The sequence below is a fragment of the Dermacentor albipictus genome, chromosome 3 (genome assembly GCF_038994185.2).
Source record: "Dermacentor albipictus isolate Rhodes 1998 colony chromosome 3, USDA_Dalb.pri_finalv2, whole genome shotgun sequence".
Taxonomy (NCBI): domain Eukaryota; kingdom Metazoa; phylum Arthropoda; class Arachnida; order Ixodida; family Ixodidae; genus Dermacentor; species Dermacentor albipictus.
Window position 1 is genome coordinate 100,448,668 of NC_091823.1, and position 144,179 is coordinate 100,592,846.

At 42.8% G+C, this 144,179-nt stretch overlaps 4 protein-coding genes and 3 long non-coding RNA genes across 16 annotated transcripts in view; 3 read left to right on the forward strand and 4 right to left on the reverse strand.

Moving 5' to 3' along the window:
* The window catches only part of LOC135901331 (sialin-like), a 23,434-nt gene extending 21,172 nt beyond the window's left edge, over nt 1-2,262 (reverse strand). The window contains exons 1-2 of one of the 2 annotated variants that reach the window (XM_065431080.2): nt 1,953-2,262; nt 1,615-1,817 (exon numbers count right to left, since the gene is read on the reverse strand). In XM_065431080.2, the coding sequence (XP_065287152.1) occupies nt 1,615-1,817; nt 1,953-2,004 (255 nt within the window). In that variant the 5' untranslated portion in view covers nt 2,005-2,262. The remainder of the gene's footprint in view (nt 1-1,614; nt 1,818-1,952) is intronic. The other variant, XM_065431079.2, reaches the window with a different exon arrangement.
* An 8,650-nt stretch (nt 2,263-10,912) lies between these two features.
* LOC135901334 (uncharacterized) lies at nt 10,913-12,509 on the forward strand. Its single transcript, XR_010564100.1, has 2 exons — nt 10,913-11,072; nt 12,101-12,509. It is a non-coding gene; the product is annotated as an uncharacterized lncRNA (long non-coding RNA).
* On the reverse strand, nt 11,799-64,599 carry LOC135901332 (sialin-like). 7 transcript variants are annotated; one of them, XR_010564094.2, is made up of 16 exons: nt 64,308-64,599; nt 63,970-64,172; nt 60,215-60,448; nt 58,152-58,335; nt 54,548-54,681; nt 51,496-51,639; nt 47,135-47,267; nt 44,579-44,734; nt 43,461-43,546; nt 41,615-41,820; nt 30,813-30,946; nt 27,758-27,901; nt 24,507-24,639; nt 21,239-21,284; nt 14,710-14,738; nt 13,349-13,404 (listed from the first exon to the last, which is right to left on the reverse strand). XR_010564094.2 is itself a non-coding variant. In XM_065431081.2 (14 exons), the coding sequence occupies exons 1-14, from the start codon at nt 64,357-64,359 to the stop codon at nt 12,060-12,062; spliced, it is 1,890 nt and encodes a 629-aa protein (XP_065287153.1). In that variant the 5' UTR covers nt 64,360-64,599; the 3' UTR covers nt 11,799-12,059. The 7 variants fall into 7 exon arrangements, 5 of the variants coding, with proteins under 5 accessions (XP_065287153.1, XP_065287154.1, XP_065287156.1 ...); XM_065431081.2 differs by lacking the exons at nt 24,507-24,639; nt 27,758-27,901; nt 30,813-30,946 and adding an exon at nt 11,799-12,269 and having other exon boundaries at nt 13,332-13,404; XM_065431082.2 differs by lacking the exons at nt 24,507-24,639; nt 27,758-27,901; nt 30,813-30,946; nt 60,215-60,448 and adding an exon at nt 11,799-12,269 and having other exon boundaries at nt 13,332-13,404.
* A 149-nt stretch (nt 64,600-64,748) lies between these two features.
* LOC135901335 (uncharacterized) lies at nt 64,749-79,326 on the forward strand. 2 transcript variants are annotated; one of them, XR_011512850.1, is made up of 3 exons: nt 64,749-64,893; nt 65,115-65,233; nt 77,329-79,326. It is a non-coding gene; the product is annotated as an uncharacterized lncRNA (long non-coding RNA). The 2 variants fall into 2 exon arrangements; XR_011512849.1 differs by lacking the exon at nt 77,329-79,326 and adding an exon at nt 70,819-71,028.
* LOC135908351 (uncharacterized) lies at nt 69,557-87,356 on the reverse strand. The gene is made up of 3 exons (XR_011512848.1): nt 87,219-87,356; nt 86,158-86,293; nt 69,557-73,434 (listed from the first exon to the last, which is right to left on the reverse strand). It is a non-coding gene; the product is annotated as an uncharacterized lncRNA (long non-coding RNA).
* Nucleotides 87,357-99,323: 11,967 nt separating this feature from the next.
* On the reverse strand, nt 99,324-136,484 carry LOC139057729 (sialin-like). Its single transcript, XM_070536477.1, has 10 exons — nt 136,385-136,484; nt 135,646-135,854; nt 127,364-127,597; nt 117,874-118,057; nt 112,747-112,880; nt 109,296-109,439; nt 107,978-108,110; nt 105,036-105,191; nt 104,497-104,582; nt 99,324-103,679 (listed from the first exon to the last, which is right to left on the reverse strand). Exons 1-10 carry the CDS (start codon nt 136,428-136,430, stop codon nt 103,467-103,469), a joined length of 1,539 nt encoding a protein of 512 aa, XP_070392578.1. The 5' UTR covers nt 136,431-136,484; the 3' UTR covers nt 99,324-103,466.
* A 348-nt stretch (nt 136,485-136,832) lies between these two features.
* LOC139057484 (cholinesterase-like) overlaps nt 136,833-144,179 on the forward strand; it is a 32,296-nt gene continuing 24,949 nt past the window's right edge. For both annotated transcript variants that reach the window (XM_070535814.1, XM_070535815.1), the window contains exons 1-3: nt 136,833-137,594; nt 141,550-141,696; nt 142,601-142,751. In XM_070535814.1, the coding sequence (XP_070391915.1) occupies nt 137,097-137,594; nt 141,550-141,696; nt 142,601-142,751 (796 nt within the window). In that variant the 5' untranslated portion in view covers nt 136,833-137,096. The remainder of the gene's footprint in view (nt 137,595-141,549; nt 141,697-142,600; nt 142,752-144,179) is intronic.

The following is a 144,179-nucleotide window of genomic DNA, read 5'->3' on the forward strand; positions in this document are numbered from 1 at the left end:
CATCACATGACCGCAATTACAGCACTCAGATGAGAGACACACAATCCTTATTCCTTAGTTCCATCAAAACAGGCAGTCGATCAATTATAGATGCACTATAGCCACAGAACAAATGGCTGTCACGAAAGTTCAAGCTGTACACACACGGGTACACACAAATGGTTGGCAGACAAGGCAAGGACCAATCCACTCTGTACTCCAAATTCTTAAAATGTTCCTCTACTTATCATGAGAGTCAATGACAGTTTGACCCTCAATTGAAGTAGCCACTATGCTTCAATAACCTTCTTGGGAAATGCCTGCAATCAGGAATTGCCTGGGATAAGAAGGCCAGCCCAAGCTCTTTACCACAGGCAGTTTCTGCAACCCCTGAAATCAACATTCATAAGGAATCATGTCAGTGTTACGCATTTTGGCGAGAACTACTTTTTTTTATTTCCCCATCTGCACTCTGTAAGCGTTTTGTCATTGGTGAGCCAACTTAATGTTTGCTACAATGCATAAGCATTTCTTGATACTGACACACTGCCTTTTGAGAATATATGCCAAATGTGCTTTATGAAAAAGCAGCAGTGCGTGCAACAATATATCACAACAATGCAGCTGGAACAAGACTGCCCTGGCTGTTATAATAGATTTGTTCCATTCAGAAAAGGTTCACGGCACCACAAACAGAAAGGTGCAGTGCTCCGCTAATAGGCGTAGAAGGTTCAGAGAAACTTGGTTCAATTGAGTAAACCTAATATCCCCCTCTGTTATAAGCTTTATTTGTTTCTTCTTTCAAGCTACTTTTTCAGAGACGACACATTTGGTTCAATCATGCCTTTGTGGTTCATATCAGCTAGCACCTTTATGCTGCAAATAACTATAACAGCATCCTACAGTGATAAAAATAAAACAATAAGAATGCAAGATTATGAGTATCTGCGACGTTTTGTTCGTCTACATCCCATACCAGCTGGGCAAACGCGGTTAACAATATTTAATTCATAACATTTGGCACTCTGGAGTTTAACAATGGCTGCAGCTTGGAGATGAAACTGACTCCATACTAGATTCCACAGAAATGTTGTTTAGCACAAATTTCGTCCTCTTGCAAATTTTCTTTCTTTCCTGTCGCAACTGATCCGCTTTTTCACATGAAACTTCTGGGATAACGCGCAACAGTTAGGTCCCACGTACATCGTTCAGCTTGATTTGCAATCACAGATGAGATTTTACACTCGCGGAGGCTTCAGAAAAATATTATAAAATACTTCTCGCCTTTGATGAAATTATGAAATCACCTGCACAAAAGTAGACGAACACTAAAATTAAGCATACAGAAACAGTGAGGGAGATCAGGAGCCCCGGATTTAATCCATTCGCCCCGATTACCTTCACACAAGTCGCACGAAATCCATTGCCCAATCTAGTCGTCAGCGTTCCCCGCGCCCTACTAAGCCAGGGAGAGAGGTTACCGTATACGCGGAAGTTTACGAAAGCCACAGTTTTTTCTTACTTCATTTTTTTTTTACCGCACATAAACGCATGCAGACGTATGACAAGAGCACGAGAATGCCACGCTAGCAGAAAGAAATAGACGGATAGAAAAAAATAAAGAAGAGAATTTACAGGAATGTCACTTTGATTGGAGAGCGAAGAGTCATTGTCGGGAGAGACGGGACATTCAGAAGTCAACACTTTGCTCTCATTCCCCCGCGTGGCTGTGCTGTTGATCATGGCAATGATGGTCACACTGAGATTTACCCTCATGGAGTAAACCAAGAAAATGCCCAAAGAGATCATGAGGAGCATGAGATGACGGACTTGAAAACCTGTAACAATGAAGTTACGCAACTCATTCAGGCATCATCAGCTGGCGAAAACAAAACACAAGGACTGAGAGAGCTGAGCAGCATGGGTAATGCGTATCAGTCGTATAGCCAGATAATTTAATTAAAAGTGCTCACGTCTTCGTCGTATCATGATCGACACGTTTGGAAAGTCGTCGGGGGATTCCATGATTCACTGCAGTGATGACCGAGAACGCAGGGACGATGCTGTGGTATCTTGCGACAGTTCAATTGTGCTTGCCGAAACAGTCGCGCATTTACGAGGCCTTGGACGGCTGTTTTGAATTCCTGGAATATGCCTAGCTCTAGCGCAGGAATTCAAAGCGCCAGAATCTCATACAAACAGATGCGCGGACGGATAGCAGACCAAAGCAGACGTTCAAGCGCTCCCGTTCACGTGATCGTGTTTTGTTTCTCGCATGCGTTGATGGCGCTGGCAGCGCTAAAGTACTGAAGGGCTAAAGCGCCAATTTCAAACAGTGATCAATGAACGCGTGTAGAGGACGGACGGACGGAAAAAAACGTTAGTGAGAAAAGGACCTGCGACGTTGCCAGCCCGGGCTCAGGCCACCCGGGTATTATGTGCGGTGAGGCATAGCCTTTCCGCCGTTGCCCGGACCTTCTGGATTGCCCATAGTTGGTCGTGTAGTTCCGTGCTAGTCAGAGCGCTTAGCGGTTCTTTATTCCATGGCTTAGCCATCGCTCCTCGAGAAGGTCCGGTTCTATGTTGTCCTCTTGATATATTGATCTGTTCTCTGTGCATTTCTATAGGATGTGTGCCATGTCTGCGTGTTCGTGCTTGCAGAGCTTGCAGCTCGCGTCCGGGTATTGTCTTGAATTTACTCTGTTTAAATGTGCTGGGTTTTGGGACGTTCTGGTTTGCAGCCTTCTCCAATGTGTTTCTTGAGACCTGTCGAGTTGTTCGTCGGGTTGTGGGTATGCTTCTCTTTGTTTCGTATAGTGTGTCAGCATGTCGTGGTACGTGCACAGTCTGTCCCTGTCGTCTGATATCGCTACTTCGCCGTCGGTGACGCCTCCCGTGTTCACCACTGGTTCTCCATCACCTCCGCCGCAGTCCTCCCCCCTTCCCCGGGGGTTGCGGGGTGTTGGGCCGTCGCTGTCCGAGCCGCGGTGGGTTAGTTCTCGCGCCGTTCGGTGAGCCTTCTCTTTGAGGTTGGGAGGGGCATTCGTGGTCTCCCTTATGTGCCGGGATCCATTTGAGGTATGTGATGTTCCGGCGAAGAAGACTGAATTGAGACAAGAAATGGAGGAGAGGGGGGGGGGGGAAGAGAAAGAAGTGGTCCAGATGGATCCCTGTAAATAAACGAGTGTATTTTAACTCTTACGTACTTTATATTTGTCGCAGCCGGCCGACCACGTGGCTTGAAGTAGTATATGCTGGTAATAAGAAGAGCAGATGGGCAGGCGACCGTGAAGACCTACTAGCTTTATGGTGAAGACCCAGTGCTTCATCAGGAATCGGTAACTTCGTCGGAACTGCATGCTTCGCATCATCACTGAGGAGAGTCAACTGAACTAAGCAGCCCTCGATTATTGAGAAAGGTGCGGTACGAATCGATGCTTCCATGTGTGAATTTAAAATTATGTTTCCGGGACATTCAAGGATAGATTAAGAACGAGACGGAACACACAAATAACGCCTTGTTGCAAGCGCTGTTGCAGCAGCAGACCACGCAGTATGAGCAACAGCGACTGATTATCGAAGCAGTTTGAGACTCGCTAAGAGCACAGAAACCACATCAAGAAGACATTAAGCCTGATAGTTTCAATGGGGCATCCAATGCCGCCAACTTGTGGCTCAGATGTTATGAATATGCATGTGTGCAAAACCAGTGGACGTCATTGGACGACAAAATGTGTAAGATGCACCGTTTTTTGTCTGGCAATGCCAGAAAATGGTGGGACATGCGAATCGCAAGCCAATCCATGATTCATGACATTAACGGAAAGATAGTTTTCTTTCCGCTTTTGAGTGAAATCCGGTTGACAGATGGGACAACGCAATAGCTTTAATTCAGACACAGAGAAGGGACAGTCATGGATTATTTTTTTCGAGAAGAAGCGCTTACTCTACACTGCCGACTCTAACCTACCGGACTCTGCAATCCTTCCCCTGGTAATTCAAGGCATTACTAACAAATTGCAAAGAGAAGTTTGTGTACACTGTCAAACCTCCACAGATGACTTACTTGCTTGCCTTAAGTATGTGTCCAGTGATTTTCTAATTGGTGGTCCCATCAAAACGCATAGCACTCTACCAATGAGCATTGACGCACATGGCAAAACGGTAGAATATTTTAATACCGAGTATGACCATTGTGAGACGATGGAAAATGTATACCTTTTGAAATCAAATCTTTTGTTTGTTCAAATGTTGGTAAATGGAAAAAGTGTAGACTTCCTGGTTGATACTGGAGCATGCGTAAGCCTGGTAAATCAGGCAGTTGTCCAACTGAGCAAGGTGTATGAAGGAAAAATAGTGTTCAAAGCTATGATGGAAAAACTAGAAGGTTGCAACACTGGACAGAAGTAGAGGTTGGATTTGGTGGACATCACCTGAAAGTAGATGCCCTTGTCATGCAGGGTGTTGACTTTGTGTTTATTTCATCCAGACCTGATATGAAGCGATTGAAGAAATGCTGATGAGATACTGACAAATTTTCTGAACTTATTTGTGTTGAGACAAATAGTTGTTGAGACGCCAGCAGCAGATGTCCTTGAGGTACCTTTTAAGCTTCGTGACGTCACAGTAGTGCGTAAAAAGCCATACAGTCTCTCCCACAAGAAAAAGAGCTGGCTAAAGGCCAACCTGCAGCAAATGCTAAATGTTGGTATTATAAGGCCTTCAACATCCACTTTCACGTCACCAGTCACCATAGTACCAAAAGACGATGACTCATTTCGCCTTTGCACAGATTACCGGCAGATAAACAGCCAGACTGATTTGTTTCCTTTTCCCATGCCCCAAATAGACAAGATCATCAATGAAACTGGTGGATCAAATTTTTTCTCTTGGATCAACCTCTGTAAAGGATACTGGCAGGTGCCACAACAAGAAGATTGCAAGCAGTACACTGCTTTCGTAACACCTTTCGATGTGTACGAGTACAACTCCTTACCATTCGGTTGGAAGAATTCTGGAGCTTGGTTTCAGAAAATGATGAATGACATTCTTGACGAGTTCCTGGGAAAGTTTTGTAATGTATACATTGACGACATCATCATATAGTACTCACAAACAAGAGAAGAACATGAAAAACACCTTTCGTGCGTGTTAGAAGCCCTCAGCAAGTCAAAGTTAAAGATTAACAAGAACAAGAGTGAATTTTTTCAGACGAATGTTCTCTTTCTAGGAAGAGTTTTTGACGGCAAAACCATAACAACAAAAGAGGAATCTGTACAAAGGATGAAGAAGCTCGTCAGCCCGTGTTTTACTTGGACTTGCCGGTCATTTCCGTGCATTCATTAAGGATTATGCTGCAAAGACATGATGCCTCACCAAGCTGATGCAAAAGAATGTGCCATTTATGTGGAGTAAAGAGTGCGAGAAAGTTTACGAGTACCTTGTTAAAGCTATATCGTCGGATCCTGTGCTTATGCTACCTGACTTCAACAAGCCTTTCGAGCTGTGCACGGATGCTTCACAATACGGCACAGGGGCTGTTCTACATCAACGAGACGCAAAGAAACAGCAAGGATGGCAACTCAAAGTGATTGGCTATTATTCTTCTACATTCTCAAAAGCTCAAGAACATTATACGACCACAGAAAAAGAGGCTATGGCTGTTGTGATGGCACTTCGGTACTTCAGAAGCTACATAGAGGGTCGTCATTTCCGGCTTTTCACTGACAACCGAGCATCATTTACCTACCTCTTGGGATTAATCCAGCCTAAGGGCAGGGTGGCACGTTGGATCAGTGAAATACAACAGTTCACTTTCGATGTAAGCCATCAACCTGGTGATAAGCTCCCTGACGCAGATGCTCTTTCCAGGCTTCACATCACAGAAGTGACAACATCTGATCATGGACACGTTTACAGCTTGTGGGAAGGCACCGAAAACTTGACTTGCGATAATGGCAAATTCTGCGTGCCAGGAACTTTGGTGAAAAAGGTTTTGAAGCTGTACCATGACAGCCCAGAGTCAGGTGGGCATGATGGATTCTGGAAAACTTGTTGGAAGATAAAAAGTAAATTCACATGGAAAAATATGAAGGGAGGTATCAAGAACTACGTTCAAACCTGTCACCAGTGCCAGATTAACAAGGCCAAGTAACGTCCAAGAGGGAATCAAATGGTCATCGCTAATCATTCCCAAGTACCATTTGAAGCTATTCATCTAGATTTTGACGAAATAAAAAAGTGAGGCGAGGGAGTCAGTAAGACTCAAGCATTCCTTGTCGCAATAGATGAATGCACATGCATGGCACCTCCAAAGCCAGGAAAGGAAGACTCCAATTCTGTTTTGATGTTACTGGAGCGGAATATGTTCTAGAACACAAAGGTGGTGGTGTCCAATAACGGGCCAGCTTTCCACAGTAAGAAGCTATCGCTTCATATGTCAAACAAATAAGTGAATCCAGGAGTTCAGTGGACCGCCAACTTCACGTGGTATCTATCACCTGGTACTGGGCGGCAATCCCTTTGCTTCTGACCCGCATGCGAAGGAGTACACGCGCAAAACGGCGGCCGAAAACGTTAACAAAAGAACCTTTTACTTGGAAAATAGAAGGAACTATACCGAACTTACCACAGACTTGCAAGTATGTAATACCGTTCCCATCCTGCACTGTACTTAGGGAAAGTTACACCCAGGTCCATATTGCCAACTTCTCGAAAAGATCGTTGATTGATCGCGAATTGGTGTTGACAGCTCGGGCCGCCTGTGGCCATTGTGCTGTGGCGACCCAGTTTGTGAAGGCCCGTTTCGTTAATGCATAAACGCGGCCGAATCCGCATCGCGGACCTCGCACGCTATTTGCAACGCGTGTGCGTACGCATATCCAGAGCCACTCGGAAAAGGACCCTTTTGTGTCGCACGAACTCTCGTGCCAAACCGGACGTCGTTTTCGGCCGGGATCACTATCGGAACCGAGAGAAGGCCGGGTGTCTTTTTGTTCACATCTAACATGATCGCTCACAACTGTGCAGTGAACAAGCGGGCGCTACTTCCCAAGTTCGAAACGCGACCTCCGTCTTCATTTGGCAAGGGGAGTGTGCAGCATCGACCCCGAAATTGGGCGTTTGCGTTCGACATCGATTGTTAGTTTCTTCAATGAGACCGCCACGCGAGCTTCAGAGAACGCGAAGGGAAGTCCTCTGATTGATGGGTGATTTCCATGGTGAGCAATTTGAAGTTAGCGTGCCCTAGTTTTTTCCCCGGAATGCTAAGTAAGAAGCTCGAGTAGGTCATATTTTTGGAAGATATTGTCACGTGGTAGTGACGTTAAAGAACACAGTAGCAGTACTGTGAAAGACAAAACTAGCTTTTATTGGGCGAACCTGTGCCCACAAAACAGGCTACACTTAAAGCGCAACGATGGCGGCGAACACGCTCGGCGATCGTCGAAAAACTGATCAGCGGGTCAAGCGCGTCGGCTTTTATAGAGCAGTCATCGAATGTTCCAGACTAATCGTTCGGACCCGCATGCCTTCCACAAAGTTCTACACCATTCGCGTCAAGTGATGCAATCAGATAACATAACGTTCAGCGACAACAGACAGCAGATAGAAGCATCGATAACGTTCCAGAAACTTCGGTACATACAGGCGCGTCCCACGCTGTGCGATTACTTTTGTTAGGCTGCGAAACGTGGTTGCCCGATAAAGATAAGTATACGTGTCAATATATATGCTTTGTATTGCAACGCTCTCGATGCAGACCTGCCAGTGTTAGCGTATTCGAGTTTCGCCGACCTGTTAGGGTCACAGTGCTAGGTGTGCGTGCATGAGAGAGAGAGAGAGAGAGAGAGAGAGATGAACAGAGCTCTAAGCTCCCCCATTCCAACGATCCTTTATCGCACATGCTCAGACGCAGTGAAGCAAGAATACAATAACTAGATGCGAAGTAGTATTTTTTCTTTGTCAGGTTTATACTTCACTGAAAAGTTTTCGCTACCCCTGGATGAAAGCGATGTGCTCACATTAACGCACTTTGAACGCTACAGTCAAATCGAGTAAGATCTTATTAGTTCATTTCACGGTACAGCTTTCATATAGAAATATCTTATTTTGACTTCCTTCGCTTGACTAGCCAAGGCCTCGATATATCGGAAACAAAATGTGAACTTGGAACATTCCGCCTACCGATGACTTCGTTCATTTTCTTAGCAATTGACAGTCTGCACATAATTTTGGGGAACAATAGTACGATATGATTCCTTCTAGAAATCTAGGACTTCGCCTAAGGTTTCGAGCCTCATGGCGCATAGGTACAGAGATTCGAGGTTTGTGACTGCTCAGCGAACTGTCGCCGAAATAGTGCTCTTTTGAGGAACTTGCAAATAGTGTTCTTGCAGAACGGTACTGGGTCTACAACAGCGAATTTTTATGGGGAAAAGGCGTGGGGGAAATGTACGGGGAAAATGTACGGAACGGGGCTTGCAGATAGTTAAAAGCTCAATTCACAGTATTGAAGTCTTCACATTAAGAAAGTCTATTTGTACCGGATTGACAACCGTCCCCTTACGGAAGCCAGAATTCTTGGACCCTGCTCCCAGCCGACGTCGGCCCGAACTGGTTTGAAAGCGCTAGTGAGCTTTAAAAAAAAAGCATGGCTCATTGAAGAACTATAGAATGTGCGAACTGCTGCGTTCCTTTCTTTTTATATCCCCTCTTGTTTTCTTATCTTTTCTGCGGCTTACCATCTCCTTGTGCAGAGCAGCCAACCGGACCATCTGGTCGGGTCAACCTCGCGGGTTTTCACTTCTTGTTCCTATAAAAGAATATAAAAGAAGGTTCCTATAAAAGAGTCCGCCTCGCTTTTTTATTTCATTATGGCCGGATATGCAGTCCTCTTTAATATATGACTCATTTCTCTTCTTATTCCCCCCTCCAACGAACCCCTCCCCCCGCCAAAAAGAAAGACAAGTTGAAGCTGGCTTCCCCGCAATATGATTACGTGTGGGGAAAAGCTCGCTTTAAAGACTGTAGCGGGTATGAAAAGAGTCTCGGTCAGGTGAGCGTTACTTCGACACGCCATCCAAACTGCCGTTAGCTTATACAGTAGCACTAGGCAAGGCGGCATGGTAGCACCAGTCACATGACCTACTTGCACGCCGGGCACAATTGTATGTGTTCCACTGCGCCGTGACTCTCAGGAGAAGGCATGCGCACATATTCTGATCGCGCCACACCACGTGCTCGTGTAACGATACACCACCTTGGAAAATACCCGGCACACAAAGCCTACTGCGTTAGTACCGAATCTTGAAGATCGCGGCGCCACCACCTATTTGAGGGCCATAATCTTCCCACCTTGCATAACCGATCAAATCAGCGTACACGTGTACCATCCTCGGAGCCCATACTCAGTGTAAGTAGTTTCTTTAGATAAGTAGATGGTTGTCCTAGATCCCAGATATTTGTATCCTATATTCTTGTAGCTTCGTACTACTTCGCTAAATGACATTATGTTCTCCACCCGTGAACTTTTTTCACACTTTGCGTATGTCCGCTGAACAGTAGCAATCTTTCTCTTATCTGATTTCTGGCATCCATTTCTGGCAGTCTTTTATGGCAGCCTACGCTACTTTTGTATGTGAAGAAGGTTGGGTATTTTTCTAACTCAATAGTGGAAAAATTCGAGTGCCAATTTACACGACAACTGCGTGTAAGACATGGTAGAGGAACGCCTGCCCGTTTACGCATCAAGATATAGGTGACGTCGTCTACGACGTGGTTGTTGTTTCGTTTCGGAAAGAGAGAGATGTCGTACCCCCCCCCCTTTTTTTTTTCTTTAGTGTTGCAAACTGATGCGAAGTGTCTACATCTCCTGACCTAGTCTCTATCTAAACAGTTCCGAGTAAAAATTGCCACATAAACAATCTGTTATTTTTTCTTTGTTGTTGTCGTCTAGGCATGTCGTGTGAAATGGTCCGGTCAGCAACATTTGCGTGTTCAATAAATACAATGCACTGACACGATTGCACGTTGCACGACTGCGCAACAAGAGATTATTCTTGCTGTTTTTGTTTTGCTGGTGCCGGGGTCTCGAAAATATTTGCCACCGAGTATATGTGTAGTGAATGTTAACTGGTCTTCCAGCTAAATAAAGCCAAAAAATAAAAGAAAAAAAGGAAAAGATAGGCGCACAATAAGGGAACGCGAATAAGAGAGTGTAGGCCCCTCTATGGAGCAAGTTGCACTATTTCTCGTATTCTGTCTAAGTACTTATTTATTACGACAAATGTTGAGGGTTATTCAGTGTGCCTATCGCTATCACCAACCGCCATGCTTGTTTCGGTAGCGCAAGTAAGACAAATCTCCACCGTGAACTTCACAGTGAACGCCTGCACCGGTAATTTATCACTTTCTCTGCTGCAGTGCACCACGTTACAAGCGCTGTTCTCTTTATTCTTCTCATTTAAATATTTCTATTCGGCGGACTAGCCGCAAGACATACGCACAAAAAAAAGAAAAGCAAAAGGCGTCACACAAATGCATGCAGCCCCGTGTGATGCAGCCTAGTTCATGCGCGACACGAGAACATCACGCTCGCTACGCGGACAGTCACGTGAGTTCTTAAAAACGATCGTTTCTTTGATTACTTTGTTTCGCTGCCTATAACCCCCGATTCGTATCAACTAGCACAACTGCAATGTTTTTCTGTTTATATTTACAATCGCTGCGCCATTTCCGCTAAGGAAAATGCTCTTTCGTGCTACAGACATCGCGGCGATGCCTTCCTAAATTTAGAGCTTCAGTCAAGCAGGGGCACGTGTAAACCCTGTGCAACGATAAGCCACGTAGAAAAGAAAGAACTAGGTGGGAGCACTGCGTAGCAACAGTGAAGCCTAGAAGAGTCGGCCTGACACGTGGTCATGTCACGGTAAGTTTCAGTGCCTTCCACAGCCGCGCTCATTGCGCACTCTCTCCCGAAAGGAAAGCGAGTGCGACCGCAAACTATACGGCTCCCGCAATTGTACGCTGCGACGATAAATGTATGCGCATACGTCGCAGTAAACGACTGAAGTTGCACGAGCATGTCGGAAGGCGTAAGTTTGCGTCGATTATTATATTTTGGGAACTAAACCCACTGGGCCTACTCGGCCGAGTGCTGGGTCACGTGTTCGGCCGGCGTTTTGAGAGAGAAAGGGCGAAGGGGGGAATGGCGTCACGGAGAGTTGACTCGTGAAGACTGGCGGCGTGATGCTCCCTCCCAGTTTATTTCCATATTGCACGTATCCAGCGAACACTTTGTGCCAATGCACCAGTAACTGAGAAACATGCTGTACAAACCGGCTCCAGGAATGAGGGAAGTCCAGCGTAGAGCAGCAAGAGTCAGGCCGTCGCGGCCAGCACGCGACGGCCCTGTCGCACAGAGCATTAGATTAGAAACTGGAATCGAGGTGATCGAGGGATCGATATGGCATGAACGTTTATTCATAAAAATGTGGCCCGTGGCCTGGTTGGGCGAGGGAGAGGTGGGTAGGTGTAGAGAAAGGAATCAGAGACGTCGACCTCTATTTCTAAATCTAGGAGGGCCATATATTTGGCTCTTCCGCGACGTTCCGAGGTGACGTGCAGTTTTGTTTGACGGTGGTTATGTGGCCTTGTCATGTAGTGTTGTGTAGTCTTGTGCCGTATATGGCGCACCACAAGAAAGGCTTAGCCATGCCGCCATTACCTTTGCGGCAAATCTTTCCGTCCGGCAAAACGCGGCAGTTACGAGGCAGAGGATTACGGTTCAGGAAAAAACGGGTGCAGTTAGCAGAAACAGGTGGAGAAAGATGTAAGAGTTTAATGGGGCCCTTCACGACGCATTCGGCACGTACGGCACGGGAGGCGCCCGAGAATGTGAGGCGTAGTACCGGACAATGCTATAACAGCGCGAATAGCGGCTGCGTGCAAATTGAACGACAACGCAGCAAAGTGGGCGCGATTATAGCTAAAGGCACAGCAAGATGAATTGCACCAAACAGCTCTGCCCCATGGAGGTGGCGAAGAGAGCGTGAACGCGACGACGCTACTCGAGGTGACTCTCAGTATTGGTGCAATAAGGTCCGAGCTTGGCCCCTTGCAGGTGGCGGTGCAAGAGCCACCAGGTGGCGCTCGCGTGCATCTCGCTGGAACATCTTCCTGAGCCGCAGCGTTCCGACGACCAGGATGTCTAGGACTTGGAAGAGAACGAAGAAGGACAGGCCCAGGTACATGCCGATGATGCCGCCCAGATTGCCCAGCACGTGGGTTTCCTGCACGCGCACCACTTTTTCACGGGAAGCTCGAGTGCCGGCGTCGAGATGGACACCAAAGCTTGACGCACCCGTAAAACTGGAGCGGGCATGCACTGGGAAACTGAGTAGCACTAAAGAGGGCAAGGATGGACGTGAAGCACGACGACGTGACTTGTAGTTGAGCTGGCCGAACTGTGTCGTGCGTATACTCTGCCACCAACAGCATAATAAATCTGTTTGCCTTCCCTCACTCAGAAACCTGCCAATAGTCATCACTTCACATCGTCAGCCATGGAAGGTGATGTGTTATGTCCGTCCTTGCCTTTCTATAGCGCTATTCCATTATTCAGTACGATAGACCAACTAAAACGGAACTCTGCGTTAACCATTCACATTTTCCTGGTTCTTACGATTGTGTACGGGTCACCAGTGTATGGCTGGTGCCCGCATCTTGCTCATAATTTTTGGAACAACTGTAAGAACAGTACAGCACAGATCATGCTGTCTGTGGTGTTCAACGGCTCAACTAGCACTTCTGCACAGACGCTAATGCGAATGCATTACTAAGCGCGGATTAGTGTGGCGACACCCATGCGTTCTCACAGCTATTTTTACAAGAACACAGAACTTCTAACGTGACTGTTCCCAAAGGACAAATCTCTCGAGTCGCTTGTGAACAGACAATGCGCTTACATGGACTCGACAAAAACGAGTGTAGGCTGTCTGTCGGGCTGAAGTATATCGTTTAGGCTGAGCGAAATCTTAGCAGGTCATGTGTTTACGTGTGCTTTGCAGCGCGCACGCGAATCTTTACATGTTCTTATTTTTAAATGGGTGTTTTAATATATGGGATTGCTTGCATAAAAGTTCCAAGTTACAAATAGCAAAAGCGACCGAGTACGACTTCTGGCTCAAACATGTCGAGCGAAGCTCATGTAGCTGAACCTATGCTCCAAGGAAAGCCATCCGTATACATATGCTGTTCGAACAAATTGCGTGGCATCGTATGCTAAGAATGTTTAACGTGTAATAATAGCACTAGGTCTACCTGCTGTATTCAGTATAGCCTGTGGTACTTACGTCGTATTTGGGTACCGAAAGAATGTGCTCGTAGGTGAGTGAGTTGAAGTACAGTACCAGACGAGCGGGTGGCCTACGACAGGAATAAAAAAAAGAAAATATGTAAATGCCATTAGGATGGAGAAGTGCTGATTAATTTGGAAGGCACTGTATGCCCTTTGCATTGTCCATTGCAAGGAATTGCGCGTTGGGGCCTATTGCGGTGAGGTATATTCGAAAGAACTGCCGCACACATGTTCCTGTTAAAGAGTGAACGGTGTGAATGAACTTTAAGTGAAAGCTCTTGTTGTCGCAAAGTCTTGGTTGTTGCGAAGCCTTGTGAAACGCAATTGCACAGTTTCGTGCCCTCAACGTTAATGTTCTACGTGTTTTTCATGCTGATAAAAAATATGGTCACGGCATAATGCAGGGATTGTAAAACAGTTAGCAAAAAATTATTCTTTCTGGTAATTAAGTGCTGCTTCCTGTTGGAATACTCCATTGGCGCTGGGGTCTTAGTTGGATATCAGTTCAGAAACAATTACTGCAGCCAGGCACATGAAAGTGTGGGACATATTTTTTTTATCGGCATCAATCTATTCTACGATGTAACGTACAACCGTCCAAACTAGTTGCGCTGCAGTATAGCTTGAGTAGCAAAAAAGAAAATAATATCGCTGCCCTTGCTGCACTCAGAATCAGAATCAGAATCAGTTTTATTTTCCTCAAGGAAAGGAAAAATGGACCCCAGACAAAAAGCTGCTCATTGAGCAGCTTGACGAGGCCTGAGGCCCTACAGGCAGTGGCAACAGTGGCAAAATAGCAGTGTATGTCGTACACCCATACTAGAAGAAAAAAAAGCAAGGTGTAAATCTGACGTACGAAAATACAGAACACCTTGTATTCTCTATTTTGCAGAAACGTTTGCAGTATACATTGCAGGAAGAAACGTGTTATACTGTTAGTGTACTCTCATACTGTTCATGTTATATTGTTCGTTCCTATTCTGCTTGTTCACTGTCTTGTGCTTTGGCTACTTAGTATATCATTATCGTATGCACCCGATTGTTTTCTTAGATATTAGCAACTTACCTAATCATTGTTATTTCTATTGCTCACATGTACGCACTTCTTATTACTGCGGTCTCACTTTATATAATTATCCTGTTTATCTAATCATAGAAAGACCTTATGTCTGTTTTTTAAAGATATATGACCTCCTGTTGTAATATTTATTTACCATGTAACTCCAACATGATTTTTGAAATGAAGCTGACTTGACATGCATGATGGCGGTAAGCAGTGCATGATGCTGCAAGAACTATAGACGCTTCCGCGGTTCCGCGAGCTTCGGTTAGCTGCTTGATGAATAACGCCGTGCGCTAATCGCGCTACATACCCGTTTTCCTTGGTCACTCCCACAACGTCCTGCACCAAGAATGCAGAATAGGTGAGTGACAATATGTGTAGCTTACGGCACGGAACGCAGCGCTGAAAGAAGACATGCTGCATGCACAATTCACCGATGTTTAATGACGTTTCTCCGGATATTAAGCTACGTACTAAGAACTAGAGGGAGTAACCACAGAGTAAACATAAATGCCGTGTTTACTTTCTGGGCCTAGGGGACTAGGGGAACCTGTGCACAACTCCCGTGACGCACTGTCAAGAGCTTCTTTGAGGCACTAGTATCGCTAGCACTGCATTCTTTGCAGACCGATCGCCCGTGTTCGGCCCCGAGACCACGCTGCTATTGAAAATCGCGCTGAATGTGAGATAAATAATACTTTGCATCTGAAACGGCAGCAGAAAGTCGGTGTCACTAGTGTAAAGAACGGCGGGTTGCACAACAAGATTGTCACCTTGCCACCCGATTACGACAAGGGGTGCAAGACGCGCACCTCCCGCTCTCCACCTCTCCGTGCTGCAGCTGCGAGGCGTTCAAAGAAGCGACCTTTGCGCTGGAACCCGCCGCCTTCCTCCAGCCCCTTCGACATGGTGACGGGACGAATTCGGTGTGTGGACAATGATTCTAGAGTTCCCCAATGCGGAGCTGATTTGACACGCCTGAAGAAGCTACCGCGGGAACGTCTTGTTTTTGTGCTTCTCACGGTTTGGAGTGGCTCGGAACAATGAGCGACGCGCGATCGACAACGTCGATTTTCCGGAACGGCACCACCTTCAACGCCGTCGCTTGGGCTTCGGAATGTGTGTGCCTTTGTGTCTGTAAACTGGTCTTCAGAGCAGCTGCGAGTTGGTGGTGTGTAAACGAACAGCCGCCGCGTCGTAGGACCAGCGGATCGAGTGTATAAAAACTGTGGTTGTGCGATTGTTGGACGCACTTCTCCTGAGCAGTCATGTTAGACTGGTTCACTTCTCTCATGCAGTCCTGTTGGACTAATACTCTTTTTCTCAAGCAGTCATGTTAGACTGAGTTTATTTCTGTAAATAAACCCCTTTTTCCTCGTTCTCGATGAGAAGCAGTTCTTCACTTCATCAACGATCTCAGCGTAAATAAGTTGGACGACGGCATGGGCCAGCTACCTTCGAATTCATGCCGTACTCCAATCTTGGCAAAGGACCACGGACGAAGGGATTGAGCCCCCAATCCTGACAACTGGCTGACAGCGGTGAGATGGACTTTGCGACATGGTGCTGTATCTGCGGTGAGTGCTTGGTTTTTGCTTTGACTTTCTAGGCTTCATTTTGGGGTTGTTCTGTTTAGAACAGTAGGGAAGCTAGATTGTTGTGTGTTAGCTAGGTTGTGTTTTACTAGCTAGATTTAAAGAGCAGAATCAAGGCAGTAAAGCAGCAGTCATGGAAATAAGGACACTGCTGAGAGACGAGTTGTTGATTGTTGGTGAGGAACTGGGCCTAGATGTACGTAAAGAAATGCTAAAATCAGAATTATTGCATATCATTTCCGAACAGGCCAGTGAGGAAGAAGTTCAACTGGGGTTTGAACTTCTGAAAAAGAGAGAAGAACGAGAGAGAAAAGAAAGGGAGGAACGCGATAAAGATCGCGAGTTAAGAAAAATGCAACTTGAACTTGAAAGCAAACGTTTGGAGTTGTCTCAAGGAAGTGAAGGCGCTCTAGGACGATCAAGTGAGGCAGAATCATACCGCATGGACAGGCTATTAAAGCCATTTGAGGTCGGGACCGACATAGGCTTGTTCCTAAGCAATTTTGAAAGGACTTGCGAGAAGATGAACTTCGGCCCGAGTACATGGCCACAGCGGTTGCTGTCTATGTTGCCGTGTGAGGCGGCGGAAGTAATCGCCAGACTGAGTGTGCAGGATGCATATGATTATGCAAAAGTTAAGGCTAGTCTCCTGAAGAAATACCGCCTTTCAGCCGAAGCTTTTCGGCAAAGGTTTAGGAGCACAGGCAAGAAAGATAGCGAGGGCTATCCGGAGTTTGCATATAGCTTAAAGGCCAACCTAGTCGAGTGGCTTAAAAGCGCGGAAGCGTACGACAGCAGAGACATGATCATTGAATGCATGTGTCTAGAGCAGTTTTACAAAACCATCCCCCAAGCTGTGAAACTGTGGGTGCAAGACAGAGGTAATGTAAACACTGTGGAAAGGGCGGCTGAATTAGCCGAAGAGTACGCAACCCGTAGAAAATTGAACGCCGAGGAGGGAAACTGGGACGGTCGAAATGGACCGCGGAAACCATTTCCGTTCAAAAAGGGTGCGCAAACTAGACGATCAGAGCCTGTAGACATGGCGGAAAAGCCCGCAGAAAAGAGCGAGGAGAAACTTAACGGAGAAACCGCACAAAAAGAACAGAAAAGAAAGTTCGGATCTTTTAGACCAATTCGCTGTTACAGATGCCACAAACTGGGACATATAGCTGTAAACTGCGAGAAGCCTAGCGTAGTTTTTTCCTACGTGGAGGAAAAGGATGAGAATATGGAACTTTTAAGCCCATATCTCCACGACCTGCAAGTTAATGGAAAACCATGCCGAGTGCTAAGAGACAGTGCCGCCACGCTGGACATTGTCCATCCGTCTTACGTGATGGTAGAGGACTTCACCGGAGAAGTAGCATGGATAAAACAGGTTGTAGAAGAACACAGCGTGTGTCTGCCCATGGCCAAAGTCAAAATCAGTGGACCATTCGGGGAGCTAGAGACTGAGGCTGCAGTTTCCAAATTTTTGTCACTGCAGTATCCCTACATCTTTTCGAATCGTTCGAATCAGTTACTGCGTGACAGAGGGCTCAAACTAGGAGAGGGCATAGTACAGGCATTGACCAGAGGCCAAGCTCGTAAGATCTCGGCGCTTTCGGCCGAAAATGCTCAAGCTCCTCCAGCTGAAGCAGAAAAGGGGATAGCTTCAATCCCCGAATCCGAGCTAGGCCCGAGGGACAAAAGAACAGTTGAGGAGAGCCTGCCAGTTGACCAGCTCAATGAGAGCGTAGCACTAGAGTGTCAGAGTTCTAGCCTGCAGGAAGAGCATGCAGACGCGCTCCCAAGCGAGACAGGGTCGTTGTTATCACCGGCCTCAAAGAACTTTGATCAACTCTTACGCGTGGATAGAGAGTCACTGGCAGCTGAGCAAAAGAATGATGAGAGCTTAGCTAAATTACGTAACACAGCTAAAGAAGGCATTGCTAGGCGCAACGTAACGATACATGAGAGAGGAGGATTGTTGTATCGGCATTACAGAGATCGAAAGGGTAAGATTTTAGATCAGTTAGTCATACCTACTAAGTATAGGGAGGACCTTTTGAGTCTTTGTCATGGAAATGGGTGGTCCGGCCACCTAGGCATAAACAAATCAAAGGAAAGATTGCTTATGGAATACTACTGGCCTGGCTGTTTCAAAGATGTAGAAAACTTTGTAAGATCATGCGACGCCTGCCAGCGTTCTGGTAAACCAGGAGAGACTTGGAAAGCTCCACTGAAGGTAGTGCCCTTAATAACAGAGCCTTTCAGACGGCTTGTAATAGACACGGTAGGGCCTCTTCCAAAAACAAAATCAGGCTACAGGTACTTGTTTACCATGCTGTGTCCGGCTACCAAGTTTCCAGAAGCAATCCCTTTGAAAGAGCTCAGCTCCACTGAAGTAGTAGACGCGCTTTTGACAGTGTTTGCACGAGTTGGGTTTCCAGCCGAAATTCAGGCAGATCAAGGGTCAGTATTCACGAGCGCACTGACTTCCACATTCTTGCAAAAGTGCGGGGTAAAGTTAATACACAGTTCTGTCTATCACCCTCAGTCAAACAGTGTAGAGAGGTGGCATTCGGTGCTTAAGCGAGTTTTGCGTGCGCTCTGTTACGAGCACAAGGAGGACTGGGAGAACTGTCTGCCGGCAACTTTGTTTGCTTTGCGAACGGTTCCACATGAAGCGACAGGGTTCTCTCCAGCAGAACTAGTGTATGGGAGGACACTCCGTTCTCCACTGAGAATGTTAAGAGAGATGTGGGAGGAAAGAGGGGAGAGTCCAACCGTGGTTGAATACGTGCTGAATTTATTGGAACGGCTAAGCGCAACCCGAGAACTAGTCGGAAAGAACATGGAAATAGCTCAAAGGAACGCCAAATTCTATTACGACAAGAATGCGAGGCTTCGTACGTTTAAAGTTGACTTAACGATGAAAGCGGAAAAGTGTAGGTTTGGATGTTCGCAGGTTACTTATCTGGGCCATGTTGTTGGTCAGGACATGAGACGGCCGGCTGAGCTGAAAATAGCTACGATTGGAGATTTTTCTCAGCCGCGCACGAAAACGGACGTTCGTTCATTTTTGGGACTTGTGGGGTACTATCAACGGTACATTCCGAATTACTCGCAATTGGCAAGTCCATTAACAGACGCCCTCCGAAAGGGAGCACCGAGTAACGTACACTGGGATAAGGACAAAGAGAACGCTTTCCAAAGTTTGAAGACGCTATTGGTTTCTCGCCCTGTGCTTCGCGCGCCAGACTACACAAAGGAATTCATAGTTCAATGCGACGCAAGCGACAGAGGTATGGGCGTGGTACTTAGTCAGGTCGGCGACGATAACGAGGAGCATCCTATCCTCTACGTCAGCCGTAAACTAAATGTAAGAGAGGAAGCCTACAGCGCTTCAGAGAAGGAATGCGCTTGTTTGGTTTGGGCCGCCCAGAAGTTGTCGTGTTACTTGTACGGAGCGAAGTTCATCTTCGAGACCGACCACTGTCCTCTGACGTGGCTCAATCAAATGTCACACAAAAACGGCCGCTTGCTCCGATGGAGCCTCACTCTCCAAGAGTACAACTTCTCCGTTAGATATAAGAAGGGAAAGTTGCATAGCAATGCGGATGGTTTGAGCAGGCTAATTTGAATTCTGCGTTTGAGGGTCCCGCCTAAATTTTAGGGTTACTAGTGTTAATTTTATTAAGCGAAGAAGATCCCCTCTCATTTAGCAGGATTCCCTCCATGATTGCTGAATTTGTCAGCAGGAATTTGCTTCAGAAATTGGCATAGTGAAATGCAGCATTTTTTTTTGTTTCTGCACTTATGTTGTTGTTGTTTTTTTTGAAGCCTAGCGAGTCTAAAGTGAGAGCCAATGCACGTCATCTCGGCGCAGAGCCGTGTTGTGGGGTTCATTTTGCAGTTGCCTGTCCTTGTTGGATGTTTTGGGGCGGTGACATCAATGCACAAGTGGTCGCTGCGAGCCAAGACATCAATCCCCCCCTGACCAGCAGCCGTTCTCTTCCTGCCTAGCGGTTGTCAGCGCTAGACAGTCGAGACTTTTGGGGCCATGGAGGCGCTGTAAAGAACGGCGGGTTGCACAACAAGATTGTCACCTTGCCACCCGATTACGACAAGGGGTGCAAGACGCGCACCTCCCGCTCTCCACCTCTCCGTGCTGCAGCTGCGAGGCGTTCAAAGAAGCGACCTTTGCGCTGGAACCCGCCGCCTTCCTCCAGCCCCTTCGACATGGTGACGGGACGAATTCGGTGTGTGGACAATGATTCTAGAGTTCCCCAATGCGGAGCTGATTTGACACGCCTGAAGAAGCTACCGCGGGAACGTCTTGTTTTTGTGCTTCTCACGGTTTGGAGTGGCTCGGAACAATGAGCGACGCGCGATCGACAACGTCGATTTTCCGGAACGGCACCACCTTCAACGCCGTCGCTTGGGCTTCGGAATGTGTGTGCCTTTGTGTCTGTAAACTGGTCTTCAGAGCAGCTGCGAGTTGGTGGTGTGTAAACGAACAGCCGCCGCGTCGTAGGACCAGCGGATCGAGTGTATAAAAACTGTGGTTGTGCGATTGTTGGACGCACTTCTCCTGAGCAGTCATGTTAGACTGGTTCACTTCTCTCATGCAGTCCTGTTGGACTAATACTCTTTTTCTCAAGCAGTCATGTTAGACTGAGTTTATTTCTGTAAATAAACCCCTTTTTCCTCGTTCTCGATGAGAAGCAGTTCTTCACTTCATCAACGATCTCAGCGTAAATAAGTTGGACGACGGCATGGGCCAGCTACCTTCGAATTCATGCCGTACTCCAATCTTGGCAAAGGACCACGGACGAAGGGATTGAGCCCCCAATCCTGACACTAGGCAAACATTGACAAAAGTGGGCTGGCGGGATTTTGTCGAAGGCTGATGACTGATACCCCGCGAGCTGTCTGAGCTCTCACTAGATGCCCAACGTGTCATGCTAGAACTTGTCAAGACACTTTACCTAGCCACGGAGTGACTTCCTTCTCTATGGCCCAATATGCTACTTCATGGACCGGGACTGGGGTCTTCACTCAAATAAACTTGTTCTCTCTCTCTGTTTCTTGACAAAGGTGCGACTAGTCCAATCCGACACTTTCCGCAGGCAGATATAAGAAAACCTCGGTCTTGTCCGTGCGTAGCGTCGAAATGAAAACAGGCTTTCTACGTAACATATCTAACATGTAATAATGTCAAATAACTTGGAATACTTTATTTGTAAACACGCTCACCTCTGTTAGCTTCGTCATTGTTACATCCCGTGTGTAACTGATGTCCCTGCAATGAATGATAACAGCTCGTGTCAGTTACGTCCGGCCGTATCCGCTTTCCTAGGGTAAATGTGCTCCCTGCACTGTAATCTTGGTAGAAAAAAAAAGTGATTTTGATATATGTATTGGTTTGTGTCGCTTTTCAAATTTAACAGATGTGAGATTTATGTGAGGGATTTTTATGATGCAAGGTGCACGAAGAAAGTATGTAACAAAATGTGCGTACAATGCATGTAAACACACCTCTATGGATTGCGAAATGCACAGGTGCGTTCAATATGACTTGCAACAACCTTTTTCGTGGTCGAAGAGGCTCCAGGGCTGCGGGGCGGCTCTGACATGGTAAATAGCGGTTTAATAAATACCAATAATTGAAGCTGTGCTTAGGTCTGTAACTTACCCTGTGTCTGCGCAGCCGTACAGTCTTGGAGCCCCTTCGACCACGGGCACTGGCGCTGCAGGTCATATTGTACGTGACTGTACCTGTATGCTGAACGTCAACAGGAGTAAGAGTCTCTGTCAGACCACGTGGCCTTTAGCTCTTACTTCTCTTTGTTGTATGAGAAAAAAATTAACTGAATTGAATTGAATATTTATGTGACCACTGAGTTGTCTCTTAGGTGAGTGAAGAAATATCTTTCCTTTTCTTCATCTGCGAAGCTTTCTTTATGAGAAACGCGTATGAGTTGCCCCTTCAGTTTCGCGCTGCAGTCCATGTGGACGCCAATTTTTTCCTTTCAATATTAACGGACACGAAGGTTACGTGACATACGAGTGTTTTTGACAGGGAAGTCTCGGAAGTCAGTGCGCAGCGCCATACATTTCAGTTCGTCTGTGACTAAAGCGCGCATACACTAATTCGTGCTGCCCCCTTATCTCTTTCACTCTTCTCTCACTCTTTTGCCCTACCCCAGTGCAAGTTGACGAACCGAGATCATACGGGCTAAGGGATATATTTGTCCTTCTTTTTCCTTTCTCTCGTTTTCCATTAAGATTTGTTGGTCTTGGGAAAAGGGTCACCTTCCTGCTGACCAAACAGTGCAGAGGAGTCACAAGAAAGTGGAGACTTGAAAGGGTCAACAGTGGGCAAACAAGGGATGTTTCATGCTGAAGCCCTTCCCGACAACAGAGCCCACGCTTGTGCCGCAGACATGGAGACCTGTCATAGCGCCCTTACTATGACAAGCGTCCCAGTTGGAACGCAGGCTGAGGCTTGCTTTGTTCACCTGCAGTTGGTCGCATTTGCTCACCGTGAAACGAGAGTGTTCTTATAATGCTATTAGCATTCTTAGGGAACTTGCCCCAGTTTGTGGTATGTCGGTATGTATCTATGTATGTATGCCCGTGCCTAGCATCTTTCCCGTCAACTTGGGTCGCTGGGTGGTCTATAGCCAAACAGGTAGAGCGTCGGGCTGCCTGTGCTGAGGAAGCCGGGTTCAGAAATAACCGTTGGACCAACCTAAGGCACAAGGTATTTGCCGCTGGGTATATGCCGCTCTTCGATAAACCTCTTTGTTGCCAACATGGGTCGCTGGGTATGTGTGCTACCAGCTCCTTGCGTTCGATGCACAAGGCCTCCGAGACTGAGTGTCAAGTATTGGAGGCCAGGCAATAACTTGAACACGCCAGATTTGTTGACATTTTAAAACGTTTGGTGGGGCTTAACAAAAGTAGAGTCCCTTCACATAATTTCCCTGCACTATTTTTCTGCTATACATCAGTTAATTGCTGAATATACTGTACCTTGTTTTTCGATTACTTTTCAATGTTGGAAACAAAGTAGTCTACAAAACTCAGAATCTGCAACACGGAAGGTTTGGGTGCACGTACATTCTTTCGCTTCGCGCACTGCTTGTGCATTTCGTTGTATCGAAAAAATTTACATTTCATGCACAAACATCCATTTTATGAAGTAGCAATGATCGATCGATGCCCAACACAAAAATGGGACGTCTTATGGACATCCATTACATGTGAACTGATGGTACAGCACGATATGGTCGCACCAACTGCGTAGCATCACCCACGTCAAAATTATGCAAGGCGCATACAATGCAAAAGCTATGGGGGGCCTGCAACGCACGTCTAAAGTACAAACTTCATAGATGTTCCATGGACATCTAAAACTTTGTATGATGTATGTCTGAAGTAATGTTCTTAGAGATGTCCTATAGACATCCAAAATTTTGTCTGCTGTACATCTGATGAATGAACTAAATGGATGTTCAAAGGACATCCAAAACTTTGATGCCATTGTACATCCCTTAGATTTATGTGCACGTGAAGGACGTCCATAGGACATCCCATTTTTTGCTGGATGTATGGATAAATCCGGTACATCTATCGGATGTTTGTGGCTATCTGGGCCCCTGCTGCAGACTGTGATCGTACACATTTTCCAGCCTCTAGATCCCATGTCAACAAGAAAAGGCGTGAGGCAGGCCCAATCAAGAACAATATATAGCTACTCACCACATGTGAAAACGATGGCTCACACAGTTTATTATTCCGGTACAAGCAATTGGCCTCCTGGGTCGTCACATGCCACATTTACAGCTATCACCACCAAACCTACTGTGATAAGCATCTTCACCTATCTGTTTTACAGCGTGTGGCGCCATTGGTAGTGTAGTGCATGCCTTTAGTAGGCGACAATCCAAATGCATCGCTGTTCCCTGCTGCAGGCAGCGCGATGTGGGCATGACGGTTCATTTCGGCGGCATCTGGTGACGCCCACCAGCTCGATTTCGACAGTTTCCTGTCGCCCTCTTAAAACCCAATGCAAATGAAAACAACGAAACGTGTCTCGGGCCGCCGGAGCACCACCAGCTCGACGTGCATCAGCGATTCGTGCGACACTTTGCATTACGCAGATGTCAACAATAGTTGAGTCTGTCGAATGTTTTTCGTTACTTCGGATCATATGTTTTCCTGGTTAGTATGTTTTTTTCTCATGGTTTTTCCAAAACGTACCAACAAGGTTCTACATTTTGATACATTTTGTTTGAAGTGAACTTGTACCAAAGGAGCTCCCAATACAGTACCAAAAGTTATTATGGGCTAAGAAAGACCAAAGAAAAGTCCTGCCTGTTATATAATAGATTGTTGCATGCTTTTGATGCAATAAAAGATTTAGCTCTATCCTGACTGGTTTAGTATAACAAGGCTCCAATGTAATGTAACAGCAACAATTATGAAACCAAGTGCACAACAATGGCCATCAACATACCTGCACACTCGAAGGTCTTTCTTATGGCGGTTACACCAAGGACTTGCTTTTTGTGAAGCTTGTCAGCCATGAAGCCACAAAGTATTCCAACAAGTGCTTGGCCCAAGTATATGCTGGCATTCATGAAACCATCCTGAAAGATGAAGTTCTAATATGTAACACACTTTAAGTGAACGCTAAAGGAAAATAGTAAGCTGAGTTATATCGATAGGTTATTTGTCTAAAAGTCTACCATGCTTTTCTTTGCGCTGACATAATGACCTTGTTGCACATAGAATTGTCACTGGGCTGCTGCCCATCAATATGAATTACCTGTGCCAAAACAGATGAGATTACGTAATCTCCACATTACCTCCGTTTCTGCTGCTCTGTGCACCAGCCAGTGCTGACATCACAAGAGGTAGCCCCGTAAAATCATAGGTGGCACCATGGAAATTTCCCACTTTTCACAATTTTCACTTTTACAAAAGCTTTGATCCATTACAAATGATGAAATAATTATTATAGAAGCCTAATCTTTGAATCTAGCTCGATTAGATATTTTTCTTTAGTGTACCTTTAAGCCAGACTATGAATTATTTCCTTATGTGTGTTTTTCTGTATGGATGCATTGGAAATGCATGAAGCTGTCTAATTATGCGCGCCTGGCTATGCAGCTATGGCGCGGTTTGTCCAACTCTCAGTGAAGCAGATTTATATCATGCAAGAAAGTGCCTAACCTTTCCTTTTTGTACTGGTCTAACAGCTCTAATAATGTAACAACTACATTTATAGATATAGATACACTTCACACTCCATGACTGCGGACACTCGCTGTCAGAATGCTGGCGTGACGAATCACAGTAGCAGCAGTGAGCAATGTGGCCTTCGTGCTGTCCATCACTTCTATGCAAAGTGAGCGGTGAGAACACATTGCACGGAAAGCTACAAGCCATCAGCCCACCTAGACTGTGCCACCAAAGAAGATCACCTTCAAAATAAAGCCCTCGCGACCGCACACGGCCAAAGTACAAGCCCCCATCCCCTCCCCCAGTGCCATGTGAGTGACAGAAAATGGCGTAATTCCTCCCCTTGTGCATGCGAGATTGAGCCACCATCATTGGCTCATCATTGCATGCTCTCACTCGAACACACAATGTCCGGCTCGCAAGGACGATGTTAACATGAGACGAACTCAATACGTAACATCGCAAAAAAAGCCTGTAGCTATAGGCAGAGGAGGTCAACCCAGCGTGCCTCCCCCTACCTTCCTCCACCGTGACACTTTATCTCATTTCTTCATCCCCACTTCGCTCAAGATTACCTACACATTCCTCTAGGTGGCTTTATTATGCCACACGCTCAGCGAGCTCCCCTTCGTATTTTCCCTGGCATGCAATTCTCTTCACCTCCAGGTGCCTTCCTCATTGGCTTGCTTCGCGGCTTCAGGCAGAGACACCACCGATTTCACGAGCTGGCCAGTTACGCTTAAGCTTAAAATATGCTTCAGAAGCGTTTGTTATTGAGCACATATCTGGGTTCCTCGGTGTTAAAATTATCCTTGTTTCCTCTAAAGCCAAGCTTTTAATTTGCCATCGAAGCATCCTATCCTGGTGGTAATCAACTACTTTAAACAAGAGTTCAATAACACTGCCAAGCTTGCTACTTAGTCAGATTTACAGTTTGAAAACCACATGTTTATGCACTTAGCCAGACTAGTAGCAGACTCTGAGGTTTGAACCTGGCAGCTGGTGTTATCCAGATGCATGAAGAGGCAGCAGAGTTTGTGTATTTGGGTATTTTAGCTTAGAGAGGTGAGTAGCAATAAGCATGTACCAGTAGGGGCCCCATGAGAGTGCTTCCTTATTATTTTTAATATGCTTTACCGCAATAAAGTTTGTATGCTTCGCCGCACGGCACAGCTGTAAGGCGGCGAAGCTAACATAAAAACGGCAATTTTCGGGGGTTTGAATATTTTGAACAGTAAAAGTGTCTTTTGAATCGAATCGAATACTAACCAATTAGAATTGAATATTCGATTTCGAATCTTCACACACCACTACTGACAATTCTACTGGCAGCATTTTAATGCTACTTCATACATGGCTGTGGCAATTTGAGCCTTTGAGGGCAGTTAAAGGGATGCATTTGTTTTTTCAGACTGCCCGATTTTTCGGCATTAACTGCACCCGTTACAAAAATCACACTTGGTTATCATCATTATCACTTTCTCATGCAAGAAGTCACAGTGCTCCCTGCTTTTGGTTGCATTTTGGTTTTTGTATGCATGTGTTAGGCTGTTTCAGCCGTTTGTCCCGAGCACGCCATGCCACAAAGGCAATGCCAGCAATGTGCCTACAATGTTGCGTAAAAGTTATTCAGAGGCCCATCACAGTTATCCACCGATGCTGCCAGCTGAAGTAGCATAATTTTTTTACAACGCATCGGATGATGAGGTTTCCAATGGCAACTGAAGTGCAATAAATATTGGTTTATTGCACCTCAGAGGAGTGTTGGTAGAATTGGTAGAGTAGTAGAGTGGTAGAGCTTTTTTCATTTGCGACTCATAAAAATTTCATTGAAGAATATTTAGTGCCCTGAAATGATTAAGTTCAGCAGCAAGTAGAAGATATTTGGTGCATGTCTTCTACTTTTCCTGGTATTTCCACTGAATGCTAAGAAATTTGGGGAGTAAAGGAAAACTATATAATACTATACATAACATCAACAGAACGACAACAGGGTAAATTGGGCATTTGCGCACATGACCTTTATGGGATTAGGAGGCATAAATGCAGTCAGGCAAGCCGTGTAATATGTGGAATGGATAACCTACAATCTGTTAGAGTAAAGTCACATATAAGAAAAATATACAGCATTTGCATAAACGTAACTATTCAGCCCTCCACCCAACTTATTTATTTTATATTTGAAAATGTTATTAGCCTGAGAAAGCACCTGTGTTATTTTCAGTCGTGCCCCAGATATATGTGTTTTATTACTTTCACTTCTTTATATATTTTTGTCCATCACAGTAATTCAGAGATCTTGGTGGAAAAGCCAACTTTTCAATAGTAGTGAAACCAAATCTGCAAATAGCAAATGGGGATGGGGAATTGGCATACAGAAATCTAATTGCAATAGGAATGCCAATCTGTTTGGTTAATGGTGGTGTGGTGGAAATGCTGCTGACGATGACATGCAGCGATAAATGTCATTTTACTGCATAGTGCATGCAACAATTTGAAAGACAGATTGTTAGTGGCACTTACCTTTTGAATATCGAAGTGCAGCACATTGGACAAGTAGCTTGGAAGCTCCGTGAGCAAGGTATAAAAGCTCCAGCTTGCACAAAACTTAACTAGAGCACAAAGCCACACACCCCTCGATGTCAGTATGCTGAGCCAAGGCACCGGCTGTAATTAAAAAAAAAATAATAATTCATTAGCTCAACAGACAAACGACTGACATCGGCCGTGCACACATACGGCACAAAGCGCACTGGTGCACTTGATGATACAGATGTGCATGACCTCACACTCACAGTTTACGTTCCTTGAACATTAAGTATCGTCTACCACCAGTAAAATTTATATGCTCTTCTGGTGCGACAATGCTGCGGACATACTAGCAAAATAGCAGAACTTCACAAAAGAAGCATTATGTGAATCATGCCTGAATCGCAAGAAACAAATTTCCTATGCACTTTCATTGTGGGCATTGACCAGCACCTTCACAGTAAGGGCATTACGATGCCAGGTCATGTTAGATCGATGCAAAAAGCCGCCCGTACAAAGTGCAGTTCAATCTCAATATGATGAAGTTGGTAAAAACGGCAAATTTGCTTTGTTATAATGAAATTTAGCAATATTGAAATTCGACCTTTTGTGCAAATAAGAAAAATGCTGACGGATTTTTTTACGTGGAAGGGGCTGCAAGGGTTTTCGAATTATCAGCCAATTGGCAAAAAACAAACTTGGTTGAGAAATAAATCTTTCTGTAGAATTTGAGAGTTGGCAACGAAAGATATGGTCTTATGCCATGTTGATGATACTTTCACATTGGCCAGTCAGGCTTTCATGTCCACTCCCCCTTAGTGGCTCATAGCGTCACCCGCAGCACGACAACATTATCATTAAAAGTGTAGGGAGCGAATGCTTTGATTACCTCTAGCTTCAACATGTCTCTGAAACCCGAGAGTATGCGACCCCTGGCACAAAACGTGCAGGAGGGCAATGCACATAATGCCATGCGATCTCATCTCACCCTGTCTTTGCACACACAGCAGATTACCTCTAAAACAGGGTGCATGGGCTGTGTATATACTCAGTCACACCAACAGCCACGTGCAGCTACGGTCACGCTAGAAAAGGAGACGGTCACCAACCTGACCCCTCCACCCCCCTCGCACATTTTTGATTGCGTTACCGCAAGCTTTCTCCTCTCCCCCCTTTCCCCTTGCTCGCATGGGAAGACAGTGCTCGCCAAACCACCATCCTTCTCGGCTCATCCTCGCATACTCTCACTCACATCGAAAGTATACAGTGTATGGGAAGTGATATAATCTTGTAGCACTTGGACTTAATATGGAGCACGACATTACTTTGCTTCGGTTGTTGCTCTTATTCGTGCAGCGCACAATTTGAGATGTGCATTTGCAAGCAGCCACTTCTACTTCAACTAATTTACCATCTGCACCTGCCAAAGTTTCCGCTTATTGCCTCGATATTTCTGCACAGCAGCAGTGACATTTCCTTATACTGAATATGTGCATAGACACACTTGGTTATATTGAGGTTCGAAATACATGGTGTTCTATTCACAAGTTATCAAAAGTTGAATACTTCATTGTATTGAGAATTTCATTATATTGAAGTTCGGTATATCAAAGTGTAAGTGTACCAGATCTAGCCAATGCTGAAAGCAGCTCACAAGGCAGGAGGAAAGCAAAAGCACTGACCATGGTCTCTGGGATGCCGGAACGCACAGGTCACAAAATGTATGATATCGTAGACCACGTGCAGACAAAGACCAAGCAGTTTGCTAAACTTGAAAAATTACAAGAAGCGCTTATAAAGAGAAAATTAGTGTTGACCTTGCGTCAAATTTACATAAAAGCCACAAGTCGAAATTAAAATGTTGAGATGATAGGGTCAGATGATGTGGTAGCAAACTTAATATATGCAGAAGCAGAACATATGTTCCGGTCAAGAGACAACAAAACTGTCGCACATTTCCACCAGTCAATACCCATGCCAAAGATGTGTTGGAAATTTGTTGTTTGTGGTTTGCATGCTATAATGCCTCCCAACAAGCACTCTCTCATTCAGTATGAGCTGCAATGGATGAGCACGTGGCAAAACGCTCTAGCAGCAGTATAGCAGCACCGATTTGCATCACAAATGCGTTGTCACAGTGGTTTCTGCTTTACCACTCAGTGCTAACAGTTGCTCTCTCTCTCTGTCTGTTCCTGAGTACAATAGCAATGCACACAATATAAACCTTGCTGCAAACTCACTGTCTCTTATCTATGATATTTACCAGCTGAAGTGCGTATAACAATGAATAACGCATAGATCGCACAATATGTGACCACTATCTGTCCTTATCATTTTCGTGAGATAAAGATTTTGTGCACTAGACTGGGAGTGAGGGCTAAATAAGGCAAGGGGCCAACTTTGAAACAAGGGCACCAGAACCCTCTCCCTTTATATCAAGAAAACAGCACCGACCGGTGCCCTTATACATCTTGATAGAGTGCTTTGCCGCGCGCTTGCACACTGCAGCTTACATTGAGCGTGATACTACACATGCAAATGTTGATGTGCTTTCAACAACGCTAGACCCCTTAACAGAAGCAAGACTTCAGAGAGCTTTAGATTAGGGGACCTAAGCATTGGGCCTGCTAGCGCTTGGGATCATGGTACTGCGCATGCGTAGACCTCTATGTAAGGGTATGTGCATGCGCGGTATGTGCAAATGCTAGGGCGCCACAACGCTTGCATCCCCCTAATGCAAAACATTCTTCTGTTCAAACAGCCTGTGCAGTTCGTTGCAAACTTTCAGATATAGTAGCAGTAGAAGAAACACTCATCAACAGCAATGATGCAGAAACATGTACGCGTCTATCTTGTAACCACATTTTTACATTTTAATCCTGCTGCTGGCATCAAATAATGTTGCCTTTCATTAAATGGGAGTGCCAATCATTATCAGGAATAAAATTCATCATCACCACTACATTTTTGGGAGAAAAATGCATAAAACTGACGCAGGCTTTGCTTCGTTATGTGGACATATGAGTGTCACGAACAGTACTTTAGTCACCTTGTGCTCTGAGAAGTTGGCGTCCCGAGAATGAACTATATAGATGCGTTCCTCCATTGAGATGAACTTGTGTCTTTCAGGACTGCCAGAAGCTAGAAGCACCCAAAATATGGACCACACAACACCCAGGAGTCCTGGAGAAACAAAAATAAGGAAAGAAGGCAGGTGTGAACAGAAACTTCAATGTCGCAAAACCAGGGTACACTTGTTTGCCTAAACCTGAGACAATGTTATTATTAGTAAGGTGGCTCGTTTATCACCAGTCAGAAAAATCAAAACCAGCCTAAAATTAGTTTAGAACAGAACAGTTTACTTGAAACCAAACAATATAAGATATATCAACGTTGCGCATTAAACTCGCAGCATGCAAAGTTGATCAATGGAAGGTGCAGTATCTCGATACATTTTGTCCCAACATTCCAGAATAAGTATTTAACAAGACTGCACTGCCTTCCAGAACATCTAAAAAAACAGAAAGAAACAAAATCCACATGTGTTGCAAAAAATTGTTGAGCACGAAATCTGCAAGAAGTTTAATTTCACTGCGACTTCACTGCTTAATCTGGAATGTAAGTAAGCAATGGGGTAGTCATGCGCAGATATATCTACTGCATGTTCCGATTGAAAATAACCTTGGTTATCTTAATTTAAGAAAGGAGATCATCTTGTTGTACAGAATTATTGTCCTTTTTCTTTAATATCACCTTGTTGTAAATTAATTGAGCATATCACTGCTAAACAAATTAACCAGTTTCCCAAGAAAAACTCCAACTTTAGCACCTCACCAGCATGGTTTCAGAAAAGGATGCTCAATGGTAAGCCAGCTAATTACGGTGATTCCCTCACTTGCCTCTTCTCTTGACACTAACAGACAATCAGACACAATTCTTTTAGATTTTAGCAAAGCATTTGATCGTGCAGCTCATGAATGCCTTAACAAACGTACTATGCCAAACATAACTAGAAGCGAGTTTTAATTAGCTGCGCATGCTAGCATACATTAAAGGATCTAGCACTGCATTACACAACTTCACTAATTTACCAATGCTTACTAATTCACTACCATGAAGAGCTTTTGAAGAAATACACTTCATATGTAGTGTGGCACAGAAAAGCTATCTCTCAATTCCAAGTTGAAGGAGAATGGATGCACAGGGTTTCATTATGCTATATATTGCACAAAACTCCAGTGATGCGCAAGGGCTTTGTGGACACTAGGCACGCGTTCACCAAGACAAAACAGTCCACAAATAACACATGAATTGCTGTGCTATGTACACTTTTTTTTTCTTGCAGATGCACTTGTTTGTATCTCTATTGTTGCACCAATGATCATCTTGGACTGCTGATTTTAACAACTACAATAACACGAGTTCTGAATTGACAGATGGCGTCAAAGCCGTGAGCATTAGGTCCATAACACATTAGCTGTATCACACATTAGCTTTATCACGAGCTAATGCTCCTTCAACAATCAGTTTCTTCTGATCTGGATGCATTGCACATGATGAAGCTGCAATTCACACCTGCCCCAGATTATGTTGAGCATGTCTACTCAACATAATCGTGGACTGTAACAGCAGGTGCGCAAGGTCACATGGCACAGCAAATAAAATGAAATTGTGGTTCAATGGCAAAAAAAAAAATGAACGGGATATGAGTGCACTTAATCTAAACATACATGAGCATTTAAAACTCGTATTCTGCCCCCACCGAAACACCACAGCAAGAAATTGAACCTATGAACTTGTGCTCAGTAGCAAAACATCGTAGCCAGTGAGCCACAACTGGTGGATTACATGGTGCTGCACTGTGACTACGTCTATGCTTGCATGCCCACAAACTCCTGCTGCCAACAGTGCAAGTCATGTGTTCAAAGATGCGTCCATCATCCCAGTGCAAATGAGTTTCAGAAGGTATCGCATAAAAAAACAGTGCATGCATGAATGAACAAACAGCCGCGAAAAATTATTTTGCTCTGTCAATCAATTACAGACTGTACAACAAGCAAACTCAAATATAAGCAAGTAAAAGCACACCTTACCGGCATTTCATATAGTAAAGCAGCTCTTCAGATCTTTTTTTTACAGAGCATTGCAGAAAAGCTACATAAGACATGGCTCCGCAGAAATAAATGCTACGTGTCCAGATCTTCATATTACCCTGATCTCAAACAGTGTGAACACTATTGCATTACAAAGTACAGTAAAGCCCAGTGCTATCTCATGCTAACAGTAATTTATTCTCTTTAACGAGCAAAAAGTAGTTTTAAGGAGCCATTGTAAAAGTCATCGACCCAGCTAAGCTTATTTTCAAGATTTCACACAAGCACAACTTTAATGCTGGCAACATATCAAAATTTGTTATGTTGTCACAATTTCTGAACATTCTTTTCCCTAAAAAGAAACACATTTCATCCTTGCCCTCAGGTCCTATGCACATCTGCAAACATTCACAAATGAACATGTGAAGTGTATGCACATGATGACAGTTAGTAAAACTTGGTTACAGCTACATGAAAAGATGTGTCAGAGATAAAAAAAGTCCCTGCCTTGCGGCACTTGCACACAATGCAGCGATAACTTTAATGGGTGTCAAATATTTTGACTGCTGCAAATATTCATGGCCACATGCTCAAGCAATGTTGCAAGCAGTGTTGCATAAGCTTGTCAACAACCACAACTTGCCAGTTGGCGACAAAACAAGCTGTATGTAGGCCAGCAAACTTCGGGCTTTCCTTTAGTGAATTTTCTGCATCCAGGCTTTTCACTATAAGAAATCTGTATAAGCTGTCGCACTGTCTTTGACACATTCTTCATCTGCATTTGCATGGATTTGAATAAGACTTCAAGCATAGCAAAGGATAATTGATGCAAAAAAAGCCATCATGTATTGAAAAGTGCAACCCTCCCATTTGGCCTTTTCATTACCATTAGAAACAGCAAAAACAGGAAACAGTCATGTAACGCTGACAGAATATTCTTCAAGAACTCCTGTTTGTTCAGCATAAATGCATTGCTAAATCATTTCGCTGAACAACAATTTTTCTGCATAAATGCAAGTTAATAAATAAATAAAAGACAAGAGGACCAAACATGTTTCTCTAAATTGCATGCCCAAATAAAAGCACTGATGACATCATAGCATGCTTTCATGGACTGCTCTGCATTGCTGCTAATTTTGGCCCTATTCGAACAACGGGAAAAATGTATACCTGGACACATCTACAGCGAGTGCATCTACTTTAAATGACCGTCATAGCAATTCAGAATTCTCATTCTTTTTTACGTGGGATGCTGTTAGTGCATAGTTTGTGTTTACAGTGAGGTGATCCTTACAAGGAAAAAAGAATGGTGTCACGATAACCATGTTTTGTTTTACAGGTGTTGACATTCAGATCTTTCTCAAGAAGCATTGGTTGAACGTCTGATAGAGAGTGCTGCAATCTAAAACACCATGGGAAGCTGGTGTCAGAGCTTTAATATAGCATTGGTACACCCCCTTTCACAATTACGTAATTTTCTGGCATACAAAACCACTGCTCTACTTTTGTTATTTCACAAATGTAATCTGCTAATCTAGCTTTATGTTTTCTTATACTGACACTTTAAATGCCCTACTGCACTCTTTGAACACAGTAAATAAAGTGGCATAACTTGTTAAACCTGCCGAAAATGAAAGCCTGACTGATGAGGTTGCATACACTCCATATGAAATTGATGCCAACATTTGTCAGAACTTTGGCCCCTTCAGTCTCGGCATACACTTTTGAGGACACTTTTTTTGCCATTATGCCATTACTGTGCAGTGGTTGCAAGGAATAGACAACGAACATTGAGTAAATTGAACATTCTGCTTTCCTAAAGTACACCCATTTCACTTCTGAGAGTATGGTGTCGCTTCAGACGACCGCTTTGGCGAAGACACTGCCGTGTTTGATGGGTCATTTGAAGTGGGGCGTTTAAGTAGCCATTGCGAAAGATTTTCTTTACTTTGTTGGTATGCTTGCACCCAACAATTAACCTATGCATGCAACTTGAGCGGGTGACTTAATATTTTTGATGAAGAGACGTAGCATGACCGACTCCACATTAAATAAATATTTAATTACTTTATGATTATGATGGGTCTCTATAAACCGCAGTCATTCTCATCCCACCTTAACTTGCTTGCTTTGAAGTCTCCAGCACCCTGGCATAAAATGATGTTAGCTTTCACCCATTTACCAACAGTCAATCGTAATTCGTGGCTGAAAGGGTTATGTTATCACCATCCTATTTTATGTCCACTGTAAGACAAAGGCCTCCCTCCCGGTAATCTCCAATTGCTGCTGTATTGCACCAGCCAATTCCATCCTACACGTGCAAATATTTTAGCCTGATCATTGCATGTAATCCTCTGCTGCCTTCAATTTGTTTTCCCTTACCTTGCACTCTTGCTGCTACTGTAATAGTCCACTTGTAATCTGTTCCGTACATTACATCAGCTGCAAATTCTTCCGCCTAAACTTAACGGAGATTTCAGCTACCAGTCTTTCCTCTCTAAGTCTAGTGCATACTGCCATCTTCCTATCTATTAACTTCATGCCTATCAATTTCTGTTCCATTCCTCATTTTCACTGAACATAATGTTGTGGTTTAACTTAATTAAACCAGTAAGAAATTGGAATCAGCTGGATTCCCCTAAATTTCACAAACAAGCAGAGCACTGCGAAAGAAAGCAAAGGCAGACAAGGAGACAAAGCAAGCCTAGCAAGCATAACACGTTGCACGCTTGCAATTACATAAAACCAGGCTGGGCAACAAGGTAGGAAAAGTAATGAAAGCGTAATGTGATGATTTCTCAATGATCCAAGCACTGCCCTCATCAGGCGAGAGCTGCAGCTCCCAGCAAGTTGGCATGGATGAAATGAAAAGAAAATGCTAGAAGGTCGCAAAGGAGAGCCTCAGACTAAATGAGGAACATTTAGACAACATTAGAGCAGTTGATTGGAGCAACTAGGGAGGTTGTGAAAAGGTTTGTGGTGCAGCCTAACGATGGGCATACATCCACGTTAAAAGCTGAAAGAACCAATTACAGCCATCACTGTAAAAATGAAGGCTGGTGCGTCTAGACGGTTGTCAGTTCCACGTGATACATTTCAATAAGCCCAATCATGCCTGCATTCATTCTTGTGAATGTGACACGCATGCAGGCCATCATAAGCAAAGGCACCAAAAAGCAATTGAGCAAGTGACGCTTCAACAAAATGAGTTACCAGGCACATGCACACTGGCCAGTGAAGTATGCACCCAGTATACCAGTAAGCATGAAACCACAGTACAAGGAATCGCATACACTGCTTCACTCTGTAAACCAGTGTTGCTATACTGTCAACCTCCGTTATTTTGACCCTGACCGGACTGAGAAAATCGATCAAATTATCCGGCGAGTCAAATTATATAAACGAGATGCAGAGAAAAGCGCAAACCATACCACTGATTCATTTGGCAGTATTTGCCTGATTATAGCACACCCGTAAGGGTTTCTACTCGCGTAATTGTCGGAAGTACAAAACTAACATAGAACTGACACGAAAGATCCTAAACAAAGTAGAAATATAAGGTGCATCCTATATTTTAGCAACCAAAATGGGCAATGGCCTAACATTTGTTGCACCACAGTAACCAGTTTTATAGAAGTCAGCTTTGCCGCATGATTTTTAAAGTCAGCTTTGCCGCAATATAGTTGTGTTATGTAAAGCATACAACTGCGGCGAAAGCAGTTTTTTATTTTTGTCTGTTTGCGCCACACAGACAATCTTTGACCCAACTTACTTGAAAAAAAAAAGAAAAGGAGGGTGTTAAAAATTGGGCAAATGCCATAATCAGACATTGTGAGCTACAGTTATTGCTTAAAGATCCTCCTAGGGCAGGCCAAAAGTAAGCGTTTTCAAAGGGGGACTTGTGTGTTAACTGTCCCCTAAGCGTTGCCGAGGCATACATTTCCAATAAAGGTGTTGCTATTGGGGTGACTATAAGGGTCAGTGAGTGCATGCTGACTATTCAATTTATTCAGCAAGGGCGCATTTTAGGATAGAAATAATTAGAGTTTTGGCCTATATAAATGCATGGGCAGCAGACAGGACTTTCGGTCAGGATCGAATTAACCAAACTTGAATTAAAGGAAGTCTAGTGTATTTCTCTAGCGAATATTCCACTAATATGCAGCAGTGAAAGTCAGCTAGGGTATGCTAAATACTTTTCAGTCTACTAAATATATGTTAAGAAAGATTTCAACAAGGTCAGCTATGACAAAGGGGGGCAGCGGTGGCGTAGTGGCTGAGTATCCGCCTCGTGTGCAAGTGGACCATGGTTCGAATCTCGGTGCCGCGAAATTTTCCACTGGATTAAAAAAAAAAAAAATCTGCGTGTTGATAAAAGTGCATAAACAGGCCTGGAGTGCAGCCTGATCCCGGTGACCAGCACCGGTAACGCACTCCCTCACCAGAGCAGGATTGGCCACCCTGGTGCACTACCTGGCCACAACCTCTTATATGAATACAACAATCAAACCCCATCCCTCAGCCTCCAGCGGCTGCAAAGCAACTGACCACGGCGGTGGTCAGACCTGTGACACAGCAAAGGGTGCTAAGAATCTCTGGATCCGGACAGGCCGCCATTGAGATGAACCTGGCAATGTCTAACACTAGAACATTATCTAGTGAGGCGTGTCTAGCAGTGCTATTGGAGGAATTAGAGGGCAGTACATGGGATATAATATGGCTATGTGAAGTTAGGAGGACAAATGAAGCATATAGAATGCTAAAGAGCGAGCACGTCCTGTGCTACCGGGGCTTAACAGAGAGACAAGAACTAGAAGTCGGATTTCTGATTAATAAGGACATAGCTGGTAACGTACAGGAATTCTATAGCATTAGCGAGAGCGTGGCAGGCCTTGGCAGGTCTTCACACTATCAATCAGGTGATATAGAAATGTGCGGAATTTAACCAACCCTTATATATAGCTTTCATTGATTAAGAGAAAGCGTTTGATTCAGTCGAAACCTCAGCAGTCATGGAGCTATTACGGAATCAGGGTGTAGACGAGCCGTATGTAAAAATACTGAAAAATACCTATAGCGGCTCCACAGCCACCGTAGTCCTCCATAAAGAAAGCAACAAAATCCCAACAAAGAAAGGCGTCAGGCAGAGAGATACGATCTCTCCAATGCTATTCACAGCGTGTTTGCAGGAGGTATTCAGAGACCTGGATTGGGAAGAATTGGGGATAAGAGTTAATGGAGAATACCTTACTAACTTGCAATTCGCTGATGATATTGCCTTGCTTAGTAACTCAGGGGACCAATTACAACACATGCTCACTGACATGGAGAGGCACAGCAGAGGGGTGGGTCTAAAAATTAATCTGCAGAAAACTAAAGTAATGTTTGACAGTCTCGGAAGAGAACAGCAGTTTATGATAGGTAGCGAGGCACTGGAAGTGTTAAGAAAATACATCTACTTAGGGCAGGCAGTGACCGTGGATCCGGATCATGAGACTGAAATAATCAGAAGAATAAGAATGGGCTGAGGTGCGTTTGGCAGGCATTCTCAGATCATGAACAGCAGGTTGCCATTATCCCTCAAGAGAAAAGTGTATAACAGCTGTGTCTTACCGGCATGGTAAGACACAGCTCTTATGGAACGAACTGAGCTATGGAAAGAAGAATGATGGGTGTAACGTTAAGGGATAAGAAATGAGCAGATTTAGTGAGGGAACAAATGCGAGTTAATGACATCTTAGTTGAAATCAAGAAAAGGAAATGGGCATGGGCAGGACATGTAATGAGGAGGGAAGATAACCGATGATCATTAAGGGTTACGGACTGGATTCCGAGGGTAGGGAAGTGTAGTTGGGGGCGGCAGAAAGTTAGATGGGCGGATGAGATTAAGATGTTTGCAGGGACAACATGGCCACAATTAGTATGTGACCGGGGTAGTTGGAGAAGTATGGGAGAGGCCTTTGCCCTGCAGTGGGCGTAACCAGGCTGATGATGATGAACCATGATAAATGGGAATTTTCAAGTAGTAGAAGTATCAATTATAATTAACTATAATTTATAGTTGTTAAGGGAATGTGGTGGATACTATAAAAGAAACATACAAGGCATGTAAATATTCATGTGTATGTTTACAATGTCACATTTGCAGGCAACAAGGGTATTATCAAATACTTTTCGTAAGTCATTATGTTAATAAAGAAATCAAATGGGCCAAGTGAATGGACAGACTTTCATTGTAATGTCTATATCATCAAAAAATAAGCACTGAAAATCATTTCTTGGAAACAATTCAGAAAAATAAAAAAAATAAGAATATACTAGAATGATTAAATGTTGCTTTGAATGCTTCAAAGATTGCTGGAAAAACTTAATTCAAAATGTGCTTTAAGAAGCCTGCTATGCATTTAATGTGCAATATCCGCACCAAAAAAAGCCAGAAATCTGCTTGATATGGCAGAATATTTGCTAAAATGGCAGCATTTCTGTTGACTTGCTTATGGTACTTGGGAGAAAGAATGCTTTGTACGGGAGATGGAGAATGAAGCGCCCCTACAGCTAAGGAGCCTCCTGTGGTCATTTTGGGCACGTGCAAAGATTTCTAATGTATTGTACGTAAAATTTGCTTTCATGATGGATTATGCGCACATGCACTAAACCAAAACATTACCTTGCTAGCAAGCATCCGTCATGGACAGTCTCTGCACATCACATAAAAATAAAGTCACATATAGCAGTATTTGGACGTGTGCCATTAGATTTATATGTACGTAAACTAAATGCTACTTCAATCAGAGGAATAGGGAAAAATTAATGGTGAACTCCAACGTTCCATTAGAATTAACTTTTGTTGTAACGTAGGAGAGATTGCATGCTCTACGACTGACTCAGTGCATAAGTGCACACTGGAACAGCTCACTTGGAGCAGCTTCCACGAACAAATCACTTCTCGATCCTCTTGAGATGCCAGATTTGAGATTCCACACAGTGGGATGTAACTGCTGTCACAATGTACAGTAATATTGGCCTTCTCCTTTACTACATTACAAAGCACACAACCATGTGTTTTCATGCCATGCGCACTCTTTTCTGTAGCCACTGAACTAATTTTCAATGACAAAATTGCCCAGGCACCAGTCTAAGCATTTTGGATGTGGGCGACAGTTTCAAAGTGAGTGAATCATGCAAGTTCCTATAGCACATATTTGTTATAACAGCAACTTGAATCCGCCAATCACTGGCATGGGGGCATACACTGTGTTTTCCACGCCAGTTTAGCAGTGCAACTAGTGCTTTTACACTGATGCAAAGCATAGGCTGATGGTCAACCAATCAAATTTAATTACCTTATACGAATATTTATTTATTTATTTATTTACAGTACCCTCAGGGCCCAAAAGGGCGTTACAGAGGGGGGTGGGTACAACAATAATAAAAAATACATGCTCAAACAATTATTAGTATTAAGGTGATAAATTCAAAAGATAATCAGTTATTGCAGTCTTGAAAGATGATGCCTCCTCGATGCAGGCGATGGAGGGGGGAAGGCGGTTCCACTCGGCACTGGTTTTCGGCAGAAATGAGTCAAAGAAAACATCTGTGCGACAGAAAGGAATGAACACTTTAAACCGATGATCAAGACGCGACGACATGTACGAAGGCTCTGAAATTAAGTCTTGTTTAAGCGAGCTGTTTTGGTAAAAGATTTTTTGAAAAAGGCAGAGACGGGAAATTTTTCTTCGAATGTGCAAGTTAATAAGGCCAAGGTTCGACTTCATTAAAGAAACGCTAGATGTGCGGGAATAATTAGAAAGGATGAATCGTGCTGACCTGTTCTGAACTGACTCAATGTTATCTGCTAGTGTTTTTTGACCAGGGTCCCACACAGATGACGCGTATTCTAGCTTCGGTCTAATTAGTGTTTTATAGAGCAGTAACTTCAAATGGGGTAGGGCTTTTGAGAAATTCCTGCGAATGTAGCCAAGAGATCTGTTTGCATTGTTCGTGATATGTTCAATGTGCGCATGCCATGAAAGATTACTGTTTAGCTACCTACGTAATATAGATACCTTCGTAATATACAGCACTTTCAAACTCCTGTTAAATAATAATAAAGTATATACTACCCAAGATTTTAAAAATGCAATAGCATGAAGCATTTCAACGGCACAAAAACTATAGGACTGAAAGAGCATGCCAATGGCAGAAAAAGTCAGCTGTGCCATGCATACACTTGTTTCATTGAGTCGCACATGCTACGTCTCAATGGCTATTCTGTCAATCATCTAAAATCCATTCTTTAAGCACATGAACAACTGATGAGAAAAAATAAAATGCATTAAGCATAAATGCAGGGCATAAAAGTGCTTGCATCACTGCAGTGGGCATCACAACAAGCAAACAGTCTTCAAGTGAATCTTTGAGGAAAGTAAAGAATGCACGAAATTACAAAACCAAAGAACGCTTCTGTACGGGAAGAGACTAAACAGACATAGTAAGCACACTACTTGATGCTCTAAAAACCAACTGGGCTCTTGTGCACTTAGCAGGAAAACTTTGAAAGCTTTCCTTAGGGGGAGCCTGGCAAATTAAACGCCACATAAGACATGGTTGTTGGTATCACAGTATATCAGCAGGAACACTACTCTCGCACCTCCAAGGAATAGAGAGAAAAAAAAGGTCAGTCAGCACAACAAAGCAGTCCACTGTGTTAACTGACGCTGTAAGGCACACCGTTAAATGCTGTCAGTGGCAGTAAGACCTTGCATCCTTTGAGCCCTCTAGTGGATCGTCGTCAAGAAGTTCATCGCTAGGAACAAGCGCAGCCGCTGAGCCCCGAAGAGGAGTGGCCTGCTGATGTGCCCACGGTTGCACTTCCGCCGTGCCGAATGCCAAGAATACCACGGCTCCAAAGGCGCACATCGCAGCAGCAATGTAAAACACGGCATTCCACCGTGCAATGGTCTCCTGTGATTTGCACAAAAAGAAAAAAAAAATGAGAAAAGAAAAGAAATGAAATCACTGCGGTTGCAATCTATGTAACATCTTCAATAAAGCATGATGTGCACAGTACCCATGACGCGTGTGCGAAATAGGCCTGCCAATGCTCGTCAAAACCAGAATGAAGCTGATATACAAGGATCTACCATGTTGCCACAGAATGCTTTTAAACTTCAATGAAGACTAGACGTACGGGACACTGATCCAATACCATGTAAGAGCTAGCAGGTCTACTCCACTGTGAAAGCTTAATGGTACAGCAATAAATTTATGATCTTCACCACCCCTTATCTCTACTTCTAATTTCTTACTATCACTTCGTGACCACATGGATGTTCTCTTTAAAAAAAAAATACAAAACAGAATATTAGTGAGAAAGATAAGGAGAACCATGGAGTTAATTTTGGATGGCATAACAGAACATCGTGTCACTTAGATACAATTAAGCAAGTATCCTGAAATTAACACAAAAAAAGTGAAAAAAAAATATATTTTTTCATTTGAAGCTAAGTTGAAGTGTATAGTAATTAGTGTCAAATAATTTTGAAGTGAATAGTTCCAATAATTGTGAGATTTGTATATAAGCTTAACAAAGAGCCATATGTTGACAAATCCAAGAAAACTTGGTTCTCTACATGAAGAAAAGGAAACAAGTTCATTTCTGGAGTAAGTTTATTTTCAAAAAGCCGTTACTCAGATATTTTCACGGCAGTGCGGGACTTGCGCTACCATGAAACCACATTTAAGCCAAAGATCTCCATTATCAGCATCACCGAAAGATTGGAAACAGAGCTGCTTTGCTAAAGATATGGCGTGGATAATTCATGCATCTGCAAATGGAGACTTTCTACAAATATGGGCATTGTATGCAGTTATTTAAAAGGAATATACATGCAAATTTTTATTTACATTCTTTTTTTTAGAGTGTTATAATTGGAGGTGCAGCTTATACAAAAAAAAATGCATATATTTAGTTTGTTTCAAGTATTTCAAGTACTTTGAATGCTTAAATCCAAGACAGAGTGAATATCAAATATCATAATATTTGATCAAATATTCGAAAACATTGGATATTAGAACAAGCCCAGATATCAGTATCGCTCACGCAGCGAATGCCTCAAGATCAAGGCTAAAGAAATTCTGACAATCATGAGGCACCATTACAATGTGGACAGCACATATAAAGTCTGCTAATATGTGTAGGACTATTGCTGTCCCAATAATTGTAGTGTTACGGGTTTTATCGGCAGTTAGCGGGAAACCGTAGCCACAGTCACGTCGGGTTGAGCGCAGAGCAGCCGAACAGACCCGGCCAAATGCGAGCGCGAGCCGTAGCGCCGAGGCGTCTATCCTCTTCCTCTTCAGTGGACAAGCCGCAGGAGCAATGCTCGAGGTCTTCTTCATTACAATAGTCATAATTTCAGTAAAAACTCTACATCTTAAAACTTCAGGGCACACTCGCCAACAGTCTTCCAGGTCAACAAAGATAGGCACAGCTAGATACCTTCGTACACAGCTAGATACCTTCGTGCACGAACACAGAGTCATAATGTGGCGTGATTCAGTCTGATTGGCTAAAAAATTACTGGATATGCATGCTTACTCACATTGCTTTCTGTCAGGTAGCCAACCACAAGAGGTGCGAAAATTCCAGCAGTATTGGAAATGCAGTTTGTGAGTCCCATGACAGCACCTAAATATAGAAAGAAAATGTTATGACAACTGAACTCTTTTTATTCCCCGAATGTGCTTACTAATTATGTTAAGCTTCACTGACTCTGATATCAACATAATAATGCGTTTACGACCAAGCAACAAGTGGAATGTAGGCACAAAATGCGTATTAGTCTATTAATTCACTAAAATCGGCACTCTATGTATGCAGCATTAAAGGAGTTCTGCACCACTCTTTAAACATAGTAAACTCACCTGCTCAGTCACTAGATAATACCACTATGAGCATCTGCGCCTCATACTGTTGCTGTACTCACAGATGGGAGCCAGCATGCAGTTTCGTTGGAAAGGCCACCTGCTCTCCCTTCAACTTCCTGAAATCCCCCCACTTTTTGTGCATAACCCAGTGCACATTTCACATGACAGCCATTGGTCAGATTTTCTGAGATATTATAACTAAGCACTATCCATGACCAAAGAAGAAACTGAAAAAGTTTCATCACTGATAGTGTGGTGGTTCCATCAGGCGGCAAAGAATGATACCACTGTGCTGTATCTATCAGGCAAGGAGGATTTGGATCAGGCAAGGAAGATTTGGAACAGGCAAGGAGGATTTGGATAAGGCAATGCAACAGTTGTGCCACACAATCTTGGGGCTGTGCATGAAGATATGCGGAACATGGCATGACCTGGGCATGGTGGCAAAGTTTTGAGTGCAGTCTGAATGAAAAAAAAAAAGGAGCGAGGGGAAGGCCATTGCGTTGTGGCAACAGAAACACCTGATTGCTGATAACTCCTTTCAAACAGGGTATATTAAGGAACTTTTTGTACCAAGAGATTCATAAGGGAATGCCCATTAATACTAGCCACATTCTACACCTTTTATATGAAATGTTGCAGGGCCCCTACTGAAGAAACATCTGTTCGAAAACAACTGCACTAAGGCACCCCAGCATGAAAATAGTTTTTAGTAAGACAGCAAACTGTGAGATTCTTCTGCCACGCAAGTAAGCAATATTGGCTGTCAAAAAAAAGAAAATGCTTCACTTGCCAGCAAAATCAGGTGCGAGGTCAATAGGCAGGACACCACCACCACCATAGAGGATGCCAGCACATGTGTTGGAGAGCAGAAGCGCCACATAGGCGGCCACCCAATTGCACCGGGCAAACGTCACTCCAACCAGTCCGACACTTACTGCAGCAAGTCCTGCAAGGGCAAAGAGGGTTTAGAATACACTAATACAGTAGGCATTTTTATTGTCTCTGCCAATGATTCCAAGAGCAAGCAGATAACCTCTGGTTAGGGAGGCTGCACTCTACGTTGACGATTGCACAGGCAGGCAGTCACACACGCAAATAATTTTGTGCGTCATCAGTGTCAGTGACGATAAAATAAAGTATTAACAAGCTCAGTCAACTATATCCACCCTATCGTAGCTAAATTTTAAAAAGAGACAAATTGGTTTATGTTGCTCTACATTCAATGTTACGTCATTTGTTGTAATTGCACAGCATTTTTCCTTCATTTTTTTTTCTTCATTGGTGGTCCATGTAAAGTTTCCTTGCCATTTGTATTGCACAGACTTTACTACAGTCAAGCCTCGATATAATGAATCACACGGGACCGCCGAAAATCGTTCGTTATCTTGAAATATTTTTGTAATGAGAAACTTGAGGTTATAAGCCAGTGGACAAACCTACAAATGAAAATGACGTACCTTGGCAGTAGACGCATGCGCAGCCAAGCATATTCTCAAATAAATATGTTTCACTCACTTCAAAGTAGCTTATTTGAAGAAATCAGTGATTTGATAAGACTAATTGATAATCGGACAATAATGCTACGTAAAATCTGTTTAATATCATTCAACTTTTCCAACGTCTTTAAATGTCATCTTTAATATAGTGCGACATTATTGCCGTGCTACCAGCTCCTTGTGTTCGATGCACAAGGCCTCCGAGACTGAGTGTCAAGTATTGGAGGCCAGGCAATAACTTGAACACGCCAGATTTGTCGACATTTTAAAACGTTTGGTGGGGCTTAACAAAAGTAGAGTCCCTTCACATAATTTCCCTGCACTTTTTTTCTGCTATACATCAGTTAATTGCTGAATATACTGTACCTTGTTTTTCGATTACTTTTCAATGTTGGAAACAAAGTAGTCTACAAAACTCAGAATCTGCCACACGGAAGGTTTGGGTGCACGTACATTCTTTCGCTTCGCGCACTGCTTGTGCATTTCGTTGTATCGAAAAAATTTACATTTCATGCACAAACATCCATTTTATGAAGTAGCAATGATCGATCGATGCCCAACACAAAAATGGGACGTCTTATGGACATCCATTACATGTGAACTGATGGTACAGCACGATATGGTCGCACCAACTGCGTAGCATCACCCACGTCAAAATTATGCAAGGCGCATACAATGCAAAAGCTATGGGGGGCCTGCAACGCACGTCTAAAGTACAAACTTCATAGATGTTCCATGGACATCTAAAACTTTGTATGATGTACGTCTGAAGTAATGTTCTTAGAGATGTCCTATAGACATCCAAAATTTTGTCTGCTGTACATCTGATGAATGAACTAAATGGATGTTCAAAGGACATCCAAAACTTTGATGCCATTGTACATCCCTTAGATTTATGTGCATGTGAAGGACGTCCATAGGAGATCCCATTTTTTGCTGGATGTATGGATAAATCCGGTACATCTATCGGATGTTTGTGGCTATCTGGGCCCCTGCTGCAGACTGTGATCGTACACATTTTCCAGCCTCTAGATCCCATGTCAACAAGAAAAGGCGTGAGGCAGGCCCAATCAAGAACAATATATAGCTACTCACCACATGTGAAAACGATGGCTCACACAGTTTATTATTCCGGTACAAGCAATTGGCCTCCTGGGTCGTCACATGCCACATTTACAGCTATCACCACCAAACCTACTGTGATAAGCATCTTCACCTATCTGTTTTACGGCGTGTGGCGCCATTGGTAGTGTAGTGCATGCCTTTAGTAGGCGACAATCCAAATGCATCGCTGTTCCCTGCTGCAGGCAGCGCGATGTGGGCATGACGGTTCATTTCGGCGGCATCTGGTGACGCCCACCAGCTCGATTTCGACAGTTTCCTGTCGCCCTCTTAAAACCCAATGCAAATGAAAACAACGAAACGTGTCTCGGGCCGCCGGAGCACCACCAGCTCGACGTGCATCAGCGATTCGTGCGACACTTTGCATTACGCAGATGTCAACAATAGTTGAGTCTGTCGAATGTTTTTCGTTACTTCGGATCATGTTTTCCTGGTTAGTATGTTTTTTTCTCATGGTTTTTCCAAAACGTACCAACAAGGTTCTACATTTTGATACATTTTGTTTGAAGTGAACTTGTACCAAAGGAGCTCCCAATACAGTACCAAAAGTTATTATGGGCTAAGAAAGACCAAAGAAAAGTCCTGCCTGTTATATAATAGATTGTTGCATGCTTTTGATGCAATAAAAGATTTAGCTCTATCCTGACTGGTTTAGTATAACAAGGCTCCAATGTAATGTAACAGCAACAATTATGAAACCAAGTGCACAACAATGGCCATCAACATACCTGCACACTCGAAGGTCTTTCTTATGGCGGTTACACCAAGGACTTGCTTTTTGTGAAGCTTGTCAGCCATGAAGCCACAAAGTATTCCAACAACTGGTTGGCCCAAGTATATGCTGGCATTCATGAAACCATCCTGAAAGATGAAGTTCTAATATGTAACACACTTTAAGTGAACGCTAAAGGAAAATAGTAAGCTGAGTTATATCGATAGGTTATTTGTCTAAAAGTCTACCATGCTTTTCTTTGCGCTGACATAATGACCTTGTTGCACATAGAATTGTCACTGGGCTGCTGCCCATCAATATGAATTACCTGTGCCAAAACAGATGAGATTACGTAATCTCCACATTACCTCCGTTTCTGCTGCTCTGTGCACCAGCCAGTGCTGACATCACAAGAGGTAGCCCCGTAAAATCATAGGTGGCACCATGGAAATTTCCCATTTTTCACAATTTTCACTTTTACAAAAGCTTTGATCCATTACAAATGATGAATTAATTATTATAGAAGCCTAATCTTTGAATCTAGCTCGATTAGATATTTTTCTTTAGTGTACCTTTAAGCCAGACTATGAATTATTTCCTTATGTGTGTTTTTCTGTATGGATGCATTGGAAATGCATGAAGCTGTGTAATTATGCGCGCCTGGCTATGCAGCTATGGCGCGGTTTGTCCAACTCTCAGTGAAGCAGATTTATATCATGCAAGAAAGTGCCTAACCTTTCCTTTTTGTACTGGTCTAACAGCTCTAATAATGTAACAACTACATTTATAGATATAGATACACTTCACACTCCATGACTGCGGACACTCGCTGTCAGAATGCTGGCGTGACGAATCACAGTAGCAGCAGTGAGCAATGTGGCCTTCGTGCTGTACATGCTGTACTGTTGTACAGCATGTACTGCTGTACTGTTGCATGTACTGCTGTACTGTACTGTACTGTACTGTTGTACAGCAGTACTGCTGTACTGTACATGCTGTTCGTGCTGTACCGCTCACTTCTATGCAAAGTGAGCGGTGAGAACACATTGCACGGAAAGCTACAAGCCATCAGCCCACCTAGACTGTGCCACCAAAGAAGATCACCTTCAAAATAAAGCCCTCGCGACCGCACACGGCCAAAGTACAAGCCCCCATCCCCTCCCCCAGTGCCATGTGAGTGACAGAAAATGGCGTAATTCCTCCCCTTGTGCATGCGAGATTGAGCCACCATCATTGGCTCATCATTGCATGCTCTCACTCGAACACACAATGTCCGGCTCGCAAGGACGATGTTAACATGAGACGAACTCAATACGTAACATCGCAAAAAAAGCCTGTAGCTATAGGCAGAGGAGGTCAACCCAGCGTGCCTCCCCCTACCTCCCTCCACCGTGACACTTTATCTCATTTCTTCATCCCCACTTCGCTCAAGATTACCTACACATTCCTCTAGGTGGCTTTATTATGCCACACGCTCAGCGAGCTCCCCTTCGTATTTTCCCTGGCATGCAATTCTCTTCACCTCCAGGTGCCTTCCTCATTGGCTTGCTTCGCGGCTTCAGGCAGAGACACCACCGATTTCACGAGCTGGCCAGTTACGCTTAAGCTTAAAATATGCTTCAGAAGTGTTCGTTATTGAGCACATATCTGGGTTCCTCGGTGTTAAAATTATCCTTGTTTCCTCTAAAGCCAAGCTTTTAATTTGCCATCGAAGCATCCTATCCTGGTGGTAATCAACTACTTTAAACAAGAGTTCAATAACACTGCCAAGCTTGCTACTTAGTCAGATTTACAGTTTGAAAACCACATGTTTATGCACTTAGCCAGACTAGTAGCAGACTCTGAGGTTTGAACCTGGCAGCTGGTGTTATCCAGATGCATGAAGAGGCAGCAGAGTTTGTGTATTTGGGTATTTTAGCTTAGAGAGGTGAGTAGCAATAAGCATGTACCAGTAGGGGCCCCATGAGAGTGCTTCCTTATTATTTTTAATATGCTTTACCGCAATAAAGTTTGTATGCTTCGCCGCACGGCACAGCTGTAAGGCGGCGAAGCTAACATAAAAACGGCAATTTTTGGGGGTTTGAATATTTTGAACAGTAAAAGTGTCTTTTGAATCTAATCGAATACTAACCAATTAGAATTGAATATTCGATTTCGAATCTTCACACACCACTACTGACAATTCTACTGGCAGCATTTTAATGCTACTTCATACATGGCTGTGGCAATTTGAGCCTTTGAGGGCAGTTAAAGGGATGCATTTGTTTTTTCAGACTGCCCGATTTTTCGGCATTAACTGCACCCGTTACAAAAATCACACTTGGTTATCATCATTATCACTTTCTCATGCAAGAAGTCACAGTGCTCCCTGCTTTTGGTTGCATTTTGGTTTTTGTATGCATGTGTTAGGCTGTTTCAGCCGTTTGTCCCGAGCACGCCATGCCACAAAGGCAATGCCAGCAATGTGCCTACAATGTTGCGTAAAAGTTATTCAGAGGCCCATCACAGTTATCCACCGATGCTGCCAGCTGAAGTAGCATAATTTTTTTACAACGCATTGGATGATGAGGTTTCCAATGGCAAGTGAAGTGCAATAAATATTGGTTTATTGCACCTCAGAGGAGTGTTGGTAGAATTGGTAGAGTAGTAGAGTGGTACAGCTTTTTTCATTTGCGACTCATAAAAATTTCATTGAAGAATATTTAGTGCCCTGAAATGATTAAGTTCAGCAGCAAGTAGAGAGAGAGAGAGAGAGAGAAACTTTATTTTGGTTCCTTCAAGGATTTAGCGTCTCGAGGTCTCGGTCGTCTTGGGCGCCGGCGACTTGGAGCCTCTTCCAGCAAGGGTGGGCCCCTATTCCAGGGCTCCACTGAGCCTAGCTACCTCACTAGCGTGCTGCACTAAGGCCCTTTGGGCCGTGAGCTCGCAGCTGGTAAGCCGACTCTCCCATTGCTCCGCACTCGGGTTATTGTGTTGGTGGAATGATTTATTGTGTTTACATTCCCATGTGACATGGTATAGTGTGGGTGTGGCCCCGCACCATGGGCAGGTGTCTCTGTATTGTGTTGGGTACATTTTGTTTAGGATGTATAAATTTGGGAAGGAGTTTGTCTGCAATCTGCGCCAACTCGTTGCTTCCTCCTGCGTTAGCGCTTTGTGCGGTGGGGGATATTTGGCTCTCATCCCTCTGTATAAGTTTAAGATTTCTGCGTATCCTCCCTCACAAGCGTGTGGGTGATACTCCGGGGCGCGCGACTGCTCTGCTCGGAACGTGGTCTCTCGAGCTAGGCTGTCTGCCCTTTCATTACCCTCTATGCCTGCGTGGGCCGGAATCCAGATTAACTTGTGCGTAACGTTTCTCTCGGCGAAGTTGGCTCCGCCAAGAATTCTGAGGGCGGCTTTGCTAATCCTGCCCCTCGTGTAATTTCTGCACGCTTCCTTCGAGTCTGTTAAGATGTTTAGAGGCCTGCCTGTCCTATATCCTTCTACTGCCGCCAGCGCCACGGCAATTTCTTCGGCCTCCGCTGTGTCGACTGCCTTTGCCGTCGCACATGTGATCAGATTCCCGTCGCCGTCCACCACCACCGCCGTGGCCGCGCGCTTCCCTTCTCGCGGGTACGTGGCAGCATCCGTGTACACCGTGTTCTCTAGTAGCGCGAGTGTCTTTTCCACGTATTCGGCTCGCGCCTGCCTTCTGCTCTCGTGGAGGTTGGGGTCCATGCAGCAAGTAGAAGATATTTGGTGCATGTCTTCTACTTTTCCTGGTATTTCCACTGAATGCTAAGAAATTTGGGGAGTAAAGGAAAACTATATAATACTATACATAACATCAACAGAACGACAACAGGGTAAATTGGGCATTTGCGCACATGACCTTTATGGGATTAGGAGGCATAAATGCAGTCAGGCAAGCCGTGTAATATGTGGAAAGGATAACCTACAATCTGTTAGAGTAAAGTCACATATAAGAAAAATATACAGCATTTGCATAAACGTAACTATTCAGCCCTCCACCCAACTTATTTATTTTATATTTGAAAATGTTATTAGCCTGAGAAAGCACCTGTGTTATTTTCAGTCGTGCCCCAGATATATGTGTTTTATTACTTTCACTTCTTTATATATTTTTGTCCATCACAGTAATTCAGAGATCTTGGTGGAAAAGCCAACTTTTCAATAGTAGTGAAACCAAATCTGCAAATAGCAAATGGGGATGGGGAATTGGCATACAGAAATCTAATTGCAATAGGAATGCCAATCTGTTTGGTTAATGGTGGTGTGGTGGAAATGCTGCTGACGATGACATGCAGCGATAAATGTCATTTTACTGCATAGTGCATGCAACAATTTGAAAGACAGATTGTTAGTGGCACTTACCTTTTGAATATCGAAGTGCAGCACATTGGACAAGTAGCTTGGAAGCTCCGTGAGCAAGGTATAAAAGCTCCAGCTTGCACAAAACTTAACTAGAGCACAAAGCCACACACCCCTCGATGTCAGTATGCTGAGCCAAGGCACCGGCTGTAATTAAAAAAAAAAAAAAATTCATTAGCTCAACAGACAAACGACTGACATCGGCCGTGCACACATACGGCACAAAGCGCACTGGTGCACTTGATGATACAGATGTGCATGACCTCACACTCACAGTTTACGTTCCTTGAACATTAAGTATCGTCTACCACCAGTAAAATTCATATGCTCTTCTGGTGCGACAATGCTGCGGACATACTAGCAAAATAGCAGAACTTCACAAAAGAAGCATTATGTGAATCATGCCTGAATCGCAAGAAACAAATTTCCTATGCACTTTCATTGTGGGCATTGACCAGCACCTTCACAGTAAGGGCATTACGATGCCAGGTCATGTTAGATCGATGCAAAAAGCCGCCCGTACAAAGTGCAGTTCAAACTCAATATGATGAAGTTGGTAAAATCGGCAAATTTGCTTTGTTATAATGAAATTTAGCAATATTGAAATTCGACCTTTTGTGCAAATAAGAAAAATGCTGACGGATTTTTTTACGTGGAAGGGGCTGCAAGGGTTTTCGAATTATCAGCCAATTGGCAAAAAACAAACTTGGTTGAGAAATAAATCTTTCTGTAGAATTTGAGAGTTGGCAACGAAAGATATGGTTTTATGCCATGTTGATGATACTTTCACATTGGCCAGTCAGGCTTTCATGTCCACTCCCCCTTAGTGGCTCATAGCGTCACCCGCAGCACGACAACATTATCATTAAAAGTGTAGGGAGCGAATGCTTTGATTACCTCTAACTTCAACATGTCTCTGAAACCCGAGAGTATGCGACCCCTGGCACAAAACGTGCAGGAGGGCAACGCACATAATGCCATGCGATCTCATCTCACCCTGTCTTTGCACACACAGCAGATTACCTCTAAAACAGGGCGCATGGGCTGTGTATATACTCAGTCACACCAACAGCCACGTGCAGCTACGGTCGAGCTAGAAAAGGAGACGGTCACCAACCTGACCCCTCCACCCCCCTCGCACATTTTTGATTGCGTTACCGCAAGCTTTCTCCTCTCCCCCCTTTCCCCTTGCTCGCATGGGAAGACAGTGCTCGCCAAACCACCATCCTTCTCGGCTCATCCTCGCATACTCTCACTCACATCGAAAGTATAGTGTATGGGAAGTGATATAATCTTGTAGCACTTGGACTTAATATGGAGCACGACATTACTTTGCTTCGGTTGTTGCTCTTATTCGTGCAGCGCACAATTTGAGATGTGCATTTGCAAGCAGCCACTTCTACTTCAACTAATTTACCATCTGCACCTGCCAAAGTTTCCGCTCATTGCCTCGATATTTCTGCACAGCAGCAGTGACATTTCCTTATACTGAATATGTGCATAGACACACTTGGTTATATTGAGGTTCGAAATACATGGTGTTCTATTCACAAGTTATCAAAAGTTGAATACTTCATTATATTGAGAATTTCATTATATTGAAGTTCGGTATATCAAAGTGTAAGTGTACCAGATCTAGCCAATGCTGAAAGCAGCTCACAAGGCAGGAGGAAAGCAAAAGCACTGACCATGGTCTCTGGGATGCCGGAACGCACAGGTCACAAAATGTATGATATCGTAGACCACGTGCAGACAAAGACCAAGCAGTTTGCTAAACTTGAAAAATTACAAGAAGCGCTTATAAAGAGAAAATTAGTGTTGACCTTGCGTCAAATTTACATAAAAGCCACAAGTCGAAATTAAAATGTTGAGATGATAGGGTCAGATGATGTGGTAGCAAACTTAATATATGCAGAAGCAGAACATATGTTCCGGTCAAGAGACAACAAAACTGTCGCACATTTCCACCAGTCAATACCCATGCCAAAGATGTGTTGGAAATTTGTTGTTTGTGGTTTGCATGCTATAATGCCTCCCAACAAGCACTCTCTCATTCAGTATGAGCTGCAATGGATGAGCACGTGGCAAAACGCTCTAGCAGCAGTATAGCAGCACCAATTTGCATCACAAATGCGTTGTCACAGTGGTTTCTGCTTTACCACTCAGTGCTAACAGTTGCTCTCTCTCTCTCTCTGTTCCTGAGTACAATAGCAATGCACACAATATAAACCTTGCTGCAAACTCACTGTCTCTTATCTATGATATTTACCAGCTGAAGTGCGCATAACAATGAATAACGCATAGATCGCACAATATGTGACCACTATCTGTCCTTATCATTTTCGTGAGATAAAGATTTTGTGCACTAGACTGGGAGTGAGGGCTACATAAGGCAAGGGGCCAACTTTGAAACAAGGGCACCAGAACCCTCTCCCTTTATATGAAGAAAACAGCACCGACCGGTGCCCTTATACATCTTGATAGAGTGCTTTGCCGCGCGCTTGCACACTGCAGCTTACATTGAGCGTGATACTACACATGCAAATGTTGAGGTGCTTTCAACAACGCTAGACCCCTTAACAGAAGCAAGACTTCAGAGAGCTTTAGATTAGGGGACCTAAGCATTGGGCCTGCTAGCGCTTGGGATCATGGTACTGCGCATGCGTAGACCTCTATGTAAGGGTATGTGCATGCGCGGTATGTGCAAATGCTAGGGGGCCACAACGCTTGCATCCCCCTAATGCAAAACATTCTTCTGTTAAAACAGCCTGTGCAGTTCGTTGCAAACTTTCAGATATAGTAGCAGTAGAAGAAACACTCATCAACAGCAATGATGCAGAAACATGTACGCGTCTATCTTGTAACCACATTTTTACATTTTAATCCTGCTCCTGGCATCAAATAATGTTGCCTTTCATTAAATGGGAGTGCCAATCATTATCAGGAATAAAATTCATCATCACCACTACATTTTTGGGAGAAAAATGCATAAAACTGACGCAGGCTTTGCTTCGTTATGTGGACATATGAGTGTCACGAACAGTACTTTAGTCACCTTGTGCTCTGAGAAGTTGGCGTCCCGAGAATGAACTATATAGATGCGTTCCTCCATTGAGATGAACTTGTGTCTTTCAGGACTGCCAGAAGCTAGAAGCACCCAAAATATGGACCACACAACACCCAGGAGTCCTGGAGAAACAAAAATAAGGAAAGAAGGCAGGTGTGAACAGAAACTTCAATGTCGCAAAACCAGGGTACACTTGTTTGCCTAAACCTGAGACAATGTTATTATTAGTAAGGTGGCTCGTTTATCACCAGTCAGAAAAATCAAAACCAGCCTAAAATTAGTTTAGAACAGAACAGTTTACTTGAAACCAAACAATATAAGATATTTCAACGTTGCGCATTAAACTCGCAGCATGCAAAGTTGATCAATGGAAGGTGCAGTATCTCGATACATTTTGTCCCAACATTCCAGAATAAGTATTTAACAAGACTGCACTGCCTTCCAGAACATCTAAAAAAACAGAAAGAAACAAAATCCACATGTGTTGCAAAAAATTGTTGAGCACGAAATCTGCAAGAAGTTTAATTTCACTGCGACTTCACTGCTTAATCTGGAATGTAAGTAAGCAATGGGGTAGTCATGCGCAGATATATCTACTGCATGTTCCGATTGAAAATAACCTTGGTTATCTTAATTTAAGAAAGGAGATCATCTTGTTGTACAGAATTATTGTCCTTTTTCTTTAATATCACCTTGTTGTAAATTAATTGAGCATATCACTGCTAAACAAATTAACCAGTTTCCCAAGAAAAACTCCAACTTTAGCACCTCACCAGCATGGTTTCAGAAAAGGATGCTCAATGGTAAGCCAGCTAATTACGGTGATTCCCTCACTTGCCTCTTCTCTTGACACTAACAGACAATCAGACACAATTCTTTTAGATTTTAGCAAAGCATTTGATCGTGCAGCTCATGAATGACTCAGAAAATTTTTTTTAATGCGATGTTTCCACCTAATATTATGCAGTGGATTACCGATTACTTGAACAATCATAAAAAGTAGGTTGTGATCAATGGGCAACAATCGGACTGTCTACCAGTGACATCGAGAGTATTGTAAGGTAGTGTACTCAGACAGTCACTTATCCTTTTGTACATTATTGTCTTGTGAATGCAGTTTAGTGAAACATTACTATCAGACTATTTGCTGATGATTGTGTTTTGTACAGAGATATAACTTCCCGTAACCATCAACTCGAACTTAAAAACAACTTAAACAATATGAAAGAAAGCCTCATTTTATGAAACATATACAGAAAAAAACCCACTAAGACACATTTATAAGCTAGGTTCATCAGACTTACAAGAGCTTACTCACTATGAATAATTGGGAGTCGCTATTACTAACTATCCATCCCGGAACATTTATATTGACAATGCATGTGCATCAGCCTTTGTAAACTCTGTCTACTCTGACACAAATTAAGAAACACGCTGGCTAGTGTAGAACTTCTCTGCGATACATTCTTTATTCGGCCTACACTTGAGCATGCATGTACAGTCCGGGATCCCCATCCTTAAGTTAACATTAAAAAGCTCGAAAGAATACAGAGAAAAGCAGTTCGATTTATTTTTTCTAAATTCTCGCAGTACGATTCTCTCATGGAAAGTATAGCAACAAATGGTAAACAGTTACTAGCTTTACAAAGAAAAAAATTGCACCTTGACTTTCTTATGGCACTTATTAGTAATAAATTAATTATTGAGCCATCAATATATATTAAACTTTTAACAACTAGACACTACCGGCACTACTAATCCAACAGTTTAACCCCATACTTCGTACATGTTTAAGTATTCCTTTTTTCCATGACCTATTAATGACTGAAACTCGATGCCATCCTCAACTGTACCTACCATTGATTGACATGTGTACTTTTATCTTGTGTCTATTCAAGTTCTTTTGTGCACACCCTGCTCAGACCTCAGACCTGCGCAAGGTCCGAAGTATTGTTTATATAAAAAAATAAAAAAATAAAAAGGGAGGGCATATTGACTGCAACAGAATTTTTTTTGTGTGTGTGCTCCAAAAAATTTTGCAACTGGACGTACATAGAGCTGCTCGCAAAAGAGCTCACAAAAACAAGCTGACAAATGAAAATACAAGGAACATGCAAGAAATAAGATCTGATCTCTGCTAAACAAAACTTGAATGCGACTCTAGCAACAGTAAACACGTTGTTACTACAGGAAAGATCTATGAACAAAGTGCTGTGATACAGGTGTATGAGGCATCAGTATTAAAACACATGTGTATATTACTAAAAACTATTTCCACATTAATATTAAGTAACATACAAATATCATTCACTTTCATCAGAAAAATATTACAGTACACACATACACGACTAAATGTGTTTGCGGATGTACACGTGTGTGCACATGTGTGTGTGTGTGTGTGTACATGTAAATGTGAAACCTGTTTGGCCAAGTCCACACTACACTCAACCCCCATTACTTTACCGGGTCATGCTAAATTGATTTGAATTATCCAAAGTTTAAATTTAAGGATGTCCTTAAATAAAATGGGCACTTTATGAACTGCAATACAATTCAATATAATATTTAATGAGCAAATTGCAAATGGATTTTGCATTAAGCAAGGCTGCAACTTTTGTGCCCACAATATCTCTGCCAAAGATGTCAAGGACTGAATGAAAGAAGTATAATTGTAGCTAAAATGCTGTGGAACAAACATGCAGGGAACCTGAGCTAGTTAGTTGATACAGGCTTATTACTGAGACGAAGGGATTAAGGGTGTTCTCAGTCACAATATTGAACATTTATTTGACAGCTAAGACTTCAGTTCTTCAGCAAGGAAAGAAGATTCAACAGAAGATGTTTGGACACATTCCTTACTGACAGCAACTTGTTTAATATCTGCTGTATTTCAGCGTGCCCAGAAATTGCACAAGGGCTATGCGTCGTTGAACTCGCTTAATTAAACCCACAAATCTAAAATATCATTCACACAACATAATCATTGTTGCTCCGCTTGCTTTTGTTGCATGACAAAACAATTAGAGGGATGACAGAAAGAGTGAAGCAACACTTACATCACATGCACAACCAAAAGTGCAAAAGGAGTGTGCCCAGACACGGTGTAAAAGTTATATTACACTGAATTAACACGGCTAGCTGGGCGAGTTGGTGATTGAATATGTTCCTAGGGGTGGGCAGCGCAACCCGGATGAAAGACAAAAGGAAGTACATGATATGAGCGCAGACTAACAACTGGTTTGTTTTTTCAAACAAGTGACTGAAATACACATATGGTATTTTTCTGTATATTTTAGTCACTTGTTTGAAAACATTTCCTTAAAGAGCACCTAAATTTAGGTACAGGAGTACTTTTGCACTTTGTTCCCATTGAAATGTGGCTGCTGCAGCCAGGTTCAAGCCTGTGACCTCGAGTTTAGCAGTGCGACGCCACGGCCACTAAGCTATGCCGGCGGGTGAGGAGAGAGAGTGTGTTGGTTCTCAGAAGCTTTTATACCAGAAATTATAGTCGCTTCTTCTACAACCAGAGGTGCAAGCTAACGCTGGTGCGCACATGTGGTCGGGCCACTAGGGAAGAACGAGCTGCGAGTACCTGTGAGGTAAAAGACAGACGGCCAGCCCCCTGCAAAGCCATGCTTGCAGAGCATAGCCGACAGTGGTAGTGTGACCACAGTACCCAAGAGGCTTCCAATATTGCTGATGCCAGCCATCATACTTCGCTCGTTGACGGGAGACCACCGGGCAAGTAGGGCATACATGGATGGGTACGTTACCCCCTGCACAGCGGTTACACCACCACATAGTCAACACACTGAAACGCAATATGTACCATACCTGCAGCTGAAACTCCAGAAGAAAAACGCACAAGAATTAAAGTTTTATGGTTGCCAGTAACAACACTTGTCGATGGAGCAAAGCAATGTGGCAGGTCAATACAACTGCACAAGCTCATCGTAGTTTGAAAGCACAGTACTTGCACAGCTGGAACAGTTCTTTAATTCACAATGAATATTCTTCCTCTGGTAAAATTGAACAAGCATTTAAAATATTGCACCCTGGATAGCCATAATTAAGCCTGTTTATGGCAGTTAAGGATGGAGGCCCTTTAGGTTGTATCTTTAGGTTGTAATCAAAATCATCATCAAAATCCACAGCAGGACAAAGGCTATATAAAGGTCCAATATAAATGCACAATTTCTTTAACAAAGTTAACCTCTGCATCAGTTTTTCTTTGAATTTTTATTGACTAGGTGATTTTTATTGACTTGCTGGTTTTCATCCCCATATTGCATATGGACTGCATGGGATGCCATAGTAGGGAATCAAATTTGACAAGTTGGAGTTTTTTAATGTTCACCAAAACCTCAATACACATGCATTTCGCATTCTGCCCCTAAATGATGCACATGCCTGCGGCTAGAATCTAGAGCTATGAAACTTCTCAACAGCTGGATGCGCCAGCCACCAAGCCACCATGTCTTCAGTGTGCTTTCAACTACACTGTAGAAGAGGGAGAAATAAAGGATAAGAGGGAGGTCAACCAGGCTGGGCCTGGTTGGCTACCCTGCACTGGAGAAAGGGAAGTGAAATATGGGAAGAAGGAGATATGTTCACAGCATGCGCACACATACACACCCAATGAAGCGCTTATCATTCAGTTCATCACATGCGGTCATACAGGGCGGTGCATTTCAAGAAACACAGCAGCACTTTTGTGGCTTTGTGCATCTGCAATGCACAAAGCCACGGTCCAGGGTCTGCTTTTTTTGAAAAATGCCAGTCATCTAGGTGCTCTAAAGCTGTCCGCACGGCAAGTATCTTATGTTCGTATGATGGGCAGTCACACCAGAGCTGTTTTGCTTCTTGTATTGGGAATGAATAGGCATTCATATAGGAAACAGTTTTACTTGACATGAAGAAGCATCACTGTGTCACCTGTGAGTAAGCAGTCTATACAAATGCACCTTTAAGTGTAAGTGCTAAATAAAATAGCACAGATAAGGAAAACATAGAGTGCACACATACATACCCTAGAAGCTCTCAAATTAAATGCACACAACTTGCAGCTAGAACGGGTACTCATTCATCCCTGTTTCTTTAAACGCACTTTATGTTATGAGTTAATGCATTGCACTAGTAGCATCTGTAGTGCTGTTTTGCAATAAAGTTAGTTTTTTCTTTTATGATAGAAAATTTACAAAGATTACTGCCATGCTCTTATTCTACCATCAGTCATATTCCCACCAGTGCCCTATTCAGCCGGGGCCTTTGAATCAGCAACAACTTGTATTACTAAAAATAAAAGAACACAAACCCCCATCATCTTTTCCCATGTCAAACATTATTGCACACAGGCAATGTTGAGTGTGGGCGGAGCACATCCCGGGTTGCTTAGTGAAATTTCTATTCATTTCAGGTGCTCAAGGCTACTGAACATTGAGAAGAACTTTATAATTATTCTTTAGTCATAACCTTTCCAACATTTAGAGCGATGAATGCCAAGGGACCCCATTAAATAACCTGAAGAAAGCTTGTCTCGCATACACAGTGAACTGGATACCTTTCACAAAAGCTGTATACCTTCAGTAAGTAGCTGCCCCTGGAGAAAGAAACACACACACACAAAACTATAGCAGCGTAGCAGTTCTTGGTTACCTCAGCAATTCCTTCCAGAACCCGAAGAACCAGGAATGCAGCAAAGCTAGCTCTTGCGACAACAGCTGTAGCAAGTGTAAGAAGAGAAGTGATAGCAATTCCACCAACAAAGACCCATCCTGGATCTACAACTTCAGAGAGCCAGCCTCCAGGGATTTGTGTCACAATGTAACCATAAAAGAAGGCGTTGAGCACATAGCTTTGTGTTTCTTGGTCCCAGAGGAACTCTCCACTCTATGTGAATGAGAAAAAACATGCAAGAAAAAAAAAAGTTCATCAGTACCAGCAATGCCAGAACTAATGAGATCAAGTGCGCATGGCAAACTGTGCCTAAATGCTAGTTTTCAAAGAAAATGAGCAAAAGTATGATAAGTCCTTTTTTTTTGGAGATAGGAAGCTAAATTCACAGCACGGTGTTCACAGTACTTTCTATTGTCCCTATCCTTGTGTTCTCATATTTTTATCTTTTAAAGGGCCCCTCACCAGGTTTGCCCATTGCTAACAGACAAGCGTGGCATGGCAATTGTGTCTGTACTGTATCAAACGGCTGGACAATGCGAAAACAGCTAAAATTTCAAACTAAGGCCCACACGCCATTCCTCCTCTTGAGGGAGCCCTGCTTTCAGTCGGAGTGAAGGTAACACACACAAATTCCTCTACATAAGACACAGTAACCCACAACATCAGTGATTATTCCACGAGAGTTCAGTAAATTGCCCAATGTAGAACATGTAACACTACCCCTGAAAGCGTACCACGCTGCAAAAAGAAGAGAAGAAAAGGTGGGGCTCGTAATGTAAACGTGATGCGATTCCTCAGCTCTTGTATTAGAAGATGCAGGGAACAAATGTCACTTGTGGACGGCTAGCCGATGCAGGAGAGAGTGTGCATGTTGGTAGTGAGGCTTGCCTTCTGGCAGCACAGCAATCATTTCAGTTCCTCCTATCTCCTCTGATAATGAAGCAAGAAGTCGAAAAATTATCGCTGTAGCATGTTCCCTAGATGGTGCACGCCCTGCAACTTCAGCGCATAACACAAATTTACAATGGCACCTTGTGAGGGGCCCTTGTAACTTTTGCCATTGTGATCAGCTGGCTAAGTGAACTTACACTGTAGGAACTGCACTAAAATGCACTATAGGTACTAAATTTAGGGCCTTTGGTTCATTTCTGGCATAGCAGAATTTTACCTATATCAACAACAACAATCCTAAACAGGAACTGTCTGCTGGTGCATACTCCTTGCATTCAGGTTTGCAACTCAAAGAAACTATAATACCAGTTCACAATAGCATACAGCAGCACTGCACAATTACTTAATTATGGATACCAAAGGATCTCTCATCCCACAACAATGAAAATAACAAGAATAATAAAAAAATAAAAGAGAGTATAGAGAAAGAGTGATAACACAGCAAGCTGAAGATAATTCATGTCATTACTACTAAACTAATGAAGGTGAACAGGTATTGTAGCTCTACAATATCACTTATCTTGCTTTCATATACATGGTAAAATCAGTATGAATTTGCTAAAACCGCCTTCTACAAAAAAGAACACGTTTGGCAAACTATTACGAAAGAACATGCATTATAGTCAAATCTCAGATTTTAAAAATTTATGATCTTTCTTTCTTTCTTCATTTTCTGACCCTAACTTTGTTACTGATATTTTATACACTTAGTGAACAAAATGTTACATCTCCAAAGGCATCATCAAAGGCATAGTTACTGTCCACCAGTGACTATTTTTTTCTCATTTGCTCTTACTGTTAGGACAACTAACACTTTCCTTAATGCACTGAAGATTGCAAGCTGACCTGCTGTGGTTGCTTAGTGGCTATGGTGTTGGGCTGCTAAGCACGAGGTCATGGGTTCGAATCACAGCCATGGTGGCCACATTTCGATGGGTGTGAAATGCGAAAAAACCTGGGTACTTAGATTTAGGTACATGTTAAAGAACCCCGGGTGGTCGAAATTTCCGGAGTCTCCCACTACGGCGTGCCTCATAATCAGAAAGTGGTTTTGGGACGTGAAACCCCATAATTTTTTTAAGATTGCAAGCCGCAAGGAAAGTGAAATGCCCAATGTTGGACAATCCTGCATGGCATACTCAACACAGACATCACATGACCGCAATTACAGCACTCAGATGAGAGACACACAATCCTTATTCCTTAGTTCCATCAAAACAGGCAGTCGATCAATTATAGATGCACTATAGCCACAGAACAAATGGCTGTCACGAAAGTTCAAGCTGTACACACACGGGTACACACAAATGTTTGGCAGACAAGGCAAGGACCAATCCACTCTGTACTCCAAATTCTTAAAATGTTCCTCTACTTATCATGAGAGTCAATGACAGTTTGACGCTCAATTGAAGTAGCCACTATGCTTCAATAACCTTCTTGGGAAATGCCTGCAATCAGGAATTGCCTGGGATAAGAACGCCAGCCCAAGCTCTTTACCACAGGAAGTTTCTGCAACCCCTGAAATCAACATTCATAAGGAATCATGTCAGTGTTACACATTTTGGCGAGAACTACTTTTTTTTATTTCCCCATCTGCACTCTGTAAGCCTTTTGTCATTGGTGAGCCAACTTAATGTTTGCTGCAATGCATAAGCATTTCTTGATTTCTTGAATTCACTGACACACTGCCTTCTGAGAATATATGCCAAATGTGCTTTATGAAAAAGCAGCAGTGCGTGCAACAATATATCACAACAATGCAGCTGGAACAAAAGACTGCCCTGGCTGTTATAATAGATTTGTTCCATTCAGAAAAGGTTCACGGCACCACAAACAGAAAGGTGCAGTGCTCCGCTAATAGGCGTAGAAGGTTCAGAGAAACTTGGCTCAATTGAGTAAACGTAATAACCCCCTCTGTTATAAGCTTTATTTGTTTCTTCTTTCAAGCTACTTTTTCAGAGACACATTTGGTTCAATCATGCCTTTGTGGTTCATATCAGCTAGCACCTTTATGCTGCAAATAACTATAACAGCATCCTACAGTGATAAAAATAAAACAATAAGAATGCAAGATTATGAGTATCTGCGACGTTTTGTTCGTCTACATCCCATACCAGCTGGGCAAACGTGGTTAACAATATTTAATTCATAACATTTGGCACTCTGGAGTTTAACAATGGCTGCAGCTTGGAGATGAAACTGACTCCATACTAGATTCCACAGAAATGTTGTTTAGCACAAATTTCGTCCTCTTGCAAATTTTCTTTTTTTCCTGTCGCAACTGATCCGCTTTTTCACATGAAACTTCTGGGATAACGCGCAACAGTTAGGTCCCACGTACATCGTTCAGCTTGATTTGCATTCACAGATGAGATTTTACTCTCGCGGAGGCTTCAGAAAAATATTATAAAATACTTCTCGCCTTTGATGAAATTATGAAATCACCTGCACAAAAGTAGACGAACACTAAAATTAAGCATACAGAAACAGTGAGGGAGATCAGGAGCCCGGATTTAATCCATTCGCCCCGATTACCTTCACACAAGTCGCACGAAATCCATTGCCCAATCTAGTCGTCAGCGTTCCCCGCACCCTACTTTAAGCCATGAAGAGAGGTAACCGTATACGCGGAAGTTTACGAAAGCCACTTTATTACCACAGTTTATTCTTACTTTATTTTTTTTAACCACACATAAACGCGTGCAGACGTATGACAAGAGCGCGAGAATGCCACGCTAGCAGAAAGAAATAGACGGATAGAAAAAATAAAGAAGAGAATTTACAGGAATGTCACTTTGATTGGAGAGCGAAGAGTCATTGTCAGGAGAGACGGGACATTCAGAAGTCAACACTTTGCTCTCATTCCCCCGCGTGGCTGTGCTGTTGATCATGGCAATGATGGTCACACTGAGATTTACCCTCATGGAGTAAACCAAGAAAATGCCCAAAGAGATCATGAGGAGCATGAGATGACGGACTTGAAAACCTGTAACAATGAAGTTACGCAACTCATTCAGGCATCATCAGCTGGCGAAAACAAAACACAAGGACTGAGAGAGCTGAGCAGCATGGGTAATGCGTATCAGTCGTATAGCCAGATAATTTAATTAAAAGTACTCACGTCTTCGTCGTATCATGATCGACACGTTTGGAAAGTCGTCGGGGGATTCCATGATTCGCTGCAGTGATGACCGAGAACGCAGGGACGATACTGTGGTATCTTGCGACAGTTCAATTGTGCTTGCCGAAACAGTCGCGCATTTACGAGGCCTTGGACGGCTGTTTTGAATTCCTGGAATATGCCTAGCTCTAGCGCAGGAATTCAAAGCGCCAGAATCTCATACAAACAGATGCGCGGACGGATAGCAGACCAAAGCAGACGTTCAAACCTGAACATCGCCCCCGAGTGCTCCGTGATCGCTGCGCATGCGTGAGCTGAGAGAAGGTGAGAAAGGAGAACAACTCTTTTTCGCAGGATGTGACGTCACATTGTTGCTTGTTTTTACTTTTTTGAAAGAGCTACTCTCGAACGTAGATACGCCATTGCCGTCGTGTCGGCTGCAAGAGGTTCTGCGCGCGCTTTTGTGCGTGTCGAGAGCGTATAACGTGCGCGATATTCGTGCGAGCGCAGTTTGACTTGAGCAATCGTGGGCTTGGACTCCGTGAGATTTGCTTTCGTCATATGCGAGTTAGGGGCTTGCCGACAGGTAAACCGCCGCTGTACTTAAGTGAATACCTTGTTTTTCGTGGTCCTGAAATAAATGGCGCGTCGTTGCGATGGCGACTTCAATCGAGTGCGGTAATTGCTGCGCATTACGGGCGATTTAATTGCACAATACGTTCTGCATTATCGGTGTAGGCAGAGAAAACTTATCCTGTGAGCCTTACTTCCGTCAGTCAGTCGATTACATGTTTCGCTCTTTTCCAGTGCACATTCCTTGATATCCACTAACGAGCTGCTTCAAATATCGAAGTGTCTATTCATCGTGCAGATGTTTTTTATTATTATTATTAACACAACTGGCGACGAGCAGCAGAGTTACAGCCGTGAGTTTTCCTTTCGAGCAAACCTTTTCAAATTGAAGTTTTCGCTCATGTTCGCAAGATAGCAAATTTAAGTGTTATACTCGCCGCTGTATTTATTGATTCCATGGGACCTAGATTTAAGCTGCCTCAGGTTGAGGTTGTATTAACGCGCACAGAGGCTTTTAGAAAAATAGTAATGCAGTGGGCCAGTTTATTTGAAATGGTGCTATTTGTGAAGTTGATATTTCCCCTAGTCATGCTCAACAACTTACTGGTCAGATGCTTGAACTTCTGAAGAAGTATTTGCAATGTTTCCCTTCCAAATCAGCATTGTAACCAACGCTTTTCAGAAGTATGAGTGTGGTATTTGCCCCTGCAGCAATGCCATGAGTTCAAATTCAAATTGTGCCCACCGGCTGTCTATCCGTGTGCCACTAGAAAGTACAAAGAATTCATTTCTGAATTGTCGCAACATTTCTTTTTCATTCCATGTTTAAGGAATTTGTTTACTTCTTTTCCTGGTCATTGTGGACTTGCACACATTGAAGGTTGGGATAGTTTGGCAAAAGCATTGCATAGTGGGCCTGTAGGTTTTTTTTTTTTTTGTATTTAGCGCATTGCCCTTCTGACTGGCCAAATTGTGACCCCTTCTGCCTGTTGGGCTTCAAATCTTGTAGAAAATGGTGTGAGCAGCCTGGAGCGCACCTGAAGAGTAATGCTAGTTTGTGCATGATCATGTTGTTGCTGCTGGGAAGATGACATCTTAGGCACATATTTTTCATACTATTAACACAAATGTTTCCATCTTAATCCCTTTGTGGCTCAATCGTAGTAGACCTGTTCCGTTTTTCAGTTACTTTGTTGTTTATTTTTGTTACATATCAGTATTATGTACTATCAAGTTAGTGGGAATATAAAGCTATTTGATGTTGTATTCATGGGGAATCCTAGCTGATCCCTCGTCATGGGTTTGTGCATGATCATGTTGTTGCTGCTGGGAAGATGACATCTTAGGCACATATTTTTCATACTATTAACACAAATGTTTCCATCTTAATCCCTTTGTGGCTCAATCGTAGTAGACCTGTTCCGTTTTTCAGTTACTTTGTTGTTTATTTTTGTTACATATCAGTATTATGTACTATCAAGTTAGTGGGAATATAAAGCTATTTGATGTTGTATTCATGGGGAATCCTAGCTGATCCCTCGTCATGGGTATGTGCCATATGTCACAGGCAACAGTCATTCTAGTCTCTGCTTGTGGTAAAAGTATCCCAAAGCCTATTTTGCACGCTTGCAGATGAGTTGAGATTTAGACATCAATGCCAGCTCACAAAGCATCTTATACGGCAATCAGCCAGCCACGTCCGCAGATAGAGAATTCTGCATTTTCCAATCGTATTGTTTCTGTTGTCCTTGGCAGAGATGTTGATTGTACACAGAGGGAATATATTGTAGGACAATAAAAACTTGTGATTACAAGGGCCATATATGGTGGAAATTATAGTAGACTATGACCAGCATCAGTGGAAGCCCTGCGGTATCTAAAAAATTAGTAATGTGCTGGTTTTCATATGCTACAGCTGCTATGTGCATTAAGCTCACAACTCCCTTTTTGGCAACATCACCCAGGAATGCCCACTCCTAACACTCTGTCACATGCACTTTGACAGCATCTGCTTTGATCTACTTGATTGCATATCAGTAAAGATGGGTCTAGTTCACTAAAGACTGACAATGCTGCATTCGAATGGAACCAAACCGTTCTCAAAAAGTTATTGAAACCAGCCAAGCAGGTTTTCGACAACTTTAATCTGGCAAAATGACAAAAAGAAAGTTATTTGAAATAAGTGATGCAATGCTGATGAAGTTTGGGCAAGCATTTCAAGGTGATTGGCCTTCATTATCTCTAGTAATAGTGAACCTGCCAAATTGGCAAAGATCTTGAATGAATTCTTCACAAAGCCCAACTATTTTGTTGCTGCCCTATATTGTCTCTATAGGAAGAGTGCATACCAAAAATCTTGTGGCTTCCTGTTATAACACCCTATAACTTCCTTAGATGTAGGGCCGTTTGATATTCACCAATATATACTTACACAGGATTTAGATGATGCCTTTAAAGATGTGTCCCTCATGCTTACATGTAAAGGAGCACTGACATTAAACTTTTGGACTGGACTTTTTTATATTAATCTGGTTCTACATGGCAACTTTTATGACCATACCATGCCACTGAAAGCTGCGTGTGCTTTGAGGGATTCTTAATGTGTGCTAAGACTTGCTTCACTAAATAAATTTTCTTATGACTCTTCTCAAACATCTAAATTAAAATTAATTTAATTCCAGTGTTCTATAAGTCACAACCACGATACGATTACGAGGCATGCCATAGTTGCAGACTCCGGCTTAACTTTAATCGCCTGAGGTTTTTAACATGCACCCACTCCACAGTGTGCACCAAGACAGAAAGGAAAGACCAATGTTGTGCTGCATAGTGGTCTTAACATGCTCAGTTTTCAATGACCTAATAATGGCATGGCTTACTTATGAACTGCAGCATGCATCATTTGTTTGTGACCTACCATGCAATGTTGTCACCAGGTTATGGGGCCACACTGCCTTTGGCACATGTTTAAATGTTTGCATTAAGGATATATTTGTTGCACATAGAAGGAATTTGAAGTTTTGTAGTGTAATTGACTGAATGACAGCTACACATGCATAGGAAAAAAAATTATGCCAGGACTAGTTAAACTCTGCAGTGTTTGAGCTTGACGAATTCTTGCGATTTTACACATTTTGGATGACTGCAGGTCATTCATTACAGTTATACCAGCTTTTGTACTTTCTAGACATGCTTTTTGCCCTGGTTTTATACAGTGATCATAGATAGCCACACCACACCATGTTGGTAGAAGAATTCAGAATTTTAGTAAAATGGGGTTGCTCCATGTTGAGGTGCACCAGCATGTCATAGTAAATGGAAGCCAGAAGCAGCAGCATTTTAAGGTATTGTGCCGCACCATGTAAAGTCAGATTATTGTGCCCCACTTCACTCGCTGGCAGAACCTGCTGGTGAAGCATTCTGAGGAAGCTTTCGAGGTATGCTGCACTTTTTCCAAAACAGCGTCCGAGGCGGCCATCTATTTTGCCTACAGGACGAAAAGTCCCTGGCCAGGAGTGCATCAAACATACGGAAATAGCTGTCAATTGCGCTGCTGAACTTCTAGATAGTTATAGTTTTGCCCTCAGTTTGCAGAACACAGCAATGCTATAGCAAGCAGCGTGGAGAAAGCTGTTTCGGGGCTCAACCACGGCATAGCCAGCACTGCATGTGCATACTATACACAAACATGAGGTTTTAGCAGCAATACTTAAGAGGAAGCTTTAGCTCAGGTGCTCCTATCTAAATACATGTAAAAGGAGAATTGATTTTTCTCGGCAACCACTGCAACGAATTTGATGAGGTTTGTTGCATTTAAAAGAAAAGCTTGAAATCTAGTGAATGTTAGTTCCGAATTTTCGATATAGGTCATTAATTTTTTATTAAATATTGGCAGAAATTGAAAATTTCCAAGATACGAAGCTATCAAGTTTACAACTCTAACTGACAATGATGAAGGATAATACAATTCTGTGAATTGCATCTAATAGTACATCTAAAGCGGACAAAATTGATGTACACATGAATATAAAAAATTTTAGTAATATGGAAATACAACTTTTGCAGAACCCTTGTAACCAACGTAACAAATTCACGTAATATGTAAAACGACCTATCGAATTTGTCCGCTTTGAATGATCTAATGTATGCTGTTTACCGAACCGCGATGTCTGTTCTTGATGCAGACCTATGAATTTGTAAACGTGCTTCTATTTTTTTTCAAACGGTCGAATATTTGAAAATCTTTTTAACAAAATTCAGGCCCTAAATCGAAATTCCACTTCCAACAGTCACTAGAATTTAACTTTCTTTCTCAAATGCAACAAATTTCATTAAAATCAGTCCAGGTGTAGTCCCAGGAAAACATTTTTGCGTTTTACATGTATTTGAATAGGCCGCGTCGGAGATGGGCCCGAGCTAAAGCTTCCTCTTAACAGCAAATGGTATTTGTACTTCACTCTGTCTAACATTGCCAGGCTTTAAAATAGATGAGGTCACTCTCTTTCATTTGATGTGTTTATACAAAAGTGTGTATGCATGGTAGGGGTTAAGGCTCCTTGGTCAAGCCAAAAAATCCTTCCTGACATGAAGTGAACCCTTGTGCATTTCAGTCTGCAGTCGCTCACTGCACTTTCAAAAGCGCAATCAGCACCGAGAGCACAGGAAAACACACAAGCAATAGTTCAGCAATTTATTTGAAACAAATAAAACTTTCTTTTACAGAATGACCACATTCCAAAAAAGCAACCACATACTATGCAGATAATACAGCCAACTTATGTTAAGTGGACAGCTGTTAATGTGTCCTGCCTTTATATGTGCAAATGTTTCAAGTCTCAAAATGTGCCCCTACTTTGCAACTTGTCCTTGGAACGATGGATGATTTCAAATGCTAAATTTAGCACCATTGCCACACTGATAGAAGAAAACTACATATTAAAATGACAAGTCCTTGTAGAACAGAAAAGGGTGTACAGTAAACTTCCAATAATCCGACTCTCGTTAATTTCATTTTTCAGTTAATTCGGTCCTGGCCGGTGCCCATGCATTTCTATGGGCCTAAACATTCAGTATTTTGATCCTAAAACTGGCATTCGCCATATAATGCGAACTTGACCAGACCCCAATAACGACCCCTTTTAGTGGCAGCGTCTGCCTGAGCAGAGCTTAGGGGACAGTGAATGTGTTATACAAACGCTATCTCCTGCCTGAAATGCTTATTTTTGACCCAGCTGAGAAAGAATTTTAAGCTGTAACGGTAGCTGACAATGTCTGATTGTAGTACGTATCTGATTCTAACGAACAGTTTTTGTTTTCCAAGGACATTGAGCCGAAAATTGCCTAGCTGTACAATCAAGTGCGAAACTAAAACCATGTTTGTAGCATTCATATGCTTCACGTTAGAAGAGTTAACTGCTGGGCTAGTTGGTGATCTTGCATACTGAAATGATTTTGCGCCAAAAATCAACGCACACATGAAAGACGACACCACAGGTGCCCATGGTGTCGTTGTCTTTCTTGTGTGTGTTGTTCTTTGGCGCGAAATCTTTTCAGTATATGCTTTACCGCTTATCATGGCTGTAATACAGCGAAGCTGACTTTAGAAAGTTGGCTGGCATACTAAAAAATCAGGTATGCGTAGGTTTCCACTTTGGTTTGGAGTTGTCATTTCTACTTTAGTTTTATACTTTGGACAAATAGAAAGTTGATGCATGTTCGTTTTAGAGGCAAATTGCGCAAGCACATACTGCCAAATGAATCAACGGTGTTTCAGCAGGTTTTTGCATCTTAATTCGACCCGTCAGTCTCGTCAGGGTAGAATTAATGGAAGTTGACTGTAGAAATCGTGCGATGAAGCACAAAGAAAGTTACCTTGCTCAGGTAGTGAAAAAGCAAAGAAAAAGTGCTTCACACAACATCCACCGATGTTCTGTTGCAGATGCAAAAGCTGCCTCCCTTATCTTGAACAGAATAAATTCCTTTCGAAGACAAAATAAAGAAAACAGAAAGAGAAGTCATCAAGGCATTCCACATCTATCTTATTCAGTCTTTACAGTGTTGCTACATCACCATTTCCTGAGCCTCCTATGCCAAAAAAAGTTGTTGTCAAAAATAAAATGACCTGATTCCCATGTTTTTCACCATCCAAGCAGTGTTTACTGTCAATTATTACTGCTTTTTGTAACCTCACCTGTGATTACTGTATGTCAACACTGAGCTATATGATAAGCTTAGTAAAAGTTGAAAAAGTATACTGAATGTTTATTTCTGTTTTTTTAGACATAAGGAGGGGTGCTTAAAAGCGAGCCGCATTTGCAAAATGCTTGCGTAAACAGCAACTACCCCGGTCATGTCCTAATTGTGGCCATGTTGTCCCTGCAAACTTATTAATCTCATCCGCCCACCTAACTTGCTGCCGCCCCCTGCTACGCTTCCCCTCTGTTGGAATCCAGTCCATAAACCTTAATGACCATCGATTATCTTCCCTCCTCATTACGTGCCCTGCCCATTTTTCTTGATTTCAACTAAGATATCATCAACTCGCGTTTGTTCCCTCACCCAATCTGTTCTCATCTTATCCCCTTAATGTTACACCCATCATTCTTCTTCTTTCCATAGCTCATTGCACTGTCTTCAATTTAAGTAGAACCCGTTTCGTAAGCCTCCAGGTTTCTTCCCTGTACGTGAGTACTAGTAAGACACAGCTGTTTCACACTTTCCTCTTGAGGGATAATGGCAACCTGCTGTTCATGATCCGAGAATGCCTGCCAAACGCACCCCAGCCCATTCTTATTCTTCAAATTATTTCAGTCTCATGATCCGGATCCGCAGTCACTACCTGCCCTAAGTAGATGTATTCCCCTTACCACTTCCAGTGCCTCACTACCTATCGTAAACTGCTGTTCTCTTCCGAGACTGTTAAACATTATTTTAGTTTTCTGCAGACTAATTTTTAGACCCACCATTCTGCTTTGCCTCTCCAGGTCAGTGAGCATGCATTGCAATTGGTCCTCTGAGTTACTAAGCAAGGCAATATCATCAGCGAATCGCAAGTTACGAAGGTATTCTCCATTAACTCTTATCCCTAATTCTTCCCAATCCAGGTCTCTGAATACCTCCTGTAGACACGCCGTCAATAGCATAGGAGAGTTCGTATCTCCCTGCCTGACGCCCTTCTTTATTGGGATTTTGTTGCTTTCTTTATGGAGGACTACGGTGGCTGTGGAGCCGCTGTAGATATCTTGCAGTATTTTCACATAAGGCTCGTCTACACCCTGATTCCGTAATGCCTCCATGACTGCTGAGGTTTTTACTCAATCAAACGCTTTCTCGTAATCAATGAAAGCTATGTATAAGGGTTGGTTTCTTAATTAGGTCTTTCATCTCCTGCGATAACTTACCGGTATCCTGTCTAACGAAGTTACAACCGACTTCTATTGCACACTCCTTAATGATGCCCATAAGATTTTCGTTCATTGCTTCAACACTGAGGGTCTCTTCCTGAGTTAAAGCCCAATACCTCTTCCGCAGCCTGATCCGAAATTCCTCTACTTTCCCTCTTACCGCTAACTCATTGATCGGCTTCGTATGTACCAGTTTTTTCCATTCCCTCCTTTAGTCTAGGCTAATTCGAGATATTACCATCCTATGGTCACTGTAGCGCACCTTGCCGAGCACGTCCACATCTTGTATGATGCCAGGGTTAGCGCAGGGTATGAGGTCTACTTCATTTCTAGTCTCGCCATTCGGGCTCCTCCAAGTCCACTTTCGGTTATCCCACTTGCGGAAGAAGGTATTTATTGTCCGCAAATTATTCCATTCTGCAAACTCTACTATACTGATGGGCGACTTCAATGCCAGGGTAGGCAAGAAGCAGGCTGGAGAAAGGTATCTTGTTTTGACTTTATCCATCGCCGATTCCCTGTCTTCATAGAAGCTTTCGACTTGCTGGTCACTGGATGTAGGCGGCTAGACATGTACGGCCTTCAATTTGTACCTCTTCTTAAGTTTTACAAGACCTGCTACCCTCTCGTTAATGCTACACAATTCCTGTATGTTACCAGCTATATCCTTATTAATCAGGAATCCAACTCCTGGTTCTCGTCTCTCCACTAAGCCCCGGTGGCACAGGATGTGCCTGCTTTTTAGCGCTGTATATGCTTCATTTGTCCTCCCAACCTCACTGAGCTCTATTATATCCCGTTTAATGCCCGCTAATTCCTCCAATAGCACTGCTAGACTCGCCTCACTAGAGCACGTTTTAGCGTTAAACGTTGCCAGGTTCAGATTCCAATGGTGGCCTGTCCGGATCCAGAGATTATTAGCACCCTCTGCGGCGTCACAGGTCTGACCGCCGCTGTGGTCAGTTGCTTCGCAGCTGCTGGGGACCGAGGGCCGGGGTTTGATTGCTCTATTCATATAGGAGGTTGTGGCCAATCCTGCTCTGGTAAGGGAGTGCATTACCAGTTCTGGTCACTGGGGTCAGGCCACCAGGCCTGTTTATACAACTGTATCAACGTGGATTTTTTTTATCCGGTGGAAAATTGTGTGGCACCTGGAGAGAGAGAGAAAGAAGTTTAATGACACGAAATGCCGAGAGGTCGGCCTGAGGTATATTCCTCTAGCCAGCTACTCGGCATTGGGGGAAGGGGAAGAGGGAAAGAAAGAGGGAAGAAAGAGGTGCATGATGGGTGACGATGACGATAGAAGGAAGATGTAGAACATATGGCAAGCAATTTGGCATGCTCAAAGTCTGCAATCCAGGCCCGTAATTTTTAAAAAGTTCGGTAATGCCTTGATTGCCTTGAAACTCGACTGAGCGTCTGGCCAAGGGCCTAAAATAACGTCCTCCGACAACGGTGCGCTGTCGAGACGCGTAAGGTCCTTGACCAACCTATCACGCTCTTCCACAAACTTAGGGCAGTCACAAAGCACATGACCTATAGTCTCAGTCACATTGCACACCTCACGTGTGGAGACTCGGTGCGTCGCATGAGGTGCGCGTAAACGCGCGTAAACGCTACCCCCAGCCTTAGTCTGTGCAGAAGACTGGCACAGCTTCGTTGAATTTTCGGTGGTAGCCTAAAATTCATAGTGCGGTCCAATCTCTGGAGTCGTCTGTGGCGATTATCCGGATTGTCCCAGTGCTTTGCTGTCAATTTTCGGATGACACTGGAGAGGAGACAGTTGGCGTCCGCTCTTGAAAAAGGAATTGAAAGCAGTGACTCTCGTTCTTCGAGTGCTTTCTTCGCTTCGGCGTCGGCCAGTTCGTTGCCCTGTATACCGCAGTGACTAGGAATCCACTGAAATGTGATCTGGTGGCCGTTTTCTTGCGCTAAAGTGTAGAGCTCGGCAGTTTGAAGAGCCAACACTCTGTAAGCGCTTTCTTTCAACACCACTCTAAGTAGTTGAAGAGCCGATTTTGCATCACTGAAAACTGTCCATATTTGAGGAGGCTGTCGCGCAATATATTGAACGGCCTCTCTTATTGCCACTAATTCCGTAGATGTTGTAGTCGTCTTGTTATGCAGACGAAACCGTTGAATGACTTGATGCGCAGGCACGACAAAAGCCGCACCAGACGCATACGACGAGACCGAGCCGTCTGTATACACGCTCACCGAGGAGTCATATTCTTTCGACATATATTCAAGTGTTAAATGTCTGAGGCCGACGGTAGGTATTCGTGATTTTTTAGAAATTCCGGGAATAGATAGACGTACCGGTATTTTGGACATTACCCATGGGGGCATATGTGGAAGGTCAGCCGGGGCAAAGTATGCTGGCACCTGGATTTGAACCACAGTCCTTCTGCACGTGAGGCGGATGCTCTACCTCTACGCTATCGCTGTATCAGGGCGCAAGTAGTAAGTAATTATACGGGAAGCGTTTTATTTACTGTAATTGGAGGATTGGAGTAGATTAGTTTGACCACTCAAACAGTGGGACTGGTCCAACTGTCAGAATTCTGACAAGTTATAAGGACTGGAATCGCATAACCACAACTCTGTAGGAATGGAGTGGGAATAGAATGGAGCACCCCCACTCTGCAATTCTGCACCATGCCGTTAGACCCTGTTCTTGGGCAATGCCAGCACAGCTCTAGAATCACAAAGACGACCGCACTACCAGGGCGAAACACATAGAAGGCCCGTCAGCTGCCGCATGATCACGTGCTGCCAACGAGCAATCCTGCACATCCTATATATATATATATATATATATATATATATATATATATATACATATACACAGTGCACAGACTGGTACCCTAGGTAGGGGCTAGGACTCGCAAAAACTATAGTGTTCTCCACAACTGTGACGAGTACCAGGCCACCAAACTCCTTGCCCTGTGCACGTTGCTGTCTATCTTCATGAGCCTAGATCCTGATGCAACCACTGGTGCCACACTGCTATTTTCAAAGGCCACCACTAGGTAAAGTGCCAGGGCCCGCCCAGGCCAGGGGTCATCAGCTTGGTCCAATACACAAAAGACAGTAAACTTCGAATTGAGAGGACTACGAATTGGATTAGTAAATTATTAACTAACGCGAACCAATTTGTAACTACTAATGAATTTTCTTCTCCGTGATTGCTAGTAAGATCCGGTGTGCCACGAAGCTCTGTATTGGGACCAATTTTATTCCACCAAAAACATGGCTCCACACATTGTTTGAAAACATGTGAAGGCATATGCTTGTATCGGACAGCGAGAATAAGTAAGAGTCAGTAAGCAATGTCAAATACATGCAATCTGGCTCACAAAACAAAAGAAACTGGTCACTATTTAGTAATAGTTTTCTTTTGTGTGAAAGAACTGCACCCTTGAAAAGTTCCTCATTCTACAAAAGTTTATATAGTGAAATATAGAAATATTTGGATGCATTTGAGTTGTCACCTGGCCCAGGGAACTTCTAGTGGCGGTCTGTCTCTATCTCTCAATTCCTGGCACTCCCCAATATTGTCACGTGGGCAGCAAAACTGTTATTAATGAAACGAGCGTTTTATTGGGCGAACTTGTGCCCTCAAAAACAGGCTACACTCAAAGAAGGATGGTAGCGGCGAACACGATCGGCGGTCGTCGAAAATCTGATGAGCGGGTCAAGCGCGTCGGCTTTTATACATCTGTTGTCGAATGTTCCAGAGCAATCGCTGGGACCCGCGTGCCTTTCACAAAGTTTCACATTATTCACGTCACGTACACATGCATTTAGATAACACAAGTTGCAGTGAAAGACAGTGGATGGAACCCATCGATAACTTCCAGAAACTTCTTTTACATGCAGGCACGTCCTGCGCAGCGCGATTACATTTGTTAGGTGGCGAGAAGTGGTCGCCCGATAAAGAAGTACACGTGTCAATATACAGCATGCCTGACTGCTGCAGTGGTCAAGTGCTCTGCAGCTGTAGGAAACCAAGGGATAAGGGTTGATTTCACAATTTATGGCATTTCCAGATTTTTTACTTAGTACGATCTCTACACTATGTCGACACTATGCCACTAGACCATTGCTGTGCTGCAGTCATCATAATATTAATTACTCATTGTATACACAAGCTATACAGCTGGTTAGGCAAAATTTTAAACTCCGCAAGGAAGACAGGACATGAACTGAAACATAGGCACACACAAAGCACAGGCTTCCAACTGGTTTTATTTCGTGAAAGCAGAGAATATATAAGGTACTTCAAATTAGCAAAACAAGGAGCAATTGCGAATAATTTGTGCATGAGGCAGTGATGAAAAATATCATGGCCATGTATGCATTAAGAGTGCAGGAGAGTCTTAATGTGCCCATCTGAGTAATTCTTTCCTTGAGAATCTCCTCTTGCAGTGCAGGAGCTGCGACAGCAAAAGCTGCCTGCCTCATATGGAACAGAATAAATTCCTTTCGAAGGCAAGCTCAAAAGCAGAAAGAGAAGTCATCAAAGCATTCTACATCGCTAAAATTTGTGACAACTAAGTTAGCTCACCTTCTTGATACCTATCAAGGAAAGAAATAGAATTCTTAGAAGGGCACCTTGGGACTCTACTGCACTCTTAATGCACAGGTGGCCTTGCTATTTTTCATATCTGCCTCTTGCACAATTTCTTTGCGAATGTTTTTTGTTTTGCCATTTTGAAGAACCTTATAAACTCTCTGCCTTCACCAAACAAAGCCAGTCGGAAGTCTATACTTTGCGCATGCATCTATGCTTTTGTTCATGTCCTGTCTTCCTCACACAGTTTAAAATTTTGCTGAAGCTACAAGCTGACTAGCCCAACAACATGCCTTACTTCAGTGTCCAGCTGGGCTTGTTGGTAAAGCTACACAATGCCAGCTCAAGTGACCACCGTGTGTGTCTGCTCTTCCGTGTTCGCATGTGGCTCAGCCTTGATTGCATGTGTAGTTTCAATACTAGCTACTATATTTTAACTACTAATATAACTTCTATCTTCAACTTCCAGCTAGACAGAGTACCTCATACTACATTCTGAACATTGCTGCAGTCAAGAAGGATTTCTGTCTAATGCGCTGGCCTCTACCACCAAATGCCTGAAAAATTAAGAAACATTATGTAGATTCCAGACACAGTCGGGATTTATGTTGCACGTAAATGGCTATGTAGCGTTGGTTTGGGTTCTTCCAAACATTGCAGTGTTGACCAATGTGTTTGTGTATGGCGAGTGATTGCATATATGACACAAGCTTTGTGAGTAGAGTATGAATGCAAAGGCATGGTTTCTTTGCCTCTTTCCTAACACTGTGGTGGCAGCTGTTTTGACGAGTGGAAAACTTGGCTTATGCAGTATGCGCAAATGGGCACGTGCCTATTCTAGGCCCATCTCATAGAATGGGTATGTGTCGCTGCGACACAAGTATACAAGCCTTACATGTAGTATTAAGATAAGTGTCATATGTCTCTGTGCATACACCTCTTGTCAACGTTCTTCACTAAACAAGCACATGTCACCTTCATCCTCACTGCACAGAGACCAGCTATAGGTGATAAGGTGGCTTCCCTGCATAACATGCCTGTGACATCTGCTACTGCTAGCTTGCCAACGCAAATACGCTTTCCATCATTTGGATTGCAACAATGCATTAAATATGAATGTTTCATAGATTCTCATTAACCACTTTTAACATGTATGTTGGATCTACACAATTCCTTTTTGTACTCCAGTGAAGAAACATTACAGCATAAAGGTACAGTGTCCATGTTGTGCTAGCTGCTACAGTGAGGGGGACTTGGAAATGTGAGCGAATCCCGAAGGTGGTGCATTCTAACAAAGCACCTCGAAGTCCAGCTACAAAGGAAGAATGGGAGAGACTGACATGCTCACAGTTTGATAAGCAACTTGTATATGCACACATGCTCTGACATGTATTATGCACTGTTATACACGTGCCACTATCCCATACACACAGCAATGCATTGGGGAGCAAGAAGTATGTGCACGACAGTGGTCAAATGGCTAGAGTGTCAGGTTGTTATGCTGGGAAACAGGCTCGGGGTCACTGTAACATATTTTTGTTTTCAATGCAGAAGACCGAAACGAGTCGGGACGTAAAATTGCCTACTGCAAAGTGCTTGGTATGAAAAAATAATTATTTGCATTAAAAATGCCCAAATCTAGCGCATGCAAGTGTGCATTCCCACATACCTGAAACGTTTTGAGGTGCAGCACATTGCAAGTGCAGTGGCTTTGCCACAAGGTTGACGTGTATAACAGTAAAGAGCATAGCAACAATGGTAGCTTTTCCACATAACCAAGGTGCATTGCGGTGCAGCACATTGCAACAGCTGTGGCTTCTACACAAAGCTAATGTGCATAATGCTGCAGCATGATGGAGCATGTTTTTAACAGACACAACATAGAGGCTCTTTACATGTACATCAATGATTTTATGAGCAGCTAAAGTGGTTGTGAATGCTGCAACGATAATGTTTTTGTTTTCACTTTTCAGACTGCAGAATGCCGATTTCTACATTATACTAGGGCAAATAAGTAGCTTTTTTATTCTCAATGCCTTTTAAGCAGTGTGGTGTTATCGCGACCACAGTATATTAGAGAAAATATGAAAATTTAGTATAATACAACTAATAAGCTTTGCTTCTAGTATCACTGAAAATCATATCAAGAAGCTTGGAGAACTGTCTCCTACTGAGTGCACATAAAAAGCATTTCGAAATGGTGGGCTCAAAGCACTGAAACTTCAGTCACAGGCTGCATTCTTAGTCTTCCCCCAAATATAGGTCATGACCCTGAGACAGCATACATCAGATTCAGCTTGCAGTTGTGAAGTGGCTTGGGAAGTTCACAAATAGATCTGAAATTATTTTAAAGTTCAGGCTATAGCTTGTATGTGCAGTTGTGCCTGCTCATAGCACAACTGGTGCTGTATAGCATACTCGTGATAAAAACAGTTCCCCAACAGAAAGGCACTCCTTTTTGTGCAACTTCCGTGACTGTCTATTAGACAGTCACGAGAGCATGAAAAGGGTTTGAGACTTTTAAGACCAATTTCCTTGAGGCAAAGTTTAGCATGGAGCCAGTTTGGTCACAAGTTATTCCTACTCACACGTCTGTTTTCTTTTTTTTTTAATTTAGTTTCAGGTCCACCTAAATTATTGCCGTCATGACAGTCTTCACATAATATGGTAGCATCAATTGTTGTATTAATCATTCGAGCATCGAAATCTAAAAGTTTGCAGCAGTGTAAAAGGACAGGAGGACAACGGAAAAAAGGAGAAGTATCACATTTTAACATTAGTGGGTTGCAGTGCAACAGAAATAGGCAAGCACTAATTGAGCAACGAGACCGCTGGACACAGGAAACGCAGATTTAGTTGAAACACAGCAGCCTGTAAGGAAGAGATGGAACATTAATTCTTTGCGAAGCTTAGTCTGCATCACTATTTTGTATGCCATCGGTGATCATGAACATGCCAGAGGCAAAGCATACTGTTATGGGGATGTTGGAAGTATAGAAAGACTGTATTTACAATATAATGCCACGAGAACTTGGTCACATTCACAACAATGATGGAGAAAATCAACGATGTCTGTTGCACAACTATAGTTGGCAACACCTTTGTTATCGCGTAGCGTGTCGTGTAATCAGTAGCGATGGCAATCGACTTGTTAACTCTAGTCGTCGGAAAAGTGCCAGGCAAGTCAAGGCCTAAGCGAGAGAACGGTTCGGAAGGAACTTCAACTGGATGGAGTCATCCGACAGGTGGTCGGGGAGGTTTCTCTCGGTGCCGACACAATTCACAAGTTGCGACATAAGAGTGCAGTAAGCAGTAGAGACCCAGCCAGAAGAACCGGTGTCGTACGTGATCGTATGTACGCAAAACTCCAAGGTGTCCCGCCGTCGGTGCATCGTGACATTCAAGAACAGATTGCAGATGACAAGGAGGGACAAGGAGCAACTCAGGGCCATCAGCGTTGATAGTGCTGTGGTAGAGGATGCCGTTGTGCGACACGAACATGCGGCATGTGCCGTCAGTGCTGCTGGAGTGATTGTATTCCGGCGATGATGGGCTGTAAGGACTCGTCGCGTTGTTGTTCGCCGCGCATGTCAGTCATGTCAGTGAACGCCATCACACAGGTCATCAGATCATGCGTAGAAGGATTAAGTGGATCCACGGGGTGACGAGAGGCAGTCAGTGTCCTTTTGGAGGCATCCAGTCTTGTAAGTGACAATAAATGAAAATTCCTGGAGCCACAAAGCCCAGCGACCAAGCCGCCCTGTCGGGTCCCGGAGGGAAGACAGCTGGCAGAGTGCATGGTGGTCTGTAACAATCGAAAATGTGCAGCCGTACAAATATGGCCGGAACGTGACGATAGCCCAAACTAAAGCGAAGCACTCCCACTTGGTGATGGGGTAATTTCTCTCGGCAGGTGACAGCAGGCAGCTGGCATAAGCTATCACGCACTCGGTACCCTTGTGTTGTTGATCGAGAACAGCGCCGATGCCATGACCGCTTGCACCAGTGTGGACTTCGGTCAGTGCAGATGGATCAAAGTGGGCAAGTATGGGAGGGGTGGTCAGAAACCCGATGAGAGCGGCAAAAGCGTCAGCCTGCTCCGGGCCCCGTGAGAATGGCGTGTTCTCCTTTAGAAGATCTGTTAAAGGCTGAGCAATGTTGGCAAAGTTTTTGACAAAACGGCGAAAGTAAGAACACAGGCCGACGAAGCAGCGCACGTCAGAAGCAGAATGTGGCACAGGGAAACTGCGTATGGCACGAACTTTTTCCGAATCTGGTTGAACACCGGATGCGTCAATGAGGTGTGCCAACACTGTAATCTGACGACGCCCAGACTGACACTTCGTGGAATTCAGTTGGAAGTCTGCTTTTAAGAAGACCGCAATAATGGCAGCGAGTCGGGTAAGTCGGCTGCCGAACATGGGAGAAAAAACAACAGCTTCATAAAGGTAACAAAGACAGGTGGTCCATATGTAGCCTCGCAGAAGAGAGTCCATCAGACGTTCAAATGTCGCTGGAGCATTGCATAGGCCAAAGGGCATGACTTTGAACTGATATAAGCCATCCGGCATGATGACGGCTGTCTTCTCCAACCATTTCATCAACTGAAATCTGCCAGTAGCTGGATCGAAGATCGATGGACGATAAGTATTTAGCACTGTGCAAGCAGTCCAAGGCGTCATCGATGCATGGTAGTGAGTAGACATCTTTTCGTGTGATCCCATTTAAGTGGCAATAATTGACGCAAAAATGCCAGGCACCATCTTTCTTTTTTCACACGGACGACAGGCGAAGCCCAAGGGCTGGCTGATGGCTCGATGACCCCCTTGCGGAGCGTTTTGCCCACCTCTGGTTGGATGACTCGATGTTCATGCGATGCACGATAGGGACGCCGACAAATAGGATTTGTGTCTCCAGTGTTTATACGGTAGTGAACAACATATGTTTGGCCTAAAGGCCTGTAGCCGAAATCAAAGATGCCATTGTACGATTCAAGCAGGAGACGTATGTCCCTGGCCTGTGTAGAGGTGAGGTTAAGTGCAGTCATTTTTGCAAAGTCATCCGTTAATGAACCAGAGCTGGGAGCTGCAATTGGCACTAATAAACCCTTCTCAGAATGCAGACTCTCAACATCAAATTCAGAACCACTAGAAACGCTGTCCAAGAAAATGCTGGCTGGAATCACTTCAGGGCACAGGCTGAAATTCAGAAGCGGTAAAACGATGTCATTATTAGTAACCGTGACTGGTTCAAAGCACATCGATGATGGGGCAAAGAACATATTCACCATCAGGAACCTGTGGCTGGGCGGTCAAAGTGACGTAAGTAACTGCATCGGGTGACAAACGCACATCGTGAAGTGAGCACAAGTGCGGGGAGGCGGTGCTCGGAGCATCGGCTAGTTGAGGCAGTTCTAACTGAAGAACGCCGGTCATTAAGTCGATGAGAGCAGAATGAGTGGATAAAAAGTCAAATCCAAGGATAACGTTATGAGGGAAGTCGATCACAGCAAAGAGAACAGAACTAGGGCGGCCAGCTATACTTGCAGTACACATTCCAAGAACAACCAGCATGCCACCGTCAGTCATATGAAGCACTCGGGCAGCTGCTGGGGTGAGGAAATTCTTTAAACGTCTACACGGGCTAGCACTCATCACAGATATGTGGGCTCCACTGTTGATGAGTGCTTGGACAGCTATGCTGTCTATTTTAACGCCAATTACACTTATTCTTGTGGGCATAGACAGAGGATTTGCTGCAGCATTAGGCAATGCAGCACCACCTCCGAGGGCTGCATTTCTTAGTTTTACGAACGGGTGTGGCCAAATGCCACAGGGGACCAAAGGCGACATGGCTGCAGCGAACAGGAAGATGGGCAACATGTTTGCGGTGAACGAGACTGGTGTACGTGTGACGATGGTGAGCAACTGTACCACATGTGCCTAGCAGAGTTGGCGCTGTTAGATTCAGCGGTGGGCGAAACATTTTCATCAAAACGGCTCAGGTTGGTCGGCGTGCGAAGTGTTAAGGGCGACGAGCTGCGACAGTATCAGGCGACATGACCAATGCGGCGGCAGATGAAACATATCGGCTGGTCGTCTGCAGTTGTCCACTCAGTCGGGTTGCGATAACACGGAGAGAAGCGTCGGGATGGAGCAAAAATAGTAGAAGGGTATCTGTTAGCTCTGGTGTTGGCAAGAGCACAGACAGAACATAAACCAATGTTTTCAAGTTCCTGGTGAATGATAGCTTGTGAGAAGGGGACTGAAAATGTAGCATCAGGGATACGCGAACAGAAATGCAGGCGCCATCACATCCAGTTCATGTCAACGATTTACACCACGTCCTCCGATGGCGGTGCATGCTGCTGTGTGGGTTGATCTTCACACGTCTGCATTGCAGCAGTATTAGGAAGTCTGGCGAATGGTTGCAAGACGCATCGGCTTTTGGCCTGCTGGAATTCTCGGCACTCTTTAAAGATAACATCAACTGTAGGGCAGCTTTTGCACATGAGCAGATTAAAGGCGTCGTCAGCAATGCCCTTAAGCACATGCCCGACCTTCTCAGCTTCTGTTATGTTGTGATCGGGTTTGCTTTACGACAAAGTGCCAGCATGTCCTGGATGTACAAGAGACAGGACTCCATGGGGGATTGGGCAAAGGAGGCCAGTTCCTGTTTTGCATCAATTTTACGGCCGGCTGGTTTGCCAAACAACTCTGTCAACTTCTCTTTGCGTTGGTCCCAGCTTGTTAGCTCATCTTCGTGGTTTTCGTACCACACTTTTGCCATGCCTCTTAGGTAGAACAACAGGTTAACTAGCATATGCGTAGGGTCCCATCTGTTGATTCCACTCATGCGTTCGTACATAGCTACCGACTCTTCAACATTGGCGCCATCGGTACCGCAGAAAGTTCCAGGATCCTTATTTATCACCGCCGCTACTGCGTTGGGGTTATAAATAAGGATCCTGGAAGTTTCTGCGGTACCGATGGCGCCGATGTTGAAAAGTGGGTGGCTATGTACAAATGCATAAACTCGGACATGCGAGAAATCGTCAGTGCGTCTCTACGGGACTGCACGGTAGTCGAGGCTGAAGAAGCGGCCGTCGCTCTAGCGGCAGCGGAGGGCTATCGGACTAGGTGGTTTTTAACAATACTAACCAACTCCCAAACAGCATGCCGAAACTACATGTTAGGCAGAATAGGTCACAGAGCGCTCCACATACTTCGCTCTGAAGATCACCACACACAAAACCCAGAAAAAGAACAACCAATTAGACACACGATAGTGTGGACGCCGGGTCACACGGACGTGGAAGGCAACCGTGAGGTTGACAGGGTAGCTCGAGAATACACAGCATACCGAGCACCCTCCACCAATGACCTCGAGGAAACTGAGCCAGTCCCCAGAGAATACTCGGCTATCCTAAACCACTATAAGGGCAGCAGGAAGCGGTACCCCCCACTGCATAGCTCTCTCACTAGAGAGGACTCCATAGCTTGGAGGCTGCTACAGACGGGTGCATATACGAACTTAAACACACTCAGTAAAATACAACCCACACAGTACACTGACAAATGCCCATGGTGCCAGGAAACACCGACGCTCTACCGTATAACGTGGGCCTGCCAGAAAAACGCGGCACCAAACCTGAGTGCGGAGCAATGGAAAGGAATGCTCTCTAGCGACTGTCAGGACATCCAACTAGGGCTGATCCAACGGGCCCAGCTGGCAGCGGCATCCAGCGGAGCCCTGGACTAGAGGCAGAGGGTTATTGCTAAAAAGATGGAAGACACCATCTGACTCCGCGAAATTCATTAAATTTTTCTAGAGCTCAATAAACGTTTTTGCTCCTTTTCCAGGATCCTTGGGTTGCACAACCACAACCTTGGCTATGCCCAATGACAAGGGACAGCAAGATGCTACTTTATGCCCAGATGTCACCTCTTATGACATTTCAAGGCAGCGAAGCTGAGACTGCACTGTATTCAGCGGCACTGACAACCATGATGTAGAGGACTGACTTTCCCCCTATGTACAACACATCAGCAGAATAAGAACAAGGAAATGCCCCACACAGGTGCGTGGCACTAAACTGGACGCACTACCTGCTGTATGCAAGAGAGAATTAGGAAGAATGAGCTTCCCATTACTCCTGAGCACCTACCTACAACTGTTTTTATGGGCACAGCATTGAAGCTGCAATTGAGGTAATGCCTAACACCACATGAAATACAAAGCACAATACGTCAACACAGAGAAACCAAAACAACTGCACACACAACTTCTCACCGAAATAGACACAACGTCTGCTTTATGTTGCATCTGAGCTGAAACGGGAGAATCCCAAACTCTGTGTCACATAACATCTGAAAGAATCAGTTGCTATGAGAGAACCAGTGAGATTAATCTGGCGCGCTATGCATGCATCTGTAGCCTAACGGGTAAAGAATTGGGCTGCTGCACTAAGGACCCAGACTAACGACCCACCATCAGGCACGTTACTATTATTGAGCCTATCTGACGATGTACAAAGAAGACAGGAGACAGATCATGATAATGCTAATAATGATAAGCTGAACCCACGTTTTCTGCCTTGTGCTTGCAATGCTCTACCAAGTGAGCTTAAATGGCAGTTGTCCCAATGTCAATTTTCTTGGATAGCGGCGCATGTGTACTAAGCATAGCCCTAAGAGTGCTGGGCAGCAGCACTCACAGTCATGATGGCAGATGTTAAGTATCCTTTAAAGCACCCATACTACAAAGTACATGATCTTAGAAGCTGGCAAGTGGCTAATAAACACTCGTTTTCTACCATGAGGAACCAAGGCAGCCGAAATCAAAACATTTGTAGCTTATGAGCGAGAAAAATCAGGGGAGTCACGCAGCTCAATTTTTTGTTTATAACAAGCATACGATGGCAACAGACTATGAAGCAACAATGACTATATAGAAAAATGGGTTAGAGCTGACGACAATCATTGGCAGCTCACACTATAATGCTTTCTCTACAATGTATTGTCTCAAGACATCTGGCAGCAAATCTTCTGGATTCTTCTACTATGTCTTTTGCAACTGAAATTTTCAATGTGTGTAATACTTCACGGCAACTTAGAACACTTACATGGTTAAGCATCTACATACCTTAAATTTGTGGACCAGCTTTGTCACCTTTCTAGAACAATAACTCCCTGGTGTCATACATCACTCAAACCACTACTAATTAAATCTACCTTTAGATAAGCAGTACCTGCATTAGATGCAGCAGCATACCCTTTTAGCAAATGCATATACATACCACGCTCAGACTGAGCAAACCAAACAAACCAACAGCGACCAGTACTTGTGTCCATTTGTCTTCAACGAGGCAGAGACAGGCCAGGTCTCAATAAACACAACAAATATAAGGTGCAGGCAGAGGAAATAAGCAGAAGCTGTAAAGACAGCAGTAAAGTGAAACAAATTAGACAAATTTGCACACAGTCAGCGATCTGGGCCGAGGACAATTCACAACGTTACTGCCACAATTAGAAGCAAATGCTCCTCATGCAACAAGAAAAAACACGTTTTAGCTGTAAACAGCACGAGTGCGTGGAGTTGGTTGATATTCTAAAAACAGCACAGACAACAATTAAAGCAGACACACTACTTGTGTCATCTGCCTTCTTGCTGTTTTTTAAATATCGGTCACAGTTGCAAAGCTACGCACATGATCTATGAACGAAAGCAACGGACGTGCATATAAAGCTTGGTGAGCCGATTCATACTCATATATGTTTAATTTTGAAAGTTCCAGTAAAAGCGATAGTAGCAGCAGCAGTAAAGTTGGTTCGTTTACCAGCTCGCTCACAACGTACGCATTGTATGATTTAACTCGACGGCTCGCAAAGGGGCTACTAAGAAGCTTTAAGTGAAGGAAATACGCTTTCGTTATCTCACTGCAACGAATGAAAGCCTCTGACGCCCATACCGCGGTCAGCAGTGAAAAAGTTAATTAAATGCAGCAATGCGCTGCATGGGTAAATAAGAAGGGCATAGCGTAGTCATCCTATAGAGATGGAGAAAAATAGACTTAAGAACGCGATAAACATCATAGGACGACATCCACGCTAGTTGAGTGCATGCATTTCTGGCGCGTGGAAGATGTCGCTGTTTTTTTGTTAATTTTTTTACATCGGTGCAACGCGTAGGAACTGCAGTGTTGAAGGCACGAACGAATAAATTATACTGCGATCACTGCGGGACCTGCGACAACCGTTTCGTGTTCCTTCGAATTTCGAGATCACATCGACCACAGCTCGAATGCGCAACCGGTTTTTTACGTGTCAGCAAGAGAACGGGTAATCGCACAACACTTACCGTTGCTCCAAGTACGTCGCGGTAGCACCAGCAGCTGGGCCACAAATGTCATCAAGCCCTGGCCCACCGCAGTGTCCTCAACTTGAAGCTTCTATAAGCATTCGCCAAAAACTAAAAGCGGACCACAGCCATACGTACGCGCGCGAACGAGACGCAAGCCATGCGTCTGAGTTCGAGGGTAGTTTTTTCAAAAAAGCAAAAACAAACAACAATGTGACGTCACATCCGGTAAAGTCCATGTGTCCTCCTTTCTCACCTTCTCTCAGCTAACGCATGCGCAGAGACCACGGAGCACTCGGGGGCGATGTTCAGGTGACGTTCAAGCGCTCCCGTTCACGTGATCGTGTGTTTTGTTTCTCGCATGCGTTGATGGCGCTGGCAGCGCTAAAGTACTTCAAGCGGAAAGTCAGAGAGGCTGAATTAATCTCATGGGTGGCGGCAATGGAAAAGAAACCTGCCATGAGTAACTACTTAAGGGGAAAAAACGAAATTAGGAAAGAAACCATTTATGATAACTCAAAGGGAAGCTCATTACTTTTCGAAGCGAGATCGGGATGCCTTAGAACACGCACCTATAAAGCGAGATATAAGAAGGAAGAAGAAGCATGTGCTTGCTGCGGTAAAGCTAGGGAAACGACGGAGCATATTTTATTAGAATGTGAAGACATCTATCCAGCGGTCGATTTAGGCACCACTGGCCTCCTTGAAGCCCTTGGGTTCAGCGGGAGCAGTGGTAAAGCAAACAGGTCCGCAATAGACATCAGTAAGAGGCGATTGGAGGATTGGTGGAAGAAAAGTAGGGATACGACAAAGGACGGAGACGTACAAAAGCACAGTTCGCAATAGGGTATCAGAAAATTTGGACGTGGTAGTTCATAGTGTGTTTTTTTTTTCTCATGGGTTAACCTAGGTAGGATATTAGGCAGCATAGTAGCAAGAGCTTGGTGGCGCAAGCCACCGCCCCGTTCCAAAGGGGACGCTCATAACATCCATCCATCCATCCTACTGAAGGGCTAAAGCGCCAATTTCAAACAGTGATCAATGAACGCGTGTAGAGGACGGACGGACGGAAAAAAACTTTAGTGAGAAAAGGACCTGCGACGTTGCCAGCCCGGGCTCAGGCCACCCGGGTATCATGTGCGGTGAGGCATAGCCTTTCCGCCGTTGCCCGGACCTTCTGGATTGCCCATAGTTGGTCTTGTAGTTCCGAGCTAGTCAGAGCGCTTAGCGGTTCTTTATTCCATGGCTTAGCCATCGCTCCTCGAGAAGGTCCGGTTCTATGTTGTCCTCTTGATATATTGATGTGTTCTCTGTGCATTTCTATAGGATGTGTGCCATGTCTGCGTGTTCGTGCTTGCAGAGCTTGCAGCTCGCGTCTGGGTATTGTCTTGAATTTACTCTGTTTAAATGTGCTGGGTTTTGGGACGTTCTGGTTTGCAGCCTTCTCCAATCTGTTTCTTGAGACCTGTCGAGTTGTTCGTCGGGTTGTGGGTATGCTTCTCTTTGTTTCGTATAGTGTGTCAGCATGTCGTGGTACGTGCACAGTCTGTCCCTGTCGTCTGATATCGCTACTTCGTCGTCGGTGACGCTTCCCGTGTTCACGACTGGTTCTCCATCGCCTCCGCCGCAGTCCTCCCCCCTTCCCCGGGGGTTGCGGGGTGTTGGGCCGTCGCTGTCCGAGCCGCGGTGGGTTAGTTCTCGCGCCGTTCGGTGAGCCTTCTCTTTGAGGTTGGGAGGGGCATTCGTGGTCTCCCTTATGTGCCGGGATCCATTTGACGTATGTGATGTTCCGGCGAAGAAGAAGACTGAATTGAGACAAGAAATGGAGGATAGGGGGGGGGGGGAGAGAAAGAAGTGGTCCAGATGGATCCCTGTAAGTAAACGAGTGTATTTTAACTCGTACGTACTTTATATTTGTCGCAGCCGGCCGACCACGTGGCTTGAAGTAGTATATGCTGGTAATAAGAAGAGCAGATGGGCAGGCGACCGTGAAGACCTACTAGCTTGATGGTGAAGACCCAGTGCTTCATCAGGAATCGGTAACTTCATCGGAACTGCATGCTTCGCATCATCACTGAGGAGAGTCAACTGAACTAAGCGGCCCTCGATCATTGAGAAAGGTGCGGTACGAATCGATGCTTCCATGTGTGAATTTAAAATTATGTTTCCGGGACATTCAAGGATAGATTAACAACGAGACGGAACACACGAATAACGCCTTGTTGCAAGCGCTGTTGCAGCAGCAGACCACGCAGTATGAGCAACAGCGACTGATTATCGAAGCAGTTTGAGACTCGCTAAGAGTACAGAAACCACATCAAGAAGACATTAAGCCTGATAGTTTCAATGGGGCATCCAATGCCGCCAACTTGTGGCTCAGATGTTATGAATACGCATGTGTGCAAAACCAGTGGACGTCATTGGACGACAAAATGTGTAACATGCACCGTTTTTTGTCTGGCAATGCCAGAAAATGGTGGGACATGCGAATCGCAAGCCAATCCATGATTCATGACATTAACGGAAAGATAGTTTTCTTTCCACTTTTGAGTGAAATCCGGTTAACAGATGGGACAACGCAATAGCTTCAATTCAGACACAGAGAAGGCACAGTCATGGATTATTTTTTTCGAGAAGAAGCGCTTACTCTACACTGCCGACTCTAACCTACCGGACTCTGCAATCCTTCCCCTGGTAATTCAAGGCATTACTAACAAATTGCAAAGAGAAGCTTGTGTACACTGTCAAACCTCCACAGATGACTTACTTGCTTGCCTTAAGTATGTGTCCAGTGATTTTCTAATTGGTGGTCCCATCAAAAGGCATAGTACTCTACCAATGAGCATTGACGCACATGGCAAAATGGTAGAATATTTTAATACCGAGTATGACCATTGTGAGACGATGGAAAATGTATACCTTTTGAAATCAAATCTTTTGTTTGTTCAAATGTTGGTAAATGGAAAAAGTGTAGACTTCCTGGTTGATACTGGAGCATGCGTAAGCCTGGTAAATCAGGCAGTTGTCCAACTGAGCAAGGTGTATGAAGGAAAAATAGTGTTCAAAGCTATGATGGAAAAACTAGAAGGTTGCAACACTGGACAGAAGTAGAGGTTGGATTTGGTGGACATCACCTGAAAGTAGATGCCCTTGTCATGCAGGGTGTTGACTTTGTGTTTATTTCATCCAGACCTGATATGAAGCGATTGAAGAAATGCTGATGAGATACTGACAAATTTTCTGAACTTATTTGTGTTGAGAAAAATAGTTGTTGAGACGCCAGCAGCAGATGTCCTTGAGGTACCTTTTAAGCTTCGTGACTTCACAGTAGTGCGTAAAAAGCCGTACAGAATCTCCCACAAGTAAAAGAGCTGGCTAAAGGCCAACCTGCAGCAAATGCTAAATGTTGGTATTATAAGGCCTTCAACATCCACTTTCACATCACCAGTCACCATAGTACCAAAAGACGATGACTCATTTCGCCTTTGCACAGATTACCGGCAGATAAACAGCCAGACTGATTTGTTTCCTTTTCCCATGCCCCAAATAGACAAGATCATCAATGAAACTGGTGGATCAAATTTTTTCTCTTGGATCAACCTCTGTAAAGGATACTGGCAGGTGCCACAACAAGAAGATTGCAAACAGTACACTGCTTTTGTAACACCTTTCGATGAGTACAACTGCTTACCATTCGGTTGGAAGAATTCTGGAGCTTGGTTTCAGAAAATGATGAATGGCATTCTTGACGAGTTCCTGGGAAAGTTTTGTAATGTATACATTGACGACATCATCATATAGTACTCACAAACAAGAGAAGAACATGAAAAACACCTTTCGTGCGTGTTAGAAGCCCTCAGCAAGTCAAAGTTAAAGATTAACAAGAACAAGAGTGAATTTTTTCAGACGAATGTTCTCTTTCTAGGAAGAGTTTTTGACGGCAAAACCATAACAACAAAAGAGGAATCTGTACAAAGGATGAAGAAGCTCGTCAAGCCATATGACCTACACTCAGCCCGTGTTTTACTTGGACTCGCCGGTCATTTCCGTGCATTCATTAAGGATTATGCTGCAAAGACATGATGCCTCACCAAGCTGATGCAAAAGAATGTGCCATTTATGTGGAGTAAAGAGTGCGAGAAAGTTTACGAGTACCTTGTTAAAGCTATATCGTCGGATCCTGTGCTTATGCTACCTGACTTCAACAAGCCTTTCGAGCTGTGCACGGATGCTTCACAATACGGCACAGGGGCTGTTCTATATCAACGAGACGCAAAGAAACAGCAAGGATGGCAACTCAAAGTGATTGGCTATTATTCTTCTACATTCTCAAAAGCTCAAGAACATTATACGACCACAGAAAAAGAGGCTATGGCTGTTGTGATGGCACTTCGGTACTTCAGAAGCTACATAGAGGGTCGTCATTTCCGGCTTTTCACTGACAACCGAGCATCATTTACCTACCTCTTGGGATTAATCCAGCCTAAGGGCAGGGTGGCATGTTGGATCAGTGAAATACAACAGTTCACTTTCGATGTAAGCCATCAACCTGGTGATAAGCTCCCTGACGCAGATGCTCTTTCCAGGCTTCACATCACAGAAGTGACAACATCTGATCATGGACACGTTTACAGCTTGTGGGAAGGCACCGAAAACTTGACTTGCGATAATGGCAAATTCTGCGTGCCAGGAACTTTGGTGAAAAAGGTTTTGAAGCTGTACCATGACAGCCCAGAGTCAGGTGGGCATGATGGATTCTGGAAAACTTGTTGGAAGATAAAAAGTCAATTCACATGGAAAAATATGAAGGGAGGTATCAAGAACTACGTTCAAACCTGTCACCAGTGCCAGATTAACAAGGCCAAGTAACGTCCAAGAGGGAATCAAATGGTCATCGCTAATCATTCCCAAGTACCATTTGAAGCTATTCATCTAGATTTTGACGAAATAAAAAAGTGAGGCGAGGGAGTCAGTAAGACTCAAGCATTCCTTGTCGCAATAGATGAATGCACATGCATGGCACCTCCAAAGCCAGGAAAGGAAGACTCCAATTCTGTTTTGATGTTACTGGAGCGGAATATGTTCTAGAACACCAAGGTGGTGGTGTCCAATAATGGGCCAGCTTTCCACAGTAAGAAGCTTCACGAATGGGCCCGTGATAGAGGAATTGCCCTGAGATTTGCCGCACCCTACCATCCAGAACGAAACGGCCTAGCTGAGAGGCTCATTTGGGACTTGAAAACATTCATCGTGATTTACCATGATTTCCGTGGAGGGTGGAAGTGTGCCTTGGAAGCAGCAGTCCAAGCAGTCCAAGCAGCAGCAGGAAAGGCACAAGATGGAAGAGGAGCTTGCACGCTACAGACCAACCATGAAGAGACACTACGACCTGCGACATAGTTCGAAGATGCCTGTAATAGAGCCTGGAGATACAGTTTTAGTTCGAAGGAGTTTAGATGGACCGAAGTCAAGATTTTCTGGGCCCTACACAGTGATAAAGACCATCAAGCAACAAGGAATTTTGAAGTCGTTACACTATTTGGGACCGGAAGAAAAAACTGAAATAGCAACAGTGGGAAATGTCATACCCTATAATCCCAGGAGGGATGAAAACTGAAGTCCAGGAGGATGTGATGTTCTGGCAAAGAAGAAGACTGAAGAGACAAGAACAGGAGGGGGAAGAAGAGAAAGAAGTGGTCAAGATGGATCCCTGTAAATAAATGAGTGTATTTTAATTCATACTTGATAAGGTACTTGAGTGTGATTTTGCCGTTCTTGTGGTCTTCTGCTCTGTGGTTCAGAATTTTGACCGCCTCCGTGGAAACCCAGCTCTTTGAGAAGTCCCTAATGGCTGTCTTGGAGTCGCTGATTACTGCACTGTCTTGTTGTAGAGTGCATATACAGGTATTCGTCATTAGATCACACAAGTGGCTGTAAGGAACCGATTACATCTGCTGCTGAGGACCCACAATGCCTCCGCAAAATACAGTGATCATGCCTTTTCCTTACTACCATCGGATTTAGAGCAGAACAGAAGCTAAAATATCCCAAATACTCATATTTGATGTGCTTGCATGTGATGTTTAGTGCGTGCGTTACTGTCAGGCGGATGAACATTTAGCGAACTGAAATGCTTCTGTGCCATGCATCTTATGCTATGATCGAGTAACGATGCATAATCATAGTTTGACAAGTTTTGTATGTTTGCGAAGAATCATCCTGAATTCTAACTGTAAAGCACGCGGATGTGCTGCTCTGAACATCAACACTAAGTTTGGTTGTTTCTTCTGCTTGACAATCAAAATATAGGTGCTGAATGCGCAGCTCTCCAGAACATAATTTGCACAAAATCTAGCAGTTATTATGCTTTGGTGTGCATTTTCCAGAAATGAATGGATAGAAAAGACGCTAATCAACTGTACTTCACTAATACGCCTTGGTGAAAAGTGCGTGCATTTTCATTATCAATATGAAATGAATTTTCACAAGATGAATTTTGTGATTAATAAATTAACAATCACACACAATTAAGGAGACATATTGGCAGAAGTACCTTATACCATAACAATCAAAAGCAGGTGAAATAAGTCATACATACTTACACAACCGAGGCTATTTATTTCCTTCTTTTTTATCTTGAATATGTTGGTCTTGTATGATTATACTGAACGAACTGTTGCTTCTTTTTTTACATCCAGTATTTGATTCAGCATTATTTGTTGTTTGGTATGCACCCTTACTTTCCTCTGGCATAGCCATATGCCACAGGTAACCATAACTACAGTTGAATTAAAAAATGGACTTCAGTGCTGTTTGACCAAACATGCCAAAATAAGCATGGCCTCGATCAGTGGCCCATTATATAATCGGCCTCTATGTTCTTCCTTTTGTTTGACATATATTTTCCCAATCATAGTGCCTTGGATGAGCTTATACAAAAACATATTGACATAAACAAGGAGAGCTCCAACAGAAACTGTATAAAGCTTAATGGAACTGTTGTTTAATATTTATAATATGCAAATATTTTTGTGACATCTCCAAAGTCTGTGCACTCTTTATACTGCACGAGTTTGTGCCACTTTCTTAATTGATATAACGATTAAATATTAATCATGTAATTTAAAAGTATGAAGCTTTCTTATCATTCATCTTCATAACCAGGAAGGATAGGCCATGGTAACACTTCACATGCAATGTTTGAGTAGCTATTCTTGAAAGACTGTAGATGCCTTTGAATTGAATATATATATATATATATATATATATATATATATATATATATATAACATATTATTATATATAATATATATAATATATATAATATATATATATATATATATTATATATATATATATATATATATATATATATATATATATATATATATATATATATATATATATATATATATATATATATATATGGCAACAAAATTATACAGTATAAATGAACAGACTGCCACCTGTGCACTTATATAAATACAATTATAACCCACCAATTGTCTAGCAGGACAGTCAAACCTGGTACAAATTATTTAATGTTTTAATTAAACAAAAGTGATATTAATGCTTTCACTGTGGCACCACTTTTTGAAGTCCTGGAGGGTAACAATAGGTATAACGTCTCGACGGCGGGCAACGCATGTAACTCTTAAGCACATTATGACTCACCAGTGAGTCATGGCACTTCTTAGCAAATTTATCAAGCTTACGCCACAAGAAAGCCACGGCACTGCTGCACCAGGGAAACAACCACTCTGACCCACCTGCGACCCACTTTAGAGTGAAGTAACTGCAGCAACTTTTGAACCCAATCAAACTAAAGACAAGAAATAAAAATAATAGCCAATTTTGAATTAACAGAGGTTGATATTGAACACAATAATGTCATAAACGTAATCTCAATAATTTCGTGTAAACTTAAATAACTATTTTAAACCATTTTGGTCGGTGTCCGGTCCTCTTCCTTTTAAGTATACAACAACGTCCAACACATTAAGATGTTTCTATAAGCGTTCTGCATAAAACATTGCTCATTAGTATCTAGACCAGATATAATGCAACCCATGTTACAATGATAATGCTTTTAATATAATTATAACTTAATTGAGCAGAAGAGGCTAGAGATCTCCTTGCACATATGTAAGTGTATGTAATGTTTTATTTTTCAGATGTAGTTATTGCACAGAAGGAATAATCAAAGAATGCCTAATGAAGTAATTTTCGTAATAACTATCAAAGTTCTTTTTGTAAACAATGCAGAAAATTAGAGAAGGCAAAATTATATTTTGCTCCACATAACACTTAGCTTACATGGGATATGCATGAAGGTGCACGTTATTGCAGCTTGTGTAAGAAAATGCAATTTTTTTTTTCTTTCAGCATTTCACATGCCTGCAGTTTAAGAAGGACTTTCAGAATGATGTTAGCTTTGAAGATATGAAATTCCATATAGTGTCCGTAGAAATGTGTGTTCCACTTACCAGCAATAACATGGCAAGAATAAGAATTTCACTACAGAGTTACAATGATTGTATTACAAGTAATCTTGCAAGAGTGTCCTTACAAAAGTATGAGTACAATATTAAAAAAAGTTTAGTTTTGTGCCTTATCTAGCAGACAGCTCTGTGTCCCTCTTTTTGTCCTGTTGTTTAGCACTGTTTACTGTTTGTTATCTAGCAGCTCAGTAGCTTTACCTCCAAGAAATGTATTAGAATATTCTGCTGTCTGCAGAACACAAGAGAGAGACACAACCAACTCCTTCTGTGTATACACAAGCATTTATTTATCACAAAACAAGCATATTTATTACTTTACAGCCAAAGTATAAATGATCATAGCACGACGCACAGGTAAAAAGGTTTTTTTTATTATTATTATTAAAAACAATATGGCTGAACACTAGAGCTCTGCCGAACTTTTTCCATCTATGTGTCATATAAAAATGCCAAGTTATCCTACAGTACCAGTAATTAAGCAATGCTTTCATAATTTGCCTACACTGATGTCAATCTCTGCCTGCCATAATTGTGTAATTTACGTCACATAATTAAGCAACTTGCACATGAATAGACACACACAACCAAACAACTACGCAGAAGCAAGTAAACTCACTCAACATGACACTTCTGTGGCCAAAAAAGGTGAGCTTGAGATTATGTTCAATAAGTGGCTCAGGCATGTCAGAAAAAATAAAGTATCTCTTTATAATTGCACCCACATTGTCACTCACGTATACTACGGTACGTTTGCTACCAAGTAAAAGCATTACGACAAGTATGGGAACCTACTTTTGTTATTTTTGCGCAGCACAACCACACTAAACAAAATTAACACAATCAATGAACATGAAGTAACACTGACTATATATGACTATATTTGACTATATGACTATATAACACTGACTATATATGACTATATATGACTAGTTTCAGCGGTAAAGCAAGCTGTTCCTTCCAGGCTTGTTGCTCAAGGCAGCATGCCTGGAGTTGTGAGTGCACCGTGGAAAAAGTATACGTGTAGCTACTTGCTGCGTCGCAGTATAGTTGAGATGTGCAAGATGGACAGCTTGCTTTCCCAATGGGACTCTTTGATGGCATTGCTATCCTATATGTGTAGGGGCACTTAGTAACATGGTGTTTTTCACATTTCGTGGGCTTTCTCTCAGCACTGGAAAACAAACAAGTGACGTGTACTTTGCTGGAAAAATTTGATTTTACCACCTCTTACAATTCCCTACAACTCCCTAATTGACAACTTGACAATTAGAGTTACAATTAGAAAGTTATCTGGTCAATTTTGATTAACTAATTAGATGGCCAGTAATAAAATATTACTAGTGACTTCTCAACTGTACTCCGAACATGCACTCAATTGGTCTTATTCGCATAGAATGATCTGTGTTCTTGCAAAGCTTCATGCGTGATTGCTGGGACACTCTGTAAATAAGCATGCAAGCACACAATGTGAACCAACTTATGCAGCTCAAATATCATTTTGTACCACTACATCCAGTATCATGTTACTAATTGCTACCAGCACATTACAAAACCGTTGGTAACTAATGAAGCATGTTCATGCATGTCAGTGATATTACTGTTGAAACATTCAGCAGCATGCTCCCCAGATATCACACATAGCTATTGCTAGTTCTGGAAGCATTTTTCATGTGCAAACAGGTCATAAGACTAATATTTTCTTATGTGTAAATTGTGCAATAATTTAAGGTCAGCTCAAATCACAAGTTTTTAGCTTTCTCTGATACCACATCTATAGATGTGGTATCACATCTATAGATGTGGTATCACAGAAAATGTTGACTGAAGCTATTTGTCTAATGAGACAGGGTTTCCCCTTTTTTGCCTGACTGACAGTACACAAAGCAAAACAAAACAACATGACACTCTCTGAGATTAGCAGAGCAGACATTCTGGTAAACGAATGGCAGACAGAGCTCTTGTGCAGTTGATGGTAACAATAAAACTATAATACTGGCAAAAGGTATCAACAATATAAAGATATCAAATTAAATAAGGTAAGAAAATGAAGCCATTTAGTGGTGATGAAAAGTGCATGACACCACACAATAAAATAAAAGCTGTCAGCCCTCACAGCTCTGTTTTGATAAAAACCATACTAGTGTCAAAAAAAGAAAGGAAAAGGAAAGTTTCAAATAATATACGTTATTGCATCACATATCAAGGCGTCAGCATTTATGAGTTGCCAACCAGTCATGTCAGTGTTTTGTGCATGAAAATACAGAAACAGAACATGACTGATGAAGTTGATATAGTAAAGTGCAAAATATGCATATTTGCCATGCATAAAGCCAATAACACTAATTGATGTTTGTAGCTGATAACAGTGTGGCAAAGACGAAGACATGTATTCATCAGTTGACTTTTCACACTATCTAGCATACAGTGTCTAGCGCTATCTAACAGAGGCAACAATTTTTCTTGGAGTCTGACCACTCACAGTGTTATTGCATTGCATCAGAGGAAATACTGGCCTTATAAACTGTTCATGGGACCAAATTTTTGTTAACTGTAGGTGAGCAGTGAAAATAACGAAAATTAAACTGTGTACAATGTTTGCTACAACCTAAAATTAAGCTGGAAGTATAGTATCAGTCACCTCAAGATCTTGACCTAAACAAACTGCATTTCTTTCCACTTCAAACAATGACGAGCACATATTTATTTATTCATTCATACTGCAACCCTGTTATAGGTCCCTGCCGGAGTGAATAGAATAAGCAAAACATATCTTCCAGCAAAGAGCAAGTCTGTGTATGGCAAACATGCACCACAGAAAGAAAAATACTAAAGAGAACAAAAGAGCACATACTCACTATAGATAATGCGATAACACATACAGCATACTGTATCACTGGTCCCTGAGGCAAAGAGACACATCTTTCAGCATATATGTTTCAGTATATTGCTAATATGCTCATGCACGTTGCTAAAATGTAAGCATATGATGGCACTGCCATAGACTGCCAAGCATCCGCCACCAAAACTACATTACATATGTTCAGCTTTGTTTTACCTTTTGTCATTGGTATTTTCAAAGGCTGGACACTGAACTCAAAATGTTAGAGCCGGTCAACAATAAATGACCCTGTTGTTGAATGACCACGTCGTGCATACCTGTCTGCAGTGAACTGCTTAGCCTAACAGGGATAAGATGAGTGTCTAGTACCCTAATGTGCTCAATTGCATCCGCAATTAACTACAGAGAAATGGTTGAACAACCACAGGTTTACAGTGTCACCTTTCCTTAGGACACAAAGCTCAGCTTTAGCAGCGCTGTGCGGCCTTGACAAAATCACAAGGAAGGCATCTGCAACAATGGTGTTCAATGGATTGCACAGTTTTGGTAAGCAGAGATACATGATAAGGTACAGATTCATCTCTTAATAAAGTAGGGCTCAAGAAGAAATGGTTGAGGCAAAAGTGAGCATCACGACCTGTGACATATATATATATATATATATATATATATATATATATATATATATATATATATATATATATATATATATATATATAGTCAAACCTCGATATAACGAACACGCATATAACGAATTATTGAATATATCGAACTCTTCCGAAATATTTTTGTCAAACACATGTATTTTTAACTTCCTATAGCGAACGCGGTTTGGCATAAAATGGATATAACGAACTTCGCGACGCCAGGCCCTACCTCACTTTAATAGCAGGCGGCAGGCTTCGTTGCACTACAAATCTGTTGTGCGGCGCAGCAAACGTTCAGGACTACCTCGCAGGCGCTGACAGCGCCACAGATGCCACGTCGTCATCGAGAGCCGTAGCCTTTAGATCAAGGCGTCATCAGGGCCTTCAAGGCAGTTTATAAGAGGAGACTGATTGGCACTCTTCTCGAGAAGCTTCGTATGAAGCAAGACTTGAAGATCGACCTGCTAAGAGCAATCCAGATGCTCAAAGCGGCATGGGACAGTGTGAAAGGTGAAACGATTGCCAACTGCTTTCGGCACGCAGGTTTTGTTCCACCAGAAGCCCATGCATCAAGTGACGATGGTGACGATCCCGACGAAGCAGAAGCAGAGCTCCGCGAGCTCGATGAGGCCTGGAACGATTTTTCGCGTTTTGTTGGTGACATGCCCGCTACAATGACTGTAGAAGACTTCGTAGGTGGCGACGACATCTCAGCGACCACGGCTGTACTGAACAGGGCTTGATACGGAATGCGATCAACACCAAGAAGCAGGCCGCGATAACGCAGTTCTTTGTGCGTAAATAAATGAACGTGACCCAACTAAGCATCGTTCGAGTTGCTGTGCCTTCTGTGATTGAATTTTGCTCCTCTTGCAGGTATTTTTTTACGAAATTTTATATTACGAATTATGGATATAGCGAACTAATTTCCGACTTTTTAACTGTTCGTTATAACGAGGTTTCACTATATATATATATATATATACTACAGCAGCCATCAAAAACTGCAGCGAAGTTCTTAAAAAAAACTGCTCAAGGTTGACATTAGACACAGCAATCATTCCGTTGCATCAGGGAACATAATCTTTAAATCAGAGCATACAAAACACAACATGCATCTCCATTTTGTCATATACTTTTTTACAACCTTAAATGTGAGCTGCACAGACAGATACAACAGATCTGTCAGACAAAAGTCATTTTCCATGTAGTAAACTTAAACAGTTTCCTCCTGACTTGGCAGCTGCAGGCTGATTGTACAACTTGGGCACCAATGAGTATGTGCCTCCTGTGCATTCCCAAGCAGGCAAAAACTTGGGCCACTGGGTATGTGAATGTTCCTGGTCAATCCCCTAGAATGGATAAGTGCACAAACATACAAGCAGAAAATGAGGCAGAACAGAAGCAGCCAAGTGTGGAGGAAGAACCCAGTGAGAACCTTTCATCCATAAGGCATCTGAATAATGTCCCAATGTCCATGCACCGTTTTGGCTCGATATAACGAAATGACGACCATACTCGAATAATTTTGTTAAATCGGGAAGTTCGTAAAATCGAGAAAGGGATTGTTCAGTCCTTCGAAATTTAAAATTGTAATATAGCAACACCTAAAAGCTACTGCGGCATTGTATTTGCTGCTAAACCAGGCCTGTGTGTGTGAAAAGGCCGCAAGGCCGGCTCGAATTGTTAGTGCGTAAAACAGAAGGGAAAAAAACACGCCTCAGTGTTCTGGAGAGAAGTGCAAATTTAGTATGTTGTAGTGAAAGAACTCATCATCTTTGCCTGCGTGCACTTCACCAACATTGGGTGCACACACTTCTCATAGCCCACAAGTGCTTGTAATGCATCCTCGGTTCCCTTGTGGGTCCCAGCAAACCGCCTCAAGGGATCAACAACTGCTAAGTCCATTGTTCCATGCATGAGCGCAGCATGCAGCCTCATCAAAATAAAGCTAGGGCCATGACTAGGGTGGCCAGATGTTTTAATGCGATTGCGTTAGAGTGCAGGCTAGGAGAAAAACGCACCTGTGTCAAAATTAGAAAGAAATCACCACTTTTTCACACATTTATTTCAGTAAAAACTTCGTTAAATTATGTTTGGTAGCCAAGTTGGTTTCAGTAATTTGGGTTTATGACAACATTGATCCGTATGGGTACCTACTGGGAAATGGAAATTTTTTTGTTAGATAGGGAAGTTTGTAAAATCAGGTTTCATTAGATCGAGTTTTAAATGTATCAAGGTTATCCCACATGTGCATATACATGTGCATATTTGTCCTCCAATTGAGGCTTTGTCTTTGAGTTTCCTGGTAAGAGAATTGTGTTTTCTCGCATATTCGAATTACAATCCAGAGCTACTATCATGTATGCAGCTCGTATGTACGTCGTATTTTAGAATGTCTTCAAGCAATTTACTTTTAAACACTTCAATTAAATCAATAAGCCATTTGCACTTAGTGGAAGGCCTAGAAGAATAAGGACGATGCCGTGCACTTCCACACACGTGGGTGCATGTGTAATTTGTGCACACAATCTATCAGTTCTTCATGCATGGGTCCTTTGCCCATTGCATCTGTCACACAGGATGTGCTGCGACCATAACTAACATTATGGCAAGCTCTGCGCAAAAGGCACTGGCATACATTCACAAAATGTATGCAGCATGTCCCCATAATGTCCCTTCAGGATATGCAAGGGATGTCCACAGGACGTGGAAAGTGTAGCCAAACTGTAACATGAGGGACGTCCACAGGACGTATTCAACACGTCTCTAGGATACTCATGCCATGACCGTGGATGCCCATAGATACCCATAGGACACCATTGTTGTCACTGAGACGTGAAGTGAGCAAAATGGGACAAGAGTGTATGTTGAGCAAGGAGCATTGAGCTACATAGAAGTGAAGTTTTGGGAGAAGTGAAGTAAAGACATTTCAGTAAACATCAAATAAAGCTTCACTTATCACCAATTCATACATATGTGTTGGATCCACCAATCTTTTTTACAGCGAAGCTGTTATCCTCTTGTTGGTTGGGATTTTTCGTGGGGTGCTCGACCAGAAAACAGTACCACCACCTAGCAGCTGCAGCCACCCAGACAGACCTGGAAAGGCAGCTGGAAAGGGACTCTGTGTTTGAGATGCTATCATGTCTGCAGGTTGTGTGTAAGTTGTACTTTGAGAATTTTCTGACGCATTGAACTTTGAGACATTCAATTAATTAGACAACGCACTTGTGCTAGGTGGAGGGCCTACAAGAATTAGGATGTATGCTGCGCTTCTGCACATGTGCATGCGCACGTGACGAACGTGTGCACGCAGTGTATCTGTGCTTGGTGTGTGGGCGCTCTGCCCATTGCATCTGTCACATGTGTGCTGCAGTCGTAATCGACATTATGGCAAACACTGTCCAAAAACAGTACCGCCACCTAGCAGCCACGGCCTCTCAGACAGACCTCAAGCAGCAGCTGAAAAAGGGCTTTGTCTTTCAGTTTCCGCGTAACATAATTTCGTTTTCTCGTATTTTCATATTACAGCCCAAAGCTATCATGTCTGCAGCTTGTGCGTAAGTTGTACTTAACACATTTTCTGATGCAGTATACTTTTAAACATTCATTTAGTTCAACAAGGCATTTGCGCTTGGCAGAGGGCATAGAAAAATGAAGGTGCATGCTGCACTTTCGTACACGTGTGTGTGCATGACGTAAGTCGCTCGTGGTGGTGGTGCTTGTGCAACCTCGTCTAACGCCAGTTTCGGTGGTGATACTTGTTGAACGCCCACAACAGCTTTGTTGTAAATCCACTTTCACAGGGTGGAATGGAGGCAGACTCTTTCCTTTCTTTCTCATTCTGCACAGGGCCAGTATCAGCGAAAAAGAGACTTCAAATCACTTTATTCGTTACTCCCAAAGAATTTTCTACTGTTTTATCAGCTTCCTCACAGAGTTGTGATCCTATGTTTCCCCCCTTCAGTGCTGAACATAACCTACACAGCGGGTATAATCTGCACCTTGAGTACTATACACACCGAATGAAATGCCACATCAGCTGGTGTTCACATTCTACCTTATGCTGTTATACTTAGCACTCAGTGGTGCTCAGGCTACCTTAATTAGTCGTAACACATGTGTTAGCCATTCCTCAGAGATTGAGAAAGGTCCCAATTTTATCTTTACATGATAAGTGGCAGTGGTGTTAACAGACAAGCTTAAAGGTAGCTTTGAATGATCCTGTAATGTCACAGATAACACTGCACACAGACCAGTCATGTAGTCTCTGCAGTCTTCGAGACAGAGTCGCTGTCTCCTGCTGCCTCATCAGCGGGGACCAGAAGTGAGCACGAGTCATTGATGGAGCTGCATGGCTGGCGTGCCCAAGGCTCGACCTCAGCCTTGCCAAAAAGGAGGAATGCCACTGCCCCAAAGGTGACCACACCGGCAGATGTGAAGAAGACCTTGTTCCACTGTTCAGTGGTTTCCTGCATGCAGTGTTCACATGACATTTAGCTTTCAATCAGGTAGGATTGCAAATATATGTACACAGAGAATTAAAATTGATATGAAGCTTAGAAAGTTTCAGTATGCTACCTCATGTCACATGCAATTAAAGGTGCACAAATATAAACTCTGTGAGTAAGCTCATTTATAATAAGCCTGACTTAATTAACACTGCCCGTGCTGAGCACAAATTACCTTACAGTGCTTTGAAATTTATTTCCAGCAATGGCAACATAATTTCACTGGTCATTTCGGAAAAGCTACATGAATGCCTGAACAAGGGGTCTGCTAATGCTCGGGTTTTATTAATTTAAAGCCACCAGATAAATGCAGCATTCCATGCAGGATCGCAGTGGAAGGTGTCATCCACAGCCAATGCAAGTGAAATGATACGCTTTAAAACTGCCAGTCAAATCCCTGCAATGGCGGTAGAAAATTAAGCACAAAACAATATGCCACAATATAAGCTGATTCAAAATGACCAGATGAAAATGCGAGCCTACTCTTAATCCAGCAGCAGAAAAGAAATCTTGTGCTGTAAAAAAACGAAAACTGATCCAAATCAACCAGTTTAATTCAAATTAGGCTAAGGTGGCATTTTAAATGTAGTGCCTCTCGGTATTATTCACTAAGAAAGCAAGAGCACAGTTTAGGTGGTTGTTAGCCACAACAGGAAGCAAGCTCAAAGACAAATTGCACTATGATTAGTCACCGGTAATATCATACAGTATGGCAATTATACAGTACAGATGATTGCTTCTCACTTATGATAAGTACTGAAAATAAATATCCACTTACACTGCTTTCTGTAAGGTAGCCAACAACAAGAGGTGTAAATATGCCTGCAGTGTTGGAAACACAGTTGACCAGGCCCATGACAGCCCCTAAATAATGACAACAGAAAACCATCGCTACACTTCTATATATCACATGAGACACTGCGCAATACTCTTTAAAAGAAACACACTTAGTTTTCCTCTGTGAATACTCGCATGTAATAGTTTATTTGAGGCTATACTACACTTTCATTTTTCTTCATTAAATGCCTAAACAAGAACCTCGCTCCTGCTTTTATCCTATCAGATGATAAAACCTATTTATCAACAAAAGTGCCTTCCAGCACATGTCAGAAAAGGCACTGCAGTGAGCTGAGGGTCCATGTGAAATTCCACATACTAGCTGCCACTTCTTAGGTAAACCCTAGAGTTCCTACCAGATTTTAAAGCTTAAAGGTTATAAATTCACATTCTTTCCACTTGTTGAGTACACATTCATACTACACGCTAGTCATGGAAAAAAAATAGACAAGGAAACAAAACGGGAAATAAACAACTTACCAGCAAATTCTGCAGCCACATCTACAGGTAGCACACTTTCACTTCCGCACAGTGCACCACCAGATGTGGAGGCAACTAACAGCATCGCAAAAGCAAGCTTCCAGTCGCAGCCCGCAAATGCGACACCAACCAAGCCAATGGCCTGTCCAAGCAATCCTGAACACAAGAGAAGAATGCAGACAAAACTATCCTGGGCATGCAAAAAAACCCAAAATACCAACACAGAGCTTGCCCTGTCAGTGCTTTAAGTGCTGCCACATGCTCCCATCTTTGTGCATAGCTGTATTCAGGAATTTTACAGTCTGAGATACCTAAGCTAAGCTATAGCCGGTGACAAGTCTACAGAATAACAGAAAGGCTTTGGCCCCCGAAGTGTGATACGCCTGCCATTTATCTATTTGCGCTTAAAGAAATGTTGTTGTTGTTGTTGCTGTTGTTGTTGCTGCTGTTGTTGTTGTTGCTGTTGTTGTTGTTGTTGTTGTTGTTGTTGTTGTTGTTTAATGTCACTGGCACAGACAGGAGGAGTGCTAGCTATTCAGCAACAATAAGAACATCAGGTCACGCACGACTGCACACTTGACCAGCCAGGATCCCCAAGTATAGGGACGAAGGAGACAGCTCACAGTACCAAAGGGAATTGTTTGACAAGAGAATAAGGGGAATGATTTCACTGATGTCATGCACATAGCACTTCATTGCCAACATTGACAACTTCATTGCCTTTTATACATGGGTGCATGCCACTGTCATGATGTACTCGGAAAGACTGAATATGAACAAAATGACCCTTTCAATGACATATCACTCGCAGATACCCAAAAAGCTACCCCAGCAGGGCTAGAAGCATTGTTGCAAGGAAGCAAATGGTATATGTACAGACTAATTGGTTTAAAACCAAACCTCGTTATATAATGGAAGAGGTTATAACAAGCTAATGAATATACCAAACAAATGATAATTCCCCTTGAAATTTCCATAGAAACCCACACATTTAAAATCTCGTTATAACAAAGCAGGAAGTTTCAATTTATGGACAGAATAAACATCTTTTTTTATTTTATGAGGAAGATAAAATTTATGATCCCTTTGTGGCAATTAGGCTTAAATCTGCTGACAAAAGCAGCAATGCTTTAACTTCGGCTTGCCCAATGCTAACTGACTGCAACATACTTCCCCCTCACGGTATACAATGTTGGGCATGAATATAGACAACGGTCAAGCAATAAATATACTGAAGTAATTTTGGCTCCCCCTTAGCTATAATTTTTACAGCAAGGTTTTGCTACATCAGGAGTTCATTGACAAACAGAAAGCACAGGGAAATCGCCAGCCTACGCCCACTTTCTGTAACGCTGTTAATGAAGTGAGCAAGAACACTTACTTTTGCAGACAAATACAGTTAAACCTCGATAAAACGAACTTCAATATAACGAAATTATCGATATAACGAAGTATTTAACTTTTCTTAACCTGTTGTCCATAGAACACCGTGTGTTTAGAACCTCAATATAATGAAATTGTTTGTATGCGATTTCAATATAACGAAATTATACTGCCGCCACAAACTAATACCGAGACAATGAACGGAAACTTCCGCAGACGCATATGGTGAAAGGATTGAATTACAAGTGGCTGTATGTAAAGCACCTATGAAATCACACACCGCGCGACTAGAGCAACCTCCGAAGTGGAGCAGCATCATGTTCCGTATAAAGTCCAGCTACGATAAGATCAGACAAGGCATTTGATTCAGTTGGCGCACGTGCGTCTCGGTTTCTGGCACGCATTTTGGCCACGGATGCGCGTGGCTGTAAGTGCAGCCGAGCGCATACGCAGCCATGCACCCTGCTTTAGAGGTAACCTACGCGTTTGAGGCTTTTTGTCCACTGTCTGCAGCATCACTGTCTGTAGATGTTGAAATAAACCGAACTTGAACCTGCCGCGTGTGCAAAGAGGGCGTGCCGAAACCGCATCATGTAATCATCATGGCATCATGTAAGCTATATCTTGTTGCGCGTTTTAATATCGGAGGTTGTGTAATCGCGAGTTTCGGTGACCCGTTGGAGTGAGAGGCAGATGAAGCATTCGCTCTCCGCTGCCGGCGCGTTTCAAGGTGGTGTCGTCCCAGTGCGGATGACACTATCGGCCAAATTTTGGCGGATTGAGCGTGAAAGCGTGGCTGACTTTGCTTGATTTGTACCGCCGATGTGAAGATATGGTCGACGTAGCACGAAACCATATAATTCGTTGCCGACACCCAAACTCATCAAAAGGAATAGTTTTCTCACTCAAATTTGTCTTTTTCGGTTGTCCAATAATTTGGAAAATTCTGTGGCCCCTTTCCGTGTAAGGTAAATGGATCGGTGACTGTACTTATTTGCATAAAAGATCGAATTTCAATACAACGAAGTTTCTATATAACGAAGCAAATTGCCTACTTTACCGACTTCGTTATGTCGAAGTTTACCTGTACAAAATATGCATTAGAATGTGCCAGAACAATGCAAAAGCATGCCAGAAATTGCAGATGAGAGAATAGCCCAACAGCACATGTTCCTCGTTAAGTAAATACATGGCCTTTGTATATCTTGAGTGAATATATTTGTGACAAATGTGCACTATAGTCAGAGGTCTCTTTACAATTATGTATATTATGGGGCTTTATTCCCACAGTAACAATCTGCATATGAAGAAAGTTATGGCGAGGGGCTCCAGATAATTTTTACTACATAGAGTTCTGATCCATTTGTGATGCTAACACATGCACAGATGCATTTTTTTTCATCCCCATTCATTCATTTTTATGTGTTTGCACACTGCCCTCTTCAGTGGCTGAAATAAAAAAAAATGAACTATCTTGAAACACTAGCTAACACTTCTCGCACATATGTTCCAAGAATTAAGACGATGCTATTAGTACTACGAAAATGCAGACAACTTACCAATGCTTTCGAAAACTTTTCTCACATTTGTCACACCAAGAATTTCCTTTCTTCGCAAATGATCAGCTAAGTAGCTGCTTCCAAGGCCCACAAGCACCTGACTTAAGTAGACACTAGCATTCAGAGATCCATCCTGAAATTGAGGTAACAGAGCGAAAAAAGGCCCCACATATTCATCTTACTTATTTCAGGACACACAGCATAATGACAGTGCAGAATCTATGAGTTGGCAGTTGCAGAGAAGAATGGATCTTCCTTAATGTTGGCAAAAAAATGATGGAATGTCACTGACTATACCAATTTCAAACATTATTGACAAAATGTAGGCCCATGTGGGAATGATGGTAAAGAATAATATGATACAATGGCTGCTGCAGTGTCAAATTGTGAGGATAGTATTGCTTCCAAAAGTGACAGCAAATTTAATATAATACTCCTCAAGGTGTGTTTTCCGAAGATACTTACAGAGTTCATTTTTCCCTCTCTTTTCCAAAGCACTTTTCACATCAGGGCACATGCTTTCACATTTTGTAGAAAGAAAAAGAAGGAAAATGATGTCCCACATCCTATTAATCAAGTATACATCATTTTGAAGTATTCCTAATTACTCTAAAATTCTTACCCTCCACAAACATGTCTAAAACTGTACAGTCAAAACGTATGATACTATTCCCAAACACTAAGATCGAGGCTGTATGGTGAATTCTACAGGATTGAAATCACAGTCAAAATTTACTCTCACTCTAGTTCCAATTTTTTGTGTCTTTTTGGATGTTGTTGTTGTTGCTTCTATTTCTGCTATCCCACACTAAACACATTCTCTGCCGATGGATTGTCTGGCACACATCAGTCAACAGCCTTGGCACCCATGATGAGTAAAATGTGCTCATCAGGAAATCATAACATACATTACTGATACTTAGGATAGGTGTCTGCATTTCATACACAATAATACTATTTAGAGAGTATCCTAAACTTATTTTTGAGAACTCAACTTTAGTTTAAAAAGTTTAGTATGTTACAGAATTATTAAGCGCCTAGAAAAAGAGGAAAGTAGAAAAATGTACTACTTGGAAATTTCATAAACATGCACATGCTACAGCATGTAAGCATTGTATATTTTGTGAATCAGCTAACATCACTTAGCAAGTTGTCTTGCAAGCCTGCATGCACGTTCAAGTAATCCAGCTGATGTTACAGAATTGCCACATCCACTTGAGGAGATCTTTAATCAGTCCGTTCCCATTAAAATAGATGACTAGATATATACGTAATTACACAACAGGTGGCTGGGAGGAACTGGAGTAGTTGTACATACACTCTGGATGTTAAAATGCAGCACATCAGCTAAGTAGCTGGGCAGCTCAGTGAGCAGTGTGTAGAAGCTCCATGCACCACAGAACTTGATGAGGGCGCACATCCAGACAGCTCGTGACGTCAGTATGCTCGCCCAAGGCACAGACTAAGACCAAAAGATGAACAATGTCACTCAGTGTCAGTAAGCTACCCATTCTGGACAGCTTTAAAAACAATATATAAGCATCAGATGGCCCCTTTGTCCTTTCAAAGCAGGGCAAACAATGAGGCTACGAATGTGTATGAATAACAAACACTCACTCTCAACATTTATAACAAGTAATACGAACAACAACTGCAGTGTTCCGGATAGTCAACATCAAGGAAACAGAGACAGAAATATTCATAACAATTTCTTCCTGAAGAATACCATACAAAGAATACTTATCCTAAATAACATAAATAAATTATGCAGAATTTTACAGCACAAGATTTCTTTAATGAAATGCATTTTTTACATGTCTTAGTTTCTGAAACAGTCAGATTTTACCCAAATTACAGCACTGTGAGACTGCACATTGGCTGCACAGTTGCATGCAAGAGCTACCTGGCTCCAACAAGAGCAAGTGCAAGCTGAAACTTGCATACCTGCCAACTCTCCCGAATTTTTCGTAAAGTTCATGAATTTGATCTAGTTTTACGATCTATTAATGTTGCATCAATTTTTACAAGAAACAGATTTGTTCACAAGAAAACCTGTAAAGGTGTTGAAGGATGGGGCAGCACCAGATGACAAAAAAAAATGCATACAAGAATTAAATTGTGATGCACGCCTTTTCGTGGCAGCACTACTATAACATATACAAGAGGAGTGTATGCTCCTAGCAAGTTTATGCATTGAAGTTCCTGAAACAGGCGAAATTGGCAAAATAAGTTGCTGAAAAACTCAATGATATGAAAATCATGTGTTACTTATCAGCCTAAGGGTAAATCATCATTTATAAAGTGCGTATGCGTCCCATAAAAGGTATGCGTTCAGTACAAACCTTAAGGAAAACCTTCTTTTTATCTTCTGTCCAAAAAGAAATTCCACTATATTTCCACGCTAAATCTGTATGAATAGTGTGAATGTCACAGCATGTCATATCGTGTCACAAACATACTCTGTTAATGATATGAATCAATAAAAAGACAAAGTAAGCTTATCTTCCTTGACTTCACCAAAAATGCAATAGTGGCCTAAATTTGTAGTGCTTTGAACTGCATACCAAGGTGCACGTAACCATGTACTGAAGGGTTAATGTAACCTTTCTTATGACACTCCTTTCTAGCTCTCTGCTGCTAAAGCAGGAATAACAGGAAAGTACTTGATTAAGTTGTACTATTTATCACAACTTCCTATATATATATATATATTTTTATCATAGAATGTATACTTGATTGCATAACAAATCCAGCACTGCTGCCTGTCTAGCCTTCCCCCTCCTTCCCCACCAGGGCACCATTTTCTTTCTTAGCTTCCCCCCCCCCCCCTCCATGATAAAGAAGGCAACCCTACCTACGAAACCAAACACCCCTTGTTGGAAGAAAGGCCTGACATGCGTTAGCTTCTAAAAAATCTTTCACGGATGTATGCCAACCTGACAACTGATACATCGAAGAAGGCATAAGCTGCATAAGCGAGTACTCTTCGAAAGTACTAGGAATCTGTTTGCTAGCTCATGGCCTCGCTCGTAGGGAGCAAACACTGGCTGAATTGTGACACCATGGCATTAGCTTTCACTGCCGCATCCATGCCAAACTCCCAGCTGGCCTTAATTTGGCAGGAAACCGGTATGATGTGATGTGAGAAAAAAAAATATGGATTACTGGTTAAAAATAACCATGCACATAAACCATAGTCCATTTGAATGAGATATGCACAAGGTAACTTTTATTTTGTAATCATTGAGCATTAGGTTTCAAAGCAAATTCAGGGCTGTGACACATGTTGTGCTGCATTTATATTTGATACTGACTATGGCGTCGCATGCCATTGGTTTTTAATACATTAAGGTGACTGAGTTTACTGGCATTAAACGCATCTGGAAGGAAGAAACAGTAAAATAAAAAGGGTACAAAATTTACTATGACTTACTGACCCTTTTTATTCTTTGAAAGCTTTGGGCAAGGCAAGTGTACAAAGGAACTAACACAGCATGGGCATGCAGTTGATACACCAATTGCACTACAGTGCAAGCGTCCCAAGTTTTGTTTAACAGTTGCAAGTTACTTGCGCAAGGTTCTGTTGCAACAGTTTAAAAGGAAGTGACAGCAGCAAAATGCCACTTCATCTGCTGCACTGTCAGAATGGCAAACTATATTGGGATGCAATGCTGTATCCTGATGTCAACAGCAGCCCAAATTCTTCACAGCATTTGGGGCCCTTTTTTATAACAGCTCAATGCAAGATCTACTGCAGACAACCAATATAATAGACAACTTCGTGAACTAACTAAAGAAGGTAGTTGGGATAGTTGGTGCTGTTGCTTTTGCTGTGACATAGCTTTTAGCTCGATAAAAAATTTGACGGGAAGAGAGAGGGGACCGGGTGGAGCGCTAGTGATGAATCAAAGATGTGCAAGGAGGCCACCACGTACGTGAACAAATGTGCAAACAAATGTCCGAAAAAACCAGCAAAGAACAAAAAACAACGGACAACAAGCCACTACAAGTCACTGACTCGAACATTCCTGTTCAGATGTGAAACCTCTTTCCTTGTGAGTGTCAAAGACATGTGTGCTTATGTATTCATCACCAGTTTCTAATATGCAAGAAGCTTCGGATAATTTCCTGTCAGTCTGCCTGCTGAGCTGCCTGGGCACACGTGCATTAACAAAACATGGCGAGCATTTGCATTTGTAGCAGTGGTCAGCCAAATGGCCAGCTGCAGCTACAGCGCTGACTGGTTTCCTTTATTTTTCCAGTGAAAAATGTTTTTGCACAAGAAAATATGTCACAGAAAAAACTTTGTGAGCTATTTGGGTTGGCCCAAAATCAGACCATATATGTGGTACATGTGGGAGCTCTTTAGCTCTGTCGTCCTATGATATAGCACAAAGAAAATATGTATATAACAGCAGCTAGCTGGTCATATGTGCTAGTGAATGAGCACGTTGATTTCTGAAAATAGCAGCTAAAATAATTTTGCAGCTACAATGGTGTTTGGACACAACAAATTATTTATGCTGCATTAAAAGGTTTGGTAAGAGTGGTCATATCAAAATGTACACTCTTGAATTCAGGAAAGATGGTCACAGTAGAACATGATGGTAAATTATATAAGTTGATGGTGACATAAATAGAAACATCAACAAGGTGATGATGTCTGTGTGTTATGCAGGTCAGTGAGACACAATCTGCAAAATGCTTTTTCTTCATGCGAAGAATAAATTCAAAGCAGCAATAAATACCAGTACGTTAAGATAACATACCTTGTGCACTGAAAATGTTGCACCACGTGATTCTACGATGTGTTTTTTCTCCTCTTGAGAAATGAAGCGATGCTTTTCTGGCCTGTCAGATGCAATAAGAACCCAGAAGACAAACCACACACAGCCTAAGAGACCTGCAAGTCCAAAATGGTGCACATTACCATGTATTACAAGTTTGTCCTACATTCTGTCCTACTCTAGCAAGATATTTAGTTGCATGGAATGTAAAGCATGCATGCACCATGTTGCTACTAAATTCTTTTGAAATACATAGCTTGCTATATACTATCACTAACATAGTGAAACTGCAATCAATTTTTTCCAAGACAAAAATGTATCACAGCAGTACTCTGAATCTATCAGAGGCTAAGAAAGGGCCTCTGAGTTTATTAGTTCATCAGAGAACTCAGTTTCATTCCTTGAGGGAACCTACTGCATAAAGGGCTATCAGCACAAAATAGAAAAGAGATGTGATCATGTTATGATTGTGATCATTGACTGTGATTATGACTGATTATTATTGTGAGCATGATCTGCCATGTGACCATGTAATCCTGCTGAAGAACCACAGTTTTGTTTTATTACAGTCTGATTTAAATGAGTTGTGGTGAACTTCCTAAAACTGAATTGCAATGACTAAATAAGCACTGCTTGAAACATTCCTCAAGTTTAATTCAGTAGCACATATATGCAAATAATACTTGAAGCATGACTCTTTTCATGAACATCATCTTTTCACACGAAGTGAGTGTTAAGGGCTTCGTGTTGGACATATGGTTGCCATCAGTATAACTTGCTATCAACCACAGACAACTTGCTTCTTATCACGACAAACAAGCTGCTGCTTCAAGACTATTGTTCTATTGTCTGCATTTCACCTTGTATTATCTATCCATTGCCACGTACAAAGGTTAGTGTAGTTTTTACACTGACCAGCAAAAGAAACTCCACTGTACTTCCACACAACCTGTGCCAATAATGTGAATGTCACAGTGTGTCACTAACATATCACAGTGAAGCATATAGTACTGCAGCCAAAACACACCAAGCGTAGTATTCACGAGTGATCACTTTCGAGAATATGATCATTTCCACAAGATTTTGTGAGACTTGCAGCAACACACATCAAAGTATACAGTCGACAGTGTTCCTGACATTGTGTGAAGCTTGGCATATTACCAAGAAGGTTGTTGGCTGTGTACGCAGAGTGATGTGAAATCTCGTGGACATGATCGTACCCTGAAAGTGATCGCTCGAGAATGCTGCTCCAGTTTCCAACACTTTCTCAGCTGTTGTCACAGTTTCTAAGTGTTTGATTTATTTATTTATTTGTATGTGCATGATGGTGGTGACTCATTTTGGTTGTAATGAGATTATGTATAAGGATACAGGCAAGTATCAAGATGATATCACTGCAACCACGTTGATGTTCAATATATCTCGCCTATTGCTACCATATAGTACACATGCATACTCTGAGATCAGAGTCAAATAAATTGGGATGCATATTTACCAGCGCTAAAGAACAAGACTCACACATGCAAAAAAAGAAGGACAGAATGAGCACTAGGCTACAAGTAGTGTTCACATGAGAAAAAACTAAAACATAACATATAACATAACTTAACATCTCAAAGCTGCACAGTAAATTACACCATAGTGGGAGGCTCCATATTAATGGTGACCTTCTAGGGTTTTTTAACATGCGGCTATGTCTAAGCACACAAGCACTTTTGCATTTCACCCCCATCAAAATCATGAAAGTGTAGTTGATTACAATTACAATTATCTCCTTCAAAAATATAATTGATTACAGCTACTAACTACTGCACCCCAAAAAGTAATTGAAAAATTGTCCATAGGTGATTTCCTTACATCAATGTTGTTCAACGTGGCCATTACTATTGAGCCATAGAAGCACCATTTCAAATTGTTGGCCAACATGTTGACCTAATTCTGGCATCTTCACTTGTTAGCCAGTTAGAACTAAACGACTGAATGCAATGGATGTCAGCAAATGTGCACATTTTTTGAAAAGGTTGCCAAATCTGTAATGCAATTTAATATAAAGCTGCATATTATGCGACCCTAACAATAGTGTTCAAGTGTTACAATCACTAAAATAGGTGTCATAAGTAATGTATACATCAAACAGTTAGACGCATATAATGGCCAAAAACTTCTGTCCATATCAGAGAAGTCAGACTGCACTAGGCAAAGAATTAAGAAATGAGCAGCAGCTCTTACCACCAATGAAGGCTGCCTGTAAGCAATTCCCAAAGAGAAAGAGAAATTTCTTATCAGAGAAAAGCTCAGAGCTTGGACTTCCATGTGGAGTGTGCAAATCCGTAAGCGTACGTGCCATGCTCATGTAATCGAGGCTTAGCTGCAGGACGCTGATTGTGCAAAGGAGGTAACCCATGTTTGGACAATATAGTTTCTAATAAATTGAAGTGCTCAAAGCTGCGTAACCTTTCATAGCTTGTTTGGTTAAAAATGTAACTGGTTACATGTACTAATTGGTTTCTGAAAAAAGTAATTGAATTACCATGAGTGTTACTGAGTAAACAATGTACCTAATCATGGAATTACAAAATTACAAAAATGCATAATTGATTACGAGTAATTAACAACATGTAATTTGTTACATGTAAGTCTGATCGATATGCAGCAGAAATAAAATATAACAAAACAAAAAAGAAAGGCAAACATCACTGTGCTTGCATGCCACTCATCCAGTGGCTTAGGGAATCAACTTCATCACTCAACTTGATTGCTCTTTTGGTTTTAATAAGGGTGTGTGAATATTCAGAGATCTGAGTAAAAATAGAATACTTTCTTGCTATTCAATTTTCACTTGATTTCATAATTCAATAATCAAAATCATCGAATACTCATTCTTTTCAGATATATAAGGTATAATGACATTTACTGAAGTCTTAAAGAAAAGAACAATGGAAATTAGAGCTGTTCCAAATTATTCTGCTGCCGGCAAGCTGCGACTGCTGTACAGGTGCCCCTCTTCCTGAGTGATCATATGCTGCAGATAACTCCTGCTCTATAATTTTTAGTCATTCATTATGAACGTCCTACTTTTAGGCATTTCTCTCTTTGAATGAACTCAATGTTCTACGTGCAACTGATGATGAACTGTCCCTTGCTATATTAGCGTCATTTTTACGGCGCACCAGATAACTGAAAGCAGTTTCTCGTTTACAACCTCCTCAGTTGATCAAACGTCCATTTGCAAACGGTGTAATATGCATATTTAAATAGGCTTGTAAGTAATCCATGTAAATAATGTCAATATATATAAGCCTTCTTTTTAACCAAAATTATTCCATGCACGCTTTGTATTTCACTTTGTCAGAAAACAAAATATTTCATATTCAATTGGACATTCGGTGGCCATTTTCCTAGAATATTTGTATTTGATTTGGTTTAGAATTGTCGTATTTGAGTACCTTTAGTTTTTAGTAGCAACACATGAATCTTTGTTCTACATTGAAATGACCAAGGAGGCGTACAGTGTCAAGATGCAGAACACACTTACACCTTTGGCAGTGATGAGCCAGGTGTGCTGGACCTGCTAAGGCATGCAGTGCTCAGTTAGCCTGTCATTTAGGTGCCTCCAAGTTTGGCCCAGATAACAACGACCATGCAAGAGGGTTGTTCTGTTAACTGCCTTAGTTTTGTACAGAACAACCCCCATGGCATACTCCTTGGGACAGGCTTTCTTCTTGGTCGTCCTGTTTACAACAGGCACACTCATAGTATGCACAGAAATAACAATATCTATGGGGATACTACACCTCGCTGCTAACATATTTAGAAGGTGGAACAAATTGTAGACAAATAGCATTGCGACAAGTTTTAATTCTAATTGGCCATAAACTGTTATCTCAATCCATGTGGTGGATGAAAGCAGTTAAAGGCGATTCTTCAATTTAGCTTTTATGAATTCAATGCATCACACGTTATGATTCCATCTATATTTATGGTTGATACTTCGAGTATACGTGAGTCTGATTAAAAATAAATAAACTGCAGCTCCCCCCCCCCCCTTCTCTGGCATGTCATGCTTGAATTTCAGATGCAGAAAACAAGTGTCAAAGAAAATAAGAAATACCATGAACCATGCTTCTTGGGAGCTATATGATATTTGGTCACACTGGCTGCACTACTATCCCACACCTCTCTGCACTTGCCACATTAGGCTAGAGAAATATCACATAGCAGAAGAGCCACAGGAGCCAATGCATATCTTGTCCCTTGCATAACACTGGCTGCACTACTATCCCACACCTCTCTGCACTTGCCACATTAGGCTAGAGAAATATCACATAGCAGAAGAGCCACAGGAGCCAATGCATATCTTGTCCCTTGCATAACAATGTTGGCATTATAGCTGATAAATGTAGATGAAAGTTAAAAGCTCAGAAATTCTAAATAGTCATCTATGGATTAACCAAAATTGTTTTTGTATGCTGTAGCTAGGGCATGACCTAAGAACAGAATCTATAAGATTGCGAAAGGTGCTCAGGTTGTGGTACTGAATAAAAATGGTTAACCACATTCGCAAAAGAAAAGGGGGGGGGGGGGGGTGCTAATGCCAAAGCCAAATATATGTCACAGTGATAAAAACAAATATGTGACTTTGTCTGAGTTACATGTGGAACAGGACTCATAGACTTTCAGTGCATGCAGAAGATGCACTTTGTGAGGATCCTTTCTTTAATTCTTCTGTTCGGTGTAGTGGCGTAAATTCTTTGCATGGCTTGGCTAAGAACGTATGCAGTCTCTCAGCGTGTTTCCTTAGCGTCTCGTGAGTCCCATTGATTGATTGATTGAAGGTGAGCTTTCAACTAGTTTTCCTCCTTAACCGGTAACCAGTAATTATCTGCCACACATCAAAAAGAAGACAAACAAAAAATTAACATGGATAGGACTCCAAGAAGTCAGGCACCAACCTGGCTTGATATAACATTCACCCTTAGCATTGCTTCAATTAGCAGCTGTTACATGCATGTCCAAGGTATTCATTCAGATAGTTGTGTTGGCATGTTAGCTTCACAGCCATACAACTTATCACCAACAGTAAAAACAGTTCACAGATGGCACACACACCTGTGAGGTAGAATACTGAAGGCCAGCCACCAGCAAAGCCATACTGGCACAGCACAGCAGAAATAGGTAGTGTCACAGCAGTACCAAGAATGCTGCCTAGCGTGCTGACGGCAAGAAGGAAGCTACGTTCCTGCACCGGTGACCAGCGAGCCATGATGGCAAATGTAGATGGAAAGGTCACGCCCTGTAAGCAGAAATATAGGGAAAAAGTTAAGAAATAACGCAAAGGAAGGAAACAGCACTTGGCAGCACATGAGTTGGATGCAACGCTGTGTATGACAACAGGTATGAATAGAACATGATTTGTTCGTGCTTTGTTGTGCTATTCTATGCACATTATAAATACGAGGGCAAATCAGAAAGTCTTTGCCCCTATCTTTTTTAAGCCAAATTACGGGCTGCAAATGCGAAGCCAACATATTCATTCCCAGCGGTGTACCTTTCTTGGACTGGCCCAGTCTTATCTGCTAATAGCTCCACAGCACGGGGCTGCTGTCAGTTGTTGAAGATGGCAGTTTGGCAGTTGTGCATCACATGTCCACAGCATATGAACAACAAAGCGTGAATAGTTTTCTATGGAGCAAGGGATGAATGCCTATTGAAATCCAAAGGGAAATGCAGCCCGCGTATGTGAAAAGGCTGAAGAAGTTCATGGCAGGACAGCAATTCACGTGCAATGATGAAGCCAAGACAGCAGTCCGATGGTGGTTCCACAGTCAATCGGACGAATTCTACCACAGCGGCATCTCAAATTTAGTACTGCAATGGGACAAATGTATGGAACAGTGTGGGGACTATGTGGAAGAATAGTGTAAGGTACGTAGAATAGTACGTATATTTGTAATTACCTGTATGCACTTTACTTTGGCTAATAAAAGATAGGGGCAATGACTTTCTGATCTGCCCTCGTATATTGTCACGTAGTGACTGTGCAGAACAATGTAGCAAAACTGTAAATCATAAAATAAACTCTGCATTTGGTGAACCTATGCCCACAAAAACAAATGAAATGCAAAGCTGTGGGGAGATTCGTTTTCCATGGACGTAATAGTGTGATTCGTTTTCTAAGGAGGCTATATATGGGGAAAAATGTCTCGCTTTGAGAAGTCTGCTGAAGAAGTTCCTGGCAAGACAGCAATTCGCAGGCAATGATGAAGCCAAGACAGCAGTCCAACAGGGGTTCCACAGTCAGCTGGACGAATTCCACCACAGGGGCATCTCAAATCTAGTGCTGCGATGGGAAAAATGTCTGAACTGGTCTAGGGACTATGTGGAAAAATAGGGTAAAGTGCATAGAACAGTACATTATATTTGAAGTTACCTCTATTTACTTTACATCCACTAATAAAAAATAGGGGCAAAGGCTTTCTGATTCGCCCTTGTAGAAAACCTTATAATCATATAACAAAGACGTACATATCATCACCTCTTTACATGCTAAGATATTTTATAAAAGGTCCATACCTTCAATTCCACTTTGAGTGCTTGATGAAAAATAGAATAGTACTGGTTCATTTCATTTAATTTTATTACCTTAAAGACCCCACATAAGGGGTCGGGCACACAAGGAAAACTAATTCATCCAAGTAAAACAAAATAATGAAATGCAAGTGATACATATACAAGAATGCCCGTGGTATTGCTGGCATGAATTACACATACTTCACAGTATATTACAATGTAACAATGCAGTCACTAATGCAGCTCCCCAGGAATTCGTGTGCACTTGTCCACCAAATATGACTGTTTACTTTACCCTCTCCTAGGGGGGGGCCCATGTTCACATTTTCTCTGGTTTCTCAACACAAAGTTCACTGCTGTGTGTAACTGAATGTATCCACAACTTTGCACAGCATATTCAATTTTATTCATCTGTGCTGTTGTTCATGCACAGCTCCTTCATCAAGGCACTGGTCCACATGCATTCATTTGCTGGTCAGCGCCACTCCCTACTGCAATGGTTCCCCACATTTTGTATGTGCATTTGCAGAGGGATTTGTAACTTCTGAGAATTCATGCTGCCTTTGCAAATGGCTTTTCCTCGCTGTGTGCATGAGCAACTGCGGCGTGCTTTAGTCCCGAGGCATGGCAGTGCCTTCTCTTCACGAATGCACGAGATAGGTCGAAACTTGTTTTGTAGAGCATGGATTGATGAAGAGTAGGCTCAGCATGCTTCTGCAGGAGAATCTTCTGAATTGTTAGCTTGTAAGCAACTATGGTGCGGGAGAATTTACGAGCTCTATCTGACAGACTGGAAGAAGCGAGAAGGTCAGATGCCATGAGCGGGATTAAAAATACTTATGAGTGGGAAGTGCAAGTTATAAATTATGGAGAAAGAGATGGATGACCTTATTAATTGCACAATTCCTTGGGAATAAAAAGTACAAACAAATGTATTTAAGATAGGCAAGCTTTACCTATATGTGGCCCCACCATACCAAGAAGATTGTGCTTTCCACAGTAACACAATCACATATTTTTCTTAACTCTTAAAACTCCTGAGCCTCAGCTATATGCACCAATACAGTATTGCCAAAGTCAATGAGCCCATGTCACCAAGGCTGAGCTGCCTTTGCTTGCCAGGAATGAACCACACACAATAACCAAATTCGTGACAGCTGTCAGAGACGAAAAGAAACTACTCTTTTCTATTTCGTATGTATTCAGGTCTAGCACCACGTGATTTAAAGAAGGCAGCATACATAAAGTATCCACACATAAACACTTTGTCAACCAACATGTTGTATGACAGTGACTGTACAGAGAAAGACTATACCAGTGGGCCAGTACATAGTGAGGAAATTGTGAATTGCTCAAAACTTTCACAGAAAACAGCACCAAGCAAAATGTTTGTGTTGAAACAATGAGTGCAGAGGGATATGTGTTTGTTTCTTTCAGGATTTACAGTTGTATTAGTATTGTGAGTCAAGACAGTACAGTGTTGAAACCTTTACATGTTTTGAGAAAAAGCAGCCAAATAGGCTATACCTCCTTTTCTGTTTTGGGCAAACACAAATAAGTCATTCATACAATCTACTATTCCTTAAAGTGAATATTGAATGTAAAAAGAAATTTGGATAAAAAAAAAGAACCAGAAAATTAAAGAATTGCAGCTCTAATCTCAACATGCGGCTTTCTTGATCCTACTGCCCAACGTATCATATCATAAGAAGCCAACAAACAAGGACACCAATGACAACATAGGGGAAATTACTTATACTTACTAATTCAATTAAAGAAATGATAAATTATTGGCAATGAAAGTGGAAGAAAAAGCAACTTGCCGCAGGTGGGCAACGCTCCCACATCTTCGCATTACGCCTGCGATACTCGAGAGAGAGAGAGAGAGTAAACTTTGTAAAGAAGAGCACACGAGCGTAGGTAGCTGTTCTGCGATACTCGACATAATGCAAAGAGGTGGGATCGTTCCCCACCTGTGGCAAGTCACTTTTTTCGTCCGCTTTCATTGCCATTAATTTACCATTCCTTCAATTCAATCAGTAAGTACAAGTAATTTTCCCTATGTTGTCCTCGGTGTCTTTGCTTGTTGGCTTCTTATGATATGATTATTAAAAATCGGGCCCCTCGGTTAACCTCTTTTCTTCTCGGTTATTGACTAATGTGATGAATGACATCCCTGTAAATATGAGCCAGCCAGTGGTCGATCTAAATACGTGTGAATGATGCAGCAGTGCATTGTTAAAAAAAAAAACACACAGTTTCGCCACAAGGGCGAAGCAATGAATGCAATAGCAAACACATTAGAATGTTATACAAAGGAAGGCTGGCAGCTTTAGGAGCGATATGAATTGTAGTAAACATGAGCTTGCTAAGTAAGCAGGTGTGCTGCGGCATAGCGAGACCAATATGAAGAGAGACTGGATGGCCATGATAAGGCGCGTGTGAAATGGTAGTGTTGAGAAGTGACTCCTGTGGCCAGCGCATGCAGGTGCGAAGGCTATCTATGTTCTGTGTTGCCAATCCGGGCCACATTGCATGTGTGCTGCACGTCGAAGAATGAGCAGATAAGATAGCCTTGTCTATGCGGTGCGAGGGGAGATAGCACACCTAAAGGTCGGACTGGAGCAGTGGTCTTACGTTGAACCACGTACACTTCGAGCTATTCCCATGCACATGAGAATTACGGAGCGACAGGCTAACGGCACACAAGCTGGCCATCGTGCATGGCCAGTCATTTGCAGGCGCTGTGTCATGATGCTTTCTTGGTGGCTGCCTGTGTGCACAGTGACAGCTGCGATCATGCGATTGTAGCAGGCATGATTGCATATACAACCGTGTGCAATGCATGAAATTGTGTTTACTTTGCAATTGCAGCCATGTGGACATACAAAGCATTGCTGAAGGCACACTTGCGTTTGCCTTGTAACGTCAATACAGTGGTTCATGCGCAACCAGGAAGATTTGTGTCTGCGCACGTGCGGTTTAAACCACACATGAAAATGCAATAAATGTTCTCTATTTCCCCGCACATTGTCACGTCATAGTGTGTGATGCAGTTACATTGGTAAGACATGCAGTGAAAGGGGTGTCCTAAGGTAATCATGCTATTATTGTGCTGTTACGTAAGCAGTGAGCATCACATGAAGTCGCAGTTTTGGCTGAAAGGTGAAGCATAATTTGCGACAGCAAATTAGTGGACAGCTACACGAAGCAAGGATAGCAGTTTTATCGGCCATATAAAGTTTTAAACATAGGCATATTACCTAAATTAACAAGCATGGTGTCAGTGCACACAGCAAACATGAACACATCACACTCGATGACCGCTGACACTCACTGTCAAAACACTGGCGTGAGGAAACATGGAAGCAGCAGTGAGTGAAATGACCTTCATGCTGTCTATCGCTTCAAAGGGAAGTGAGCGCCGAGAACACACAGCACGCACAAAGCTATGAGTCGTTGACGCACTTAGACTCTGTCCTTAACGCAGACCGCTATCGAGATACAGCCACGTGACTGTGTGTAACCACCACATGCGCAGTTGCAGCTGGAGCAGAAGGCTGCTCCCCTCACTCCACTCCACTCCCCGGTGGCTCGCAACGCTGGGTGCCTTACGTGCGATGGGAGATGGAGCGCTTCCTCCCTGCTCCCTTTTCGCGCAGGCGAGGTTAGCCGCAATTGTCGGTGCCCCTCGCACACTTTCACTTGCACATACAGCGTAGGGCAGGCGGAAACGGTGATATCGCCTGTGGACTTTATACAAAAAATCACAGCCCAGGCGATGGCAGAAATGTGCATGGATATTATTGCTATCACAATAATAAGTATCACAATTATAAGTTGACGAATATGGCTGCATGCATTTGTTAGCAGTTCTGAGGTTGTGAGATTACAATAAGCCTATGTCGAACTGAAACCCTGTAACAGCAACTTAACTGATAGCATATAAAATTAGTCCCAGCTTCCCCTATAGCTGTGCCCATGTTGAAAGAAGCCTGGTATTGCCCATGCATGGCTCATGCTCAATGGTTATTAGTAGCCCTGCTCATTGTTGATCAAGAACGTCGCATGAACAGCTGTTCTTGAACTTCAATATCACGAACAGCACAGCTGTTCTCAGCAGTGTTGCTATGACAACTGCAAAGAAAAGAACTATTTCATTAATGCACAAAACTAGCTTCCATGCATAACACAAGTATGTGTACATGTGGAATTCCTTTCCCCTAGCTGTGTCATCCATGTGCTATTCATTTCACAATGTAACTAGGAGTGACAGGCCACAGCTGTTGACTCACCACTTGTTACGTGCTGAGAGCCATTCCAGTGCAGCTACAAGGCTAAGTAGAATTCTAGTTAATAATTATTACACATAGAAAAGTCAGTGATAGAAGGCATAAGTAAAAGAGTGAAAAACAAAGAACAAATTGTGCATCCTTTTATATAATATTCTTCTTGTTGTGTGTGCCTTTCATCTCCACTCCATGAGACTTTCTTTATAGTACCTTTCCATTTGAAACAATGAGCATAGATACTGGTGTATAAACCAACCATGCACTCTCCCCATGCAGCCTGGCTCCTCAAATGGCAACAAACAGTTTCTGCAGCTAGCTGGCTTACACATACTGTTGTCGTATTAAGAATAACACACAGAAAATAAATAAATAATGCAAAAAAAATGTCTTCACACATTGTGCTAGTCCTTCATATGTTCCCACAATTGAATATTCCAGCGCTCTGTGCCCTCCACCACTGAACATCATAAGCCTCTGGTCATATGCACTGACTAAGGGAGTCGGCTCCGGGGCCCGAGTCTCCGGGAGAAGGGAGGGGGGTGCAGAACCCGCTGGACACGCCGAAGCCTACCCCTCCTCCCAAGTGTCATTACCAGAGTTCAGTCACCCACATCACATCATATGTGGTTCCTTTTGAGTTGCCCCTACCTGTTCACTTAAAATGTTATTGCAGTTCAAAGCTTACTGCATCATCGTTGGTGCGGATGTGCATGGCTTTTAATTCATACTTTTGCATTATTTCTGCAACTCCTGACAATAGGATGACAAGTGCATTAGAAGCACCAGCAACAGCTACCTTATCCGCATTTTCTCACTTCAACATTTTTCAAAATTTCCAATGTAAACACCATGCACAGACACAATACAGTTAAATATATACACGGGACAAAGTTGATTATATTTTTTTAAGAGGAGGTAGCCAACTAACAGTTATTTCTAATGGTATGGATAGCTTATGCCTAGAGAATGAATATGTTGCTGTGTGCTCACCTCGTTTCAAATTGCTCTGAGCGCTTTTTTGACCATGAAAAAAAAAAAGTCTAATAATTTACAACATTTATTAGGGATGGAAACATCGCCACTTGCATGCATAGGTTATCAATATATATAGTTCCCTCAGTAACTGAAATGAGGCCAAGTCAGATTCACTCGAAATCAGAATCAATAGCAGTCAAGCGCAGCAGCACTTATACTCAGATATACAGTAAAAAGAAAGAAAAAGAAAGAAGAGAGAAAAATATTTAAAAAGAAAAAGAAGAAAAAATACAGGCTGCAGTTCCACCAGAAAGGCAAAACACTATTACTGATAGCAAAGTACTAAGACAATTATACGTAGGAAGATTACACCACCGAAAGGTGCCAGATTCTTGGTGGTGCAAGAGGACTCAGGCCGTAAATTGAACTGTCTCCTACTATGAGGTCTTGTAAGTACTCATATAAGGCCGTCACTACAGTGAACAATTTTTCAAGGTCACAAGAAGTTTCTTTAAGTGCAGCAGTTATGAAAGGTAATATATATACCTATATGGTGTTCAAAAAGCTGGTCAGGCCCCAGCTTAAGTGAAGTGCCCATGTAAGTGGCCTCTTTACTATGGCTCAAGCATGTAATGGTAAAAATGAGTTCACTTATGCAAAACTAATGGTATGCTATGCATATATTCTTCAGTGTAAGAGAGAAAACACTTGTTAGCTTCATTAGCATTTATGTTTACCAGGGGATATCAGAATAAGAGTGACAGGCCCCATGTCAGATTTTTATTGAGAACTCTTATTATTTGAATATATGTCTTAACTGAGCCATGACCTGCTTCAATTCTCACAAATATGTTACCATATATAAAGTTCTAAAGACCATATCGATGATAATTGAACAATCGCTTATGTCTACTGCTGTTATAAACTTACACCATCAAAAATTATTATTTTATATAAAATCCTCTATTTTAACAACCTGAGATATTCACCAGTGAAAGATCTCGCAAATACAATTTATCCGTGATGCTGGAGTCGTGGCTTCCTGCGTAAAGCTTACAGGAAGGAATATGATGTGTCCTGTAACTTATCAATGCGCATCAATTATATCAATGCATGCCTTTTCCTGTTTCCCAAGTGCACCAGCATGCCAAACCCCATGAGATAAGTTCGCAGAAGAGTGTGTCAAGGAAAAAAAGAAAGGTTTTTGTGCCGTCAGATAACATTGTCAAGCACCCTCCTGCTGCGCTTTCTGCTAAAAGTGCTATCACCATTGACACAAAGGTGGAGATATATTGTCCAGAGGCATTGCGGCATGTACATTGCACATCCAATCAAGTTTCAACAGATTTCTTTTAAGTTCACAAAAAGATGTCTTACACTACGTCATAAACTGCTGCAAGAAGCTAGTTCTAAAGTGTTCTCCTGGATGCTAGGCAAGATGGCTGGACTGTGACTTCATGCAAAAGCCTCCCAATATTACTTTTGAAAATATTTGATCTTACATAACATCACATAAACCAAACTCAGCTAGTTAGGCAGAGATTGTGACACTGGTGCGATTCGAAGTCACTATGAAAAATTTTGGTGTACAGCATACTCGGAAAGCAGCTGAATATTGCACTCGATTGGCACTGCCAGCTCAACACCCATAAATGACCAGAAGTGAAAAATGGGTCTGTTGATATCTAAGCGTGACTAATAAAGCAAAGGCATAAGAAGAAACAAGACCTAGCGCTGTATCTTGTCTCTTCTCATGCCTTCGCTTTTGTCCCAATAGCTTGAGCTAGGAATGCACACATAAATGCTACAATACTAACCAATAACACCATGTGACCATCTGTTTTCTCTTTTCTAAACATTATATTCTATTTTATCAATCAAATATAGTGTGTTACTGAGCTCACTATGGCATCTGGTGCTAGCAGGCTAATATGTCACTTGCATGACTGGTTAATCATCAAGGTACTTGGTGGCTATGGGATATGCTACCATTAATATTATTACTAGAATTCCGCATCCAGCAGTATTGTAGCCCACAGTGTCATTTGCTCACGGTCAATCTTGCACTTATCGTAACATCTTAAGTCATCGCCGACCTTTCAGGCATCACCCAACTATGTCGACTGTTTGCAAAATATTAACTACATAAAACACATGAAGGAATCCCCTGCAGAAACTCTGCATACCACATGACACCCACAACTTACCCGTGAACATTAGGGGCTGTTGGCAACAGTTGCAGCAACAATATTTTGTTTACCTGTACACGCCAAGAAAGTATATAAGCTGTTGGCTACTCTGAGTAAATGATCATGCTCTGCCTATAATATATTTTGTTTTTAAACTGGGACATGTTCCGTCTCTCTTGAACTGGTGCTATGTTTTTGCCCGTAATTAAGGATTCCACTCATGCATATTGCCATTAAAAAAAGAACATGAGGTTAATGCTCAGCATCTGAATTATACAATGCATATGTGCAGCTGTGCTCATAACACCTCTGGCCATCACAATATACTGCAGAATATCCTGTCAGTTTCATCTTGCATTCAAAACATTTACCACTGTAAGCTATGCACCATGTACAGACAGTCTAACTAGAGGAATATATTTTCAACTACAGTTGATAGTGGTAAACTATACATTGGGTAAGGACTGGGGGCTAAAAAATTATAATAATTTTATTAGCCTCTCAATTGCCTATTTGTAGAGTTGATTTGAATATGCGACAGAATATAAGCAGGGATAAATTTCATGCAGTTACCTCAGCGATGCCTTCGAGAACCCGAAGACCAAGAAATGCACCAAAGCTGGCTCTTGCCACCACTGCAGTGGCAAGAGTGAGCAGCGACGTGATGCCGACACCTGCAGCAAGGATCCATGCAGGATTGATGACCTCCGAAAGCCACCCAGCAGGAATTTGTGTTATTATGTACCCATAGAAGAAGGCATTTAACACATAGCCTTGCATCACAGGGTCCCAGAGAAATTCTCCATCCTGCGCATGTCCAGGGAAGCAAACATGCTAAGTTTCTGAGGCATTACAAATGTTGCTAATAGGGTTGTGAGAAAGAATATAAGTTTGTGCTTGGCAGTATTCCACAAAATAGCCTACTAGAGCACAAAAGGCACGGGGGTAGTATATTGCATGTGCGTTCATTGTACTGTCGTCGCACATTTTGTCTGCTAGTAGGCTAATAAGTTGTGAGAGCATTAAACAAGCGCATACTTCTGTTCAAGTATGTCAAAGGACCTATTAGATTACAATCTGATGCTTCTTACTGTCATTAAGTTATGCAATGTTTATACCAATATGTTACATTTGCCAAGCTATTTTTGATAATTTCCTTCATTCTCTACCAGTGAAATTCACAACTACTAATAAATACTATGCTTTTCTTCAGACTGTTACTGTCACCGCATATTAGGTTGCTTGCATCAACGTGCACTTTATAAATGTGAAAAATGACATCAAATAATAAAAACTATGTTAAAATTTTTTTGTGTCTGTGTGTGCATCTGTACACATATGTACAGTCGCGGACAGAATAAAATGGACCACGGGATCTCCGAAAACGTTCAATTCCCGAGCAGCCTGTAGCAGTACCCAGTAAAACTGCCCACGACAAAGTTGTTAGCATATTCTAGTCGAGGTCCAAAATGCAAATACCAGATTGCGTTGTGAGGTTGCGGAGATATTCAGCTTTTTCTTAGATTTCATGGTCCATAATATTCTGTCCGCGACTGTACATGCACATCATCTGTGTGCATGGGCAAGTAATCATGTAAGCAGGAAATTAGAAATTTAGGCATGCATATTTATGTGCACCATTCTCAAGTGTAAATTTGATCGTTCTTGGTATGCATAAGACAACTACGTGGTTGCTGAAGCAGTTGCATCAGCTGGTATTTTCATACTTCAAATCTGTAACATTAGAAACATTAACAAACGACAAACATTAGAAAAAGTGCATTTTCACATACTATTTTAAAATATTCTTGTATTCTTTGAGATTCGTCAGAAATATGCTCAATTAGTAAACTTCGAAAGATTCAACATAGATGAGCCAGATTCATATAGGATATATGCGAATAGCAGTATCGTTGTGTGATAAAAAAAAAAAAACTAGTTACACATTCAGAAATATTTTAGACTTGTCTGAATATTGTGATTAAAGATGTTTTACTTAAAGGGCCCCTCACCAGGTCTGGCTATATTGAGCTGACAATTAAGCGCAGAGCATACAATGCGTGTCAACGATCGCACCAATAAAGTATTACATCGCTATGCGCCGTGGAAAGATATGAAATTTAAATCCGAACGCCGTTTCCCTCTTCACTCGCGGCCGCCTCCCCAATGGGCATTCGAACTCCTCTGGACGTCTACTGGACTACCACTTCTGGATATCTTGGTCATCCATAGGACGTCCGCAGATCGCCTAAGGGCGTACGGCGGACATCCACAGGACTAGCAGGCGCATACTAATTGGCAGTCCGAGGGGTGTCCTGTGGATGTCTAGAACGGATATACGGATGTTCCTCGGACGCAAGAATTTGTTTAGGTTTTCATTGCTAAACGTCCATCAGACATCCGTACGACGAACTGTGGACCATTAAGGGATGTCTGCAGGATGTTCATTTTTATTTAAATGGGCTGAATAGCACAGTTAGCTTAAACATTGGCTTTGTGTAGAATCTGTGCTGCAAAGATGATGCAGTATACTGACATGCACCAATGAAAATACAACTTGCACCCATGGAACAAAGATTCCAAAGCAAGCTAAGTTTACATAAAATGGACAATCACTTTCACAGAAATTTTTATTCATTTCCATTACAAAAACTCGATTTAATACATGGAGAGCCGGTATAGTGATGCAAGTGTTACAAGTACTCAAACACAGAACTGGTCACGAGACAATTGATATACTGCAAACCTGTAACATTCAGAGAAAGAATATGTGACAGTCCTGCATTATAATAAAAGCCAACAACTTATTAGCACAAACTAAGACAAAGTCTGCAGGTGACAGCTTTTACAGCAGTACATTAAAATTTCCAGCCCCCAAGGGCTACAAGAGTGAGATGTGATCACATAATATAAGAGTGTTTACTAAGCACCACTATCGGTAGCATATCTTTAGAAACATCAAGGTGGGCAGGGCCAGGTGTAGCACTCAGGGTACTTCAAAAGCATGGTACACTTCTTTCACTATAGTACGATTATTCTTCACCTTGACATCAGGGAGCATGAGAAAAAAGCTCAGAATGTCACATGGTATACGAGACAGCAACAGAGCGCAGGCATTCACTGTTTCATTAGCGTGAATGAGTCTTGAGGTGAGGCTCTTATCCCCGAAAAAAAGTTGGCGATCAGTACGCTATCGCGTTTCACTACATTCAGTAATGAGTATACAAGGAACATAAAGGTACTAGCAATCCTCACACCTAAAATATCACACAGCTGAGACACAAATTATCTGGACTGCGCCTTTTTTTTTTCATATTCTAGCAATACCTTGGAAACGGCAAATGATCCCTCCTTGGTTTACACATGCATATGAACAAAACTATGCAAACAGTAGCTAAAATGTGACAAACTTGCAATGTACTACAAATAAAATACTGTTTCTTCTCGAAAAAGTAAGTCACAGTAAAACAAAATGCAAATAAGAACTGAAACAGTGATTCTCGCTATGTACTAGATAAAAACTCTGGGCTGACAGCAAGAAAACAAATACAACGCTACGCATAAAAGTAAAACGACTAGAAGAGAGCAGACTTTTTGCCGCCAGCAAAGACCAGCATAAATGATAAATACTTCACAGTGAAATAACTATCAAGGAAATTATTGTTTGTAACAAATAAACATAAATCTGGAAGTGACACAGAATGGTTAAATGTGAAATATGTGTAGCATTGACTTGCTACATGCTAGTAGCCCTGCCACCTCTTCCTGAGGAAAAGAAGTAAATAGCAATGAACGGAACGGTTGATATATACTGAAACTGGAGTCCTCATGCAGTACTGCTCAATATAGTGCAGCCTTTCCGACTCACGGCCACATCGTAACACAAAAGAGGCATAATAAAATGTAATCAAACTGTTTCGTAGCCTCACCTTGCAACACACTAGAACTTAGCCATCACTTGAATTGAGATAGTAGTAAGCTTACACTTTAGCATGGTTCCTACAATACCACGTAACATGACAATGGACAACAGGAAGTACACACAAGTGGTACTGTGCATTTATGCATGTTGTGCTGTATGCAAAAGTGTGAACATTTACCAGCTAGTTCAGCTTTCTTTAGTGGTAACACAAACTGCAACGGAAGTAGCCGCATAAGACTGACAAAAATACTGCAATGGAATCGATTACAAAATAATAGAAATATAGTGAGAGGACTACAAGAATGGAGACATGTCAACAGCAAATCTATTAAGATCGATACACACAAAAAAGGCCGTTCAGAAGCATGCAGCCATGACTTGCGAGAAAGAAAGACTGCAGTGGACTGGCTGCCCTTCACTCATTGAAGTACTCAGTGAAGACAAAATGCCCACTGATGCCTTGATGCCTTCTATTTCACACCCTTTTGTCACTCAGAATCTGAAAAGTGACATAAATATCAGCATTGTAAATCAGTCATTCAATGGAGAAGAAAACTGTGAAAACAATGAATTTAAGCACAAAATTGTGCACAAATAATGTTACAATATCAAATGATCAACTGCAGTCTATGAAGGCACTACTCCAGCCAATACACCAGAAAAGGAATTTTAAAGTCACAAGTATTCTAGCCCGCAGCAGTGGTTCAGTGGTATTGGCGCTCGGCTGCTCGGTCGAAGAACACTCCTGCCCGGTGCACGCAGAATGGAAAAGTTGAAGGGATTTTTTCGTCTCCCGTGCCGCTTTCTCTTCAGCAAATCTCTTGCGAGCTTTCTGCATACTTTACGCGCACTACACCGTATTAATAGTGAGTAGCAGCTCCCAGCAACATATGCGACCGCAAGCAATCGCGTACAGCAGCACCTCCTTGCATATATGCGACTAAAAGAAAGGCGCTCACGCGAACTACTGCGCATATGTGGCCTGTAGACCACACCGACAACACATGGTACAGTATATAGTCCAGGCATGCTTCATCTTACCTTTACTGCGGGGCCAACCCGGCCAGGAGCTCAGGAGAAAGAAACAACAGTCTTGACCACCTTGCGCAGCCGTAGTGACAACTGAAAATGGCGCCTCCGCACTCACAATAAACGCGCGAAACGCTCGCCTTCGCGCCTTTTTCGCAGGCCAAGTTTCATCCTAGAGGCCAGCACTCGCATGGTGCTCGCTTCTCTCCCGGCGGAATGATTTCACCTCCCACAGGTGTACGTTTTCGCTGCTTCCCGTCAAGGTCGCGCCCGCGCTTAGCTCGCGCTGCGCGCGAAACGTCTCTTGTTTCCGACGGCGCCTCTTCGAATGACTGGAAATTATTGTGTTGTTAACTGTCACAACATCAATGTAAACACGAAAGGGTTAATGCCACCAGTGAAATTCTGCCGATGCACACTTCCAAAAATATTGCCGGAAAGAACCCGCGCGATAAAAAGAAATAGCCCCCCGCAAAAAAAAAAAAAAAAATGCAGGGTATGCGAAGCTTCAGAAAAGATTGCATTGGTAGTATTGGGTATGCTTGCGGCGCGTTTTCTGCATCTTTAGAGAAGATCGAAATATTTATGAAGTTTCCAAATGTGTGGCTGCTGTTAATTATTATTATTTGAAAAGCGTCGTGAATGGACGTCAACTATACAATGGCGCAGTTGATCTCTGGTCACATCGATGCCTGGCGAGCGTGATGGCTCACAAAGGATATGCGTGATAACGCGTGAGCACTGTAAGCACAGAAATCATTCTGTGGCTCTGCAAGTAATAATAATGAGGCGGTCACATGTGCATGCACGTACCGTTTACGATCACGCTGTTCGTTATAATTAGAACCAGTCCACTAACCTGCCTCCGTGGGTACCTGTATGCTCTCCACCAGAAGAAGGAAATCCCATGGGCGGGTAGAATTAGATCGAATGTGGTTTATTTTATGCCGCATGTTTGAAGACTCGTTGATATTTCGCTGACAAACGTTGATGCCTCTATTGAACAAAGTTAGCTGTGGCTATAGCTTGAACGAACTCGAGGTCGGTTCTACGTTGGTATTTGCAAGCGCAGAAATGCTCAGCAAGGGAGCAGTTCGTCACTCAAATCCGAACAAAGTCATGCTCAGGATATTGGCGAAATGTCCAGCACGAATGACCTAAGGATGTCCGCAGGAGGATAAGAAGTGGATGTTAAAGTTAGTCCGATAATGATATCCACTGGATGTCCCCAGGGCGACTGCTGTAGGACTTGGACGTCGGGATCTTATCCGGACGTCCGAGGGAGTTTCAATGCCCATTGGGTCGCTCCAAGCCGGACGGTGACGTACTCGCGTCCCTGCGCCTACGTACTCGAGTCCACAATGTGACATCGCTCGTGGTGACTTCGAGAATTATTTAAGGCACCATCTGTTATTTGTGTGATCTGTTGCTTGAATTGAAGTTTAGAGAAACGATAAAACACACAAACGGAATGTCTGCGTGTTTTTTGTTTTACTTTGCACCGAAGCAGCAGAAATGACTTCCGCTTCGTCTGTCTGCTTGTTGCCACGGTCGTGCAGTCACGTGCGCAAGTACCGAAACTATGCCATTTTCTACCGTGTTGCAGCGCGTGATCATGCTCTGCGATCTGCTTGTTCTGCCTCAGTATTCATGTGGCACTGAATTATACCGCTAGCCATGCGCCCTTGAGCACAGCGAGCAAAATCGTGCGCTGCGCGAACGAGACAACAGCTCGCGCGCGACGCTGTCAACAGAAGTGCGTAGCGCAAAAAAAAAAAAAGGAGCTAGGAGAAAAAAAAAATTAAGGCTGGGCCTGTGACATATGCGTCACGCGATCCTCGAGGTCGGGTATGGGATAACGCAGGGGAAAAATTTTGCTTGCAGAGGCTAGACGGGCGAGTGGAGAGAGCGTACGATCTTGCTTGGCAGTAGAGCGCACCTTGCTGAACTCCTGGGTTTGCAGCACTGAAATATTTCTGTCTAGACTATTAATGAGCTGATTTGAAAAAAAAAAAATTGCGGCAGAACGCTCCCTAGAGCTAGGACATGTAACAACTTGCAGAGTATGACCAAAATTTCTGGTGAGGGGCCAACAAGGGAACAAAAATTAATAGTGATAGTCATTTGAAACAAGCAAACTATTTTTGTGTATTTATCAAGAATGTAAAGTTGGAGAGTTCCTGGCCAGGTGAAACCAACACACAATTTTTGTTTTCTATTCAAACTACCACTAATTATCCAAGCTGTGTGAGGTGGAAATACCTTTGCCTTTTCTTGAATAAACATGGTAAGCAGGACTACATACAATTGATAAAAACAAGCCATCTGGACATAATAAATGATATTAAGTTTTATTTACTCTTAATTGGCTCATTTAGCAACGCCAAAATATATAGTGTCTGCAGTGCAGACAATAGGCATCTAATGTAATTTTTTGTGCTCACGATGACAGAAGTAATAAAAGCAATGAGCAGTTTATACTTCCTTAAGCGCACCTTGCGCTTTGCGACTTCAGATACCAAGTCACTCGCATATAAAGTCCTTATCCGTCCAATCTTAGAATATGCAAACGTCGTCTGGTTTCCATATATGCAAAAAGATGTACACATGCTCGAATCAGTTCAACGAAAAGCTGTTCGTTTTATCTACCATAGATACCGGCGCACTGATTCTCCCACAGAGCTGCTTTCCTACGCAAGCCTAGACACCTCATCAAGCCGCGTCACGCTCCATAGACTCAAGTTTCTTTATCAATTAATTCATAACGCATTTAACATGGATCCTGCTACTTACATTAGTTTTAATCGTTCTAGAGAAACACGTCACAAGCACGACTTTACGATTAATGAATACTCTTGTGCTAACAACACATATTACTTTTCCTTAATTCTTCCCTCGAGCCATAAGAGAATGGAACGGCCTAGATAAATCTATAACTGCGCAGGATTCCTTGAAAAAGTTCACTGAGCTCGCAGCCTCGTCAGTCTTATCAACAGTCCAGACCTGATGATCATGTTCAGACTGTATTGATTTTGTGTTGTTGCCCACTCGGTGTGTAACTGGCGTATTACTGTACTGTACTGTATACTGTTTGTATTGTTGCCCGCTTGATGTGTAACTGGCATATTACTGTACTGTACACTGTATTCCTGTATCTTGCTGATAAATCCACTCCTGTAACAGTCCCAGCTGGGACTAACAGTATGTTAAAATAAATAAAGAAGTTTATGGGAAGAGGGATACTTGTGATAAGTGCCTGCCTCTTCCATTTCCCTACATTATGAAAAAGAGTTTCTGGCTAGATCAATTATATTGAGCTCAGAATTGAGATGTGAACACTGCACAGCTGGTTGTGTGATGTGCCGCACCATAATAAGTGCCAATATTTTATTTTCATGTCCATCCTGGCAGGAAATTAAATTTCTACAGCTGTATTTGCAAAGCCCTCTTAGGTAAGTAGCATCTGCATGTGTTGGCATGTATGCACAAGCAAAGGCCAAGAAAAGAACAGAGGACACACTGCCCAAGCATTTGCTTGATTCTGGAAAGGAGGAGATCCCATAAGTGAAAGTTCAAAGGCAGACATGAGCTGTCACTCACAGGCTTAAAAAGGCGCAGTTACAACAGTTGTATGAGAGCACATGAAAAAAAAAAAAAGCTTTTTTTTTTTGTTTTAGAGATATTTCATTGGATACTCGAAGGCCGTAATGAAAGAAAATTTCAGCCAAGGAAATTTCTCAAAGTGCAGCAGCATTGCTTCCAGTGCTACTGGAAGTCTGGAGGAAGCCTGCAAGATTTTTTCTTTTTTTTGACTGTGTGTTTTCCAAAGACAGCCTTAAGCGAGTACATTGCGCAAACAGATCAGCTGCAGATTCAGTGAACAAAAGAATCAAATGAAACGTACTCCTGACTCATCACCTCCATCTATGTATGATGCATTCCGGTAAAGAACAGGACAGCTGACGTTTGATGCACTGCTTGTGTTGCCATTCACAGCTGTGGCGTTGACCATGGCAATTATGGTCACACTGAGATTCACCCTCATTGAATACACCAGGAAGAGTCCGATCGAGATCATACAGCTCATTAGGTAACGGACTTGAAGTCGACATGCTGCACAGAGAAAAAAGAACTTACAGGAAATAATGTGAGATACTATATATGTTTCAAGTTATATATTAATAGGTGTCCATGTAAAAGTAAACTTTATCTACCATTAAACAATGTAATGTATTACAAGCATATCAATAATATTCAAATTAAAGTACTTCTTTAATTGTTAGCCCATTTTTATGTGTAACCTGCTGCAACCCCAGTTAGGAACAAAAACTATAATTGCTATATGCAGTATATTTATCAATATCTACCAATGTAGCTACAAATTGGGAATGAGCTGCATGTCAACATGGAGTTTCTTGCACGTGTTGGGCGCATAAAAGGAACAAGATTGTGTTACAATCGCATATGTATATTAAGGAATATTTTCACTGTTTAACAACCACGATTTACATAAGGAATATTGCAAATAAAGAGCAAGAATTACTCGTATTGTTCTTAGTAGGCAACTATTGCACAGCTTACTGTGTTTATACTTCTGACAACGTAAGATTATAAATATATATACATGTAAATGCAACCCTTACTTTTGCGTTGCTTGGATGCCAAAGTTGCAAGCGTCCTTGCTTCCATAGTTCACGGGATGTGCTCTACAGCAGTATCACTGAACAATTGAGAAACTGATGTCCTATCGTAAACTCAGCGGTTTTCCTTTCGCTTTCCGCAGCGTTATCGCGTGTGTATCTTCCTCTTGAAGTAACGCACGCAGCCCTTACCCGAACTTGCGCGTTCTCCTCGATCTAAAAAAGTGTACGGCGCGACGATGCGCCGCTTGGCACATTTATTTTCTCTTTTTTATCTCGCCAATGGCAGAGTCCGGTGCTGTGTTGCGCCTGTCTACAGATGGTAGAGCTCGACCAATGAGCAAAGTGTCTGCCATGCGCACTTCCTGCACTTCCCATACGCGCCGGCCGCAGCAGCCGCGCGCGCACCGTGATCCTCCCCGTGTTTGCGTGCGTCAGCGCGCGTGCGCCACCCAACGCAAACGCGCTACAACGCGCTGCCGACACCAGCGGCGCCCATCGGGCAGGTGTAAAACTAAAAGTTGTTTACCGTCCCAAGAGAGGCGACGAGCGGGGCTCAAAGTTCAAAAACTGAAGCGTACGTTAAAGGTGTGGTTCGTTGGGTTCACGTTGTCGCAGGTGCGGCGGCCCTTCCTGTTTAGTCAGCATCGGTATGCCTCCATAGTGTCGGGCGCGCGGCTATGAATCGGACGGGACGACTGTGCTGAACCGTACGATGAGGCGCGGCGGCGGAGTCGTTGGTGCCGCCGCGCTACCCGTCGCACTTTTCCTACTGTCTGCGATCGGGCAGTGGTCGGCATGCCATGGGCAGCAGTGGAAGATTGACCCAAACCGGAGGTATCCCGATCCAGTGACGCCGGACTTCTTGCCTCGGAACCGAGCCCCGCCAGGTCCCACGCTGTACCGTGCCGACCTGAGGCCGTCCGGACTCTACGAGCGGACGGACGACTTTCAAAGGTACAGCGATGCACGGTGCTCGATACGACCGACCTCGACGCCGACCATGCACAGAACAGCAAAGACTCCGATCGGTGTTTTTACGGGAAGGATCGTCTACCTCTGCGACCTTCCCGAGTTCACGCGCACCGACCAACGGCCGGTGGCGCAAGGCGGCATCGACCACTGGAACGACAGGCTGGAGTACCCCTCCAGCGCGGTGGCCTACCTGGGCATTCCGTACGCCCAGCCACCGCTCGGACACAACAGGTTTAAGGTGAGTGTGTGCATAGGTGTGTACGGCAGTCGCGCGCGCTCTTTGCTGGCCGTCGAACAGTGGGGTTGTATCGCAGTGGGCATGGCTGCGGGGTTTTGTGATTAATCACGGCGGTGACTTCACCCGACTTCCGGGGAGGCCTTGGTGATTGCATGCGTTTACAGCGTGTAGACGCCAAGGTCTCTGTTTTGTGGCTGAAACAGCGATCGATTTACGAACGGCCGTGTCCGGCCTGTCAGGAGCGGGGCCGACTTGCGCCGTTTTGTCCGAGGCTGAGCGATCGTTCGCCCCGCTAAGCTGGCATTATCGAATGCACGTCAAGTAACCCTGTAATGACTGAATGTGCGGTCCCCTAGCGACTACAACATAGAGAAAGTACAGCTTTATTTATGAAAAAAAAAAAGGAAAATGAAAAAACAAAACAAGAGGCGATGCAACACACGTACTACCTTAATTCGCCTGCATTTGCGTAGTAGTACGTGTGAGTATGGCGAAGGGGACAGTGGTACTAATTGACCGACCATGACCTCTGATAAACTGCGTCTTCCAGCGCGCGACTTCGTTTATTTTATCGTGATGTTTCAGACAATCACACCTATTAGTAATTTTCACAAAGGCACTGCCTTCCTTAGAAATCTTTCAAATAGGTTAAGATAGGAAATCCTTCAACGACGGTGCATACGCACTGCGGGGGATCGGAGATATTATTAGGAAGGTGCTATTAATACAAAAATTGGTAAATATGTCAGGTGGAAATGGATAAATATAGCAGTTGAAGAATTTAAGAGAATCGCCTTGACATAACTGAATTCCTCCTCGGCTGAGTAAACATCGCTGTGGTAGTTTCCACGAGAAGAGGCTCCTAGAGGAAGAGTATTTAGAATCGAAAAATTTAAACCAAGTTGCCTGAACGTTGCTTCTGAAATGTTTTTCCTTAAAGAAGAAAAGCATCCACAGAATAAGAAAAAAAATATTTGTAGTCTCATCTTCTGCACAGATTGGGCACAGAAGGGAGCGTGCCAGACGAGCCCTGTGACAACAAAAGTTTAATACTGGTGTTGACAGCATAATTGGGTAAAAATTACTTTGTTTCAAAGCTTCCTTTTTCTGCTTTCTTTTTGTTAATGCGTTTGTACAATATAGAATGGCCTGCTCAAGAATTTCCTTTGTAAGAATTGTATTTGAAGGTTTTTAATTTTTTTTTCGTAAATGTTCTTCAATGTGAACTGTAGTGGACCCTATCTGCTTCTGTCTTGTTATGCAATGAAGATGGCAGCATCTGTACAGAGGTAAAACGTATAAACATGGTGGGGGCTGTGCCTATAACTGAAACAAATATGCAGCAAAATTGACCAAACTAGTCTGAAAACAGTTGCAATGCCCATTTAGCAGTGTTCTGTGCACAAAGAAATACACCCCTTGCATGGTATTGCTGTTTCATCTGACAACACCCACAGTGTGCCTCCATATGAACTAAGCATCGCCACATTAGTCTGAAGTTGCCTTTTTCAAATGCTATTTGTATGTTGCCACTACTGAAATTAAATGGACATTAAAGAGAGCAATGATTTTAGCCGTTTTAGTAAATTTGCCCTGCCATATCACCAAAAAAGCCACTCTTGCCACGAGCAGACACTTGACACATCAGAAAAAATGAAAAAAAAAAAACGAAAGACGCGTGGCAACAACGCCTTGAAATTCCCCCACCAGCGTGCTGTGGTGTCATTTTGACTCCCACTGCTCGGGCCTAGTTAAATTTTTATAAATGAAAATGGACTACATTGTATCCTAAAAGAGGCAAGGACTGAACTGAGAAAGTTTCAAAAACTTTTACTGAACCACGACGGCCACACACTGACATATCTGGTCTGAGGGTTCTGGTACAAAATTCAAAAATGAGCCTTTCATTGTTATTTTCTTTATAATCAAGCTATACCCGGTTATATCAATATTATCTCTGTGCTTGGCTCTGCGCCACCAGGCAGCTGCACTGTGCAGGCCGCTCACGTTTACGCTAAAGTCCATTCATCACAGTGGCAGTAGTATGGAGGGGCTTTAGTTTACTCCACCGCCCATCCATCAGAACAGCCAGCTGACCTGCATTTACTGGAATACCGGACGTGCTCAGCACCATGACAGAACGCTTGCAATGCACACTGCTTGGATAGCTCTCACTGGGAATCGACTACCAGGTGGCTAACGGAGTGGTTGGAGAGGCTTAGCGCACTGGCTCCAAGACACTGGAAGTAGACAACGTGACGTCACATGATGATGCAGAACCAGTGAAGGTGCAGCTTAGCACCGATGTTATGGCGAAAGAGTTGAGGAGAAAAACATAGCTAGGGAGGAGGGTAACTTCTAATCGTCCGTAGTTCTCTTAATATGAGATGCTTCACTTAAATTGTGGTGCAAATGTTTTACTGTAAGCTGTGCCCCATGTGTCTACAAAATCTGTGCAAACCATTTCAGGGACACTTTTGTAATGTGCAAAGAACAGTGTAAATAATGGATCACCATACCCATCTCAATTTGTTCTTGTTGTTAATGTGGCTTTTTTAAAAATGTATTCATAAGTAATGACAACTATTATTTGTAGAGATGAGTTTGTCATATGACTTGTGAGTTGCTCTCCTTGCCTTTAGATCTCCGTGTGAGTGACTTCGCTTGTTTAAATAAAAGGTTTGCGTCCAAAAGGAGGCCATTGCTTGTGTTAATTGTTTGTAAAGTTTACCAGAAAAATCCCGAACATTGGCCTGCCAGAAAACAAAATGGCTGATTTCTGCTTGGTTTCCCTCCTTAAAAATAACACCCGATTTTACCCCCTGAATGAAAAAAATATATATATAGAGATAATGCAAGACAAACGACCCTATAGACAATGTACATTGACATAAACACAATCAATAGTAACTGCATGACAGGCATGGTATTAATCCCAAAGTGGTGATATTAAACGAGTTAAGTAACAAATAACATTGCTGCAGCGCACTGTTCTGTGCCAGAATTGTATTGTATGTTCAAATGGCTGTCATACCTAGGTTTGCCTAGGACTATGTATTACAAGACTAGGTGTAGCTACATAGTACTGAGGATAATCAAGCAAGAAACCATGGAACGCCAAGAAATGCAATAGAAACTTGGTAAGTCATCTGCTTGAAGTCCACAGTTGATGAGGATGTGGGGACAGAGGTGTCATACATGTGTGCTGCACATGGGAATTACCATCGGTCTACATGTTATGGAGATATGCTACATGCTCATGCCTTGTTTCCACTTTTGGCTCAAAGTTGTGTATCTTGGGTTAGTCATATATATGTGGAGCTCAGAGAGAGAGAGTGAACTTTAATGAGCACCAGCAGCTCATTGCAAATCATATTGACCGCAAAAAAGACGGGGACAGAGGAAGAAAACACATAAACAGCACGGGCGGTTTATGTGTTTTCTTCCTCTGTCCCCGTCTTTTTTGCGGTCAATATGATTTGCAGTGAATACCAACTAGGCCAAACTGAAGTTCTTCACCAGCAGCTCAGTTGAGAAATTTTTCCCAAGGTGTACTATAATCACTTCTTCATGAGAAGAACTCGAAAAAGCCGCAGCGCGTTTTAATTCATGTCTCACATTTTCTGCATGTTCCCTTTTTGTTTGCCTTACTAATGAGAGCTTGCATGTTTAACAATGTTGTTAGTTAAATGCTACCAACTGATAGCAGCGTTATCATTTGTTTTGTGTTCATTGACCTGTGCGTAAACTGTAAACTGCTAGCGAAAAAAAAAAAAAAAAGATCAGTGCAATTTCACATGCTTCCCCTTCTCATCAACAAAGGGTGAGTCATTGTGAGGTGTGCTGTACCCTTTACCACAATCTGTACTGAGTGCATTTACATTTACTGAGGCATTTATTTTAGTTCCTGTGATGTGTGTGCCGTGAGAGTGACATAAAAATAATTTGTCAACAGGAACCTCAGGCTCATGGTCCCTTGGGAAATGTGCAAGCCCTGAATTTCAGGGACTCGTGCATACAACATATTGACTACAAAGGTCAACACATGGGCGTCCCCTCTACCAGCGAAGATTGCCTCTACCTTAATATCTACACACCTAATGTGAGTATGTTTTATTGTTAAACACCAAGCATTGGAATGGACAGCTTGATTGAAAGATCAGTGTAATGGGTGGATTGAAGTCCTATGCTTTATTTTCAGTCTGTTTTCTTCGTTTTTTCATTGTTGCTGCCCATCACTGAAGCATGGTATGCTATGTTAAAATGCTATATAAGGTGCAGTTCTTTGAAATCTAATGAAAGTCTATGGAAAAGAGTCATGCTAAGGTAAACTGTGAAAAACAAAATTCTAATTGTGTGAAAACCATCACACAAGCCTGGACAAGAATGTCTGCCATTAACCAAACCTTCCACCTCTTGTATGTATACAAACCTAGTTAAAATGGATAATGTTTATTATGTTCTTTTTTCTTCATTTCTCTTTGTTTAAACTGACGTTAACAGGTGGCTGTAGGTGAACCCATGTTAATGTAGCATTCATGCTGCATTTTCAAGGACTGCATGTACACTTCACTGTTTCATTACTTCACTGTTTCACATTGGCACTTTTTATTGCTGCTGGTAGTGTTGTCGAATGACATCATTTTGACAGCTTGTGAAACATCATATTTATGCACAGGGTTTTTGATTGAATGACTACTTGAGACTTCTCCCACGTGTGAGCATCTGCATGATGTGTATGTAGCCTTCTTTCATGGTAAAATTACTTTGAATCACTTTTTGTGCATTGTTATTCTGGTCAGTGGGTATCGTGCCTTGTGTGAATAATCTTTATGCCAACTTGGTTATATTTCCTGTCAAAATTCTCCTGAGAGTTCGTGTTAAATAGCTTGTCTACGATTTGGGAAGTGATTTACGAAAGATTTCTTGAGCTACCATTTTAAGCATGCTTGCTTTGCATGCTTGTTTGGTAATATGGCGTGCTGCATTTTTTTTTCTTTCCCCAGCTGGCCGATGCGAATCGTAATTTTGCTGTCATGGTGCACATACATGGTGGTGAATTTGATCATGGGTCTGGAAATTTGTTTCCTGGTCACATGCTGGCTGCTTCACAAGAGGTTGTTGTGGTCACCTTCAATTATCGTCTAGGTGCTTTAGGTGAGTGGAATGCTAACTGATCTCCATTGTAGCCACAAGAACTTCATCAGGCACTACACATGTGACACGTGTCAGTGTAAAGGAAGTGTGCGTGTTCTTGACAAGATGGTGGCGTTCACTGTGAAAGTGCGGTTCTGTCGCAGTGAGTTTAGAACCAGAGGAATCGCTTAAGAGGAAGCTTTAGCTGGGGGGGCTGCTATCTAAATACATGGGAAAGGCAAAATCATTTTTCTCAGCAACCATTGCTCCATATTTGATAATGTTTGTTGCATTTAAAGGAGTACTGACACAAAAAAAATCCACGTGGCTTTTTGTGCTTTAATAAGTAGTTAATGACCCAGTAATCACAGCACAAAACCCTCGGCCCCGGATAGACGGCCGGCGAGCTAGGCCTACATCGTCACCCAGCAATTGCAAGCTCGCCTGGCATGCTCGTTCGCTTCTGTCGGCGCCAAAGTAACCAAATGTGCTGCAATTTAAGCGGGACATAACTGTGTACATGTTGTGCTGACTAACATAAACGCTTCGTTATACGAGCTGCAAGCGATTGTGTCACAAGTGCAACCGGTGTCGGATTCGATGGCCCAGCGAGCTATGCCTGCCGGCTCTTGTCCATCGGCGGCTGTCAACGGATCCGTTACTGCTAACGCGGCCTTGCGGAAACACGTCTACAGTGCTCGCATAGACGTGTTTATATTGTCATTGTTTGTTTCAAACAAGATAGCTGTGCAAACACGGTTGCTTTCACTTTCTGTTTGAAGTTACGCAGCATTCCGAACTTCCAAGTAGGGGCGCCGGTTCTGGGAAGAGTTACCCGCCGCTCGCTCATTCGTACCATGTGTTCCGAATCGCCGCATGTGGCAACTCGCACACGACGGGCCGTACGATAGATTGCACGAAAAATCGCACCATGTTTCTCGTGCTTCAGACGTGGCCAATCACTTAGCAACTCAGATAATGTGGCTGGCGATGGCGAGGACGAACCTCAACAAAACCCTCGTATCAACCACGATCAGTGGTAAGACACAACAAATCGGCGTTGAACGTTGTAGCAGCGCAGTCAAGCTGATAGTGTGGGAAATATCCCTATGGACACGACAAAAACCGCAGTTGCAGCGACACGGAGAGAGTCCCACTACAAGTACACCAGCTAGAACAAGCAACAGAGGAGAAGAGCTCATGTAAGCCGCATGGCAGCCAACGAAAATTCGTGACATAGCCACATGACGTTGCGTTTTCTTGGCTATTTACAATCCCACTTGATGTCAATGTCGTGAGGTGCTCTGTTTTGCGGTTGGCTGCGCGCACGTACTTTAAAATTGATTTTAAATATGTTCTAAGCGATATTCGCCGCTGATATATTATAGACGATGTGTGTGTGACCAACTAAATCGATCTCACAAGTTACCTCGACTTCAAATTTTTGTG

Coding starts and splice junctions, on each gene's coding strand:
- LOC135901332 (XM_065431081.2), bottom strand. CDS start 64,359: ATGGAATCCCCCGACGACTTTCCAAACGTGTCGATCATGATACGACGA. Junction 44,735..47,134: donor AAAGACCTTCGAGTGTGCAG/GTATGTTGATGG, acceptor TTGCCCTTGCAG/GACTTGCTGCAGTAAGTGTC. Junction 43,547..44,578: donor CCTCGCACCTGATTTTGCTG/GCAAGTGAAGCA, acceptor TTCTATATTTAG/GTGCTGTCATGGGACTCACA.
- LOC139057729 (XM_070536477.1), bottom strand. CDS start 136,430: ATGGAAGCAAGGACGCTTGCAACTTTGGCATCCAAGCAACGCAAAA. Junction 118,058..127,363: donor TTCTCGAAGGCATCGCTGAG/GTAACTGCATGA, acceptor TTCTGCTTACAG/GGCGTGACCTTTCCATCTAC. Junction 108,111..109,295: donor TGCATTTTAACATCCAGAGT/GTATGTACAACT, acceptor CCTCAATTTCAG/GATGGATCTCTGAATGCTAG.